General features: G+C 39.6%; 2 protein-coding genes across 7 annotated transcripts; both read right to left on the bottom strand.

Annotated features, from left to right (window-relative positions):
• Nucleotides 1-72131: 72131 nt before the first annotated feature.
• IDO2 (indoleamine 2,3-dioxygenase 2) lies at nucleotides 72132-123176 on the bottom strand (the record flags this gene model as incomplete). 5 transcript variants are annotated; one of them, XM_082375025.1, is made up of 10 exons in its annotated part: nucleotides 72132-73302; nucleotides 74572-74720; nucleotides 80756-80807; nucleotides 90004-90121; nucleotides 91434-91533; nucleotides 92956-92970; nucleotides 93999-94117; nucleotides 96233-96352; nucleotides 103242-103337; nucleotides 123078-123176. In XM_082375025.1, the coding sequence occupies 10 exons, from the start codon at nucleotides 123174-123176 to the stop codon at nucleotides 72947-72949; spliced, it is 1224 nt and encodes a 407-aa protein (XP_082231151.1). In that variant the 3' UTR covers nucleotides 72132-72946. The 5 variants fall into 5 exon arrangements, with proteins under 5 accessions (XP_082231151.1, XP_082231154.1, XP_082231152.1 ...); XM_082375028.1 differs by having other exon boundaries at nucleotides 123055-123126; XM_082375026.1 differs by lacking the exon at nucleotides 92956-92970.
• Nucleotides 123078-143867, bottom strand: IDO1 (indoleamine 2,3-dioxygenase 1). Of its 2 annotated transcripts, XM_082375024.1 has the most exons (11): nucleotides 143611-143867; nucleotides 142642-142905; nucleotides 138150-138245; nucleotides 137917-138036; nucleotides 137325-137443; nucleotides 136654-136668; nucleotides 134141-134240; nucleotides 133470-133587; nucleotides 132370-132421; nucleotides 131769-131917; nucleotides 123078-130826 (listed from the first exon to the last, which is right to left on the bottom strand). In XM_082375024.1, exons 2-11 carry the CDS (start codon nucleotides 142738-142740, stop codon nucleotides 130462-130464), a joined length of 1233 nt encoding a protein of 410 aa, XP_082231150.1. In that variant the 5' UTR covers nucleotides 142741-142905; nucleotides 143611-143867; the 3' UTR covers nucleotides 123078-130461. The 2 variants fall into 2 exon arrangements, with proteins under 2 accessions (XP_082231150.1, XP_082231149.1); XM_082375023.1 differs by having other exon boundaries at nucleotides 142642-143867.
• Nucleotides 143868-144179: the final 312 nt, after the last annotated feature.

Genomic DNA, 144179 nt, shown 5'->3' with positions numbered 1-144179 from the left:
TTGGCCAAACGGTCTGTAAACAAACATTGCTAAAATCCTAAACAAATTCAACAGAAAGCAGTGAACATAAGACAACCTAGAAACGCCCTGGAATGCAGGTATTTTTACACCCATTTGATACTAAATATTGATATTTTGTTGTTTTGAGCGTTGTTAAAGGTGTTGTAGAAATGCAGAAGTATTGCAAACATTAAGAATAGGACACACAAAGTAGTACGTGACGTTTAGTCTATGGCAGTCACTCATATTTTCACCCTAGTTGTGAACTAAGCATTAATACATGGGGAGACAGAGGGTCTCTTGAGGCTACTTTGCTTGGCAGACTTCTGACCAGGAACAACCATTGCAATGGGCTTCTCTGCTGTAGTGGAGACCGTTACCTGAACAATAACAGTTCTCCCTCTTTTCCTTTCTAACAGAGCCTGGATAAAATACTACACTCCAAGCTTTGCCAGCAGTAAAATGTGGCCCCATGACTGAGTTCTGGGGAGTGGGACTCCTCAGAAAGCTCTTTAAAGGGAGCTAGCACAGTTGCCATACTGTTTTCCTTCCCTCTTGCCCTACACGATGGCTCTTGAGGACATTTTGAGAATGTGAGGACAAGGGTTACACCCTAAGGACGGAGAAGCATGGAGGTCAGAGGAGACTGACTCCCAGTGGAATTGAGAAGCTCCCATACCAACTCTGGACTGTCTACTTCCAACGGGAAAAATAAATAACCCCTAAGTTGTTTAAGCCAGTGAGTTTGGAGTTTCTGTTACTAGCAGCCAAATGCAATTCCTAACTGATAGACCCAGGGACAGTCTAGTGGGTCCCAGTGTGGAATATACTCAAGACTTTAGACCTTCCCTAAGAAATGAAAGTGACAGTTTACAGCACAGAATGTGGGCCTTTACACTGTTCTGGTGTGTGGATTTATGCGATCATTTTTGGGTCGTAATAGATAATGACATTGAATCAATAAAAGTATGAGTTTAAGAAACAATGTTCTTTTTTTCATATCCTGGGTTTAAAATAGAACAATGCTTGCTGAAAACTGGGCACACACATTTTTTTTCAGGAGGTGAGTTTCTAGGTTTTAGGGTCATATCTTTGATTCTGGGTAATCCTGTCTAAAATGGCCTTTGTAAATAGATATTTAAGTGATCCAGAGCGTCACTTAAACTGAGTTAAAACGTTTTGCTTCTTTGCCTTCATTTTGGTTGACAGCAGACCTCGTCCCCATTCCTGGAAAGAATGTTGCCAATTTCCTGTTTAACAAACGATGGTGAAGAGGGGCAGTGGGTGAGGCGTCAGACGTCCTACCTATGAAAATAGGGCACAGGCTTTGCTAAAAAAGGATAAAGATGAAAGGCCTCTAAGTGGCTGTGTCTCCATCCGTTGTTTAGGGCAGGCGACGCTGACTCACTGTCATGACGGCCAGGGGAAATCCTGTATTTCCCTCTCTGGGGCTTTCGGTTTAATCTTGCTTAAGAGAGGCAGGCACTTTATTGTTCTGCTGGAACCTTGGTGTCACTCTTCCAGACTTGCTTGTGCCAAGTTTCAGGTGGCCTCTGTAAATCATGTCATTGGAAATTGGGGACATAACTTTTTCTTCTTCTATTGTTCGGACACTGGGTAGCATTGTGTTCCTAGGCACACGTACATCTGTCTACTGACCTGGGACATTTCAGCTAGGTCTCCATGGGAACCTCCTCCCATGTTCACCTGTCATTCTCAAGTAGATTTGACCCTAGTCTTTTCATCATTTTAAGAAAACTTTATGTCTATTGTCAATTATTTATTTCATCATATAAAGGAAGTACTCTATAAATTGTCAATCTTTTACAACATCATGCACACAATGGTATTCTCATTAATTTATTGGAAAGAAACCAAGAAAGTTTCAGACATGATGTCTGCCTTAAATGGATGAAAAGAGTAAGACAACCAACTTGAGAATCATATGGCCTGGCACTTACCTAATTTCTCAGTCATACAACTGCAACTGAAAACCATGAAGGATTCAGTGTAAAGCTGCACGGATCATAGTCAGGGAAGAATTCACCAAGAAGGTGATGAGTGATCTCAGGGGTTAAAGTTTATGTAGGTTCTAAAGTAGGAGGGAAAACAAAAAACAATTCCAGCAAGAAACAGGGTATGCAAAAGCTTGGAATCAAAACTGAATACATGCTGGCAGAAAACAGTAAATAAAAACCCTGCCAAAAAGGAGGATTCGCAAAAGAGAACTAGTAGCGTTTTAAATCCTTTGGGTGAGGCTATGTTATGGAAAGTGTTGGACTCAATCTACTAGGAAACAGAGAAACTTTAGTGATGCTCAGGGACAAGGTGAAACAATGTTTAAGAGGAGAAATTTAGCAAGTGTTCGTTCATTATTAATATCATGCTTACAAAGCAAATGCATCGTCAAATTAAAACAAAGCAGAGATGTTTGAAATTGCTTAAAAGGATAAGCAATTTACTTACATTAAAGAATTTATTTTGGGGCAATTAAGCTGCTCTGTCCACATTACAGAACGATGAAACTGGTTGGATAAAAAAATAAATTGTTTATTGTGACACTCTAACATTTCTGATGAAGAATTTCCTCTTGGCTATTCACTATAGTTCACTCCCTCTCATCTCCAAAAAAATGCACCCTGGTAAAAACAGCCTGATGCAGGTCACACAATTTATTTTTTTTAAAAAAACGTTCTGTTATTTAAACTTAAACTTGGTAACTTCCACTAGCTCTTCTGAATTAGTGAGTCATAGTAAGCAGACTCTGGTTTATGCTCTAGATTGTAGCTCGTTGACAAAGCTTTATGTACAGGGACATCATTAAAAGGTCCATATAATAAACTGAGCTTGTTGCTATGTCCACTGCATAATCTGCTTTCCAGTACAGCTGCTCCACACAACAATTCGCACTTGGCAGTCATTTTTGTCCCAAGTTCAGTTATTTGATAACTTTTAATTCATTGTATTTAAGTTGCTGTTTCTCTCTCTCTTTCCAGTTTATTTTTTTATATTGCTATTCCTTTCATCTAATTATTTTATTATTTTTATTGACATATAGTTGATTTACAATGTTGTGTTAGTTTCTGCTGTACAGCAAACTTTCTTCCTTTCTTTCTTCCTTTCTTTCTTTCTGTCTTTCTTTCTTTCTTTCTTTCTTTCTTTCTCTCTTTCTTTTCTTTCTTTCTGGCTGCATTGGGTCTTCATTGCTGCACACGGGCTTTCTCTAGTTGCAGCGAATGGGGGCTACTCTTCGTTGCAGTGCGCGGGCTTCTCATTGTGTTGGCTTCTCTTTGTTGCGGAGCATGGGCTGTAGGGTGCAGGGGCTTCAGTAGTTGTGGTGCGTAGGCTCAGTAGTTGTGGCTCATGGGCTCTAGAGCACAGGCTCAGTAGTTGTGGTGCACAGGCTTAGTTGCTCCGTGGCATGTGGGATCTTCCCGGACCAGGGCTCAAACCTGTGTCCCCTGCATTGGCAGGCAGATTCTTAACCACTGCACCACCAGGGAAGTCCCAATACATATGTATACATTCTTTTTTGTATTCTTTTCCATTATGGCTTATCACAGGGCACTGAATATAGTTCCCTGGGCTGTTTCTACCCAGTTTATTTTTGTTTAGTATAATATTGCTTATTTCTTCAGGTTCAATGAGCTATTCTTTAAATCCTGTAAAATCAGTGGAGTTAATCTTTCTTCTTTGGTATCTTGGTTATTTCCCACGGTGCTACTCCTGAGTGAAATCTCTCTGTCATTTTGAGAACAATTTAATATTACAAAATCTTCCAAAATCTATCTTGTGATTGCTACTCATGGCTGTCAGAATTCCTGGCATGCAAAGCAATGGCCAGTAGGTTCAAGTACAATAATTTTCAATTATACTCCTTATTACTATACAAAATACCTTTACTCAAGGACTTAAAATGTAAAACCCAGTCATCTGAGGAATAACCTGGTCAAATCTTTGGATATAACTTCTCTCAACTGGGAAAAGAAATGGTGATTTCATTCTTAATTTAGATAATGTTTCGGCTGTATGTGACCTTTTAGTTTTGAAATTTTTCAATTTGCATGTTCTCTTTATCATTTGCATACAATTTGTATATTGCAGAGTCTTGTTCTCACATCAAAGTCAGTTTTAATATGAAAAGATTTTGTCGTCATTAAATCTGTCTCACTGACATGGTTTGAATTGCCAATGTTAAGACAGAGAAGGTCTCAGCTCAGTAAAAATGGTCTGGGAAACACAGACAAGAATGACCTCTTCACTGATGAAAAAAAATACAGCTTCTTTCAAACCTTTCAATATACCTTTTTACCCCCTTGAATTAGAAGAGTAATCTCTCTGTTGTAATTCACCCTGTGCTCTGATTTGTTCACCCATCAGGAAAATCCAGGAAGTTTCAGTGTCCAAAGTTTTATTGGGTTTCATCTGGAAATCAAGCAGGACCCTCAGGGGCCTCCCCGGGTACAAAAGTCCCTTTATGTCCCCCATTTCTTGTTTGTAGAATAAAAGGCTTTAGTCTCCTGGGCCTTCCCCAAGTTCCAAAGAGCAGACTCAAGCAGTTAGAGATTAGGACAGTAGAGCCACAGGACTCATAGTTCCCCCTGAAGGGTTATGAATAACAATCTGATGCACATCTCTGAGTTGTTCAGTAGAAACTAATCCCCTCCCCCAGGTGGAAGATGGTGACTACATGAGGACCACAAGCACGGAGACCCTAGAATGGTTGGGACCAGAAGTTTGAGATTCCTGAAACATCACCTTGTTACCTCACCACCAGCCAATGAGAAGAAGGTCCACGAGCTGATCACCCATCCTACAACCCTCTCTCCTAACACTGTCTTTAAAAATCCTTGCCTGAAAGCTGTCAGGGAGTTTGGGTCTTTTGAGCATGTGCTGCCCCTTCTCCTTGCTTGGTGGCCTGCAAATAAGCCCTGACTTTGCTGCAAACACCTGCTGTCAGAGTTTGGCTCTCTGACTTCTTTCGCACAAGCTCTTGCTCTGTAGCAATTACGTAGAGACAATTGACTGAATCACTGGCCATATGATTCAACTGAATCTCTCTTCCCCTATCCTTCCCTGAAGTTGGGAGCTTGCCCTGACCTCACCCGGCTCATAATCCAAGGTTGATCTTTCCAGCATGACCAGCCCTCATGCTGGTTAGATCATGAAACTAACCAGGGTCCTCCCACGAGTCACCCATGTCTGATCCCAGGGTTTCTACCAAGAATAACAAACACATTCTTATCACTTAAAAACTTCCAAGGATTTGGAATCTCTCTCCCAGGAACCAGGGACAAAGACCAGTCAGATTCTTTATTATACAACAAGGTTCAATAAATTTAACTACTTTTATTAATGTTACTATTCCCTGAGTATCAAAATAACTTTGTGAGGTAAGGACAGTTTTTCATATAAATTTTCACACTCTGATTTTTAAAGATGAGAAAAGAGTAGAGATGGGACAGCGTGTTCTACTCAAGATAAAATTTCTAAGACCCTTTGGGAATCCAAACACTTTAAAAACATAAAGAAGAATTCTAGGTACTTTACACATTTTCAATTTTCAGATTTGTAAGCAAAAGTGTAAACATGTATCATCTTTCTATAAATTAAGTCAAATACAAAATGTGTACTTGAATTCTGGGCTAATTATGTATAACAACTATTAAAAAATAACTTCCATGGGAAAGCTGAATAACTCATTTTTGGAATCAAAAATAGACACAAAAGTAAGCCAGACCCTCCAAATACAAGATACAGATGTTTGCCATATGCTGTTTACAACTATTAACGCTGTTGGCAACCAAGGAAAGTGAACTTCTGTCAAAATGCCTTGGATTTCGCTGTATCACTATAGGTTTGATTTACCTCGTATTACTGCCAGAGAAGCAATAACAGACTTATAAAGATTACATTAGCATTTTTATACCTTTGTAACCTTGGGCTAGATCACGGCTTTGCATCCTATTAAGGAAAAATAAAGATACTTTAAAAGTGTTCTGCTACAATTAGAAGATGTAAGGAGTCTCCTGGTTCACTTACTTACCCCAGCTGGATCCTGACTCAGCAAATGAGCCGTACTAGAAACGGGATTGGCTTCATCACAGGAGGACGCAAAGAAAGGGTCACTTTAACAGGCTTTTGAGAAGAGATCTGGCCTCCTTCCTTCAGACCGTTAGACAATTCAACCACATTTTACATTTGAGACAACTGAGGCCCAAAACTAGGTAATTTGTTTACAGCTCTAGGGTAGATCTTGTTTAAATCAGAATGCTACAAACACAACTTAGTTAGGTCCTGCTGTATAGCACAGGAAACTATACTCAATTTCTTGTAATAACCTATAATGGAAAAGAATCAGATGAATCACTTTGATGTACACTTGAAACTAACACAACACTGTAAATCAACTATATTTATACCTCAATAAAAAATTTTAAAAAACCAATTTAAGCCCCAAAGTCCATGAGTTTAAAACATTTCTCAGCAATCCATACACTTTACATGAACGCGTAAGTGATAAAAACTGTTAAGAGACTATTTATTAGGAAGCCATGATTTCTCCGAAAGGAAATCATTGTTTTACACATTCTGAGTTTCCTATTTTGCATCAGATTTAAGTAGACACTTGGCTTGTCAGGTTGCTTGTGTTCGATTAGCATGATTTATTTTGATGATTATCTTCAAGTGTTAAGAGAAACTGGTCCTTCTGCAGTGCTGGAAACTCTTTGTTAATATAATGCGTCAGAATTATAAACCATCAAAGGGTACTGTTTGGTTACTATGGAACTCCAGGAGAAATTATTTTCTTCTGTTTTTTTTCTGCAAGAAAAGACTGTAGAGAGAGGTTGGAGCTAAGGACAGATACAGATGCAAAGAGCACAAAAGCACCAGAATGTTTCCACTTCTGAGTAAAGGGGAAGATAAGGTGAAGTTCAACCATAAGCAATGTAATTGGTCATCTTTGTGGTATAAACATAGAGTCCCTAAAAGCCCCCTCTTTGGTAAGATCTGGTTTCTGCAGAATTCTTCACTAACACTAACTTGTTATTTTACCATGAACTAACTGTTATTTAATCTTCAGACTAGGATTGTGAGGTAGAAAGATTCATCCTTTATTTCAGATATTCTTAGGAGTGTGGAAAAGTGGTGTATGTTAGCTGGCAATATTCTAGGAAACAATTTAACCAGAAAAAAGAATTGGGAAAGATTGCCCAGATTGCGGTACTTCACGTTGCAAAACATCCTTATTTGCCATCTCAAATCAATTTGTGGACCAAGACTGTTTTTAATAAGTAATTATTATCTTCTAAACAAAAAGAGTCTTTAATCACTAATAGGAAATTTTATAGTTCAATGAATGCAAACTCAAAACTATTGCCAACTTGTAAAATAATCTTAAGATATCTAACTTGAGAATATTTACCACATTTTCATCTCCCTGGCTTTCAAAAGCAAAGAAAATTTGGAATTCTTCTCAGTTCTCAGAACAATGTAGAATGCTTATAAAAAACCCAAGGCGGATGAAGTTTGGCATTCTATTTAGTTTCTAAACAGAAAGTCCCCCCCCCCCTACATATGTGTATAAAGACCCCTTGAGATTGGCCTACAATGGAGAATAGTTTCAAGGATAAAAACAGAAATGTGTTTATTATACTTATTTCCTACTGAGAATATAAATGAGTAGAGACCTTATTATTAAATCCCTTTGAATTGGATTCTTTTCTCCAAAAACTCACATTTACTACTGTTAGTTCCAGTTTAAAGTCAATATGAATTCAGATGTGAGGAAGGAAATGCTTTATTCATGTGAAATTTCGGCAGCGATTTATACACGGATGCTTCGGGCAAAAAGTAAGATGAAAGTACTTTATTCCCCATTTAGAATTCTTTTCCACAATTCATAAGTAAAATTCCTTCTCACTGTGGTTATTGAGTTTAAAGCCACTTAAAGCCCTGAAAAAAATCATGGAAGGGGTGTTCTCTACTTGGACTCAGTCCTATCCGACCATAGAAAATGCTTAGGCAGAATGTTTGGAGTCTCAGAGGCAAAAGGAGATGTAAGAAATTAGCTAAGATGACTAGACCAAAGACCCACTAGATAGTCTTACTTGATTTCTGTGGTGGGGTAGTGGGTTAAAAGATGGGAACAATTGGACAGGTTGGATTTTGGAGAGCCTTGAAAACTAGACTGAAAATTTATTGTTTTTCACTTACCAATGGTAAATCATTATATGTTCTTGAGGAATGAAATAATCCAATACATGCAGTATTTCGAGAGAATTAGCTTGATAATGGTGTACGGGTTGAATTGTGTACAGATAGGACAAATTTTGGATTCACCAGAATTGCAACCATAAGGGTCTGTGTAATTAGGAGGAGGGATGGATAGGGAGGTAAACTCGAATAGTAATTCAAACTTTCAAAGAAATGGGGAAGACTTTGGTGAAAATACGGACATGTTAGGAGATGGAAGAATAGAGCATAAGTGCAAAGCTTCCAGCCTTCAAAATGGAGATGGTGGACAGAGTAAGACCTTTGGAAATGTTTGTGATTTGCATTTAGATTTAGGTGAGGAGGACCAGTTTGCTTTGGGCGTGTGGAGTTTGCGATGACCATAGGACATCCAACTGGATGTATTTAGTAGGCTGTGTGAGTGGTATGGTAGTCAACTATGTAAAAATATCAGTAGTGGCTAATTCTCCAAGGGAATTAAAATGAGAGAGAAGGGATAAGAAAGACCTTTAATGAAAGAAAAAAAAATATGTGCCATGAAAGCAGGGTGAAGGAAAAGGAAGAGAAGTAGGGGGAGGAAGACAATGGCGTGACTCTATGGAAACAGAGATAGAAGAGAGTTAGGAAGAGATGGATACCAGGTTCAAACCTTTTACCAATGTCAAGGACATGAAATTTGAGAATTGGTCACCTTGGATGGAGCAGTCAATGGAATGGTTAGAGTACAAGTCAGAACATAGCAGTTGAAGGTGGAGTGGGACATTGTAAATTACAGGAAGAAATGAAGAAACTGGAAGGCGTAAAGGAGATTGCAACTACAGAAACAGCAGGGGCAGCTGAAAGGGTTTGTTTTAGGACTTGAGATTCTTGGGGCTCGGGAAAGCCTTTGAACCTGGAGTTGAGAGTCTACTTATTTTGGAATACAGTATTACAAGGTGCCATGATGAGCCTGGTAATGGGTCCATTTCTGTAACCTGATCTTTGGTTTTATGTTTGTGGCTTGAAATGATGAGTTTCAAGGATCAGCTCACATTAATAAGAGGGAGAAAGAAGAGATGGTAAACTACTCTTTGTACTCAACTTCACTGTAAAAGGCAGCCTCACAACCCCCTTCGAACTGGTTGGAAGCCAGCATCTTCAGAGCCTACTTACTTCCTGCTCAAACCATGAGGATAGACTAAAACCAGATGTGCTGTGACCTCCTCAAAACCTATACACAGGCAGGAGGTCATAATATACTGTTTAAATACAGCCCATGTGTCACTAATGCAGGCCCTCATTTTCCATGATGTACCAATGGAGCGGGGGCCCAGCCAGCTGCAAATGCTCCAGGCTAGAATTTTACAAAGAACAAGTTCCCCTGTGCAGGAACAGCTAAGTCACGAGTGGTCCCTCTTCAGCACTGAGATGTTTCACCTTAAAGCTTCAGCCACCTAGGAGAAACCCAACATATAATTATGACCCTTTTCAATTTTCTTATAATGAAAAGAAGAAATGAAGGAGGGTCTCTGAAAGGTCAACTTTCAGAAACAGGAAAAGACAAACAAAAGAGTGGTTTTTGTTGTTTTGTGTTTTTTTTTTTTTTCAACATGACTCAAGTAATAGAGTCCTACCCTTGTGGTTCTGATTCACCATCCAGAGCATCTCTCATTGGGAATTCTATTTTTGTTTTAAATTCAACTTTGACATTTTTCTTAATTTGTTTTCATTGCTTCTTTTAGACCACCCAGAAAGTATTTTTCTTTCATTTTTCATCTTCACACACACATACCTCTTTCCCTCTCTCTCTCTGATTTTAAAAGACTTAGGCAATGTTTCATTTTTTACCTTGAAGTTTCAAATCAGCAAACATGTACTGAATACCAACTGTGCACTAATCAGCCATTTATTCTTGTTTTATGTTGAAAATATCTATATTGCTTTGGGGGAAAATGATAAAGCGTCCCTGTTGAAAGATCTAAAGAACAAAAATATAAAAAATCTTTCAGATCCCACCATCCAAATGCAACCCATATTAAACACTCATTTGCTATCTAGTCATGCATATTTAGAAATATATATGTTTATAATTTTGCTAACTGGGATCATATATATTTTCTATAAGCAGCTTCTTTCACTCAATATGGCATGGATATCTTTCCTGGTCAAAATGCATCACAAGATCATCATCGTCAATAGCTATACTACATGATATACACACACTGTAATTTTCTTAACTAATCTCCCAGTGTCAATAATCTAAGTTATGATTTTTTTCTATTCAAATTTCAAGAAGCAACCTTATACATACATAATTTTTCATTCTTTTTCTCTAAGCCCTTACTGTTTGTCGGTGGGTCAATAACTCTTTTCCCTTGGTGCTTTCTCTTCCTGCTCCAGATTGTCTTACAGTTGGCTTGAGAGTGATCTTTAATATTACAAGCTTTCATGAAAGCCACATTTTATGTGCTGTTCTGGGCAGATGAGATCAAACGATGGAAGCTTCATGAAGGCAGATTATGGGTCAATACTCAGAAGCATGTCTCAAAATAACTATGTTAAATAAATGAGATAATACAGGCAAGAAGTATGCTGCAGGTTGTATAGCCCAATACTTGTTAAAACAAATACCATTATTCTGATGTAATTAAGGAAGGAATTGCTTCTTTCAGTGGTGAATTCCTAGGTCTTTGCTACGTTTGTATTGAAGCTGGATGAATAATTTCAGCAATTATAAGACATGTTGTTCTTAAGTGGAAGTTTGAGCAGACTGACCTCTTATACATGTATATAAGAAACTCCCAGAAGTTTCTAAGATTCTAAAGTGGAGCAAATGTTGAATTGGGCTTTAACCTCACCACCACCTCCTTAAATCTTTCCTCCCCAAAACGTCTTTATGCTTCAACAAGGAATTTCTTTGAACACCTTAATATTGGCAGAATCTTGGCAGGTAGGCAGAGAGAGCTATTTGGAGTTAGGTAAGCATTTCAGACTGCCTATTTAAATCACAACTTTTCTATTATCTATTTGGAAGTTTCCAACTCAGATTTCATGGGTCTCAAATAGGATCAACTTCCATCCTAAACACACACACACAGAGTTTCAGCCTATAAAATTTTCTGGTTTGAAGGTCATTGGGTGGATGAAGAAGAAATAGCAGCAAGAATGTCTGCTGAAAAAAATTGCACAACCTAAACGTTGAGAATTATGTTTTATTCAGCAGACATTCTGAGGACTTCAAGCCTGGGACACAGCATGTCAGGTAACTCTGAGGGGCTGCTCCCAAGAGGCAAGTGGGGGGGAGCCAGGACATACAGGAGTTTTTGCGACAAAAAGCAGGTAGTCGGAATATCAAAAGATTACTGTTAATTAAAGAAAACCAGACATCTCAAGTTAATGAAATTAGCACTGCTTTTCTATACATGGGAAGATGCAAAGTCTGGGCTCACTGGAACCGTTCCTCTGAAATGCACCTCAGCTATCTGGGGCCAATATCCTGTGCTTCTCATCCTAAGTCTCTTCAGGTGCACAGTTGGGGCAGCTGTAATGTGATCGCCTGATGGCTGCAACATCCTTTGTTTACTGATATGGCAGGCAACATTTTTCACTCACAAGAAGAAACATGCACGTTCCAATATCCTATTATATCCACAGTTATGAATCATGAAAAGGTAGTATACACCAGACATCAAGGCACATGTAAATGAAGGTTGTCAGTCACAACCCTGGAGGTTGGGGGCACCCTGTTTTGATAGTGAATTCCTCACAACAGCCCCAAGAACAGCTGTCCTTCCAGGAAAGCATCTCTGCCCAACTCCTAAGAACCAGAACCAACCGGCATGCATAGAATCTCAACAACAATGTACTTAACCTTGTTCATACAAATAAATGAATGGGAAATAGTATCACCCCACCAAGCAGGAAAGGCCTCATTATTGTGGAGTGAAGATTTGTACTTGGAAATTTAATATTTCTCAATGTAGAAACTTTCTCAAAGTTTGACTTTTTTAAAAAAAATTAATTAATTATTTAGTTATTTTTGGCTTTGTTGGGTCTTCGCTGCTGGGAAGGCTTTCTCTAGTTGCGGTGCGTGGGCTTCTCATTGCGGTGGCTTCTCTTGCTGTGGAGCACGGGCTCTAGGCACGCGGGCTTCAGTAGTTGTGGCACGTGGGCTCAGTAGTTGTGGCTCGTGGTCCTTGGAACGCAGGCTCAGTAATTGTGGCTCACGGGCCCAGTTGCTCCGCGGCATGTGGGATCTTCCAAGACCAGGGCTCGAACCCTGCATTGGCAGGCAGATTCTCAACCACTGCGCCACTAGGGAAGCCCCTGACTTTTTAATAAAAGAAAGAGTGTCCTCAAATAAAGGGCAAAATCCATATATTTTCCTAGTGGCTAGCTCTTTGTATCCCGTTATTCGCCTCTGAGCCATTCTTTGAAGAATATGGTGAAATAAAAATGAAATAATGTATATGCAAGTTCTTTGAAGAGGTAAAGAATATCTGATGTTTAGTAAAGATAATGATATAGTCTTCATCCTCTCTGCAAAGTCCTGCAAAGTGCTCAGGGTGTGAGGAAGAGTTCAGAAAAAGGAAGGTTCTCCTAGAACAGAAGGAGTTTGCATTCGCCTGCAGCTCCTGTTTCTTTTTAAATTATGCCACATCCTGAAATAGTGTGTGATTCTCTTTTCAAAATATTTGCAATGGTTTTCCATAGCGTAAAGCTTATGATTTTTAGATGGAGTAGTCTTACCTCAAGGGTTATTCGGCTATACGTATGTACAGGGGTATTGAAAGCTGTAAGATAAAATATTTGCCTACAGGTTGGATTTTCTAGTTTTGGTAAAAGAATGCCAAAATTATTATTGTAAAATGAAAATAGATAGAATGGAGTTAGACGTTATTTTATTTTATTTTGAAAATTATCCATAGAAATTGTTATCATAAAACTTCGAAACTTTTCCCTTTACAGTCAAAAGAGAATAGAAGTGTGAATGAAAAGTGTTGCCTGCCATATCAGCAAACAGAGATGTTGCGGTCATCAAGTCATCAGCCACTGCTGCCGCCAGCAGTGAGCCCGAGGTCACTCAGGATGAGAAAGCACAGGATACTGGCCCCAGTAGCTGAGGTGCATTTCAAAGGAATGATTTCAGTAAGGCCAGACTCTTGCATCTCCTCATACATAGAAAAACTCTAAATTCCTTAACTTGAGATGTCTGGTTTTCTTTAATTAACAGTAATCTTGATACTCTGACTACCTGCTTTTTGTTGCAAAAAGTCCTGTTGTCCTGGTTCCCCCCTAGCCTCTTGGGAGCAGCCCCTCAGAGTTACCTGACATGCTGTGTCCCGGGCTTGAAGTCCTCAGAATGTCTGTGAATAAAACATAATTCTCAACGTTTAGGTTGTGCATTTTTTTTCTTCAGTCAATAGAAGCATTCCTATATTCTCACCAACCTTGGGCATACTTCTGTGGGAAATTTTGGGAGGCATGAACCTAAGAGTTGAGGACAGACTCCCAGCCTGGTATTCAAACCCCTTCATAATGTGTTCTCAATATTCCTTTTCGAACTTTTCCCCACTACCTTTCTCTCTGAAATCTGAACAGCAGTTGGCAAGTCCACCCCTGGACTGGATATTGAGCCATGCCGAGCTCTACACACGCCTCACCCAGTTTCCCTCCCAGGAAACTTCCCTTCTGTCACGTCTGGTTCTCCAAATTCAGCTCCAGTAAACTCTTCTGTAACCCCCAATCCCTTGGTGGTTATTCCCTCCTCTGCACCACATCTATACATTTTTTTCACCTTGTTCGCCATTAGTGGCAAAATACATTACCTGGTTAAAAAGCATATAGCTTCTCATTTTCATTGTATGTACTGTCTACCCAATTTAGACTGAATATTCCCAGAAGGGAGGGCTTTTATTATTCTTCCTAACTCTTGATACAGTGTCAAGCGCTTTGGAACGTCGATGACAATACATGGACAGCATTTTAGAAATCATTGAATCCGAGTTCCTCCTTTTATAGATGGAAAATAGAGACCAAAGGTAGAGAGAAATGAGAAAACCTGGAGGATAAGACAGAAGAGTGATTTTCATTGACTCTTTCGCCTTTACATCTGTTAGAGATTAGTTTTACATGAAGCCCTGTAGCAACTGAGAGAGAGAGAGAGAGAGGCTGTTACTACAGCCTGTGACACATAGGTTAAGTCAGAAATATGGAATTTTGTCTAATAGAAAAGATTGTTTCCTTCTGGCCTTTGAGGATCTTTCATGCAGATCTGAAAGAAGTCTGGTATTTCCTGAAAGCAGGAGGCACTGCATTCTTGTAATTTTGCTCATCTCTCCCCAGCACTAGTGTGGCCTTCATTTTTGGCATGGATTTATGCTTGGAGTTTTACCCATCCCTATGCAAAACCATAAATCTCACACCTATCCTCTGAACACGTCTCTACAGTCTTTTCTGAGATTCTTACATCACCACTAAATGTGTTTGTTTAGGTGTGTCAAGTCTCCTTATTTAGGGTGATGTCATTTGAGAAGTTGGTGGAGGGTCAGAGTTGAGAGAAGTGAAGATGTTGGAGATTGGAAATGAGACTTGTGGATACTGGTGCACAACTTGAGAGAGAGGGCAGGCAAAATAAGAGGAAATCAGTCATTTCTCATTCTCTTTAGAAGAATAACATTGGTGTATGCACCCTGTATTTATTAGCTCATTGAATCCTCATAACAATCTTATGAGGCAGGTACCATTAGAGTGAGAAACTGGGTTCCAGAAAAGTTAGAACCCAAGTAAGCCAGCTGAATAGGTGTCAGCACCCATATTTGAGCCCAGGAAGTCCAGGTCCAGAGCTACATATGCTTCCATCTATGATACTACGGTGACTCTCAAAGGAGATAAGGTATATCTATACACACACACACACACACACACAGACACACAGACACACAATGGAATATTACTCAGCCATAAAAAAGAACGAAACACTAATTGTTAATCAACTATACTCCAATATAAAATAAAAATGATAAAAAGAATGAAATCATGCCATTTGCAGCAACATGGATGGACATAGAGATTATCATACCAAGAGATGTAAGTCAGACAGAGAAAGACAAATACCATATGATATCACTTACATGTGGAATCCAAAAAAAGGATACAAATGAACTTACTTACAAAATAGAAATAGACTCACAGACATAGAAAACAAACTTATGGTTACCAAAGGGGAAAGGGAGGTGGAAAGAGGTAAACTGGGAATTGAGGATTAACAGATACACACTACTATATATAAAATAGATTAAAACACAAGGACCTACCGTATAGCACAGGGAATTATATTTGATATCTCTAATAACCAAGTGAGATGGATAGGAGGTGAGGGAGACAAAGAACTGGAAAAGGAGAAGCCCACTAGAAGATGATGCCTGTAATCTAGGGATGACTTGGCACTCAGATTAAATGGGAAAAAACATGGCCATGAAAGATTGGAAATCTAGGACTGAACAGAAATGAAAGTTGAAAAAAGGAGAAATGGAAAATGACCCAAAGTTTGCAATCGGAGAGTCGAAATAGTGGAAGTGTTAGCGACAGGAATGAGCCTGTGTAGGGTGTATGGAATGTGAGATCTCTGAGCGGGCACTGTGACCAAGTCACATCTGTACCCCAACTCCCATCACTTAGCGACTTCTCAGTAAACAATGAATATGAGAATGAAAGAATGAGCTTGAGATTTTCTTTTTTGAGAAAGGGGAATCACTTTTAGAGGAAGGTGATATGCTCAGTTTTGTAAAATGACTTTGCTTGGGCTGCCATAACGTAGTACCACAGACTAGGTGGCTTAAACAACGGACCTCTATTTTCTTGTAATTCTGGAGAGCAGAAGTCCACCAGCAAGGTGTTGGCAGGTTTGGTTTCTTCTGACGCCTCTCTCCTTGGCTTACAGATGGTCGTCCTCTCCCTGTGTCCTCACAAGATCTTCCCTCTGTGTTGGTCTGTGTCCTAATTTCCTCTTTTTCCAAGAACACAGTCATATGGTAGTAGAACACCAGTCATGTTTTTAAGAACACCAGCCATAGGACTTCCTTTTACCTTAATTACCACTTTAAATGCCCCATCTCTAAATGCAGTCACATTCTGAAGGTACTGGAGGTTAAGACTTTAACATATAAATTTCGAGGGAGACACATTTCTGCCTATAACAGATGGTTATCCAAATGCATATTCCACAAGAAACTGGATATTTAAGATTATAACCTGGGGAAGAGGACCAAGCTGAAGAGAGAGATTTGAAGAACTTAAAAGTGGATGAATATGTACAATGGAATATTACTCAGCCGTAAAAAAGAATGAAACCATGCCATTTGCAGCAACATGGATGGACCTAGAGATGATCATACTAAGTGAAGTAAGACAGAAAGAGAAAGACAAATACCATATGATATCACTTATATGTAGAATCTAAAAAAAAGATACAAATGATTTCGTAACATGATTAAAAGTGTTTTATAGTATTAACAAAAATTACTAAAGTTTATTTTACCTTTTAAAAAACTGCCTATGATATGTGGACTTTAAAAGCACCTTTAAACTGATTTCTAGCTGCATTTTACTGTAATCAGAAAAAATATTCCGCATGGTATTCTTCGAAATTTGTTGAGATTTGTCTTATGGATAAGAACATAATCTTATTTTGCAAATGATCTATATACTCTATAATGATATACTCTATAGTTTTGGCTTATAGGATTATAACCACGACAATTTCATCAGGTTTGCTAGTCATGTTATTCAAATCTTCCACATGCTTACTGATTTTTTTTTGTATACTAGTTTAATCAATTACTGATAAATTTGTGTTGAACTTTCTCACTATATAAATAAAAGGATGACAAAACCATAAGACCTATAGTCTTGCATACCAAATTGCTTCTAATAGAAAAAAAAAATATATATATATATATACATATATATATAAACACACATGGGAGTTTCTCAGATAAGATTTGGGATTGACTAAATCTAGGTGGGTCCAGGAAATAATGCAGAGAATGGAGCTAAGTCATTAGTACACTCACAATCCAAACAGTGCCTATCAGAGGAGTTCCCAACCTCTGCCCCAACTGTGTGGGTTTCAGGACCATTACTCAGCTGAGCTGCACTATTGTCCCTAGGCAAAGACTCGTGTGGCAAACAGATTTGGTGAGTTCCCCGACTACAAGAGAAATGTTAGGCGTGTGACTGTCACCCTAACTATTACTGGAACAAGATTAACACTGTTTTCTCCAAAGACAAATTTGTGGGTTTGCTGCATCTTAAAATCAAAGGCACTGTCTCTTCCACCCTGATATCTTTCACTGTCCTCTCTGTTCTAATACTGCATTTGTGTGGTTGGGTCCACCTGGTAGAATTGCGCCAGTAGTGTTCTCCCAGCAACTAGCTCTCAGATTTGTGCCAAATCATGGCTATTATGATGCCAGTGTTACAAAGGTAAGTCCAGTGATCTCTAAATTGGCTTAGTGAAGAGGAAGAAAGGGAAAAAAAATAGTTGCACTTTGCTACCAGGAAAAGCCATAATGTTGATTTTCCTGTTTGAAGCAGTGCTGTTCATTGGTAAGGAAGGTGTAGGAATTAAATATAAAATCAATACCTTGTAAAGGCTTCTCCTTACACAGGAGACCTTAAACAAAGACCTACAAACACGGCTTTTTTTTACATAATCTGGCCCATGTTGACCTCTCCTGGACGCCCCTAGCTTGTCAGCACTCAACAGGGTTTCTCCTATCATCACCTGTCAGCCCCAACCCAGCCCATCCCATCTCACCGACTGCTGCCATTCTGGAGATTTCAGTTCCAATAGATTCCATCATTGAAATTCATACCAAGTTGGGTCCTTCTGCTTATATCCTTTTAGAACCCCGTGTTATTTTCCCTCCATAGCTCTTGTTAAATATGACTATTTGATTAATATCTAGCAACTTCATAGGACCAGAAGCTCCACAAGGGGCAGACATCATACCTACTTTATTGGCCAGTCGATGCCCAGTGTCTAGATCAGTGAAGAATCTACCAGCCGTGGGATCAACATATAATTAGTGCATATATTTCTATGCCTATAGGTATTTGACTTGTCTTTTCAGCACCTCAGTTTCTTTGTACGTTGGTTTGATTTTAATAGCAAGTAGCATGGAATGGTGAAAGGATCACAGATTGTGGAATTAGACACACCTAGTTTACATTGAGCTGTTACATTTTATTTGTCTAGATTCAGATGAGAGAGATACCAGTAACTGATGTTCAATTCTCATCCTCTTTGACCTTTCAATCGAACGTTCACTTTTACTTGAAAGTGTCCCCTTGGCTTTGTGGTCTCACTGTCTTATATTCTCCTCCTAAATCTCTGAACACTTCCTAGGTTTTCTTTCCTTGTCCCCAGAGTTGCATTCTGCGTCCTCTTCACATTGGGTACCCTTTATACAGAGCTCTCATTTTTCTCTTGTAGCTTTAGCAGTCCCAATCCGAATTTTTCAGCTGCCTCACTGATACCTTCATGAGAACACAATAGGAAAGTATTGTAGTTAACCCCAGAACCATGCTGTAGTGATGTTTGCCCATCACTTGTGATTCTGTATGGTTTGAAGCTTTAGGTCATATTTTAGTGAATCACTTATAGTTTATTCCTAATTGCTGTGGAAAATGTATTTTGCACAGTACTAGCTCAGGTTCACTTACTTTGTAATAAGGACAATTCCTGTGTACGTAATATATAATATACAGCTGCATCTATCATCTATTACAAGAAGAATCATCTAGTGTTTCACTGAATCACCTCAGAGATCACGGATCTCTTCTAATCCAACCATAGGACTTTCTGAGTATAAATACTCTTCAATCAGATATTGAGACAACTTTTCAGGGCACTCAAATCTATAGGGAGGGAGATATGTATTCTAAAAATAATTCCAATAGAAGATTCAGATATTAGGATAAGAAATGTATTCTGGACATATTTCTGTGTTATGGAAGACATCCCCAAACTTCCTAAAACTATCTGAAATGGAATAGCCTTCCTTGATGGGGAGAATAAAGATGTGACTGATAATGATACAGCAAAAATCAAACCTGCCATTCAGCAAAGAGAAATTATTTTTTTGTGTGTTTGAATAACTTCTGATAAGTCAAGGCATTTTCTTTGATAAAAAATGTATTAGTTACATTTTGCGCTTCACATTACGAGCTTTGGAGTGAGCCACATATGTTTTTAAGTTACTCTGCAGCCCTAGAGAGCAAGAAAGACAAAAAATAATCAGGCCATAGCTGTGGAAGGTACAATTGGACATCTTAGGCATTGAGACTTACTCTCCAAGGTACTTTTGCCCAACTACTTTCTCATGTCATCTCTAAAATCAGTTGCTGCTTGGAGACACGGGGAGACCAGGTAAATAAGAAGATAAACATTTTGCTATGGCTCTTCTAAATACCTACCCACCTAAAGTAATAAGACAGCCATATACTAGAAAAGCAGCTGTCTTCAAAGTTAAAGCCTAACTTTTTTTCCTAAACAGAAAAAAGAAGGAATAGAGAAAAAAAGAGAGAAATACTGAAAACAGTCTACACTTAATACTACCCCAAATCAGAAATCAGGTGTTCAACAGGCTTACATATCCAGAACTTAGAAGCAAAGCCTCTAGGCAACTATAAAGGATGATGGTGCCTCCAATGAGATTTAGCCATTTGACTTGCAAACCCTTTGGGAATTTATTCAAGCCCATTTATGGTTATTTTATGCCATACTAAATACATTTTCACATTTGAGAGCTAAACCAATATCAGTTTAAAATAAAGACATTAGAATAAAGAAATAGGCAGGCTTCAGTTTCAGCGATGATGTAACTCGTTTGAACCTATTCAACAGACAGAAGAAAAAAACTAAACAATCAGTATCTCAAAGAATACAGAACATGTGATATTGGGGGAGGGGCATGGAATCTTATCCAGCAAAATAGGTCCTGAGGAAACAATATATGATAAACAGCAAAAAACCCTGCTGACCATAAGACACCAAGAAAAATTAAATTTAGAATCTTCTGTGAAAAAGAGTGCAATTTTAAATTTTTATTTAAAATGGATACAATTTGGGACTTCCCTGGTGGTGCAGTGGTTAAGAATCCACCTGCCAATGCAGGGGACATGGGTTCCATCCCTGATCCAGGAAGATCACACATACCATGGAGCGACTAAGCCCGCGAGCCACAACTACTGAACCCACACGCCGCAACTACTGAAGCTGGTGTGCCTAGAGCCCGCGTCTGCAACAAGAGTAGCCCCCACTCACTGCAACTAGAGAAAGCCCGTGCGCAGCAACAAAGACCTAACGCAGCCAAAAAATTAATTTAAAAAAAATGGATACAATTCAAGGTTTGGTGTTCAAAGAAGTTTTCAGCAGTTCATAATTTTTCCTGTGCTATTTACTTACTCTCGTTCCCAAGCCCATCCTCTATCCTCTGCATGTGATGCTGGGGCTTGCCATTTTGCTTCTGATCAGCATCTGACAATGAGAGGCAGTGGGAGACAGAACGGAAGAAGGAAGGAAGAAGGCACTTCCTCCTGCTTTCCAGCACCCTTTAGCTCTTCTCAAGCAGCAACAGACAGTTGGTGCCAGCCTATCAACGCTCTTAGCACTCCCGACACCTGCCTCTGCTGAGTTCTTCCTCAATAACCAATTCTCAAAAGAGTGAACACCATTAGATGGCTGCTGTTTTGTACCACTACGTTTTGGGATAACTTCTTGTGCAGCAATAGTAACCAGAACATCAGACTTTTAAAATATGTCCTCCACAGGAGGTGCTCAAGTAATATTTTATTGAGTAAAAGAATAAATGCTGAGAAACTAGATGGCAGAAGGTGGTGGCAGTATACCAATGGTATTCTCCATTTAGTCCCAAAGTTGGCATTACGTTGACCCTAGAATGAACAAACAATCCAGAAACCGTTCAGAAAGCAAATTCCACCATACAAAGTGAGTAGGGTTTTTTCCTTTTCTTTTTAATGAAGAGGAAGGTATTTTTCTTACCTTACAATTGAGGAAGCCTACTTGTGAAATATTGAACAGGAATTCCCACATTTCCCATACTACCACCTCAAATTCCCTTTTATTCTCATCCTTTCCTGAGACTGGACTCGATTTTCATGCTATTTGAAGAATTTCTAGGAATTGGTGTTAATGAAGTGCTTATAATATCTCATCATCCTAGAATTAGTAGTTTTCTGAAGAATGATTATTAAACAAGTTTTCAGTTTTAATTGATTAGCATCAACATTCCAGATGAAACTCAGATTTTAAATATTTACATGAATGGCAGTAGCAAGGGGCACACCTAGCACCCAGATCTTGGTTTCTAATATCATTCTCCAGCCAAAGAAACCAAGGCTCCTTGGAGAAATGGCTGATTGTTGGATTAGGACAGGAAATGTACAAGATGAGCCTGGGTTATCTTATAGTTCCAGAAAGTAAAAAACTGCTCAAAAAGTTAAAAAGCCCAAACTGATGGGGGTATGTTGAAGGAACATAGGCACCAAAGAAAAGAAGTCCCAATAGTCAAAGCTAGAAAAATTTGAGCAACAGAATAAATAAAGTAGTATTGGATTATAATCCAAAGTATAAAATTAGTATCCATTAATCCATACTTATACAAATAAATGATTGAATAAATAAATAAATGGAGAGAATAGATAAATTCCTCATGCAGAAAAATTCCAAGTAATTTATACAGACACTCCACTTTTAAGGAAATGTACTATAACTTCCCACTCCTTAAGTGTGGGCTCCACAGAGCAATTTCTTTCCAAGGAGTACAGTATAGAAAGAGACAGGGGAAAAAGAGTAACTTGACATTGGTGAAAGATAGCAAGGAAGAAACAAATAAATGGAAAGATAGCCTATGCTCATGGATTGGAAGAATTAATACCGTTAAAATGTCAATACTACCAGAAGCCATCTGTAGATTCAGTGCAATCGCTATCAATATTCCAATGGCACTATTTAACAGAAATAGAAAAAAGTACTCCTAAGATATATATGGGACCCCAAAAGACCCTGAGCAGCTAAAGAAATCCTGAGAAAGAAGAACAAAGCAGGAGGCATCACATTTACTGATTTCAAGCTATACTATAAAGCTAAATTATTTAAAACAGTGTGGTACTGGCATAAAAACAGACAAATAGACCAATAGAACAGAACTGAGAGCCTGTAAATAAGCCCAAGTATATACAGTCAACTAATATCTGATGAGAGAGCCCAGAATACTCGGTGGAGAAATGACAGTCCCTTTAATAAATGGTGCTGGGAAAATTGGATATCCACATGTAAAAGAATGAAACTTAAAATCTATCTTACACCATTCACAAAAATTAACTCAAATGAGCTGAAGGAAAAAACCTACTTACTTTGTATAGTGGAATTTGCTTTCTGAACTGTTTCTGGATTGTTTATTCATTCTAGGGCCAATGTAATGCAAACTTTCTTTTCAAGTTAGTGTTTTTGGATATATTCCCAGAAGTGAATTGCTGGATCATATGGTAGTTCTATTTTTAATTTGTTGAGGAACATTCATGCTGTTTTCCATAGTAGCTGCACCAATTTACATTCCCAACAGTGTGCAAGTGTTCCCTTTTCTCCACATCCACTCCAGCATTCGTTATCTCTTGTCTTTTTGATGACAGCCATGCTAATAGTCAGGAGGTGATACCTTATTGTGGTTTTAATTTGCATTTTCCTAATAACTAGTAATATTGAGCATCCTTTCACGTACCTATTAGTCTTTTATATATCTTCTTTGGAAAAAATGTCTATTCAAGTCCTTCGCTTATTTTTTAATTAGGTTATTTGGGTTTTTGTTTTTGTTATTGAGTTGTATGAGATCTTTATATGTTTTGGATATTAACCCCTTATCAGATATATGGTTTGCAAATATTTTTTCCCATTCTGTAATTTGTCTTTTCACATTGTCAATGTCTTCTTTTGCTGTGCAGATGCTTTTTTTAGTTTGATACAGTACCACTTGTTTATTTTTATTTGTTGCTTGTGCTTCAGATGTAATTTGCAAAAAATTGTTACTAAGGCCCATGTCAAGGGGCTTTTTCCCTTTAATTAGTAATAATGTATTAATATTGGTTCATTAATTGTGACAAATGTACCATACTAATAACATATTATAATCATAATCAAAATGGAAAACAGGTTGGAGTGTATGGGATCTGTCTGTACTACCATCACAATAATTTTGTACCTCTAAAACCATTCAAAAATAAAAAGTTTATTTAAAAAAATGTTCACATGTGCTGAGTTTTGTGAACATAAAAAAAAATATTGACAAAACTCAATAAAGTAACTTCACCATGTGTACAACTGCCCTGTTGACTGTCATCTCAATGACTAGGCTTAGAAGTTAAAAACCTATACAAGTGTCCACTCATAAAGGGCAACATTAAAATCCTGCCAAGTTTGCTGATTAATAGTCTGGGTGCTGCCATAGCCAGGCTGTTCCAAGTACTTAGAAAAAGGAGCTTAGTCATCTGCCTACTCTCTCCTTTATTAAGTTTAATTTTTGGACTGAGTTTCACTGGAGCGAAATCTTGAGCACAACAGCAAATTGTTGAACAGAAAAGGGACGGCATGGAAGCTGAGGCCCATGATTCTCAGAAGCAAAGGGGAGATGATACAATTATTGAAAGACAATAAGGGCTTCACATTGTTGAGATGGTCCCAGAACAGAATAACTACACCTAACTTTGTCCCCACTCCTTCCCACTTAGCCCGGCCCAAAGAGGCACTTTGAAGGTCCTAGATTTTCACTGTTGCCTTAAATTTTGTGAAACAAATAAAACAGCACTGAAAAAAAAAGGTTAAATCAGCAACATATTTTAATTGTATTCATACATTTGCAAGAATTTAGATAATTTTTCATCTGTAATGTATAAAATAAGCTCCTAAAAAAATGTGGTACTAACAGGAAAAGTCTAGGCACCCTTCCAGAAGTGACCTTGAAGACCATCTTTGTATCACCTGGGCCACATGTCTCTATTAGAGGACAGGAAAAATAAATCAAGCCCTAATAACTAAGGAGGGGTGAAAGCCATCATTCAGGATGTTGCCTTCGTCGTGGAGCTTTATGGCTTTCCACTGGCTTCAGGTCAATTTGCTTTAAGAGCAGGGTCCCGTGAATCCAACTGAATGATCAATTTATTCAACTATTGTATTTCATAAATTTAATAAATTATTTAATTGTTGAAGTGTTTTTCAAAGTTTTCCTTTGAGTTTCAGCCCTTGTCCCTGCTCCCTCTACCTTTTCCAGCAACCCTGCCCCTGCATTTTCTTCTACTCCAGCCTGTTAATATTTTACGAATGTAGTTGGCCTTTCCTTTAATCACTGGCACAGAAAGAGTCATGGCATAGTGCCAGACCCTGTAGAAGTGTAAAATTTCTCATAACATCTCGGGCTAAAGTAAGTACAGAATCAAAGGCAGTGGCAAGACCCAAATAACAAAAATAAAGAGACTAAAAATCGTAAAAGGAGAGGCTCTCCATCGACATATAAAATGGCAAGAATAGGAACAAGAAAAGATGTAGGTGCAAGTGCTGAATAGGGGCTGAAGCAATATCAAAACTTTGAAAGATCCTCACTACTTGGCAAATAGGATTTTTAAAAAAATGGATCGATTGGCAAAATGGCTTTCTGCAAATTGACCAAGTTCTCTTTTGACGATACTATACGGCCTCATCATCAAACCAAATTGGACTCCTCTGGGCTTTACCAAGGAGACATAAGGAATTAATTGAGAAATAAATGTTCAGATAGCCATGCACATAATCCCATTTCTGGTTTTCCTTCCCACCTTACTGTGTGCCTTGAGTAAAAGCCCAGAGCTGGCTGAATTTCAACATTTCTATTGATTTAAGAAAAGGGAGAAGAAGGAGAGAGAAACTTCTTTCATTTTCCTAACTTCTGAATAAAATCACCTGACATATAATTTGTGCTTGCTTTTGTTGCTTGAAATGAACCCACTATGATGCCAGAAACCTCTTGAAAAGAATAATTGGACTTATTAGTTGTCTATTTTATATACAGTAGTGTGTATATGTCGATCCCAATCTCCCAATTTATCCCACCCCTCTAAACCCCAGTCACCATAAGTTTGGTTTTCTATATCTGTGACTCTACTTCTGTTTTGTAAATAAGTTCATTTGTACTCTTTTTTTTATATTCCACATATAAGCAATATCATATGATATTTGTCTTTCTCTCTCTGACTTAATTCACTCAGTATGACAATCTCTAGGTCCATCCACGTTGCTGCAAATGGCATTATTTTGTTCTTTTTTATGGCTGAATAGTATTCCATTGTATATATGTACCACATCTTCTTTATCCATTCCTCTGATGATGAGCATTTAGGTTGTTTCCATGTCCTGGCTATTTTCCATGTAAATAGTGCTGAAATGAACATTGGGGTGCATGTATCTTCTCGAATTATGGAGAAAACTAATAAGGACCTACTCTATGGCACAGGGAACTCTACTACTCAATAATGGCCTATATGGGAAAAGAATCTAAAAAAAAGAGTGGGTATACGTATATGTATAACTGATTCACTGTGCTGTGCACCTGAAACTAACACGACATTGTAAATCAACTATACTCCAATAAAAATTAAAAAAAAAAAAAAGAATAATGGGATTCTCCAGTCAAAAAATCATTTAGGAACTGGTAAAGACAGTGGAGGAGGGGACTTCCCTGGCGGTCCAGTGGTTAAGACTCCTCATTGCTTTCACTGCAGGGGGTATGAGTTCGATTCCTGGTCAGGGAACGAAGATCCCATATGCCACGTGGCCAAAAAAGAAAAAAAAAAGACAGCGGAGGAGGGTACGCTAGGAATTTAAGGCAGCACAACCCCCAACGTTTTATAGGCTAAATTCCCACATCCTTAGAATAATAATATGAAGTCATGAATAATAGAGTCTTGTTCTACCCAGCAATCTGTTGGAAGGAAGAAAAGACTGGAAGGAGGGAGAGAGAGAGGAAAAAAGAGGGCATGGAAGGACGTTGTGTTACATTCTTGATACAGCCACCAGGGAGCCCAGCGTTGTGGCCATGACAAAATAAACATTTTCCCACCTTTTTCACACTAGCCACCCCCAGGAACAACCTCATCACTGTTCCCTGAGCACACTGCCCTTAATTGGACCTCTCGCCCGTGATTACCTTTTCATTCTGACTTTCTGAATCCCACCTATTTTCAGGGTCCAGTGGAACGGTCCCTTTTCCAAGCCTTTCCCAGCCATCCTGCTATCTTACCTTACCACCCTGGTATCTTCACCCCTGCCATAAATTGACAGTGAGTTTAGGAAAGAAACTCATCTGAATTTTGACCCCTTTTAGTTTGTATAACTTACTTAGAAATGAAGGAGCAACAAATGCACTGGGCATGGTTATTTCCTGTGTGTATTGTCTAAGAGTTCACTAAAGTACAAGTCTTTTCTCTTTCAGCAGTGCTGGACCCATTGCAGGGGCTCTGTGAACACCTGCTGGGTGAACATATAGATTAATGAATAAATGAACAAGTGAATGGGTGCCCTGAGCTAACAGTTGCAGACAAATGAAAGAAGCACGAGGACATAGAGCAAAGAATCAGGTCAGGACCCTTTCATTGGCTTGGCGCGCTCTTTCCCACAGAACTCTCAGCTTTCTTTAGAGATCAAAACTCAGTTGTTTTGAAATAGTCATGGCAAAGAAAGTGAGAGGACTTCAAAAGAAATATGAATGATTTCATAAACATGGATCCCTACATTAACAGCCCTTTATGGGCAATAAAAAGTCATAGGAGGCAAATTTAAAATAAGTCTCCTTTCCAGAGCCCAATGGAAAAATAACCCTTGAACATCTTTCTTCTATTAAGTCTACATTTCCAGTAATGAGGAAGCTCAAACAACTCCATTTCCTGCTTATGTAAAATTTTTTATCACTGGATGCAGGGATAAATATATTCATTTTGTTGGCCTTCTCATGAAGGTATCACCCACTCACCAATGCCCTATTCTTTCAAAGTACAATTCATTAATGTCACCACCGGTCACCCAAAGACCAGATTGAGGCAAGCCTCATGTTTTCTTTGTGTCCTGCAGTTTCACAAGGGAAGAGATTACACTTGCCTAATATTTCATCTTGTTCCATGTCTAGGGGTTTTGGAAAGCATACTGTAGAGTTCCACCTGGGGTCTGTGTGAGTGATTCCTGGATTTGAACTGGTTTCATTTTCTAAAGCAAGCCGGCCTGCCTTGGTGCCCTTTTAGTGATCTTCTTTGCTGTAAACTGAGCCAAGATTGATAACTATTTATGTGGCATTTGCTCATCGCCTGCTTTCAGCTGGCAAATGCCAAAACTCTGCATTTGTTCAAACTATATTCTTGTTCTGCAAACACACTGTAGAGATAGCATCGTCTAGAGCTGGCCGCTGTTCCTGCTAACTAACTCCCTCATTCAGAGGGCAGGGAAGCATGTGATTCTGGTAATTTGCCTGTGACAGAACTTTTATAGCCTGCATCCTTTTGCTTGCTGTGCCCAGATGTTACATGATACTTTACCAATAATGCATATTTGAAGGAATTTGTCTTATGTGTTTGTTTTGAAAAACTTTTATGCTTACTCCACGTTTTATCATTCCCTCTCTCTTTCTCTTTCTTTCTCTGTCTCTCTCTCTCTAAATGTGTGTATGTAAATTCTTTTCTCAACCATTTGAGAGTAAGTTGCAAAGACAATGCCCCTTTCCTTCAGTGTGTATTTCCTAAAAAACAAGAACATTCTCTTGTTTTCTTTCTTAAATCTAATTAGATTCTCATTTTTTCCAGGCATTCTATCAAATTCCATTTTGAGTTTCTCTTTCTAATTGATGTGCTGAAACATTTTAATTGATAGGAATTAAATGGGATTTTTAAAAAAAATGTTTGTGTTTAGAGTTTTACAGTTTTCCAGAGTGTGTACAGTTTTCCAAATCAGGAAATTTGCATCAGTACAGCACTGTTATGTAATCTACAGGCCTTAGTCAAGTTTTGTCATTTGTCCTACTAACTACTTTATAGCACAAGGATTTTATACTTTTTTCTGGTCCAGGATCCAAGCCAGGATTAATGTTGCATTTGGTTTACTTGTGTCTTTATTCTCTAATAATTCAAAATAGTTCTTCAGCCTTTCTTGGTCTTTCATGGTCTTCTAATATTTTTGAAGAGTAGTGGCCATTTATTTTGTAGAATAACCCTCAGTTGGGAATTTTCGGAAGCTTTTTTATGGTTAGATTGACGGAACTGCCATCAGGAGGTATCTGTTTTCTCATTAATGGTGATGTTAACTTCGTTCACTTTGTTAAGTTTCTCATCAAATTTTCACCCACCTGTTTTCGTATCTCTTGATGATTCTTGACTAAAACAATTATTACTACGGTGGTTTTCAAATGGTGGTTTTCTGAGTATATTATGCCATCTGCACTTGTTACTTGCCTTTCCACTGTAAAAAAGGACTTGCCCCTCTTGTTTCTTTATTTATTACTAATGTGCTTATTAATATTAATATTCATATTCAATATGGATTCGTGAATTCACATTTTATATGTCAAAACCCAACTATTGTTCATTTTGATGCCCAAATTACCTCAAATTTGGCCAGAGGGGGTCTGTTCAAGCTGGCTCCTGTGTCCTTTTGATGCATCCCATTATTCTTTGAGCACTTCCTTACTTTTTGGTATTCCAAAATTATCTTGAACTTTTCCAGCCCCAGCTTTAGAATTGGTGATTTCTTTTTTTTTTTTTTTTTTAATTAATTAATTAATTTTTTTAAACATCTTTATTGAAGTATAATTGCCTTACAATGGTGTGTTAGCTTCTGCTTTATAACAAAGTGAATCAGTTATACACATACAATATGTTCCCATATCTCTTCCCTCTTGCATCTCCCTCCCTCCCACCCTCCCCATCCCACCCCTCTAGGTGGTCACAAAGCACCGAGCTGATCTCCCTGAGCTATGCGGCTGCTTCCCACTAGCTGTCTATTTTACATTTGGTAGTGTATATATGTCCATGACACTCTCTCACCCTGTCACATCTCACCCCACCCCCTCCCCATATCCTCAAGTCCATTCTCTAGTAGGTCTGTGTCTTTATTCCCGTCTTGCCACTAGGTTCTTCATGGCTTTTTTTTTTTTTTTTTCCTTAGGTTCCGTATATATGTGTTAGCATACTGTATTTGTTTTTCTCTTTCTGACTTACTTCACTCTGTATGACAGACTCTAACTCCATCCACCTCATTACAAATACCTCCATTTCATTTCTTTTTATGGCTGAGTAATATTCCATTGTATATATGTGCCACATCTTCTTTATCCATTCATCTGTCGATGGACATTTAGGTTGCTTCTATGTCCTGGCTATTGTAAATAGAGCTGCAATGAACATTTTGGTACATGACTCTTTTTGAACTATGGTTTTCTCAGGGTATATGCCCAGTAGTGGGATTGCTGGGTCGTATGGTAGTTCTATTTGTAGTTTTTTAAGGAACCTCCATACTGTTCTCCATAGTGGCTGTATCACTTTACATTCCCACCAATTTCTTACATGATAAATGTTGTCTTCATATTGAAGAGAAATTCTAATACATTAAATGGTATTGGAAAAACTAGCTACACATTTGGGAAAATATTAAATTAATCCATAGTTTTCAACATTTACAGAAATACATTTTATTTTTTATTTTTTTAAACATCTTTATTGGAGTATAATTGCTTTACAATGTTGTGTTAGTTTCTGCTGTATAACAAAGTGAATCAGCTATGTGTATACATATATCCCCAAGAAATACATTTTATATGGATTTTAGACCTACAGGTAAAAAAGTATACAAATACAAGAAGAAATATGAGATAATATATTTATCAATATAGGGCATGGGGTACATAAAGCAACTGATATAATGAAAAATATTGAGGTCAATAAACTTTCAAATTTTGTAAGGTAAAACAAAAGACAAAAAAATTGTAAATCATAGACTGTCGGAAATATGGATTGTAGTACTGTAATAAAAATTATTTTCTCACAAATTAATAAAAAAAATCAAATAAACAGTGAGCAGTTTATAAGAAAACTGGCAATATATATTAAGAAGAAATTCAAGAGGAAAAAATATAAATGACCATTAAACATATAAAAACTAAAAGAAAAAAATGTTAACCTCTCTAGTGATCAAGAAAAATGCAAATGAAAATAGAAATGAACCTTTTCCACCCAACACTCTAACAACACATGAAGTTTGATAATAGAAAATACTGACAGATCCATGGAAACTGGTTGCCATAGATGGGACATTGGTATGGCCCTTTTTTGTTGAAAATTTAATAGTACCGATTGAAAGAGAAAATGCATATCTTAAGTCTCAGCAATTCCACTTTCAAGACCTACTTTGGAGAATTATTTCAATTTTCAAGACAATGTATACAAGGATATTAATTGCAGATTTATTTGTTGTAAGGAAATATTGGAAAAATCCTGTGTCTATCAATGTGGGAATTACTATCAAATACTATAAAACAGTTAACATGTATCTGTAAGGTATATTGTTTAGTGAAAAAAAAAAAAACAAATTTCAGAGTGAAATACATAATATTCTATGCCAAGAAAAAAATCCAACCAATACAAATTCATTGGAACAAACAGATGCATTGTGAACATACAAAAAATTATTTAAAATACATCTCACACAATGGTAAAACCTGGGAATGGATTAAGGTATCTCAGAGTAAAAGTTCATTTATGGTTGTAGCAGATCTTAGTAAAGATCTGCATTCAAGAAGAAATGAGGGATGAAGTTCCCAGTGAGAAGCTGAGCGACCATCATACCTCAGGGCTAATGTATCAGTTTTATAGGCTCTCTTGTAGTTATGAGTCTAACATAAGATTCACCTCCACCCCTACCAACTTTCCAGGAATTGTTTTGGAATCCACAAGGTTTTTAAAAAGTAAAAACAGCAACAAACAATATAAATTTGCATATGATTTATTTTCCTTCTCTAGATGTTGACTGCTTGCCTTCTCCCATCAGAGCATAAGCTCCACAATGAAGACAGAGACTTTTTGTTCTCACCAATCTATTCCCAAAGGCTAGAACGGAGACAAGTACGCTCATAAAAGTTTGACTCCCATTTATGAATTTAAAGAGAGGGAAATTTGATGATGATGATGATGATGATTATATTGTAGTGATATTCCACATTATTAGTGACATTACATTTCTGTAATGTCACTAATGATGACAAAATTTCTTTTGTACCCATGTTTCAGATCATCTGGCTTCCCAAGAGCACTAGGAAATGCCGCTTCTCTCAAGAAATCAATGATAAATCTGTGTCATGGAAAAGAAAGTCCCTTTACATGTGTTTCAGCCACTGTTACTGCCCCATGTTGGTGGTGGTGACCCCACCAGGGGTTATTGGTGGAACGGCAAGGACAGATAATATATATTTGAAACAAATCCAAGCACACATTTTGAAAAAGGGAAGTGATCATAAATGAAACCAGATATACAATTTGAAAGCAAGGGCAGTCAGAGTGAATAAGGTAAAACATATACATAAAGATAAATTTAGATAAACGTTTGAAAGAGAAAATGGTCCCAGTATAATATTCATTCAGACAGACATACAAGAATATGATATTTAATGTAGGTAAAAGCATCATGACAGTTGTTCGAGGGATAAAAGTTGCATTTTCTTATTAGTGTCTTGTCTATTGATTCCAATCAGGTCCACGTGGCGGCACCAAACACTCCATATTTAATGGAGCTTTGCACCAAATATTCTGAAAGTTAAAAACTCAATTAACAAAACTCTAAGAGGATTTTTGTTTGAATTTTATTGTCAAAAGACTCATCTGCTTGGACTAAAGGAGACTGTCCTTTTTTTTTTTAATTTTTATTTTATATTGTAGTATAGCTGATTTACAATGTTGTGTCAGTTTCAGGTGTACTGCAAAGTGATTCAGTTATACATATATCCATCCTTTTTCAGATTCTTTTCCCATATAGGTTATTACAGAATACTGAGTATAGTTCCCTGTGCTATGCAGGAGGTCCTTGTTGATTATCTATTTTACGTATAGTAGTGTGTATATGTTAGTCTCAAACTGTCTGTTTCTTTGAAATTAACCCTTGTACCAGCCCGCAGTTTCTGGGCAAGAAGTGGAATGAAGAAAAGCCTCTTAGTCCCTAAGGAGGGCAATATTCCCCAATGCCCTTTCCATCATTAGTGAAGGAGGATAATCAAAAAAGTACTTTCAGAGGACCACAGAGAACAGAGGAGAAGTGAGCCCAAGCTACTCCCAGGGCACTGACTGAGGACCTAATCAGGGAACATTCCAAACATTCCACACTCCCCAGATAGGGGGCCTCTGAATATATTCTCCCAGTGGAATTTAGGAATTGCTGCAGACCTCTGCCAGCTGTGTGTCTCCCATTCTTCTTTCGGAAAAGCAGGGCTTTTTGTGTTGGAGGAGCCAGGTAGGTTTGCTTTCTTTTTTTTTTTTTTAATTTTTTACTTTTTATTATTATTTTTATTTTTGGCTGTGTTGAGTCTTCGTTGCTGTGTGCAGGCTTTCTCTAGTTGCGGCGAGCGGGGGCTACTCTTCGTTGCGGTGCGCGGGCTTCTCATTGCGGTGGCTTCTCTTGCTGCGGAGCACGGGCTCTAGGTGTGTGGGCTTCAGTAGTTGTGGCACGCGGGCTCTAGAGTGCAGCCTCAGTAGTTGTGGCGCACGGGCTCAGTTGCTCCGCGGCATGTGGGATCTTCCCGGACCAGGGCTCGAACCCGTGTCGCCTGCATTGGCAGGCAGATTCTTATCCACTGCGCCACCACGGAAGCCCCGCTTTCTATCTCCTGAGTTTCAAGAGGTCCCAGATTTCGACCAGAGCTGGAGACGACCGCACACTCTCCTTCGTGATGAGATGATTCACCATCCTCCAGAGAGGCTGGACCTTGAGCTCGATGACACTTCAGGACTTCAGTTGGTTTCCTGTGGAAGAGGTGTGAGTATTTGCATGTGGAAAGGAGAAGGGACAGAAAGTTTGGTTTTCAGAAGAGAAAACCTCGATTCCTCATTAAAGTTGCTCAGAAATACTCAATTTCTCCTCCTTCCAGGCATACGGTAGGAATGAATTCTATATTTTATTCCCACTCTTGTAGTGAAATGTGGCCACGTGCCCTGTGCTGACCAATGGAACGTAAAGCAGGAGTCTATGTCCCTCAACGTGTAAACTTTCAGGGCGGTTGTGCTTGTCACTAAATACTTCTCTCTGCCCTGGCGCTGCCTGTGCTCTGGATCCTCCAGATCGTGGGTTGTGGCTGCTCCAGTAGCCTGTGTCCTGAAGTGAAGGACAGGGCAAAATAGAACCCAAGATGGCCCTCAGGGCCTGTATTAGGAGGAAGAAATAAACCTCGCAGCTCTGTCACTGAGATTTTAATATTTTTTATTAATGCAGCATTTCCTAATCTATGCTGAGTAGTTCACTGATGATCATTTTTTTACATAAAAATGCAATTAAATATTACCTATATAGTTACCTTTTTTTAAAAGGAAGGTCAGAACGATGTCTAGAAGAAGTGAATTAGAAGAAAAGGCAGGTGATTTCTCTCTGTGAGGGACTTGTTTAGGAAGGAAACTGGCAATACGGGATTTAGCCCAAGCTGCTTTGTGAAATCCTCATGGTCATCCAAAAATAACTAATGTAGCCCTCAGTACAGGAGGTCATGTGCAAGGGGACTTCCTATAACACACTGAGCTGGGAAGATGGGAAAGCAAAACACCAGTCAAATCTCAAAATAACAAGGGTTAACTTCTTGGACTTTTTCTGACTTTAATAGCTCTTTGTGGTTAAGCATTAGAACAAAGAAAAATGGAATTTCTCTCTTTTCTCACTATCAGCAAAAACTTCTGGGAGATAGGAGCGAGCAAGTCTTGTTTACCTTTACATTCCTCTGCCAGGCAATAAATTATTTTTAAATCAATAAATAATAAATCATTATTAAATGGGAAAGTAAATGTGAAAGAAAGGATAATTGAATGAGATGTATATCACTGGTTTGGGCTAAAGGCATAACATTTGGGGTATGTATAACTCATTTTTTGGTAGCCAAGTGGAGGATATAATGTAACACCTCATTGTATACACACTTAACACGTACGCATTTAGTTCTTTTTGAAGGCTATGGATTCCATCACTTAAATACACCATACCTACCTGTTCTCCAACTCCAGTGGCTTAATTTGGAAACTCATTATCTCTTGCTTAGGCTATGGCCATTGCTTGCTAATTGGACTGCACATCTTCTTTACCCTGCAATGCATCTCTCGCAGCCCTCTGAATGTAAAGCAGACTAAGCTACTTTCCTAATAAAAAATATTTTAAGTTTCAGCTACAACAGAATCAACTTCAACTCCTTAGCAGGCTAAAGGAAGCTTCATCTGGGTCTACTTACATTCTTCAGTAAAATTTTAACTCATTCTGGGCGAGGACTAAATTTACTGCCTCACTTAGTTTATTGCTTTTTCTTCAACATGTTGTTAAGTGTGCACGAACTGTGCCACAGGGCATACTATTCCTTTAGCAAAGACCTATCCTGAAGGTGCCCTTCATATAACAAAACATAACATCAGCTGACTACTGCTATTTATTAAGTGCCTACTATGTCTCAGGCAGTGTGCTATACATTACATGCATCCTATTATTTAATTTCCACAACCTTCTGAGATGAGGATCATTAGCGGAGTTGGACAGTGAGGAAACTGATGCTTAGAGATAAAGAATAAACTCACCTAACTTCACACAGCTAATAGATTTGAGAGGTCGAGTAGACCCTGGGCTGACTCCAAGTCCATTAACTGCTGTGTGATACTGCTTCAGACCAAGCTCAAATGTTAACTCCTACCTCTATAATGCCTTTCCTGGCACCTTGAGGCAAAGTTAGCCATAAATTTTGCCCAGAATTACCTTACAGAACGTAATACATTATAGTTATTTGTTACCCATCTCTCTCTTTAAGTAGACTATAAGTTCTTGAAAATAGGTAATATATCTTATTGAACTTGGAATTTTCTTTTTGGACATCACTGTTGAACATAGTGGTTAGGCAAGAGAACGTAACAAGTGTCTGGGAAAAGAAAGGTGGAGAAAGTATGAGAGCAGAAGTTTGTTTACAGTGCAGAGAAAGAGAGAGGAATATGTACAATTTCAAAAAAAAATGGTATAAACACTGGAACTCTCTATGGGTGTGAAGATAATGTTTTATAGAGAGACTCTGCATTCTCAAAGGAAGGAAGGAGATGTAACAGAGATTAGCATTGACAATATAGGACATTGTAGAGTTAATGGATTTGGGCATTTTTTGACTTGGACTTTTTTTTATAAATACACCTTTACAAATATCACAGCCTTCACGGTTGCCACTGTAATGGGTGGTCAAAGTGGCAAGTAGATTCAAAATAGGTATAAATGGAAGAGATTTCCAATGCAGCAAGCCAAAAAGAAGAACATAAAATTAAGATTCAGAATTAAGGGTGCCAAAGACTTGCAGAGGGAAATAATAATAACATATTGACTTTGAGCAAAGATTATTTGGATAAATCACTAATCAAGAGAGCAATTCAAAGAACTTAAGGATGACATTAGACACTTCAGGAGTGTCAACCAAGGAATATTATCACGACTGGAAAAGTCTTTCAAACATCGAGGAGATAGGCTAAATTGAATATTAATTAATATTAATGGACACCCTAACAGTGCAAATATGGATCAAAGCACACCTGACTTGGAAAGCTAGGGCAGAGGTATTCTCTACACAATTTACTGAAAAACAAACCAACATCAACAACAAGGCTAGAATCATCTGACACATCCACAAGATCTGGTTCTAGGAAATTAACCAAATGTGATAGAAACAGTTAAAATCAGGAAGCATCTCCAATCCAAGTGTTTTCAACCCAGGTCAATTGCAGATAAGCATGAATATAAAAGTAAAAGAAGGCAAGCAGGAAGAAGACGTATTTGTTTTGTGGAGACTGGATTCAGGGACCATGGAATACCCCAAGGAAGGCAAGTGGAATCACAGTGAGGACCAGTCAACTGCTGTAAGTGGTGGGAACCCTTTCAGAGCCCTTGGCTGTACTTGAAATGCAAATTTCACTTCGTGCCATTCTCAGCATGGGGGAAGGGTATCCAAGGTTAGCCAGAGCCAGAGCCCCAGGGCCGGCTGAAGAGGGATATCAGCTGAGCGTGTGAGTAGAGAGTGAAATGCTTAGAGTCAGCAAACATCCCAGACTTTTCAAAGGAATCTTTTAAAAACACAACTTGTGCAAACTTTCTCATCTGTTTTGCTACCGAGTGGTGGAGGGAAATCGAGGCCCCCAGCTTTCTTTTCCTAATGCAATGCCCAGGAGATCAATTTTGCAACCAAAGGAACACCTAATCGGCATTTTCTGAATCAATACAGTTTAATCTGGTTGATTATGGTTTAATACCAAATAGTAAATGGCTCAATAAACAAGTATTTACTGAGGACCCACAATGCACAAATCAGTAGGTGCCCCAGGTGAGAACCAGAGTTTGACATGCATGTTTAAGGATGGATTGTGGTGGGTAATTTTATCACATTACTGGGCACATTAGTGTTTATTGAAAAGGAGAAAAATGAGAAAGTAAGCTGTAAAGGACCTGATCTGGCTCTCAACCTCCTGAAGCCTCATTAAAAAATACACAGACTTATTTCTCAAGCATGTTCTTTTCTTCTGACTTTACTTCCTCGTCTCCAACTTATTCTTTTTTTTAACTTTTCTTTTTTAAAAATTTTTATTTTATGTTGGAGTAGAGTTGATTTATAATGTTGTGTTAGTTTCAGGTGTACAGCAAAGTGATTTAGTTATACATATACATATATCCATTCTTTTCCAGATTCTTTTCCCATATAGATAATTACAGAGTACTGAGTAGAGTTCCCTGGGCTATGCAGTAGGTCCTTGTTGGTTATCTATTTTATATATAGTAGTGTGTGTATGTTAATCCCAAACTCCTAATTTATCCCTCCCCAACTTTTCCCTTTTATTCTTTTTTTTTAAAGTACTTTGCGTTTTAAAAAAAGTATATTTGCATTTTTAAAATGCAAATATATAGGAAATGCTAAATATAGAAAAAGCAGGTATATGCTATCCACCAGATTTAACAAATATCATTTTTTCGTATCTGTCATAGATCATTGTTGAAATAAACCAAAATATCACAGAAACGCTTAAAAAGTCCTCCCCTATCCCATCTTTCCTCCCCCCATCTAATACATAACCATTATTTTCCAGCTGTTAAATGACATTCCATGCTTCTGTTTATAAATTTATTATATATGAACGTAGAACTTTGTTCCTAAGCTACATCATTTGTCCTAAAATTGCTTCCTGGAGTTTTAAGGTTGGTTTTTCACCCTTAGGACTTTGACCCAGGAGACATTTCATTTTCATCACAGAGCAATAATGTGTGGTAGTTAAAAGCTAGCGCTCCGGAGCCAGACTGCTGTGTTCAAAGCAGGGTCTGCTTCTGCCACCCACTCGCTGTGTGACTGTCAGCAAGTTCTGTCTCTCTCTGAGACTCAGTTTGTTCATCTGTAAAGTATCTCATTGGCAGGCAGAAAGGATTAAATGAGTTAACACATACACAGCGTTACGTACAGTGCCCGGCGTCTAATGAGCATTCAACGAATGTTCATCATCGTTGTTATTGTTGCGGTTATTATTATCATGTGATCTTGAAGTGTAATTTAATTTATTATGAATGGTTAATTACTCCAACAGTATTTACCATACAGTCCTTTTTTTTTTTTTTTTTTGCACTACTGATTTCTAAAGCCACCTTATAACAAGCTTGTGTATATCCACCAGTCTGTTCTGGTTTCTCCCTTATTCATTTGTTTTGTTTAGTTTTTATTACAAACATTCCCAACTCACTAGCTTTTCTTTTTTTTTTTAATAGATCTTTATTGGAGTATAATTGCTTCACAATACTGTGTTAGTTTCTGTTGTACAACAAAGCGAATCAGTCATACATATACATATATCACCATATCTCCTCCCTCTTGCGTCTCCCTCCCACCCTCCCTATCCCACCGGTCTAGGTGGTCACAAAGCAGGGAGCTGATCTCCCTGTGCTATGTGGCTGCTCCCCACTAGCTATCTATTCTACATTTGGCACTACCAAATCGACATATGTCGATGCTACTCTCACTTCATCCCAGCTTACCCTTCCCCCGCCCTGTGTCTTCAAGTCCGTTCTCTATGTCTACGTCTTTATTCCTGCCCTGCCACTAGGTTCATCAGTACCATTTTTTTTTTTTTTAGGTTCCATATATGTGTGTTAGCATACGGTATTTGTTTTTCTCTTTCTGACTTACTTCACTCTGTATGACAGACTCTAGGTCCATCCACCTCACTACAAATAACTCAATTTCATTTCTTTTTATGGCTGAGTAATATTCCATTGTATATATGTGCCACATCTTTATCCATTCCTCTGTTGATGGACATTTAGGTTGCTTCCATGCCCTGGCTATTTTAAATAGTGCCGCAATGAACACTGTGGTACATGTCTCTTTTTGAATTATGGTTTTCTCAGGGTATAGGCCCAGTAGTGGGATTGCTGGGTCATATGCTAGTTCTATTTTTAGTTTTTTAAGGAACCTCCATACTGTTCTCCATAGTGTTCATTTGTTTTTATTGCTCATTCCTGCATCTAATCACACTCTCCTGACTAGTAGCCTAATGATAAATTTCACCTCTGCTCCCTCTTTTGTGTAGTTTGGCAATTCTTGGCCCTTTATTATTCCACATTAATTTTAGTATCCATTAGTTAAATTTGTTTGTAAACAAGAAACAAAAATCCACTGTGAGAGTACTGGTTACTATTACAGATATTTAATGTTTCCATTCATAAATATGACTGATATCACCAATTATTTTGATCCTTTTAGAATATCCTTCAATAACATTTTATAACTTTTCCATAAAGTTTATTCTCTACTTTTCTAAAATATAACACTATGTACTCTTGCTGCTATCATAGATTTGTTAAATTATATTTTCTGAATTTTTACTGTCAACGTAAGACATTATGGTTTTTCGAGTAATGCTGATGCACTTTTATTAATTTTAATAGCTTGTATTTTCTTATCTTTTCTGTGTAGATAACCATATCGCCTTTGAATTATGTTCGTTCTGTTTCTTAAAAATTGCACACCCTTTACATTTTCCCATCTTATTGGTCTGGCTAAGACTGAGGGTTTAATTCTGAAAGGAATTGCTGATAGCAGGCATCCTTATATTTTTCTTTACTTTGGAGGGAATGTGTTAATGTTTTAACATGAAATACAATATTCGGTTTTGGATGTTGATTGACAAGCTTTGTAAAGTTAATGCCATTTTATGCCTTGTTTGTTAAGAGATTTTTAAAGATCATGAATATTGAATTTTAACACATGCTTTTTTGCAGGTATTAAGATAACCATAGTTTATCTCCTTTAATCATTGATTTGTTAAAGTAGTGAGTGAATTATAGTTGTACATTTTATAATGTTAAACTATCTATGAATTACTGGGATGCACCCAGCTCGTTCACTGAAAAAATGGCTGAATTCAGAATCATTTGCTAATATTTTATTTAGGATTACTGCATCTGTGTTCCTGTATAAGAAAAGACTGCCCTACAATTTTTCCTTTTGATATTTACTTGGTCCAATTTAAGAACTGAGATTATATTAGCTTTATAGAGTGATTTGGAGAGCTTCTCTTTGCTTGTTTCCTGGAATATATTGTATACTGATTGCTTCATGTTACTTTCTAGGTAGGATTTTTTTGGAGGGGTTTGGGGAAAAGGAGGGATGGGTAGATTTTTGACCATCAATTGAATAACTTTAATGACAATTTCTAACAAGGTCTCTCTCTCTCTGTCTCTCTCTCTCAGGGATGTGCCTATATTATTAATCTTTTCAAAGAACTGGCTCTGATTCTTGTTCATCCTCTTTGTTCTTCTTGCTGTTGTCTTTCTCCTCTTTATTATGTCCCCTTCCTTTCCTCATGTTCACTCTCTTAGTCTTTTCATGCTTCATGAATTGAACATAGAGCTCACTACATGTTTTATTCTGTGTTCATTCTTCATTTGTGCATTTAAAGCTCCAATCTTCTATATTACTCCAGTTGCTACTCATGAGCTTTGATATATGGCTTTTCAGTTCTCTATTTTAATATCCATTCTGAATTCCTCTTTGACTTGTGAAATACTCAAATATTCAAATTTTTAAAATTATTGAATGAGTTGTTTGGGTATTTGTGGTCATATTTTTGGTACTTTGATTTTACAAAGTAAAATGTTGTCCATTCCTATCAAATTCTGGCACATTGTGAAACATGGTTGATTTTTATCAGTATCCTATATCTGTTAAGAAACAACGAATATTGTAATCGTTGGGTACAACAATTAAAATTTAATTGTTTAAATTTAATTGTTTTATACAACAATTTAAGCAAATTTGTTATTGTGCTTTTTTGATGCTTTTTTACTTTTTTCCATTTTTCCTGATTGTACTGTTTGTGACAAGTGACAAGCGAAATCTTCTATGATTTAATTTTATCAATTTTTCTTGTAATTTTGTCTACATTTTGCTTGATATATTTTGAGGTTAGACAATACTTTTAGAAATGGATGGGTTTAGTATTATTTTATTTTCCTGGGAAATTGTTTACTTTATAATTAAGCTCTATGGTTATCTTTATTGTAAACATTCATTTATATCTTTAAGTCTAATTGGTTGACTTTAATATTGTCATACAATTCAACATCTTTATTTAGATTTGTATTTGCCTAATGTATCTTTTCCCATTTTTCATTAGTATCTTTTCTCTGATGCCTGTAAATTGCATATAACTTAATTTTTCTTTATCTAACTAGAGGATCTTTATCTTTTAACTGATGACCATGCTCTATATTTATTGGAATTATGGATATGTTTGGAATTATTTGTACTTTTTGTGCGTTTTCATGCTATTTCTTGATATTTTTTCTTTTTAAAATCATCCTTCTGTTGGATAATTAGAATTTCTTTCTGCTTTTTCCCTCTCTACCACCTTAAAAGATATGTTTTGTATTTTTTCTGATATAATGATGTCATGTTAAAATGTTAACAGTTTCTTCTCATGAATAATAAAGGACTTTCATATTAGTGTTGTGTAGCACTTTAGCGACATCCTGTGTTACCCCTCCTCCTCAAGTAGGTGTTATTTTAATTATAATCATTAATTTTTACAATAATCTTTATTTAGATTTACTCACATTTTCCTGATTTATTTTCTAACCATACATTTTTGCTTCCTTTTCCTTTCTTAGGTTCAATTTCCATCTTTATGAGATACACCCTTTAGTGGTTCTTTCAGCAGGATATCTGAGTGGTAAAGTTAGCATTTGTGTGAAAATATTTCTATTATACATTTGCTTTTGAAAGAGAAGTTTAACTGGGCATAGAAGTCCAAGTTCACATTATATTCCTTAGCAACTTTAAGATATTATTCGATAATCTCTACTTTCCATTTTAGTTGATGGAACATCTAATTGACAACCTAAGTATTCCCTATTTTGCAGGTAAAATATCATTTCTATCTGATTATTTCTGAGTTATTTTGCTTTTCCTTTCCTCTGCAATTCCACTATGATGTATCTCATTAAATGTTTATTTTTATTTACCCAGTTCAGGAATTCATATGATTTTTATAATGAAGATTCGTAGTTTTTAAAATCAAGTCTGAAAATTCTTAGCTATTTATCATTTTGTATTTTTTTCCCCCAGCTGTTCCCTTGTTCTTTTCTTCTGGAGCTCTTATTAGACACACGTCAGTTACCTTTATCCTACTTCTCATGACACTCAGTCTTTACTCTTTCCATTCCTCTGTCTCACTGGGTTATTATTTCCTGTAGTAATTGCTATAGACTATTCTTTCAGTTCACTAATTTTTTTGTGTTCAGATTCTTTATTCAATTGTGTTCAACATGATGTTTAACTAAACCTTTGAACATCTAATTTTGATGAATATATTTTTTTTCTTAAAGTCCATTTTGTTTTTCTTTCAAAAACATTATTTCAAAAATGTTGCCTTTTATTATAATTTTATTACATCTTTAAATCTTTAACAATTTTAAGCACATTTTATGATTTTTCTATTACTTCTAATTCTTGAAACCTTATTCCTAGTGTTTACTTTTAACCAGATTCTCCCTCAGGATAGATTATTTTCTTGTGTGGTTTGTAATTTGTGTGTGTGCCTATTTAGCTGAGATGTGTGTGTGTGTGTATTTGTGTGTGTGTGTGTGTATGCTAGGAGAAAAATCCTCCTAAATAACGTTTTGTTTTGTTTTGTTTTCCTTAAGGATCCTGTTTCCTTAAATCAGGATCTCAGCACATCTTTATGGGACCAATATTTATGCCAGCTTTTTCTCCTGCTTTGTCTAGAGCATAGACTGGGGCTTCCATTTCCCACAGAGTATTTTTTCCCAGTTATATTTCCAGGAAGTAATCAGGATTTTGTCTGTTCCTTTAGTTAGTGATGGATACAATTTAGCTTTCCTTTCAGTCCATGAGCAACCCTCCCCTGTTCTGGACTTTATGCAGGAGTCTGGATTACATATTGCTTTTTCAAGTGTGCCTGAAAAAGGCACATTTTTCGGAACCCCTCGGCTACTCAGACACCATTGCCCCAGCCCCCGAGATTGACTCATATCCGGATTCAATTCCCTCCTGGCCACCAGGACATCATTCATGAGCTTTGACTTTGTTCACCTCCCCCAGCTTCATCTCTTCTTCTCTCCCCGGATTTTCTGTGATGTTTCTGTGCTCACATCACCCCAACCTTTTTTCAGCTTTCTCCTTCCTGCAGGTCTTCAGTGTATGGGTTCTTGTGTCTGGAATGCTTTTCCCTCTTTCCTTTGCCCAGCCGACTCCCACTTGGTCCTCCGATATCCACTTCACCAGACCATCCTCAGAGATGCTGTCTCAGACATGATGAACTAACTATAAAACCCGTATCTTCACTGCATGTCACACAATGGGCAACTGTGTGTATGTTTTATTTTTAAAATGTCAATCCCGTTCGTTAGGGGGAAAGTCTACTTTATGCATCATTATATATGCAGAGCCCAACTTATATCAGGTACTTAATAAATTCATATGGCCAGATGAATGTCAAAATAATGTAATACACAAAGGTAGCTGACTTCAAAAGTCAAGTTGACTGCATGCCGCAACTAATAAGTCCGCGAGCTGCAACTAAGACCCGGCGTAGGCAAAATAAATAAATAAATAAATAAATATTTGAAAGTCAAGTGGAGCCATTAAACTACTGATTATCTAACTCTTCTTTCCTGGAAAGCATGCTTTCTCATGGTTACTTTCGAATCTGCCACCTTGACCTTTAACAATGGTCTGGGATGTGTACACCAGAAATAATTCTTAATCTTGTGTAATCCTGCCACATTTTATCCTAGAGACAGCTCCCAGAGGAACCTGTTGGATAACTTCCTGATTCTGGGACTCTACTGCTGACCAGGTGTAAATCACATTCCAAAACTGAGAACAATCTCTTTATGGCAAGATCACAATGAACTACGCTTTAGATCAGCAAGCCCAGGTAGACTGTGCTGCTACTACTACTACAAATAATAACGTTGTCATGTATTGAGTAACGCCTACGTATCAGTCATTTTACATATAATTTCATTCATTTCATTCATTCACTTATTTCAGCTAACTGTGAGTTAAATACTGTGGTGGATGTTGTTGTTTTCAGTGTTCATACCTGAAAAATGAGGAAAATAATAGCATACTATTTGCTTCCAGATGAGACAACTGAGCAATAGAGCAGTCGATTGCACGGCAGGATTTGAAGCCAGAGGGGTCTGACTCAAAAATCCCTAACTCTTGACTTTAGGATACTCTCTATTATTCTAAGGCAGGTTCTGTCCGAACTGCCTACACATTCATACAATGTATACAAACGACAAACATCTAAAAGGGCTTGTAAAGTAAAATTCGTATTTTATGGCAAGACAAGAGAAATTTAAACATAAAAATTTTTCTCTGCCCTTTGGCCTCCTCTCTCCCCACACTGTGCGTTGCGTATCTGCATTAGGCATCGACCAAACCTCTCCCATCGGCAGAAATACCTGCTCGACCATGAAGAGACGCATCCTCCTAGCATCAATAAGACAACTCCTTAAAAGATAACATTCCTGGGCTTCCCTGGTGGTACAGTGGTTAAGAATCTGCCTGCCAGTGCAGGGGACACGGGTTCGAGCCCTGGTCTGGGAAGATCCCACATGCCGCGGAGCAACTCGGCCCGTGGCCACGATTACCGAGCCTGCGCGTCTGGAGCCTGTGCTCCGCAACGGGAGAGGCCGCGATAGTGAGAGGCCCGCGCGCCGCGGTGAAGAGCGGCCCCCGCTCGCCGCAACTAGAGAAAGCCCTCGCACAGAAACGAAGACCCAACACAGCCATAAATAAATAAATTTTAAAAATTAAAAAAAAAAAAAAGATAACATTCCTTCCTGAGCTTGTAAGGGGTCACATGACCCACCACGATGACGCTTAGATCTGGATTATGTGAACTGTCAATAATACATCATTTGATGTACAGCCCTCTGTCTCAAAAAACTTATATAATGGACGGAACAGTTCTCAGAGCTTTCCGAGAAGCTCTTCTTGGGTCATAATCTTCAAATTGGGCTGGAATAAAATTTTCCATTTCTTTCTTAGATCGACGGATTAATTTTTCATCGACAGGCTAAAACACAAGGAGAAATCATGAGCCCTCTAACGTATGATTTGCCACATCTGTGGCTAAAAGAAGCCTCTTCCAGAATTGTGTGTGTCGGGGGGAGGATCATTTCTAAATCTCATCACCCGTTACACTTCCTCACCTGGCCCTTTCTCAGAGTCGGGAACTACATGCCTCACTGTAGCAACACCTCCATTCTGGGCTCAAAAGAGGGAACCTTGAGGGAACGGGGCATTTGCCTGTTTCAGACTCTTGAGGAAGATCTCTGACATTCATTTTCCCTTTCTAAGTGCTGCTACTGAGGTCTGGGAATGAAAAGCCCCAGGCTTCCCTGAAGTGTCACAGAGTTAGTCAGCCCTTCCTGAAAGCAAAAGGTACTCCCATTGAAGAGTCACTAGGCGGAATCACCTGCTATTAGCACTTTCTAAAAGGAAGTGCCTGCAGACAAGTGCCTTCATTTGCAGAAACCACTGGTGTTTGTTTTGGAGACTGCTTTCTCCAGAAACTCTGAGGAAACTAGCCTTGGACTAAACACTCTCTAACAACCTGTTACAGTTTCTGGTACACTGACTTCCTGACTTGGGGGCTGTGGTTTTGATGGCTTTTTTAACGTTGAAATCGGAGTGACAAAGTGGTCACATGTTTCCATCTTGCAAAGTTATTTCCCATGAATGGAACAATGCTACCCTTTACTTGCTTCTTACCTTAGAGACTAAGATTTGATAACCTTACGAGAAAGTTCATCACCCATAAATTTTGGATGTGTGATGGTGATTTCTGGTTTCATTAGACACTGACAGAAATTAGAATAATGTTTTTTTTAGAGCCTGGAAGTATATTTAAACTATAACAGTGTCGGCTTTGTAGGCTGTCCATCTCCAATTAAAGTCATATATTTTATATTCTGACATCCAAGTACTATGGTTAAGTACCAAAGCTGGTACTGTGTCTCATTCTGTGAAAGACTTGAGTCAGCTTGCAAAATTGCAAGGGAAAAATTTTGATTGGAATATAAGATTGAACTTGTGGGGAGAGTAAGAAAACAGCCTCGTGACTGATGGGGGTGGGAAATATGTCTTGACTGAAAGCCTGTGCCCTGCAACGAGAGAGGCCGCGACAGTGAAAGGCCTGTGCACCATGATGAAGAGTGGCCCCCACTTGCTGCAACTAGAGAAAGCCCTCGCACAGAAACGAAGACCCCACACCGCCAAAAATAAATAAATAAATAAATAAATTTATTTTAAAAAAAAAGAAGAAAAGATGGACATACAGGAAACTGGTCAAAAATGACCTATGGCAGTAAATAAAAGTTTCAGAATTGAAAGCAGTGACTTGAAGAGATATTTGTACATCCATGTTCATAGTGGCATTGTCCTCAGCAGCCAAAAGGTGACAGAAACTCAAGTGTCCCTGAATAGATAAATGGATGAATGGATAATCAAAATGTGGTCCTGGCACACAATGAGATATTACTCAGCCTTTCAAAGGAAGGAAATTTTGACAAATGCTACAACATGAGCAAACCTTGACGTGCTAAGTGCAATAAATCAGTCATGAAAGAACAAACACTGTATGATTCCACCTATATGAGTAATTCAAGTCATAGAGACAGAAAGTGGAATGGCGGTTGCCAAGACCTGTGGGGAGGGGAGATGGGGAGTTATTGTTTAATAGAGATGGAGTTTCAGTTTTGCAAAATGAAAAGAGATCTGTGGATGGGTGATTAAGATGGATTACTCAGCCATAAAAAAGAATGAAATAATGCCATTTGCAGCAATATAGATGGACCTAGACATTATCATACTAAGTGAACTAAGTCAGACAAAGATAAACATTATATGATATCACTTATATGTAAAATCTAAAAAAATGATACAAGTGAACTTATTTACAAAACAGAAACAGACTCACAGACATAGAAAACAAACTTACGGTTACCAAAGGGGAAAGGGGAGGGGAGGGATAAACTAGGAGTTTGGGATTAGCAGATACAAACCACGATATGTAAAATGAAGAGCAAGCACCTACTGTACAGCATAGGGAACTAGACTCAATATCCTGTAATAATTTATAATGAAAAACAGTCTGGCAAAGTATATATATATATACACTTTTTTAAGAATACTCATATATGTATATGAATCACTTTACTGTACACCAGAAACTAACACAACATGGTAAATCAACTGTACTTCAATTAAAAAAAAAATATTTAGGATGGTAAATTTGATGCATGTATTTTACCACAATTTAAAAAAATAATTGAGCTCATAAAGCAAGGACAAAGATCTTGGTTGGTGTGAGGTCTGCAGGAGCCGTGGGGAAGGCAGCCTTGTGTCAGAAGAGATGCTTTGCTGGAGGTAGTTCTGGTTCTCCAGTTCCAGTGGTGACCTCCCTGCAAAGCCATGGGACCAGGACAGTCACATCCATAGCCAGCTTTTCCTTTGTCAGCAGCCAAGGCGATTTTTCTGTGCTACAAAACAGAATTACGTCTCCTCTTTCTAAAAAAATGTCCTCGAGTCCCTCTTGCCCTCCAGATAAAGTCACACCCCCGATACTGCTCCAAGGTCTTTTGTCATCAGAACCCTGGGGACCTCTAGGTCCCGCCCTCTCCTGCCTTTCCCACCCCTCACTCCCTAACTCCTCACTCCAGCCCTCTTGGACTGTGTTCAGATCCTTAGTTATATTATGTTCCTTTAGATCTCTGCTGGGCCTTCGCAAGCTTCAGGTCCCCTCTCTCCCCACGCCGCTCCATCAGCCCTTGTTGAAACACTCCTTTCCCTGTTCACCAGGCTAACTCTTCATCTTCCTGCAGGACTCCGCCTAGACATCGCGTCTTCCAGGATGCTTTTCTTGAGCCCCCTCAAGCTTGAATAATGTGCTCCTATCTGCATGCCTATAGTACCTTGTACTTATTCCATCATGGCTACACCTCTGCTGTAACTACACTCCATTAAACTTCCTTTCTTTTTTTGATTTATATCCTCCAACAGACTACAAGCGCCATGAGAATGAGAACTATATTGGTCTTATTTACTGTCCTATCTTTAATGTTTAGCATAGATTCTGACATGTAGTAGGCAGGCATTCAATAATATTGGTGGAATAAATAAATTCAGTGTATAATACTGTTTGGTTTTATGCAGATAACTACACAAGCACTTTCTCATTTTGTTCTCTTAAAACTTCTGCCAGCGAGATCGAACAGATCTTACAGATTTCATTTCGCAGACATGGAAACTGAGATCGAAAAAAACTCAGGCAACAGTGTAGAGCCTCAAAGAAAGAAAGCGGTGGAGTGACTACTCGTTACATCGCAAGTGCCTTGTTTATATCACAACACTTCTTGTCCTGGCTTCCTCTTTCATGTAACGGAAATTCCTCCTCTCTGGGTATCTCTTCAAATGCAAATTTTGTGTGTATCTGCTGACGGCAGCAGACACTACTGATGGCCCAATTCCCTGTCCCCATGGCCCACCTCTGAGTCCACTGTGGTGGCAGTAGGCAGCTTGCAGAATGTCGAGAACTTTCCACCTCAAGCCCCTCCATGTCTCTTCCCCTCTGCCCCGGGATTTCTTTGGCACCCCATGTGCTCGCTGTCTGCATACCGGTGCAACCCAGCAGTGTGTGGAAGGGGTTTCAGTGACCTTGGGAGCAACCCCCAATTAATGGGGACGGAAGCTGCTGGATACATCATGCAAGCTTCCACACTCTGGTGGCACAGGTCTGAGGTGAGTTCCCTCCTCATGGTTCCTTACAGGGTCTCCATGGGGGTGGAGCCCAGCCGCCTGCAGAGCTGAACCCCCACAACAGTGCACCTCTTAATGGTCATCACTCTCTAATTTGTGCTTCTAGAGATTACTTCACAGATAAATCATTGGCACCCAAGCCTTTGCCTCAGGGACTTCTTTTGGAGAAAACCAATCCAAGATATTGATAAATCCGTAACAAGTAGGAAGGACATGGGGAAAGAAGGACACTATCCCACCATGTTCCCCACCTGCCTCCTTATCAGATGATCTTTCGGGACCCCTTTCATCTCTGAAAGGTCACCCATTCTACCCTGGGCCCTCCTTGTCCATCAAATGCCAAGCTTGGAGATAATTGTCCTTCCCCATGCGGTGTTCCTATAGATGCCCAGGCCCCTTCAGGGCACTGGCCTGTGGCAGCCTGGTAACTGGCACAGAGCAAGCAATTTCCAACCTCTGTGCCAGTTCTCTTTGTCCTTTGTTTATCAGAACTGGCTGGAATTACTGCCTAGATACCCGTGGGAGGACAGACATTGCAAACAGCCATGGCCATCACCACTTCAAGAGCTGAAGCAGACAGAGCTGGCAGCACAAGAGAGCATTAACTTCCAGACGTACACATTTAGTTGCAGAGAGTCTATGAACAAGGGTAGAGGAAGCACAGGAGGAAACATCCCCACGCAGCAAAACGCCAAGCAGCGGCACACCAACCGTCCTGGGTCAACTCTTGCACAACGGGTTTCTGAAACCAGTGTTCCCAGAGTTGCTGAAACGTTTGTTTGTTCACGGCGCCTTTCTCTAAATTCCAAAGGTCAATTTCGTTGATGCATGTCAGTGCCATCTCCACCACGAGATGCGTGCTTCTGACTTGCGTCCTCCTCTCCCCTCTCCCCGGGGATAAGGGTGGCTACCTGTTTAGCACCACTGGGCACCAGCTTACTCTCTTCTTCACCCCCAACTACCTTAACTGACTCTTTGAACCCTGCTCCACCACGCACCTGGCCCCAGCAGGAAGAAATCGCAGGCACAAGGAGGCAAATGAGTTTTATAGGCAGTGCGTTACATTGGATCAAACTTTGGGCATCTGAGTAAATTTGTTTTATTTATCTTCATATCCCTTTCCTAAGTAGAGGCTCTGTCACTTAGCAGATGCTCATTAAATACGTGTGGATGCACGCAGGAGTGGATTCATGAATATATGCATAATTCTTTCAGTTTGAAGGATTGGGGCTAATGCTCTGAATGTATTTCCTGAATAATTAGCTTTGTGCATAGTGGGTGCTCCATAAATGTGAATGAATGGATCAATAATGTGCCTAGAGAAGAACAAATCACTACGGACGCCTGTGGATACGCTCCCACCTTGCTGTTGGAGGACTTCACGCTGTACCCCCTGAGTGATTATAGTCTCGTGTAAGTGATTTTCATGGTAGTTTGCACTTCTGAGACTGGGAAAGCATCATTTGAGTTGGGCTTTCAATTTTGGCATATACCCTTTTTCCATATCCTGTTCTATATTAGTCTTTTGAGGCATCTAGGAAAAATTAGATAGTGGGGGAAGATCAGGGCTATAAAGGGCTATAATTAGGTTCCAGACAAATTCCCTAATTGAATAAGAGTTTGTCTGTGATCGTAAGTGTAGGCAGTTAGTCCCCATGGGCAAGTACCAACTATGTTATCTATAGTACACTGTGGGCACACAATACATTTTATAAAACCATAATAGAGTAATGGGTACAATCATTCATTGTTATCTTTATCCATTTAAAGCTGTTTCAAAGTGTCATATCAAATACAGCTTCTTTTTTTCACTTTATAACAATATTGTAGAATTGAGATAAATTTTTCTCCTCTCATATAGCATTGAATATTTCCAGAAAGTTGTATAGCTTGAGTCAACCTCTCTTATGTAATAATAATAATGATAGTGCTAGCAGCTGCCATTTTTGAGCCTTTACTATGTGTTAGACTCTGTACTAAATGTTTTATATATGCATCATCTTATTTATTCCTTGAATTAAGCTTCTGAAGCATTTATCGTAATTTTCAGTTTACGTATGAGGAAATGGAAATTTAGAGCAGTAAGTAATTTGATCAGTATCTTATAGTTGGTAAATAGAAGTCTGTTTGATTCGAAATCCTTTGCTGTTAATTACCTTACTAACATGCATGCAGGAATACGTTACAGAAGGCTGAAATTAGGACCATCATTTTAAAAACTGGCACTTGGACTAACAACAGCTGTCATAAGATGCTGTGCTATTATGTAACTTGTCTCAGTTAAAATTTAGGCTGTGTGCCTAATAAATTAGGTACTATAGCCCCTTTATACAGATGAGAAAATTGGAGCTCCTAAAGGTCATGTGATTTGCTACAGACAACCAGAAACTAGGTAGTAGAACTGTGACCTACGCCAACTCTGTCTGACCTTGCAGCTGTATCAGCACCCTGATAACACTCTACTGCATCTAATTGCCAAAGCATCTATCTAATAGACATCTGTCATTTTTTTGTCTGTATAGCATCTGTTCCCCCTTCTTATCAACGCCTTGATTTTGCATTTTATTTTTTTGTGGCGGATTACCTCTTCTCATGTATCTGGAGCTGTTGGGATAGTGAACCCATGTTTCTACCTTTTACTAAAGAAGCTGAAAGGACCAGATTTTACCTTCAATCAACTCATGTTGACAAAATGTGGACAGAAGATCTAACTTGACAATTGGAATACGTTTTGTTTGTTTGCTTGTTTTTTCAGGAACTTGAATCTTGACAGTCTGATGCACGTAGTGGAGACATTGTTGGAATGTGTTAATCTCACGTCTTTTCCATCAAGTTTCCCTGCTATGAGATTATTCTTGTGATTCCCACATCACTTTAACTTCACTCTGGCATAGCCCTGAAGCATAATGAAAAAAGAAAATACTTCCATGAGCCGAATTCTAAAGAGCTCATTTCATCAGCTTTGATTAGGAGAGATGGTTGGAGACAAGACCCTGCCTTAAACATGGGCAGTGGCTAATAGTCTGCTCAGACAATGAGGACCTTGGAAGGATCCTGGTTAGGGAATTTGATGACAAGGACCTTTTGAGAAGTATGTGGATGGATCTTGATGAATAGATCCTATATTACATATTTAGGATTAGTTGCAGCTTACTACAACAGAAAACCCTACAAAACAGTAACCAAACAACATGGAAAGTCATTTTTTGGTTTGCTTTGTTTTCTGTTCACATATAAAAGAAGTTGAAGGTGGGTGGCCAGGACTGATATAACTGCTCCACGGTCATCATGGTTACTTCCTGGTCCAAGATGTCTGCTGGAACTCCAGCCATCATGATGGAAAGAAAGAAGAGGAGAAAAGCAAAAAGGGAAGCACGTCTCAATTGAGTCAACTTCTGTTAAGCAATCTTCCTGGATATTCCATATGGTATTTCCATTTCCATCTCATTGGCCAGAATTTAGTTACATGGCTACACTTAGATACAATGGTAGCTAGGAAGTATAGTTTTGTCAGGTAGATGGTTTGATACTCTAAATAAAATCAACATTCTATTTCACATAAATTATCACCAGCAATTCACCACTGCAAAAGGGAATCTTAATAATCAGGTGGACAAACTTGTTTTGTACAATGCTAAGTTCCTTTACTGGTCACCCCAATTTGCTCAGTACACTCTTGAGCAATGACCAATTTCTTGAAAAGCATAAACCATCCAATGGTTTAAGTTGAAAAGCACAACTCATCCAATAGAAAATATATTTTAAGGATAATTGAATATCCCTATAACTATTAAGGAAATCAGTTACCAAAAACAAAACAAACCACTCAAATAGAAATCTCTAGGTCCAGGTGGTTTTACCAGAGAATTCTATCAAATATTTAAAAATTTTATTTTCTACATAATCTGCTCCAGAAAATAAAATAAGAGGGAACACTACGCAATTATTTTATGAAGCCGGTATTAACCTAAAACCAAAATCAGACAAAGCCTGTACCAAAAAACAAAGCAAACAAACAAACAAAAAAGACCCTCAAATTATAGAACCTGTATAAAGATTGTTCCTAGCAGCTTTATTTGTAATAGCCAAGAACCAGAAACAGTTAACATCACCCACAATGAGTGGATGATTAAGCAAACTGTGGTCCATCAGTATAATGGAATACTACACAGCAGTCCAAAGAAATTAGCTTTTGACAAACAACAACTTTGATGGATCTTAAGGACATTATGCTGAGTGAAAAAAGCCCATCTTAAAGGGCCACATACCGTGTGATTCCATTTATATAACAATTTTGAAAAGACAAAATTATAGAGATGGAAGACAGGTAAGTGACTTCGGGGGGTTAGGGATGTTGAGGGGGGGATGAGTGTGACCATAAAAAGAAATAAAAGGAATCCCTTGGTGGCGACTGAATAGTTCTGTATCTTAATTGCAGTGGTGGTTGCATGAATTTACGTAGTACCATACCAATATGCCAATTTCAATGTTCTGTTTCAATATGTTGTGCTATTAATTACATAAGATGTAACCTTTGAGGGAAACTGGGTGTAGGTTACATAGAACCTTTCTGTACTACCTTTGCAACTTTTTGTGACTCTGTGAGTATATACATAAAGTTTTGACAGAGCTGGTTATCTAGCCTTCCTTCAGTTCCATAAATTCCTAATATCTTTTCAATAAATCCCTCTTTTGCTTAATATAGCATGTCTTGCTTTCATCTGAATTATCCTGATATGCAACATTTATGTAAGTGATTCATCTTACCCTTGGAAGGGTGAGTAAGAAAAAAACTTCTAGAAGATATGCATTGGAAAAAGGGATCAGAAATCACCTGTCTCTTTCTTCTAAGTCAGGTTGTGTTAAATTTGACTTGTGTTTTCCTTTCTGCTGAACACAATTATACATTTCACGCACACACCCTCACCGCCAGTTCCCACCCCATGCCACTGTGTCTTCATCTGTTGGGACAATCAGAATCATCTTATCTTTGGTAAAGAAGACACTACATTTTTATAACACTTACTGGACTTTTATGGTTGGTTGCAAGGGGCAGAGAGTCACCGAGCTAGGTTAAGCACCAGGAGCTCAGTAGGAGAATATTAATTTCTTTCGTGTAGAGTAGTTTGGGAAATGGACTTTCCATAGATATCCAAAATCAGGATCTTCAAACTGTATTTTTTGAGTCAAAGTGATTATTCACAGACTTTCTTTGAAATTGTCTAGTGTTCCTTCTTCAGCATGAGTTAAATATTCAAAATGTAGGTGCTTCTCTCTGTCTTTTCTACTGTCACCTGTTTGACTCTGGATCCCAAGAGGACAGGGTGACACAGTACAAAACATGGCCCATTAGTTAGAAGGAACCATAGGTGGAGCAGATTTCCTTAGAAGGGAATGTGAACAGAGCAGGAAATGACCAACATCACACAAGTGGCTTTGCTTGGAGAAGCCTGGGAAAGCTTCCAACCCCCCTGACCTGTCGCACTGCTTGAAATCTCATCTGTACTCCTTTACAGTTTAACACATCTTGGGTTTCAGAATGCAGACGTACCGCTGGAGTACTAATGTGGACATACTCCTTCAATTAGGGTGTTTTCTTTTTGAGGGTTACCTGATATTCTGAATGGGGATTCAATCTCATCTGTCCATGCATAGACACAGTCTGTGTGCTTTCAGGACAAGTGAGAAAAGTAAAGAAAACCGGGAATGGGATGAGATAGAATGTGAGCTTAAATGGGCTGGTGGGCTTAAATGGGCTGGGGTCATGGGGGCAAGTGAGACTCGAAAGCATACTTATGAAGGAAAAACAGAGCCAAGGGCATGGTCAGCATGAGAAACCTGTTTACCACCAGGGAGGATATAAAACCTTATCCTGGAATCTGTGAGTGTGAAATTCTGTTGATAGCTTTGAGGTCACATCTAGCAGAGTTTAAGAAAGAAGCCAGGTACAAATTCCAGGACAGGTACATAGTGAGGAGAAATAGCTGTAGACAGTAGTTCATTGTGTCTAGGCTTTTTTTTTTTTTTTTTTAATGTAATGTAATTTATTGGCTTAGGTAACTGGGAAGGCCAAGGGCAGAGCTGGCTTCAGTTGCTACGGCTTGGAAGGTGTTTTCTAGGCTCACTCTCTCTCCCTCCCACTTCTTCACACCCTCCCCCCCTTGACTCCCCTCTCTGCTTTTGTTGGTTTTGTTCTCAGACAGGTTCTTTCCACAGCCATCCCCAAAGTGACTTTTCCATTAATTTCTCTCAGCACCCAGATATCTAAAGTAAGAAAAGTGTCCATTGACCCTGTGGGTCCCAGGCCTATCCCCATGGCCTGGGTAACAGAACACTCTGTTGAAATGTGATCACGTCACCTATCCGCCTCTGTGGGCAGGAGAATTGGAATTGGCTCCATTGTAATACATGAAATGGAAAAAAGCCACTCTCACCTTGACCTTAAAGAACTCATGGCACTGGAAGGTGCTCTTGCAGGTAAGATAAAGCCAGGCTGGGGAATTAGGACTTGGGCGTAAAAGCATTAAAATGCTTGAGGGATGACATAAAAGTAAACATAGATGGGGGAGGGCACTGCAGACCAAAAACATTTCCTTCAGCGTTTTGTCGGAAAAGATGTGTGTGGGAGTGAAACCGTGCAACTCAGATTGGGACTTGAACCCACATTCTTTGAGATCACACACCTGGTCTCAGGACTTAATGAAGCTCAGGTTCTTGATGTCCGGTCTCAGAAAGAATTCAGTGAGAGACAAAGTGATAGGTAAGGAGTGGATTTATTTAGAGAGAAGCACACTCCGCAGACAGAGCGTGGGCCATCTAGAAGGCCCCCATGGTATGGGGTTGTCAGTTTTTATAGGAGTGGGTCATTTCATAAGCTAATGAGTGGGAAGAGTATTCCAGCTATTTTGGGGAAAGGGTGGGGATTTCCAGAAATTGGGCCACCGCCCACTTTTTGACCTTTATGGTCAGCCTTGCAACTGTCATGGCACCTGTGGGTATGTCATTTAGCATGCTGATGTGTTGCAATGAGCAGATACTAAGGCTCAAGGTCTAGTGGAAGCCGATTCGTCCTCCATCTTGGACTTATTTGGTTCTAATCAGTTTATGCTGTGTCCTCAGGCTATGTCATTCTTTTAAAGGTTGTGCCCTGCCCCCTTCCCTCCTGTTTCAGGAGGAGGCCACACATGGAACAATTTTGACATACAGATGCCATATTGGGATAGTGACACAGAAGGTCAAAGGAGGAAACATGGGAGCTCTGTTTCCCTGTGTCCACACCAGGCTGTCTCTGCACTTAACAGTTACCCCTAGGGAGAGCTGACATGGAGTAAAAGTCATCCAACTCAGGAAGAAATGGAAAACAGATGTGCTAGGCCAGCCTGGAATACTCCTCAGCACTTAAGTGAAGAAACTGAAAATCTGGACCCTGGAATAGCTTTTAGCTATGCTTAAAACATGAGTGAAATAGCAAAGGAACAGGCCAGGAGTATAGCTCATAGAGCAAGTCCTATTAAAATAGTACTCACGGAGTGATGGATGTTTTGGAGCTTTTCACCTGGTAACAACACCAAAAGCTAAAGCATCATTTTATGCCTGAATCTCATGGTTTTTAGATACAAGACAAGGCACAGAGTTAGTTCTGGTGTTTTGAAAGTTGCCCTGTAACACTAGTAGTTGATCCACAGTCTTTTTTTTTTTTTTTTTAAAACATATTAATTGGAGTATAATTGCTTTAGATCCACACTCTTTATCTGACTTTCTGTGTAGGATCACAGCTCTTTGAGGACATGTCTTGAGACTATGCTATATGTATAGAGTATAGAATGTATATAGTCTAGTGCCTGACATGTAAAAGGTGCTCTAAAATTTATCATAAGATGATATAGAAATGAATGCTCTAACGACAGGCATCTGAAGTATGTCTTTGGTTTGGAAGCATAAAATCTAGTGTCTATTGTTTTTATCCCTTTCTAAAACCACAAAATGATTTTACTGGGCTCTATATGAAAGATTATATGCTGACACTGATTCAGCCCCTTAGCTGTAAACAGCACCCACATCAGACGGCTCTTTGACAGTGTGGCTGAGAATTTCAGTCTAGGATCTACCCCTCTGTGCTTGGGACAGGAAATCAAGCCTTCCTTTCCTCTTTGGACAGAATAATCAAGGTATATAGCTTTTTGATAATACCATTAGGGTTTCAGAAATGGGCACTAAATGAAGCCATGCAGAACCCTGTGGGGCTCCTGGGCACAGAAATCTTTCAAACAGTCGCTAATCAGGAAAGGGAGGGGATGCAGAGGCAAGGGAGGAGCAGTCAAGAAACAATAGTGCAGCCTTGGGACAATGTCCTGGTTCCGCCTCAAGGGATACACATGACAATGTCTTTGAGCTCTTCTGTAGCACAAAACCCCCCACCAGATGGAAGATGTTCAAGAGAGAAGGTCACAGTTTGATAAACACAAGAAGCTCATCAGGAGACCACCTGAGGTCAGACTAAAGGAGTGCAGGCCCTGCACACACCCTGATCCTTACCAGCAACCCTGCCCTTGAACCATTGCTATGAAACTCCTCACCAAATCCCCCCAAGTTGGACACAGAGTTTTGAGAGGCACAAGCCTGCTGTGTCCCCCCTTTGCCTGGCAAAGCAATAAAGCTATTCTTTTCTACTTCGTCCAAAACTCTGTCTCCAAGATTCAATTCAGCTCTGCTGCTCAGAGGCCGAGTTTTTGGTATCATAAAGAAGCACCAAACCAAATCTTGTTCTGCTTTCTCCACCCAGGGCAGCCCTATTGAAAGCTGGGGAACATATTTCAAAGCCACATCTGTGGAATTCCTCTGTCACTGCTGCAATAAAGGATGATTTATGGTTGATGCCTGTCCTTGGTTTATCCCAGAGCTAGGAGGACAGATTACAAAGGCACTTTGTATTACTACCTCTCTCACCATCGAGGAGTCCTGGAGGTGACCACAAGAATGGGCATGGTGGAGAAGATGCTATATTAATGGTGATTTTTATTGAGAACAAAAGGGGACCTTTGCTTTCCTTTTCTGTTCTCTTTTCTCTCTGTAAGGGGACTTCTGGCAATTGGCATTGTCATTGCTCCTGACTTTTAAATGAAAGACTTCTGAAGTAACTGGCACCATTTATGGAGTATGAATTAAAGATGGAGTTAAGTGGCCTGACTCACTGGCGATTGATGGGTGATTCACTGCAGGGGAATCACTCCCCAAAGCCCTTAGTGTAGAGTCACCAATTAGGGCCATCACGTTGGGACCCTGTGTCTCTGTGTTTTGGTGGCCAGAGCAGCACAGAAACTCAGAAATGGACATTGGGACAGGAGAAAAAGCTACAGAAAGCTGAGGCTAATGGACTGGGTTTAAAATAAAGAATGTTGCAAAAGACAAGGAAGGACAGTACATAATGATCAAGGGATCAATCCAGGAAGAAGATATAACAATTATAAGTATATATTCAACCAACATAGGAGCGCCTCAATACATAAGGCAACTGCTAGCAGCTATAAAAGAGGAAATCGACAATAACACAATAATAGTGGGGGACTTTAACACCTCACTTACACCAATGGACAGATCATCCAACAGAAAATTAATAAGGAAACACAAGCTTTAAATGACACAATAGACCAGATAGATTTAATTGATATTTATAAGACATTCCATCCAAAAACAGCAGATTACACTTTCTTCTCAAGTGCACATGGAACATTCTCCAGGATAGATCACATCTTGGGTCACAAATCAAGCCTTGGTAAATGTAAGAAAATTGAAATCATATCAAGCATCTTTTCCTACCACAACACTATGAAATGAGAAATCAATTACAGGGAAAAAAACGTAAAAAACACAAACACATGGAGGCTAAACAATACATTACTAAATAACCAAGAGATCCCTGAAGAAATCAAAGAGGAAATCAAAAAATACCTAGAGACAAATGACAATGAAAACACAACGATCCAAAACCTACGGGATGCAGCAAAAGCAGTTCTAAGAGGGAAGTTTATAACAATAAAAGCCTACCTCAAGAAACAAGAAAAATCTCAAATAAACAATCTAACCTTACACTAAAGGAGCTAGAGAAAGAAGAATAAACAAAACCCAAAGTTAGTAGAAGGAAAGAAATCATAAAGATCAGAGCAGAAATAAATGAAATAGAAACAAAGAAAAGAATAGCAAAGATCAATAAAACTAAAAGCTGGTTCTTTGAGAAGATAAACAAAATTGATAAACCTTTAGCGAGACTCATCAAGAAAAAGAGGGAGAGGACTCAAATCAATAAAATTAGAAATGAAAAAGGAGAAGTTACAACAGACACCACAGAAATACAAAGCATCATAAGAGACTACTGCAAGCAACTATATGCCAATAAAATGGACAACCTGGAAGAAATGGACAAATTCTTAGAAAGGTGTAACCTTCGAAGACTGTACCAGGAAGAAATAGAAAATATGAGCAGATCAATCATAAGTAATGAAATTGACACTGTGATTAAAAATCTTCCAACAAACAAAAGTCCAGGACCAGATGGCTTCACAGGTGAATTCTACCAAACATTTACAGACGAGCTAACACCCATCCTTCTCAAATTCCTCCAAAAAATTGCAGAGGAAGAAACACTCCCAAACTCATTCTATGAGGCCACCATCACCCTGATACCAAAACCAGACAAAGATACTACAAAAAAAGAAAATTACAGACCAATATCACTGATGAATATAGATGCAAAAATCCTCAATAAAGTACTAGCACACAGAATCCAACGACACATTAAACGGATCACACACCATGATCAAGTGGGATTTATCCCAGGGATGCAAGGATTCTTCAATATACGCAAATCAATCAATGTGATACACCATATTAACAAATTAAAGAATAAAAACCATACGATCACCTCAATAGATGCAGGAAAAGCTTTTGACAAAATTCAACACCCGTTTATGATAAAAACTCTCCAGAAAGTGGGCATAGAGGGAACCTACCTCAACATAATAAAGACCATATATGACAAACCCACAGCCAACATCATTCTCAACTGTGAAAAACTGAAAGCATTTCCTCTAAGATCAGGAACAAGACAAGGATGTCCTCTCTTGCCACTATTACTCAACAAAGTTTTGGAAGTCCTAGCCACGGCAATCAGAGAAGAAAAAGAAATAAAAACAATACAAATTGGGAAAGAAGAAGTAAAGTCACTGTTTGCAGATGACATGATATTATACATAGAGAATCCTAAAGATGCCACCAGAAAGCTACTACAGCTAATCAATGAATTTGGTAAAGTTGCAAGATACAAAATTAGTGCACAGAAATCTCTTGCATTCTTATACACTAACGAAAGATAAGAAAGAGAAATTTATGAAACAACCCATTCACAATTGCAACAACAATAATAAAATACCTAGGAATAAACCTACCTAAGGAGGTAAAAGACCTGTACTCAGAAAACTATAAGACGCTGATGGAAGAAATCAAAGATGACACAAATAGAGAGATATACCATGTTCTTGGATTGGAAGAGTCAATATTGTGAAAATGACTATACTACCCAAAGAAAGCCTCAGATTCAATGCAATCCCTATCAAATTACTAGTGGCATTTTTTACAGAACTAGAACAAAAAAATCTTAAAATTTGTATGGAAACACAAAAGACCCTGAACAGCCAAAGCAGTCTTGCAGGAAAAAAATGGAGCTGGAGGAATCAGACTCCCTGACTTCAGACTATACTACAAAGCTACAGTAATCAAGACAATATGGTACTGGCATAAAAATGGAAATATAGATCAATGGAACAGGATAGAAGACCCAGAGACAAACCCATGCACCTATGGTCAACTAATCTATGACAAAGGAGGCAAGGATATAGTCTCTTCAAGAAGAGGTGCTGGGGAAACTGGACAGCTACATGTAAAAGAATGAAATTAGAACACTCCTTAACACCATACACAAAAATAAACTCAAAATGGATTATTGACCTAAATGTAAGACTGGACACTATAAAACTCTTAGAGGAAAGCATAGGAAGAACACTCTTTGACATAAATCACAGCAAGATTTTTTTGATCCACCTCCTAGAGTAATGGAAATAAAAACAAAAATAAACAAATGGGACCTAATGAAACTTAAAAGCTTTTGCAAAGCAAAGGAAACTACAAACAAGAGGAAAAGACAACCCTCAGAATGGGAGAAAATATTTGCAAACAAATCAATGGACAAAGGATTAATCTCCAAAATATATAAACAGCTCATGCAGCTCAATATTAAAAAAACAAACAACCCAATCCAAAAATGAGCAGAAGACCTAAATAGACATTTCTCCAAAGAATACATACAGATGGCGAAGAAGCACATGAAAAGCTGCTCAGCATCACCAGTTATTAGAGAAATGCAAATCAAAACCACAATGAGGTATCACCTCACACCAGTTAGAATGGGCATCATCAGAAAATCTACAAACAACAAATGCTGGAGAGGGTGTGGAGAAAAGGAACCCTCTTGCACTGTTGGTGGGAATGTAAATTGATACAGCCACTGTGGAGAACTGTATAGAGGTTCCTTAAAAAACTAAAAATATAACTACCGTATGACCCAGCAGTCCCACTACTGGGCATATACCCAGAGAAAACCATAATTCAAAAAAACACATGCACCCCAATGTTCATTGCAGCACTATTTGCAATAGCCAGGTCATGGAAGCAACCTAAATGCCCATCAACAGATGAATGTGTAAAGAAGATGGTAAGTTTCATTAAGTTTCATTAGGTCCCATTTGTTTATTTTTGTGGTACATATATACAATGGAGTATTATTCAGCCATAGAAAGGAACGAAATTGGGTCATTTGTAGAGATGTGGCTGGATCTAGAGACTGTCATAAAGAGTAAAGTAGGTCAGAAAGAGAAAAACAAATATCGTATATTAATGCATATATGTGGAACCTAGAAAAATGGTACAGATGAACCGGTTTGCAGGACAGAAATAGGGACACAGATGTAGAGAGCAAACGTAAGGACACCAAGGGGGGAAAGTGGGGTGAGGTGGTGGTGGGATGAATTGGGAGATCGGGATTGACATATATACACTAATATGTATAAAATGGATAACTAATAAGAACCTGCTGTATAAAAAATAAATAAAGTAAAATTCAAAAATTCAAAAAAAAAAAATAAAAAAAGGATTAATTCCCTGTACACTGAGCACAGGATCATCAATTGCACACTCATTAGAGAATCATTGAATGTTAGAAAAGAAAGAAACCTTGCAGATCTTCCAGCCCAGCTCACTCTCTTCACAATTGAAGACCCTGAGTCTCAGTGAGGAGGGGTGACTGACCTACGATGGGCAGGCAGAGGGAAGTAATACAACCATCCCACCACGCAGTTTATATTTATTCGCAGAAGAATCCTGATTTATATGGAACATTTTTCCAGTGCTGTCTTTTCTCACTAACTTTTTCTTTTTTAATTTTTACTTTATATTGGAGTATGGTCGATTTACAATGTTGTATTAGTTTCAGGTGTACAGCAAAGTGATTCAGTTTTATATATATATGTATATATATATATATATATATATATATATATATATGCACACATCCATTCTTTTTCAGAATCTTTTCCCATATAGGTTAATATAGAGTATTGAGCAGAGTTCCCTGTGCTATACAGTAGGTCCTTGTTGTTTATTTTACATATAGTGTGAATCCCAAACTCCTAATTTATCCCTCTCCCCCCTACCCCCCCTTTCCTCTTTGGTAATGATAAGTTTGTTTTCTGTCTGTGAGTCTGTTTCTGTTTTGTAAATAAGTTCATTTGTATCATTTTTTAGATTCCACATATAAGTGATATCATATGATATTTGTCTTTCTCTGTCTGAACTTTTGAAGGCGTATTTTATCCATTAATTTTAGCACCACTTAAGAAATATGCCAAATTTGTTTCAACTCAAGTCCCAGAATCAGTCTCTCCTCAGATACAATCATGGTTAGTCAGCAGTTGATTTGGAATTTTGCCATTTTGAGGAAACTCTTCATCTCCTTTCCTGTGTCTTTTGGCCCAAGCTGTCTTGCATTTTTTGCTATGTCCTTCGTTTAACAATAGTATTGTTTTTTTCTTTTTTTTCCTGAAACTTGAATTTGTGTTCTATTTCAATTGAAACTTAATGGTGCAAGAGAATGATCAGAAAGAATTGCCTTTTTATATCATAAAGACAAACACTTTTATGCAAGTTTTTGGAGACGGATGGGTAGCCAGACCATCAGAAGAGACTTAGGCATTTTTTGCTTCTTATTCGGATGATGATAAAGAATTTATGTTTTCCTCTTCAGAAAGCAAAACTCTTTTTCATTAAATGTGAGGTGAATTATAGGTAACGGTTCATGGTATCCTTGCCAACAAGGGGAAGGGGAGAACGCCATTAACCAGTGGGTCTCAAACTTTAGCTTATAATGCCGTCACCTGGAAACTTGTTAGAAAAGCAAATGATCAGGTTGAACCCCAAATCTACAGATCAGAAACCCTGGGAGTGCTCCAACCCCATGTTTTATCAAATTCCAGGCAATTCTGATGTAAGCCTGAAGTTTGAGATATACTGGGTCAGCCAAAAAGTTCGTTCAGTTTTAAGTAAAAATAAAAGATGCATTTTTCATTTTCACAAAGAACTTTACTGAACACGATATTCACTAACCGAACGAACTTTTTGACCAACCCAATAGATGGCTGGAAACTTAAGGAATACAACCCATTTAAGAATTTACTCCTGACTATGAGAACAGGTAGAATTTCTTCCAATCTGAGAGCAGCTATTTTACCGAGGCAGGACCTTTTCCATATCAATGTAGCTGCAAGTTGAAGATAATATTACAGCTTTTAGTGCAGGCTGACTGGCCCGAGGGGAGGAGTGAGTCGTCATTGTGCTGTGATTTCATACTCTGCTCCTAGCAAACACTGCCTCTGCTTCCTGTATTTGCCTCTCCCTCCCTTGAAAGTTTACTAGTAACGTTTAATAACTATACTTAAGGCTTTAATCCTATTATACGTCAAATACCTTAGGGAGGAATACTTTCATCCTTTACCAATTTCTTATACAATGAACTGAGTTTTGGACTCCTTTCTGAGGAAAAGTTTTGAGAACCATGAAAGACACAGAGAAAATTAGACTATTTAAGGAAAGTATAATAAAAATATGTCTTGTTGCCTACCTCAACAGGCATTCATGCCTTCTTCCTTTTTTAACAGAATTCTATTTTTTGCTAGGTATACAGCAATTCTGCCTCTGTTGTAGCTGGGAAAGCTATGAGATTACGATACAGTCAACAGAAAGTAAAATATCCATAGAAGACTTCTTGGAAGTCTTCTAAAAAAAGAAATTGTCTGTATTTCCCTTTTTCTTCCCATCACCTGGAAGGCAGATATAAAGGCTGGAGCTCCAGCAACCATCTTAAACCATGAGGCAGAAGAACCGTCCTGAGATGTCTGAGTGGAGAGAGAGCAGCTTGAATTATTAATGACTGAATGGAACCACCATTCCATTCCTAGATATGTTAAAACATGAGAGAGAAACAAACTTCGATTCTTGGGATTTTTTTTTTGGATGATATAAAATACAACATGATAGAAGAAATGGCACCAAGATGGGGGTGGACAGCACAGAAAGGGGAGATTAGGAGTGTGGAAGCTAAACTTTCCTACTTACAGCTTAGCCAACCCTGTCAAGCAGTAGGGTATTAAATTCCTTCTCCCAGAAAATTAACTCCCCCTTGCCAACAGGCTTATGAGTCTTTAACTCTGTAAGTACTAGTTCTAGTTTTTCCAAATCTATAGTATCTCCACTTCCCTCAAAGAGTGTTGTAAGGTCTCACAACAACACTGACATGATTTTATTTATATGTTTTAAAGCTAGATATTTTATATCATTTAGAATCTAGGAGTGGGATTGGAGAAGGTCTTTTATAGTGAACATGACAGTAATCAGAGTCAGAAAAATATTTCTCTAAAAAGATGACAATGTAATACCATAGAAATTTCTCAGTTTTCCCTGCGGCCTTCCTCTGGGGTTCTTAGGGCAAAAATTCCCTCCCAGGTGAACAGAAATGAACAGAACTCTTCTATGACGCTATGCCTCGGGTTTAAGAAAGGATGTTTCCTTCCATACTGTTCAGCTGTGTGTCTAACAGTCCCTGGAAATTCCTAATAGCACCAATCATAGCAGCAAATAGTTACATGGTGTTTGCTCTTTGTAGACACTGGTCCAAATGTTCTATATACAGTATAGTAACTCATATAATCATCATACCCTATAATGTATGAATCATCATCACCCTGAAATTGACTCACAAAGATGTCACAAATACATTGAATGGAGGCACTGGAATTCGTACCCAGGCAAGTGACATAGAAAGGAGGATGTTATGAGGAGATTTCTGTGGGCTTCATGCTCCGTATCGAAATCTCTAATCCCAAATTTGTTTACTACATGGCTACGGGGCATTTTGCAGCATAGAGTCTACATTTGTTTTTTTTCATTAGCTTCACATCAGAATTAATTCTCTGTTTTAACTCCTGTATTGGAAATTAATGGACAAGGGAGATGATAAATAAGGACTCTTTAAGTTTGTTTTCTTTTTATGCTTGTTTTGTATTTTAGAAGAAGGGTGAACGCGGTGACAATGAGCAGATCGGTTAGATGTCACATTGTCTGGTCCTTCTCCTGTCTCCGTCCACCCGAAAGTTCCCCTCCAGAGTCTGAATACAATTTCAGTGATTGCCCTGATAGGACATGTTTAAGTGAAGCGTCTATTTGCCTGTGCAGATTTCATCCATGTGTTCTTACCACAGCAGGAATTCCGCAGGAGTCACACATGGCTCCGGATGCAGTGGATCGGGATGGGGGGTGAAGGAGGCAAAGAGGAGAGAAATATGCAATCAGTGATGACATTTTTCTTTTCTTGTAGGCAAAGCCCCAACTAGTCTCTTTCTAAACCCAAGACAGTTATTTGGCTTTTCCTGTTTGTAGTATTTATGTGATCTTCCTTCTCAACCCTTAGTTGTGTTATTAATCTTCTTTTCACAATCCGCCAGCATTTAAGCTTCCCTGACAGTAAAGATTCTCATATAACAGTGGTCACTGAGGTAGGAAGAAGAATTCCTCTCCAACTTTCAAAACAACAGGGATTAGAGTTTTCTTTTTGATAAAGGAAACTCTTAAGAAGAGGAATCCAAGTTATCCACAGTTCTACCACCCAGAATATCCCTACTAAAAATTTTACAAATAAATAAAATAAGATTTGCTTTTATTTATTTTTATTTATTTATTTTTGGCCGTGTTGGGTCTTCGTTGTTGTGCACGGGCTTTCTCTACTTGTGGCGAGCGGGAGCTACTCTTCGTTGCGGTGCACGGGCTTCTCATTGGGGTGGCTTCTCTTGTTGAGGATTACGGGCTCTAGGTGCACGGGCTTCAGTAGTTGTGGCTCGTGGGCTCAGTAGTTGTGGCTCGTGGGCTCTAGAGTGCAGGCTCAGTAGTTGTGGCGCATGGGCTTAGTTGCTCCGTAGCATGTGGGATATTCCCGGACCAGGGCTCGAACCCGAGTCCCTTCATTGGCAGGCGGATTCTTAACCACTGCGCCACCAGGGAAGCCCTGATTTGCTTTTAGACACACAGAGCGCTGTCTGGATGGATGACTGTGGCTCTGTCTGGAGCCATGGCCCTGGGGGATAACCTCTCAAAATTCCCCAAGTCCTACTGTGGAGAAAGAGATAATTCTAAAACATAGGAAAAGATTTTGTGAGATAGCTGGGAAACCACCCTTGCTCGGGCTGGTGCTGTCTTGCAGGTCGCTGTTGCCCTCTGGTGGTGACAGAGCAGACTTGCAAGCAAAGTTTATACTTTTCAAGCCTGGGACAGAGCGAGGCAATCCCCACCCCTGATGTTTGCCAGGGCCTTTGGGGTAAATGGACATCCACATGCCATGTCTACACATATGTAAAAGTGATAAATCAAGATAGCAAATTATTAAAAAAGGTTTCCATCACCCCACCTCGAAAAAGATACTTTCGTAATAAGCTGGGGGCCCATCTTCAAGTTAAAATTCCCAGACCCCTGAGAATCCCATATGAAACCCGGAGGCCTGGAGACAGTGGGTGTCAGGCGTAGCTCACTCTTCCCAGCCCCGCTCTGTTGCACATCTCCAGGGACCGCACCATCACACCATGACACCCCAGCCTCCTGGTCAAGCACCATCTCCATCCCTGCTCTGCAAAGAGCCCCTCCTCCCCACGCACTCACTGTGCGTCCACGGAACGAACAGCCCTGGCCCCATCAGGAGCAAACCCAGGAGAAGACTATGCAGGTTTCAGAAGCAGTCTTGGGACCCCTTGTGCAAGGATTCTGTGTTTCTCGTACCCAGAGCATGATCTAGAAGGTGGCAGTGGTGGAAGCGGTGTGGACTCTTGGGGGCCATTAGGGCGACCTGACTGGGTTCCTGCATCTGTCCTGCTCTCAACACTGAAGTTCCATGTCCTGGGAAACCCTTCATCGGGATGTGAAAAGTCCCACTTTTCAATCTTGCGTCCAAAGATTAAAGGAGAAGGGCAAAATGCACATGACAGTCCCCCAAATAGGAGCTGAAAGTAACACTGTTTTCAACGTCAAAGTGATGTGTTGTAGATTATCCCTCTTCTACAGTCATGGTCACTGGTCACTGATGTTGGCAACTGTGGTTTGTGATTCAACAAGGGACCACATCTCCGAGGGATGTGCCTTATAATCCCATGTGTTCACAATCTGTCCAACTTTGCCTGTGGACTGACTATGGTGTCTTCTTTGTATTGAGATGGTAAGAGTTTGCTTTTTCACAGTGTGACTGCTGTGATCATGTTTACTGAACTCTTCTGAAAAGTTCAGATAATTAAAGTGAGAATAATTACATATTATTGGTTTAATCAGTCCTACTCTTAACCACTACCATTGCCACAGTTAAGTGTATTTTTAATGATGCTTATGGTCAAGAACTCAGTTTTTTAATGTTGCAGGCAAGCAGATGCTAAACTGCAAAAATGAACTAGCGGTGGCATTTCAGAAAGCGATGATATCCGACTTCTTTATTAAGTTTACGGTTAAGTGAACAAAGAAAGAGAAAAACATTTCTCCCATTAGCAAAGCAAATAGGACGTCTGTGCACAAGGAAATGCAACCCACAATTTGGTGGGTGAAATTCATCGTCGTGGAAGGAATAATTGGCTTGTGGGTACAGAAAGTTTTCTATCCCAGATCTTAAATTGGATAAGATCTCACAGGCTTTAAACATTTCTTTGTTGTCATAGTTTAGTTTCATTTTGCTTTTAACCCTGGTTCGGAAACAACGGAAAGCAAATTACAGATTAACAGCGAGGAGAGGGGAACTCAGTCTCTGAACCTCTCTGTCTTGATATCCTATAGGTTGAGAGACCTTTGCAGATCTTTGCATCCAAGTTTGACCTGAAGGCAGGCCGGGGATCAGGATGGCGTGGGGCTTGCGAGCCCACAGAGAGAGCGTGACATGTTAGCTGTGTTTGTTTCCTTGTAAAATCATTCCTGAGTCTTCAAGTCCTCCCTTTCAGGCATTGTTGCCGCTCTTTCTTCCGAAAAAGACAAAATTAAGTCTTGCCCCGAATAAATGCATCATTTTGAATGAAACAGTGGCTAATCCCTCATGTCCCTGAGGTCCCGTCTAAATAAAGACACTCATTTTTCAAAAATAAAAATAAAATTGTCATGACAAAAATAAATAAATAGCCAACGCTTTGGGGGGATTACAAAACTTCCTGTAGTCTGAAAGCCTGAATCTTTAAAGCCTCTTAAAAAATTACCACACCCAGCCTAGCCAGACAAGGGCACAGGATGGAAAGGACTCAGTGCTTCCTTGTCACCAGCAGTGGTGGCTGGTGGCAGCTGCCAAAGGGAAGTTGAGTCTCATGTACAAGGCTTAGCGCTTGAAGGCCTCGTTCCTCCTCCTCAGGTGAAGATTTGTCCTACATCCTCAACCTCGGAGCAGTGGGTTTTTATTGTTATTAAGAGAAACAGTGGGGACTTCCCTGGTGGTCCAATGGCTAAGACCCTGGTTCGATCCCCGGTCAGGGACCGAGATCCCACATGCTGCAACTAAGCCCTGGTGCAGCCAAATAAACAAACTAACTAACTAACAAATAAATAAATAAGTAGAGGCAACGGTTCCATTCCACGCAGATCACCCAGCATATGGAGCCTTTAGTTGTGAACTAAGTCAGCTTTCTCTAGGCGGTGTTCCTTGCTTCTCCCTAGTGGCTTCTACCCACTCCACTGCTGCATCCCTCCCTGGCATGTCTTAGAGGATAGCTCTCCTTGGTACCATTTTTTACCTCCTTGCCATCGTTACAAAGGAAGATTCTTCTGCTAATACAGGGTGTGGGGAGAGTGTGGCGTTAGACACCATAACTTCTCAAGGAAGCTGGAGATGGCTAATTTTATACATCTGCTTGGCTGGGCCATGATGCCCAGATATTTGGTCAGACACTCTTCTGGATGTTTCTGAGGGTGTTTGGGGATGAAATTAACATTCAATTCTGTGGACTTTGAGTAAAGCAGATTGCCCTAACCCTAGGTGGGTGGGCCTCATCCAATCAGGTGAAGGCCTGAATAGAACCAAAAGGCTGATCTTCCCCTGAGAAAGAAGAAATTCTCCAACAGATGACCTTCAGACTTGAACCACAGCATTGGCTCTTCCCTGGGTCTTCAGCCTGGGATAGATATAGATGTAGATATAGGTACGGATACAGATATATATGTAGATGTAAGTATAGGTATAGCTACAGATACAGATGTAGAAAGAGTTTCTAAGCCTACACTTTTGCCTCTTCTTCGAGCTTACATTAACTTCCTCACCTCATCAACATCATCATCAAATCATTTCTACCATTAGTTATTTTTCCCCACTGATATGGATTCCCTTTATCTCTAGAAATCTTGAGGAGAATGCATTCTCTTTTGTTCTGGAAGCTTTATTTTCACACTATGCCATAAAACTGCAAATGGAATTCACTGGCCCTAGACATCAAAGCTTGAACATGAATTAGGAGTTGGTTCTTTGGCAAAGGAACTCTTTGGTTTGCATTGATTTCATTCTTGTGTAAAGACAACGAACAAACAAAACATTCTGAAAGCTTTGAAAGACTACACTTTGTTCACTTCCGTTTCAGCCCCCCTGTAATCTATCTGGTTTTCTAATTATTCAACATTTATTGAAAACCTGCTCAGAGTCAGGCCCTGTGGTCTCTTTGTGTGGACTTGGATCTGTTGAAAGGATACCAGGGAAGAGGAATCTCTGTTAATCCTGTCACTCTCAGGGAAAAAAATTTTTTTAAATTCATACGAACCTAGATTTAAAACCTAGACTGAACTGGCCTCCTTTCTTAAGTTCTCAGTGAAAGGTCCTTATCATTATACTATTTCAAGAAAAGTCTATGTTCTGTCTCTCTTTGCTTGCCTATTTTGAGGTCATGTTATCTCTTTTCTTTACCAAGTGCAGGGATAGAGACAACCAGGTCCAACTTCCCTTCTGGTTCTTAGGAAGCCCTAGACATGGTTCCCTCTAGTTCAAGGCCCCATACATGAGAATAAAAGTATCATAAGCACCATTTAGTTACTCTCTATATTAGCTCCCTTCCATGATGGCAACGTTCCTTCTTTTACAAGTAAGTGAACCGCGGCTCTGAAACATTAGATAATTTGTGTCATGAAATGTGACAAAGCTGGAATACGAACCCAGGTTTTTTCAGCTCTTTAAGCCCACACTTTTCTTACTTTCTACTTTCTAGAATTCCCAAATGATAAATGGTCATTTTATGGCCATGCAGACTCTGTGAATCCAAGAAGCTGGAGGACTGCCATGTTCTCTCTTGAACTGATGTCTGCACGATGCTCTGAGCCCAATCCCATAAACAAATAAACTTCTATTAATTTTTTTCCTCCATAACAAGAACTATCCCTTCTGTGACTTATATCCACCCCAAGACCGACCTGATCATCTTGATTGTTTAAGAAACAGGAAGCTGAGGATGAGGGATATTCTAAAATTGGTCAAAAACCACATTGTTAACAAATGAATGAACATAGATATATCCATGGATGTGTGTATGACTGAATCACTTTGCTGTACACCTGTAAATATTTACACAATATTGTAAATCGACTATACTTCAATTTAAAAAATAAATTTAAAAAAATGGAGAAGTCAGAATTCAAACACTAAATTCAGACATATTTTAAAGGTCACACATTCTTTTTACCCAAGAAGGACATCAAGAAGGGGTGATGTTTTGGACCTCTTTGGACTGTGGCGTACACACAGCCCGGGCAGTTAAGACAGCCTGGGCTTATTGATACCAAGTTAGAGCAGTTAGAAAAGCAAAGTAAAGAGAAATAAATATATCCATGCTCATTTTTTGAGTTTCACAGTCGACTTTTCAAACACAAGGACAGCCTGCGGAGTGAAAAGGCTTTTTGAGTGATGAGAACCTCGGTCTTCTGAGCTGAAACTCTGACTTAAACGGTAGGCAGAGAGGACCTCATCGGACCCAGAGTTTCCCTTGGTCCACTCAGACCAGATGCTCTTGGCCCCTTCATGCCCACCTCCCCATTTTTTTTGCAAGGCCACGCCCTGGGAGAACGTGGGACAGTAGGAGCCTTCCTGGCACCCCAAGAAATATACTGGTTCGTGACTTCTTACCAAGGGTCCTGAGCATTGAGGAGAGTCCAGAAACCCCTGCCCCGCCCGCCATGGCACTGAAGAGTGGAGATTGTGCCTACACCACTGGGCAGATGCTCTGAGCCGGTCTGGTAGTCGCCCAACATTCCTGGGGGCTGTGGGAATAAGTCAATGCTTCTCCAGGTGGCGCGATAGGACCTTGAGGGCTGAGCATCTTTTCTGGCTTAGACAGGATGAGGCATGCTGAGGGCTCCATTGGACCACTACCCACGTAGGGAGGGGGCCTGCTTAGCAGATGCTAACTTGCCCACCTGCCCGATGATCAGTTGCCTCTCCCTGATGCTGTGATATAGATCAGCCCTCCGGAATTTAGAACCAGCCCAGGGACATGTGTGTGCACAGTGAGGGCAACCCTAAATTAATGGAATTCATCCTAAGATTAACGTTCTCTAGTTTTCTACTGCCAGGTGGAGTGAGAGCTTGAGATATAAACCAAGTCAATAAAAAGTGACATTTATTTGCACACGACACGTGTGGATTTCCCATGTATTCCCATTTCACTCATTTACTTCCAAAGGGTCAATTCGTTCATTTTACAAATGCAAACTTTCAGCGTAAGGAGAAAAAAATCATTCTTCTAAAAAGAAAGAAAGAAACCAAAATAGACAGTACAAATTTCTGAACCTTGTGGTTAAGCCTCACCCGTTCCCATATCATTAACTTCTCGTTTCCACACTGGTGATTCTTATCATCAGCTTCCTCTTCCCTTCACGTCTCCACTGGAGCACCTCCAAACTTCTGCCCCCAAATTCTGCACACGTGGGGAGAGAGGACTGTAAAATCCCGGCTGTAACCCCTAAGCCAGGACTCAGCATGGGCTGAATAAGTCAGTAAGTGAACCAACGAATGCAGGAATTTAAAAAAATTTTTTTTCGAGAAATCAGCAAGGTGATCTGTCCACAAGCAATTTTATTTGATTTGTGAAATTATGTTGGTTTTCTAACACTTGACAAACAGAATAGGGGTACACTCACTCCTCTGTGGGGTTCTGAATGAGGGGCTATCCAGAACTGTTTGCTATTAACCAGTGATCAGGGAGGGAAAGACAAGTTCCTGGTCATGAAAATTCTCTCAACATAGGAAAAGATGGTGTTCTGTGGAGCGAGAACATGAACAGGTCTGAGGTCCCTTTCAGATTATTCCAGACTATTCCAGATTATTCCTGGTCCTCATTCCCCAGGCCCACCTGGTGTCCAGTGAAAGGAGGATAAGGAGAGACCTGGGTGGTATTGCTGGGGAGAAGGGCAGTCTCTTAGCCACTTTGGTGGAGGATCGCCTCTAAGGTCTTATCCCTGACACTCTTCAGGAATCTCACGACTGCCGTTCCGCCTGTGCCCCTCTCTTCTAAGGCCTGAGGCGGCCCCGGGAGATGGCTCGTCCTCCTGCCCTTTGCTTTGGGTGCGGCCGTGATGAGGTACTTGGTCACCATGGCGAGGTGATAGCTGCGCAGAGCTGCCAGGGCCGCCACGCACTGGTTATGGGCTGTCAGAAGCTGGCTGTTTCCAGAGGACAGGATGTGGTCCCTCAGGGAAGGAGCGGAGTGAATTTCTTCTATGAAGGCCCTATGGGAAGGAGGCATGTAATCCCTCATTCTGTGCAGAAAATCAGCTGAAAGAAACAAGGCAGAACAATGTCATAAAACAAGGCAGAACGATGCTGTATCTCCACGTGGAAAGGTAAGAGAGCCTGTCCGCCTTTCCAGACATCAACACAGCAAATGCTGTGGTTCTTCTCCTAACTGTTCATCCTAATAGTGTCCAATCAACTTGGTTGGCTCTTTTGTGTACAGACATCAAATCCTCCAAATGTAGATCGGAGATGAGGAAGGAAAAGCAGCAAGCCCATCGCAAATAACTAAGATGGAACTAGCTCTACCAGCCAAGGTATAAATATTTATCATCTACCAAATGTGGGCAACATATCTTGCTAGTGACATGAGGTATATCTACAAATGTAAGGCATGGACCCTTAAACTGCTGAGCTAAATACTCTGCTGAATGTTGTTCCCTGAGTGCTTCGTTTTGGAGGGAGTGCTAAGGAAGAGGAAAGTAATAGAGTTCCTAAGGACAGGAAGATAAAGAATGATCAACAGTAATAGCCTCTCGAAGTCAAATTGTTTAAAAATCAAATCAATAGATCTTTATGGGCAATACAAGTAGACGAGAGATCATTTACAGGAAACTCATTATGGGATTAATATTAGGCATGGTACGTCAACTACTAACCTCATCAAATCAAAAGTCCATGAAAAGTGATCATAGTTCTATAGAACAGACTTTTGTGGATGAGACTGGACCCTATGACACCGAATTCTAGTCACTTGTTTTTTCTTAATCCAACTTGAAAACTCTGTACTAGGAAGTGCCTTTTTGCAGCTGTTGAACATTAGGCTTGATGCTGGCAGGTAAGGAAAAGAGCCATTTCAAGCTTGTAAAATGGCAGAACCCCTCTTCTGGTCTAAATAGCCTTGGCTTGAGGCCGCACCATTTTTACGGAATGGGCTTCAGGGGAGGAGCCTATACCCATCCCCAGCTACATCCAGACGTGGCAACATAGTATCACAGCCCTGGATCTGCAGATCTCTCCCCCACTCCACAGAAGCAAGCTACTGCCTAAGGACCCAAACAAAGTTACAGGGAACAGCTGGAAATATAGGAATGTTTTAAGATTTGGAAATAAAACCCAATATTCAGCTGAGCTCTGATACTAATTGGCTTGACAGTCACAGATGGCAGGTACACAGTCTCCTGGTTGATCTGGAGAAGTATAGACTTCCTGATAGTTTCATTTACACTTGGACGTATTAGTTGATAAAAACACCGCTATTCTTCCTCCCTGTTAAGGAAAAAACAAGAAAAAGAAAAACGGCTGACTTACCACTCTCCTTGCTGTGACGAACACCCAAGAATTCATCAAAGGCATGCAGCACTGAGCTCTGAGCAGCGCTCGCGCCGGAGTAATTCAGGGGCTCTTTGGAGACGCCTTCATATAACAACCCCGCAGGCATTGCTGGGTTATCCTTCCAGCTAGGCAAGAGTAAAAGTCAGAGAGAAGAAGTGGGTGCTAGGGGTTAAGAGTATATTTTCTGATATGGAAACAGAGATTGAACAAGAAAGTGAACACAGTTTCAATGGCAACTTTAGGGCAAGAGGCTGCATATCTTTGTAGGATGTGTACTTAAGCATTATCTTGACCCAACTTCCTAACAGGCCAGCCCTTCTCTTTGCTCATATAAAGGACTGTTCCAGAGAAGTAAAAGATATTTAGAGAGAAATCGTTGGCATTGGTCCTACGACATATTTTTTGGAAAAATTCAATTATAAAGATGACCTCAGTGCTAATCAACAGGAACCATTAACATAGGGGATCTGGAACAATCTTCACTCCCTCTGCTAATCTCAACCTGGATGATCTTGATGCCCGTAACTCCACAAGTAGAGTTTTGAAAATACATGCACGTGCACACACACACACACACCCCCAAACACCGACACAAACACACAAATATACATACAAATATACACACACATCTTGTCCCTTCCCTGAAAATTATAGGTATAACAGTTTTCACATTAAACTTCAGTTCTAAATTCTACCTAACTTCATGGGAATGCCTTTATCAGATAGTTTGTTGATGGCAGTTGTTAATAATAAGGGTAGCAACAAAGAGAACACAATACAGCTATGCAGGTCACCAGAATCTACAGTCAAGAACAGGAGGAAGGACCGGAATTAAGGCTCAGATTAAATGGTTTTTCCTTCCTTCTCTCTCCTCTCTTCTCTTCTTTTCTCTCCTCTTCTGTCGCCATGATTCCATGTCTTCATCTTTTTGTCCTTGAGTCCCCCTCTTCCTGAGTCCCCAAGCCACTTTACTCAGTTCGCTGTCTGACTTTTTATAGGGTCTTGAACAGTCACAGAGTGTATGTGGGTGATTCCACAATGAGGCAGTCAGCAGCGCCAAGAACACACCACATCTGCCCTCACGATGCTTTACAGTTTACATATCACATTCACATCCATTTTCTCGTTTGTCCTCTTTGGAGTAGATCAAGGCAGGCATTTTTAAATCCATTTTACAGATAAAGAAACAAAGCCTCAAGGCACTAAGTCTCTAGGACCACGTTTTTAGAGAGAGAGGGAACCAGAACTTGACCCCCAAACTTGTCATTTTCTAGTTTCACTTCCCAAGACCACCCACGTGTACATTTCTACTTTTACTAAAGAACAGAATCTTTTTCTTTTATTGCCGGGAACCCTGTTGTTAATGGTTTTAAGTAACAGGCTTATGTTGATGTCTCTCCTTTTTCCTGTAATTCTACAAGTCATTCTGCTGGAGAGAAGGGAAATACACACATCACGCACACACAAAAGCTGCAGACAGACTGCTCAGCTCGCATCCATGACCTTTTCCAAATACTTCCCTGAGGTAGGAAATGCTATTGTTTTCATTGGGGGCTGTTTTGCGTTGCCTGTTCTGTGGTTTCACTGGATGAATATCGTAGTGGCCTTTGCAGTTGGAGCAATATCACCATGGAAAGAGATGACAGATGCACAGCAGGGCAGGGGACAATTTGGAGGAGACCAGGGAGGATTCTGAGTCTAAGATCACAACCTGCTGTAGCTCTTCGGAGAGGGCGCTCTATCTTAAGCAGATATGGAATGGAATCTCAGCTTTGATACTTAGTAACTCTGAGCCTTGGGTGAGTTAATTAACTTCCTGGAGCCTCAGTTTCCTCATCCGAGTAATATTAGTATCTACCTTACTGGGTTGTGAGAACGAATTAAAATAATACCTGCTCCGTGCCTGAAAAATATTAAGCATTTGATAAATATTAGCCATTTTATCATATTATTCACAGGGAATTTTAACCTCTGCTCCCTCCTTTCATTATTTTGTAACTTTGTACAAACCCTTCTGAGTCTCAGTTCTCCTGACTTGTACCTACTTCCTAAAGCTGCTGGAAGAATCAAGTGGATTCCACAAAGGTCTACTGACTCATCAGAGTTCAGGACACTGGTCCAATAAAATTTCTAAGCAACATTTTACGGGGCAGAAATATTGAAGACCAGACCACTGTTGTGTGGTAAGTGGACCAAACACAATGGCTGTACCGGTTCAGATTTTTCTCTGTAATCCTGTTGATGGTCTCATAGAGTCACTCTGGTCTCCTTCTCTAGTTCCTTCCCTTCATGACCACTTCTAAGTGCTGGACACCCTCAGGACTCATTCCTTGGGCTTCTCACTACTCTCACGTCCCAAGTGATCTCATCTAAGTCTCTTGGATTTCAAAGCCAACTATATTAGGATTATTGACGAATGTGCACCTGGACCTGGATCTCTGCCCTATATTCCAGAGACGTGTATTCAACTGCCTACCAGACATCTCCATGGGAGGGGACACATCCCAAACTGACCTCTCGATTCCCCCCTTCCTTTTGCCAGACTTGCCCCTCCCACGTCTCCACCTTCAGAGAAAGGAAAATGGCAGCTCCATGCTTTCCATGGATCCGGACACACACCTAGAGTCCTCTCTGACGGACCTCGTTCTCTTCCATTCTACGTGCAATCCAAGAGCCGATAACTTCAATCCACAACCAGAACTGACTGTTTCTCAATGCCTCTGCTGCTCCTGCCCTAGTCCAGGCCACCACCCTGGATTGTCGTCAGAGTTTCTTAGGTGCTTCCCTTGGTCCATTCTATTCCCCACTCAGAAGACAGAGTGACGATTTGAAACGTAATACAGCTCATGTCATTCTTCTCAAAACTTGCCCATGCTGCTCATCTCACTCAGAAAAGGAGCCAACGAGCCTCTACATGATCTGGTCCCCCCATCGCTTGTATTTCTCATTCTCCCCACATTTACTCCACGAAAGCACTGCTGGGCTCGGTGCAACTCTTCCTCCAAGACTGCTCCCACCCCAGGGTCATTATGATGCTTGTTCCTTTCAGGCCGGGCAGGTACCTGGGTGGCTTGCTCCTCATCCTCCTCACGTCCTTCACATTTCTGCTTAAACATCCTTTAGAAACGTGGTATCCGCAGATCACAATAAATAAAGAAGAACTATGGCTACCACCCCTAACACTCCATAATGCTCTATGATCCTACTTTACATTTTCCTGTATCTCTTATTGTTGTTGTAACACATAGAGTATGGTATTGCCTTTGTTATATTTATCTATTCTTTATCTGTCTCCCGTGATTAAAATGTAAGCTCCACAGAAATGAAGTTGCTGTTTTTACTGCTCCATTCCCAGCACCTAGAACTGTGCCTGGCCTTTGGTCAGCCCTAGCTAAATATGTGATCAATGGATGAATGAAAAAATAGCATTCTAGAATTAGGTATTATAGAGCTAGATTATGTAAATCCAAGTGTATTTGTTGAAAGGACCTGGCCAGCTTAAAAGAAGATGATAGAGAAAAAAAGAACGTGAAAGTTAAAAAAAAATAAAAGGAAGGCATCTACTCTCAAAACCCATGTTCTCCACCTATGATGAGATTAACATGAGGAAGAAAAGTTGGGTCTCTCTGAATAGCCCAGGGTTGCTCCCATGCATTCCCAGGCCCAATCTGCTGTTTGTGAAGAAAAGGAACGATTTTCCTTACAAATCTCTGTAGGCAAGTTTATTTTTAACATTTCTTGTAGCATATTCCTAGCAAACCCCAGAAAAGGGGAAGTTTAAACAGAAAAAAAAAAAGAAAGGAAAAGAGATGACTTTTATCCATAGGGGCTAACTTCCCTGAGAAATTTGACGTGAGTGAGAAATAAAGGGACTCTGTTTCATTTACAGATGGAACTTCTTAATGCTCCTACATAAAAATGTTTTTTTTAAAAAGTCAACAAAAATAAGAAGTCAAGCATAAGACAAATCAAGAACACAGGAGCAGATTTAGATTTTTTAAAACAACCCTACTGGGAACTCTCAACAATCCAGATGTTTTTGGCCACCAACACAATTAGGATTGGCTACTGGCCACTTAGCTTAGCTATGTGGGAAATAATTTTGAGGATCAGAAATAGAAAGGAGGCATTTATGTAGATCACAGATAAAACGCATCACTGACCCAGAACTTATCTTAATGAAAATGAAGTCACCCTTTGGTATCCATTTAACTATGATAGATGGAATTCTAAAAATGTCGTCCCAAGATTCCCATTCTAACTCCTAGAACTATTAATATGATAAGACAGCATGCCTGTCGATATGATATATTATAAGGCAAGGCAAAAGGGACCTTGCAGGTGTAATTAAGGTCACTAACGGGAGACCTTAACATCGGCAGTTATCCTGGATTATCTAGGGGAGCTTAATCTAATCACACAAGACCTTAAAAGCAGGGAGTTTTCTCTGGCTGATGACAGAAGGAGAACTCTGAGAGTTCTGAATTACCAGAAGGATTGGAAATATCATTGCTGAATTGGAAAGGATACTGGAGGCTTCTAGAAGCTGACAGCAGACTCTGCCAGGAAAGAATGAGACACCTCAGTTCCCAACCCACAAAGAGCTGATTCTACCAAAGACCTGAATGAGTTTGGAAGTGAATTCTCCCCTAGATTCTCCAGATAAGAGCTCAAGCCCAGCAGATCCCGACTTCAGCCTTTTGAGACACTAAACAGAGAACCAAGCCGAGCTCACCCGGACTTGTGACCTACAGGAATGTGAGATAATAAATGAGCCTTGCTACGTTGTGGTAATTTGTTATGGAACAGTGGAAACTAACCCTAACTCAGAGAGCAAACTGAAGCACAAGGAGATTTTCCAGAATTAGGTCTTCCTAAAACGCAGTCTATTTAAAACGTTTTGGAAAAATGGCCTTTTTGTTCTCCCCTCTAATCCTACCAAAGCCTGTCTGCATGTTTTGCTTAATACTTGTTGCTAGAATCTCTATTTTACAATCAGATCTTTGTATTGACCCTGACTACATGCAAAAGATACGGAGAGCAAGAAGAGTTCTACAGGATGAATAATCCCTTTGTTGGGGTTTCAGGAGTGAAGGGTACATAGGAAGGTCTAAATTCTGAGATACGCTCTCAATTCCATTCCTTTGCTCTTTCCCTTTCCTTCTCTTTTCCCCATTAACCAGGTACCTGTTACTCTCAAGTTATTCTCTAGAAACTTTGCTTCCACTCACTACCCCTACAATGAGGAGTCCCCACCCAGGCTGGCCTCCCCTGAGACTGTCTCACACTACAGACCTACCCAATCTAGAGAAAATACTTAATACACATGGTCACTCCCTTCGTGCACCCATGGAATATACCACTAAATCTACTGATGAATCAGTACATCTATTGATGTTGGAATTCGGCATGACTCTTGCTACATCCAGACACAGCTTCATATTCTTTCTACCAACAGCGTTTCAGGCACCTCCTAGTTATCAAGATGGTGCTCTAGATGATATCTATTTCACATTTTCACCTCTTCCATCCATCACCTCCACCTTTCACTCTTCACCATTAAAACAAAAACAAAAACTTAGTTTCTCTCAGTTAATGTGAATAGGAAAGCAATCTCATTAAAACATGTCACATTATGATAAATGTATTTAAAATAAGACATGTATCTAAGAGTAGAGTTCTCTATCTGGAGAAATTGCAGGCCAGGTGACCAAAGAAGAATACCAGGAACATGAAAAAATGTCTTTGGGGTAGCTATTCCAGGAATGTTAGAAGGAAGCTTTTAAGCTACTGCCTATGCCTCCACCTGCCTGGATAACAGGCCGGAGAAAGGATATACATAATCGAGCTTTGTGGGTGGCACACCGGGCTTTTTTCCCCTCTGTCATCCAGTGGTTTTCTAAGAAAGGTGAATACATTGAATCTAAAGTGATGGCCTCAGGACAATTACTCTAAACTTAAATATTCATCCTTCAGTGTCATTTGTCATGCAAATGATACCCCACTTCTTTTATGGGAGAATGGATCCAGGTGATTCCTTTGTTAGCAAGGGTTACTTGGTGTGTTTCTTCCTCTGGGAAGCTTCTGTCTGTTTCTCCCCTCATAAATCTGGGAAAGGCCACAGATGCCTCATGCAGGAAAAGAGTTGAACTATACTTACCCAGAGAAGAAGATCCGGATGACTGAGTAAAATGTGTCTGGATCTACATAATCTGGAGGAGCAATCAAAATGTGAACTTTACTACAGGCAAACTAAGCAATTGGTTCCATATGCACGGGCTCTGCTGCCCTCCCGGGACACCCCCTCTATCTGATCTGCACAGAAACCTGGAGGGAACACAGCAGCAGGAGGGGGAGGAATGTTCCCTTCGGTCGCCCCCCTCACTGGCGCTGACGGGAGGGTTAAACGGTTCCAAATGCTGCCTTTTTCTATTTGTGGTTACTTCCCTCTTCTGCACTTAACAACAATCACCAAAAAGAGAGGTCAAGGCCATCTTTAAAAAATTAATATTTTAAACAGACAGAGAGAATGAAAGAATGTGGGAAGCAGAAAGGAGAAAAGCAGAGAGAAAGAATCTGCTCTCTTCAAGGCTTTCAGAAGACAGGACCACTGAACCCCTGGGTGCATTTCTGTGTAGTCAATAAAGGGCAGAGAGTGGGGGATCCTCTGCTCAGGCTCTGCTACACTTGGTCGGACACAGGCTCACTCACCTGCATTCATTAGTCCGTGCAGCTCGTTGTGTGTGTGTGTGTGTGTGTGTTGTTGTTTTTGTTTTGGGGGGTTTTTCTTTTGACGGCGCCACATGTGGGATCTTAGTTCCCCAACCAGGGATCCAACCCGTGGCCTCTGCATTGGAACCACCTAGGCTTAACCGTTGGCCCACAGGGAAGTCCCTGTGCAGTTCATTTTGAATCTAAGCCAATGCGTGGGGATAACTGATCCCACTAGCTTATTAACTTGTGTGTGTAAAGAAGCACGTTTGCACCAAATTTCTTTTCATCCACTTTTGAAGGTTATTCTCTCTTCTTCTCACAATGGGGCCCCTCTGGGAGCGGACATGTTTCTCTCATCCAGATTCCTGTCTCTGTCTCTTTGTTTCGGAGAAAAAAAGAAACATCTTTTTGATGAGACCTAAATAATGGCATCTCTATGCCATCAATTTACCTTTTCCACCGTCACACCTCGTCTCTGGTCCTCCATCTCTGTCTTCTCTGAAGCCCCCTGGGCTCAGGTAACTCACATCTCCCATCAGCCTCAGGGCTTCCCAGGGCCTCTGAGGGCCGTCACATCCTCCCTACTCCTTTGCGACAGCATCCCATGCGCTGGACTTTTCTCTGGGCCCTATTTCTGGCTCTTTCCCATTTGGTGCTCTGTTCCCACAAATATGCTAAGTACTGTGTACAAATTTTTGCTGAAGCAGTAATGACTGGAGATAATTTAATGTTTTACCCAACTTATCGTATTTAAGGAGGAAAAGCCAAATGATTATTTCAGTAAATGTGAGATAATTTTTTTTTTTTTTTTTTTGGCTGTACCACATGGCTTACAGAATCTTAGTTCCCTGACCAGGAACTGAATCCACGCCCTCGGCAGTGAAAGCGCAGAGTCCTAACCACTGGACTGCCAGGGAATTCCCAAATGTGAGATAATTTTGATGTAAAATTTTCAATTGATATAAAAAATCCATTCATGATTAAGACAAACAAAAAATTTTAGCTAATTAGGAATAGGAGGGAACATCCTTAAACTGATGAAAGGAATCCACAGAAAGCCTCCAGTACATGTTATACTTAATGTTGAAATATTAAAAAAGTCTTTTAAAATGTCAGACAAAACCAAGTATCAGTACGTCCATTCAACACTGTTAGGCATCCCCTCGCCTGAAGAATAAGAATAAAAATTAAAAGAAAAAAGTTATAAGTATTGTAAATGAAAAAACAAAAAAATGTTTTTGGAATTATTGGCTAGAAACAAAAATATAAAGTAACTATGAATAAAGCAAAATATATCTAAATCTCTTATCTTGAAAGAAGCCAAAGTAATTTAAGAAAATGTGTGTTTGTTCACGGACAAGAAAACTCAGTATCAATATCTAGGAAAATAAATGTATCTAAAGAAGAGTTTTTTGTTTTGTTTTGTTTATTTTGTTTTTATTGTATATTCAAGTATTTAATGTAATTACTGATATATTTTGGTTATATATACACTTTTATTTATTTTGTCTTTGTCTCATATTCTCTGTTCCCTTTTTTCTTCTTTTTTGGCTTTCATGAATAAAATGTTTTAAATTATTTTATTTCCCCCCTTATTATCATTAGTTTCCCCCTCTTAATGCTATTCTTTTAGTGGTTATTCTTGAGATTACAACAGATATCTTTGATTCAATAGATCCACTAAAATTAGTACTTTTACCACTTCCCAATCAATACAAGGTCTGTAGAATACTTTATCCTATTTAACCCCTTTGCCTTTTGTGCTATTGTTATCATTTATTTTATTTCTACATACATTTTAAACCTACATTATTATTGTTGTATAAAGTCAATAATCATTTGAATTTAACCACATAGTTACCGACCGTCCCTTGTTCTTCATTCTGTCCTGTATTTCTGTGCTTACATCTGGAATCTTTGTACTTTGGCCCAAAGAACTCAAATGAACATTTATTTTAGTGTGGGTCTTTTGGCAATAAGTTTTCAGAGTTTTTATTTGCCTGAAAATATCTTTGTTTTAATTTCAAATTTGAAAGATATTTTGGCTAGGTGTGTAATGCCAAATTGGAAGTTATTTTCTTTCTGCACTTCAGTGGTATCATTCCATTTTCTTGGTTTCTTTTTTTCTGTTGACAAGTCTTCTTATTTCTTTAAAGAAGAGTTTTCTATCTGGATAAATTTCAGGCCATGTGGGAAGAGAAGAACACCCAACAACATGAAGACGTGATTCGGAGAGCACGTTAACGTCTTTACGTTAGTCTCCACCTGTCCATCTGCCCTGATCAGAGGACAGAAGGACCAGGTAGAACATCAAAATCAGGTCATTTTTCTCCAAATTAATATACAGATTTAATGCAATTTGAGCAAAATTCTTAACAGAATTTTTTGTTGGGATTTGACAAGCTGATTCTAAGTTTATATTAAAAGCAAAGGGTCAAAGACAGGACACGTGCCCCTGGAGAAGAGGAAGGTGAGGGGGATTTTCTCTACCTGAAAATGAGAAATACTATGAAGCTATGGTTCATTTAAGACCGATGGTTTTGGTGTGGGGAAAGACAAACAGATGATGAAACGGAATAGGGAGCCTGGAAAGAGATCCAATCATTTAAGAAAATCTGATGTAAGACAGTGTTAATATTGTAGACTAGTGATTATTCACAGAAGGGAAATCGAATTTATTTCCTATGTCATACTGTATAGAGATAATAATCATATGTGTATTAAGGGGTGAAAGGTGAAAGACAGACAACATCAACTACAGAAAAAAATGTAGAAAAATATATCTATGACCTCTGATTATGAAATTATATCTTATGCCAGATTTCCTAAAAATAAACTGTTACAAAAGAAACGAGAAATACTTTGACTATATTTAGATTAAGAACTTCTGCTTTCAAAAGGCAGAATGAGACAAACCGCAATGTTTGCAATCCATAACTAACAAAGATCACCCTCCAGAGTGTACCCAAAAACTCATTAAAGGCAATGAGTAAAAGATAAAAGACATTTCCAAAAATAAGGAAAGCCATGCATTTCACAAATCAGGGACACGCGTGATGAGCACGCAGGAGCACGGGCCCTTCCACCCCCATCCCAGACACACAGAGAGTTAACTCATTAGAAATCAGGGAAATGCAAGAGTGACATCATCAGCATGGCAGAATAAGAGTTTTCTACTGTCTTCCCCCCAAAGAACATTGATTTAGACAGTCACCCGTGGATAAGACAGCCTTTGTGGAAGTCCAGGAGTCCAGTGAAAGGTTCCAGAACACCGTTGGAGCAAAAAAAAAAAAAAAAAATCTAAGATTGGACGCACTGAAGAGGGTAAGAAGAATATTTCACTTTACCCACATCACCCTTTCCCCAGGGCAGCACAGCAGAGGGCCATGAGAGACCTTCTTGGCACACTCTTGAGGGTGGCAAGAGTGAGCCTTTGCAGATAGGTAGCAAGCAGGTACAGTGGGACTCTGTGGGATTGGGAGAAAGCAAACACACTTGAGAGTTTAGCACTGCCCTAGGGGAAGCGAAGGAAGAATGTCAGCTCCTGGCCTGGCTTTGCAGGCTCAAAAGAAGGCATGCACGACGATGAGGACTAGGAATTCTGCCACTAGAGGGAGCAAGAAGACTGGAGCAGGTGTATCCATAGAAAGTGTGAAAAAGCCTCAGAATCCCTCCCTACCAGGGCTGATGGAAGGTATTTCTCTCCCTAAACCAGGTAGAGAACATCTATTAACGCGGGGCTGGTGAAGGACAAGAGCCACGTAAAAACTCTTGCTTCTGGATCTGATGTGTGTACACTTGGGCTAAGAAGGGCAGTTCCTGAAAGCCAGTGTCATTATCCTACAGGGAGCATAGAAGATCCAAGCAGACACCTGAGTTAAGCCTCCCCCCTTTCCTTCCCTGTGCCTTCCTAGAGGAGTGGAAAAATGGCCCCATGGACGGCAGTTTCTGCCCCGATGGCCAAGCCCAGGTGCACTTAGTGGATGGGTCTAGATGTCTTCCACAGTTGCTGTTGCTATTGTTCAGAAAAACACAAAACATTTTGGTCAAGTATCTTGTTCTTTTAAATCTAAGTGACTCTCAAGAAAAATACAATGTCTGCTTTTGATTAGTCCACTCTCATCTCATGAACATTTTATCATAAGCATTATTTTTGTTTTGCTTGGAAAACCTAAGGAAACTTGCTTTTTCAACTTTTCAGGGGTAGGGATTTAGGTTTTATACTGAGAAGTGGCCTTTAAACAAAACAAAACTCAGCAAATCCTTGCTTTGGGTCAGTACTAAAACCACAGACCCAGAATCACTGCGGTATTTTCACATGACATTATTAATGTTCATTATGGTCATCCCACTCAGGAAGGTAAGGCAGTCAATGCTCCATTACTGACACCTAAAACAAAGCACTGTAGGTGCATAATTGAACTATACATCTGATGGACCTGACCACCAAACTGTGTCTTTCTTGGGTAATTCCCACTTTTAAAGCCACATATTTCCACTGAATGTCTCACCATCACCTTAAATGTGACATGTTTCAAAGCAAGTATTGTTTCCTTTCCCCGTGTTCCCTATTTACGTTGAAAATCAATCTGCCAACCAAGCAGAACTTGATTCAGTCTTCCAAATAACAGATCTTTGCCAGAGGCCTCATGACTTTTTTCAACCAGCTTTGAAATCATACATATGTATATACCCTTGACCCCACCTCCTGCCTCGGCTCAGCCAATCCTCAGACCTTCTCCTTGGGGAGTCTTGTTTATTTCTCCTGTTGCAGTCACTGCTCCATCCCTTGCCCCATTCCTGGGTTTCGCAGCATTGCTGATAGGGTTTAAGCAGCTATATATGCCTGGATGAGACCAGGGCTTAAATCTGAGTGTAAACAGGAGTTAAGTAGGCGGAGGGTGAGTTAGGAAGAATGTCTGAAGCAGAAGGAATAGTGCGTACACAAGCCTTGAAGTGGAAAAAGTTCTTTTCAGGAACTAAAAGCTAGTGTCAGAAAGAATAAGTGAAGGGAAAGATGATGTGAAATAAATTAAAATTAAAATAGCCTGGGGTCAGTTCATCTTGGGTCTTGCAGAATAGGTTAAGGATTTTGGCCTTATCCTTAGAATAATGGATAAACTAGTGCTTTCAGTTGAAATCTAATGTGATAGACACGTGTAGTTTTAAATTTTCTAGTAGCCATATTTCAAAAGGTAAAAAAAAAAATGGAAAAATTAATATCAATACTCTATTTTAGTTAACTCCAAATATCCAAAATATTATCATTTCAGTATGTAATCAATATAAAAATTATTAATGTGGTTTTTAAAAATAATTATTTGAAATCCTGGGTATATTCTTATAGATTTAAAATTTATTTTATACTTAGAGTGCATTTTAATTCGGATGCTGAATTTTCAACAGTTAAATGAAAGGTAATCTTTCTAACAATGAAGCTGTGTCTAACAGAAAAGTATTTGACACTGATTCAGTTTTTCGACTTCAATTTCAATTAGTTAAATTTAAATACAATTAAAAATTTAGTTCCTCAGTCACACCGGCCATATAGCAAGTGTTCAGTGGCCGCGTGTGGCTAAAGGTTACCACATTGGACTGTGCCAAGAGGACAACTGGAGGGTTTTAAGAGTCAAAGTGTTGCAACCGATCTGCACTCCTAAAAGTTGATTCAGGCTTCTGTGCAGAGCATGGATTCGACTAGGTAAAGGACAGATGAGAGAAAGGATTGAGAAGGCCACTGCAGGAGTGCTGGCAGGAGATGAAGATAGCCAGGTGCAGAGGAAGTGATGGTGGAAACACAGGGAAAGGAAGAGATGCCAAAAGTACTCCAGAAAGAGACTTCCCTTTGTTGTAATGGAATGTTGTTTTACTTGGACCTATCCTTCCCTTGACAACAACAACAAAAAGCTGGATAAATGTGAAAACATCCTAAAGGCAATCAAAGAGCTCAAAAGACAGCAAGGAACCACCAAGCAAAAATTGCAAGGGAAAGCAGAAACCCAGGGAGGTAGAAAACAAGACCAGCAGAGAGAGTTTTCCCTGAAATCACTTGCCCATCCAGGTTCGCCAGGGCTCTGGTTTAGTGGCTTCTCTGTATGATGGGAGCCCTGGTCCCAGCTTTGGTGAGGAATTTTGCACCAGAACCTCCTCATATTATCCGCGGAGCCCCAAATGCCTATACTCACAACCTCCGAGTGAATCAGGGCCCCACTGCACCCCCATTTGCCACAGGAGACAGAATTAGAACTAACTTTGGCACCAAGCCAAAGAAGTTTAAAAAAATAATCTGTCCCTGAAAAGTTATGACCTTTTCTTTGGCACATTTTTAGCCCAAGTTCAGTTGTCGGGTCCTTACTTGTTCAACATGATTTAAGATGATGCAGAATTTTAGAGTTCCAAAGATCCAGGAAGAACCAAATACAAATCTTTCTCTCTCCTAGTCCCCAAAACCTGCCTACAAATGATGTTTCAAAGGCAACGAACGTTACAAGGTGAACACAAAATCAAGCATAGAAAAAAAAATGACAACCACCGTGAGGACTGAAAAAGAAAGAAAAGGTTAAAAAACAAGAAGGAAACAGAAACCAGTTTCAAATATTAGAATTACCACATCTTTAGGCGTGACTTTGAAAATTCCTGGAAAGGAGGGTTTATAGAGGAAGGGAGTACACAATTCGTGCTAAAGTTTGGCTCAGAAAGAGGAATCGTTGGGTAAGCTCCATCTGGGGGAGGAAAGCAGTGCTGCTGGGCTGTATTTATCAGGCAGAAGAAATTCAACAACCATACACCACAATCAATCACTAAAAAATCCGTGCGATTCCTGACACCTTGCAGTTTTTATTGTTTGTTATCATTTTTATAATTTCACCTTTCTGGTTACTGTGGCTGCATAAAAAACCACTCCAAACTCAGTGGCACAGAATAACCATCGTATTACGCTCATGGACTCAGGGCAGGAATTGGGGCGAGACACAGTGGAGATGGCCTGTCTCTGCTTCACAGTGGTTGGGTCCTCAGCTGAGGAGATGGAAGAGTAAGGATGCCTGGAAAGTGGGAACTTAGACTCACCTGAGGGCTTATTCGCCCCTGTGCTAGGTGCTAAATGGAGCACCTACAGTTGGCCTCCCTGTGTGGTTTGACACCCTCATTCACGGCCATGGTGGCCACAGAGTAGATGGACATTTTACACGGTGGCCCAGTATACAGGGTGGCAGCTGCATCACTTTTTCTAGCCTTGTCTGGGAAGTCACGCAGTGTCACTTCCGCTGAGTTCTACTGATCGTGAGCGTGTCACAAGCCCGCCTACGTCACAAGCCAGGACACAGGCTTTGACGAGAGGAATATCCAGGCCACGTTGTAAAGGAGCCCTGAGGATGGATGGTGTTGTTGTGGCCATCTTTGAAAACCGCAGGCTGATACATTCATCTATTTCACTGCAGTGACTAGTAGTGAAACCTTTAAAATACATGATGTCTGTGTGGGAAAATTTGCCTTTGGGGGACACAAGGGAAATCACCCCATCACCTGCCCAGGCCATCAGACCTCCTGCAGAGGATGATCAAGAAAGCATTAGGGTTGGCCTGGGCTGAATAAGTGACTTTGAAAATGAGTGCTAGGGAAGCGTGTGAGAGCCAGACAGGGCTGTGCCACTTTACTGAGACATGCCCCGTGACAGGGTGGAGGGCCTCCTGTGACCTTCCAAACCACTCACTTCTGCTTATTCGTACGATCTGAAGACCTTGCAATGTCCCTCTAGTGGTCTTGACATCCTGAGTAATAAACGCAGGGTATCTTGCAAAACTAAAATCCATCTCACTAAGCTGGGAGAGCTTGTTTGGCAGGAGACCTATTAGTGTGATCGGGAGGACTTTAAAATTAAAAATCAGGGAAATGGGGAGATGTGAGTCAAACGTGTAAAACAGGGACATTGAAATGGAAAGAATACATAACCCTGTGACTTCAGATGGACTTCCCAGAGAGTCTGGGATGACAAAGAAATCTATCCTTTTAATGAAAAGTCATAAAGCTGAGCACCATCCCGTCTCCGGCTCCCTCCCTCCTGTCCTGTTTCCTATAAACACTCTCTTTTTCCAGAATCTGTTTTGTTTTCCAGTGAAGAAGGACTTAGGGAAACTGACACTTAGCTGCTTTTCCCTTGTTAAACCGATCACACCTATTTTCCCCCTTAAATTTTTGAGATTCTTCTGCTAGGGGAAGTTGAAGAGCTGCCCAGACATTGGAAAGGAAGGCAGTTGCCAGAATAATATGTAACCAGTTGCAGGAAGGGTGGGCCCCTTAAGTGGCCACAGTTGTGGTGACCCATCCTGCACCGGCCACAGAGGAGAACTGAAGAAGCTGAGGTCAGTCATGTCCTCTGGTACCAGGGTCACTGCTGGGTAAAGCAGGTACAAGCCATGTTGTGTGCCCCTCCCCTCTTCCCAAGCTTCGTGCAAGACCTCAACACACAAAGAAATACATGACAGCGGAAGAGAGGAAATTAGCCTAATCACAAGAAAATAGAAAGAAAGACTAAACCAGGAGAATATCCCTGCCAACTGAGAGATCATTTTCTAATAGTATGAGCGGCAGTTACCTAAAACAAAGCTAGCACAGCAGTGCCATCTCATGGACATTGCCAACCTCCAGGCCCTTTCTCCCCTGCAAGCGACCCCTCAGCCTTCAGGAGCCCCTTACCATGCATTTGTCCCAAGGCTCTGGTGATGTCCTGAATGGAGATCCTCAGTCGCTGCAGGGCTTGGAGCAGGGAGTCTGGGCTGGGCAGCAAGACGGCATTCACTGCCTGAACAAGGGCCTGGGGATGACATTCGGTGTCACAATGCATTAGCTTTCACTGAAGGCCCGTTGAGATGCAGTGAGCCTCAGAGATGGGGAATCCAGGAAGGGCAGCCCTCAGCCTGCCAGACTGTGTGACAGGGCTCCTCAGGGAGTGCCCCTAAGCTACATTTGCCATGAGGTCCTTCTCAAAGGAGAATCTTCCTGGTCACCTCCCAGATGGACCTGGTTAGGTCTTTCTGGATCTTTCCACTGGCTGATACTTCTTGTGCCTCTCAGGGGCCTCACTCTGTCATTTTCCTCCTTTCTGCTTCTTGAGTTATTACACATGAGGCTTCTTTCTACTCCTGCGTCTTGACTCAGGACGGCCTCACCCCTGAGCTCTGTCTTACAGAAAATCAGAATCTGTGGGGCCCTCAGCTCAGACCCCCCATTCATTAGCAGTCTCGACCTTATCTGAGCTATATTTGGAAGACCAGTATTTTATTCTGTATCTTTCTATGGAATAAACACACGGATGAGAAGTAAAGACCACATAGTTTCACTTCTCAGAGTGCAAGAGGGAGCTCTAATAATTGTAGCCCAATCTGGCCACCCTACAGTAGATAACAGTAGGCACCCAAAATATGCTTACCAGGGAAGGTGGTGAGGAAGGACAGAAATCTAACTTCAATATCTTCAGGCAGGGCATGGATTCTCTGGCAGACACCTGACCTTTCTGGAACCTGCCTGACCCCTAAAGGAATTCAAGTTTACAACCCCCAGGGCTAGGTAATCTCAAGGATGGTTCACTTTAACTCAGAGCCCTTGTATGGTAGTTCCAGGCATCTGCATATCTCTCTCTCTGTCTCTTGTCTCTCTGTCTCTCTCTCTCTGCTTAATTCCTTTACATTACTCAGGTATTAACTTTCAGACCTGTCATTTCCCTTGGAAAGCTTTGCCCGACCCTTCAAGTCTGAATTAGGTTTTAGACGTCTTTTCATGAAACACGGCACGTTTTTTTCATGTTACTCCCTATATCAATGCACCCTCCTCCACTGGATCCTGAGCCTTTGTGGAAGCCAGAGCAATGTCTGTCTTATTCCCCCAGATCTCCCATCGCCTAGAACAATGCTTGTTTGTTGATGGGCAAACGGTCAACTGCGTGTTTTCAGTAGTTGAGGAAAGGTAGATACCTCTGTGGGCCAGAATTTAAATCTCTTTGCTCAACTAACCAAGTAAGATGAGGCCTATATTGATGAATTCACTGCAGGGAAAGGGCCTGGGTGGAAAGCAAAGCTCAGACTGACTTTTCATTTAGAAAAAAAAAAAGTCTGTGAGTGGGAAGATACCTTAATCCCGGGTACAGCTGCTTTCTCCACCAAAACAGTCACCAGTATAAAACCACGGAGGCTTTCTCCCCCAGGGAATAAGAAAATGGGGTCCAAGTTCCTTGGGAGGGAGATGACCATGTGGTTAGAAAGGTCTGGACACAGTGAGTACGCAGGGCCCAGCGGTGGCCTCGAGTCAGGGGGAACTGTTAGTCCAAGGTGGAACCAGAGGTTGACGTTCTCCTCTCCACAGGGCAGCCCGAGGATGGGCATGTTCCCTCCAACAACATTCAGGTAGGAAAGAGACAGATCTGCTCCAGCCCAAGTTCACCTGAACACTCCCAAAGTCTAGCATGGCCCAGATGGTCCTAGATCATCGCTGCCCCCCACCCCCCGTCCCCACTCCTGCTGTGGAACTGCTAAAGCACGAGCGGACAAGTAGGGCTGATTCTTTACAGGGCCAGTCCGGGGCCCATCACACCCTTCCTGTTAGGAACACAGTGTCTTAATGCTGCAGTGACCACAGGCAACAGCTAATTCCATGCTCCTTTTTGCCCAAAGAAGCAAAATCGCTTCCCCATTTGCACCCAGCTGGTTAGTCACTGGACCTGGTCCAGAACAGTTTCATACCTCAGGCTGGTGCTCTCTCTAATTAGTCAATTTTCCCCCCAAATTCTGTATTATAATAGTGACAGGTGAAGACTGTTATAGAGGGATCATTCTTAAATGACCTGTTATCACACGGATTCAAATAGCCCAGAGGTGGATCCCGTCTACAAAACATAAAACCTCATTCCATAAATCACTTCTGCCTCTAAAACATGAGAAGACGTGAAAAACAAACACAAAAGATAACTCAGTCAGGGACCCCCATAGTTTCAGCAGAGTCACATTAGTGTGGGAAATGGGGTCTTCATGCTTCATCTCTCCATCTTCTGAGCTACAGCTTTTATACTGAGCCCCTTTATTGAGCTGAGGTTTGGTGACCGGAGAAGCAGTGTCAACTTAGAGGTTAACGGTGCTCCCTGGGGAAACAGGAGCCTAAGAACATCTGCACCAGACTTGCCCCACGAGCTCCAGTCTATGTAATATTTCAAAGGGATTCTGTAGCTGTAGCAACCACAGCCTGCAATTTGGCCTTTCAGAGAAGTTATAGTGAGACCAGAGATCTTTCTCAGATCATTAGACTTCAAAAAATCACAGAGAATTGGAGAACTGGTGAAGTTTTGGTGTTTTGGGGAGTTTTGGTTTTTTTTTTGCTCTTCTTACATTGCATTTTACTTGTTTTATTATGTACAAATAGGAAAATGTAGTAAAGAAAATTAATCCCTTAATCTCTACAAAGCAGAGACAACTACTGTTGACTTTTGGGCTGTTGACTTGGGGCACATTTCCTTCTACTATTTTTTCATGCATTTTTATATGTTTTATGTACTATACACACAATGTGGAATGCGTTCTCTTTTTTTGCTTGTTGGTTTTATTGTAAGCTTTTACAGTTAGCAAGGATCCTAAAGTGAATGAAGGATTTCTGAGAACTTACCTGATTTCCAGGGGTCTAGTCCAATTTCAGTTATTGACAAAAGGAAAGAAAAAGAAAAGAACAAATCAGTTTGCAAACCTGATATGCCTTCTAGGGTCACGTGGAGACAGGCATGCACACTTGTGTGCAAATGCACGTGCAGACACACACACATCGTGCACAGTTTGGATGTCACGGGTTGTGACTAGACCGTGGGCCTGAGGGGAGCAGAATAGACCACCCCAAATATGCCACTTAGGTGTATTGATTATTTTGAATTAAAGGTACTTGAGAAACAGCAGGTGCCAAAAGGACACTCGGACCTCTTTGTGCCCCTGAAAGTAGGAAATAAATCTCCCATGTGAAGGCGCCCGCCCTGTACCAGGAAGTAGAGAGACAGCCTTATCACCAGAGACAGGAATTCAGGGCTGAGAAGCCTGTATAAACAAACCTTGTTACTTCTTCCCTAGTTAGCTAACCCAAGCCCAGAAGCCTGTGTCTTGTCAATTCTTCATAAATGCATTGCTTCCTCATCTAGAAGATATACAAGCTTCCGGCTTTAGTCGCATCTTCGAGTCTCATATTTTTGTGGGGCTCTAATACGTATAAAATTAAATTTGTTTTTCTCCTGTTCACCTATCTGATGTCAATTTGATTATTAGACCAGCTAAGCAGCCTAAATGGGAAGAAGGGCAAGGTTTTCCTCCCCTACAGTCCTCGGAGTGACAAAGAGGGAGATAGATCTCAACTTACATATCAGCCCCAGAGCATTTAGCCTGTGGCCATCCTGACCATTGATCGTGCTCCTTTTATATACTTGTAATTCGCTGCCCCAATGTTTTCAGAGTGGGTTGAGAGGAAACTCCTGGGAACTGTGATTTTTGAACTCGTGTTCAAGTTCACCCCTTCTTTGGCACCATAAATCAGGTAATAAATATGAACATCTCTAATCACAAAATAGCTGACAAAGCCTGGATTTTTCCTGCAGAGACAAGGAAAAGTCAAGACTCTCCCTTACTCGGTTTTAATCTGTGCAAATCCCAAGCACCCTCTCCCGCTCTTACCTTCCCGGGTTCCTAGTAGCCCAGTTGGCCAGAACCAAGTCCGAGTGAAGCAGGATAGGAGGGAGCCCCAAGTTCCTGGAGACCTCGACCAAGGGAAGGGCAAGGGTTCTCGGCAGAACCTTGCAGATATAAATCCAGACAATTAGCACATTCTAGAAAGAATGCAGCAGAGGAAGCAATCTGTCTTTTATTCTGGTAATCTTGTGGTAGAGCAACGAGCCGGGGATAAAGCTGGAATTATATGAGTGATCCATATGCACACACCTCACTCTCATGTTTATTCTGTTAACAACCTGGTGGATATATTGTTTATGAGTATGGTCTGAAATATATACGAAAATTACAAAACTGGAACACACACACTTAACACATATAGTATAAAATAATCTCTGAATATTGTGCAGAGAAGAGCCTGAGCAAATGTTTAAGCATAAATGGGGGCTGAGTTGATGAGCAGTGGGAAAAAATCTCTCTCTCTACGTATATATATCTCTCCAGATAAATAGATACATAGAGATATGTAGCTATCTAGATATATGTGTGTTTTTGTGTATAGTCTTGGTTTTAGGAGCATATGCGTATGTGTTTGTATACACACGCGTGCGTGTGTGTGTGTGTATGTGCGTGTGTGTGTGTCCTCTCCTCAGGGAGAGGGATGGGAAGGATAGAACGCTTCATCAAACCCAATAACAACTTCAAGTAAGTCACCTCAAGACAGTCCCCATTCAACCCCTGAGTTATCCTAGGACACTCTAAAGAACCCTATATGCCCCCAAATCCAGAAAAACTAACCCGACCCATGGGGGTGCCAGTGGGAGACTCCAACCACGAACAAGGCTAAATTAGTCCAGATCCAAAAGAACATTCTTATGCTTCCTGTCTCCCACTTCCATTTTCCTTCCCCTTAATCTACTCAGAGAAGTCCAGCTTCTGCCTTTGTTTTCCCTTAGATTTTTAGAGAGAGTTGGGACAGAACTGTTTCTCAGGTAGAAAACAATAAAGAGCTTTAAAGAGTTTTCAGATTCAAACCTAAGGCCAACTTCCCTTGGGGGGCAGTGGATGAGGAGGGCAGCGCAGAAGTGAGGTGTCTCCACAGTGAAGAAGTTAAAGGAGGAGATACAAAGAAGGTAAGAGATGGCCCGAGGTGGGGGTGGAGTGTGACCGGGGGCTCCCACCCCTTCCCCTGATTGAGGATTGTGGTTTGGAGAACAGAAGGAGGAGGGAAGCCCATTGGGATGTCCTGTCACATGTGCCTAGATCTCAGACTTTCCAACATCTGACACATGACTCTTTTTAAAGAGTCGGAAGCAGCTCTATGCTTTCCTCTTCTCTCCTTTCTTACTTTCCTTTCTTTTTCTCACTGGGAGTCTCCTGTATTTACTTGAGAGAGAAAAGGCAGAATCAACCAAGCAAACAAAATAAGCACAGGCTGCTGACTCAAGCAGGAAGTACTAGAACAAGGGTAACACCCTAATTTCTGGAGAATGTCCATTTATAAGAAAATAAAACTAATAGGAATTTATACTGCAGTTAGTGAAACAAAGATTTCACATTTCAAGTTTCAGATTGAAACTAAAAAGTTATGAAAAGATTCAGAAGAGACTTACATGAAGTATTAAGAGACACAGACCAATATTTGGTAGATAGCAAGCAACATTAAAGAAAGTAAGATTAGTGTTATAAATGGCAATGTGTGCTTTTCCCCTCTGGGGAAAGAAGGTTACGTTAGTGAAATCAGAAGGTCTGAGTTGTGGTCCTGGATTTTCCACGAACTTGCCGTCTGACCTTGAGCAAGGAATTTAACTCCTGTAGTCCTCAGCCATCTGTAAAATGGGCACAGCATTGCTGTACTTACCTTATGGGATTGTGAACATTGACTGTGATTACGGATGTGTATAAGAGCACAAACTGCTGTAAAATGGAAATCATTAAGTTTTCTAGGACACCTCAGAACGTGCCTTCAAATGCAGCTCTTCACAATTCTTGGAAGAGGGTGGGTGCCAGAAAAAACAAAATTCAAAAACTAATGAGAGGGCTACCAGTTCTAAGGAAAATTAACCTCCTGGCCCGGGGGAAAAGGTGTTTTCATTTAAATGGGCCCTTTGCCCTTCCTTCACCTCATACCCAAAGGAAAGAACAAGAAAGGACCCACTTTCCAGGCAAACAGTGTAGACAGCGTCCTCCAGGTGCAGAAGGCCTGCCAGATGACAAGACAGGTGTCCCTTTGTCCCTACCTCTTTGGGCTGTGCCTCTCCATCCTGCCAGACATATCCCATGGTAATAAAGGTTAGGACCAGATGTGCCAGCCGCTGTTCCCGGTAACCCGTGAGGAACTGACAGTTCAAGAGGGGCATCTGTTCAAGAGAATTTCCAGAGATTACCAGCGGCAGGGGTGTGAAGGGTGTAGGGGTTCTGTGGCTTGAAGGGGTTATATTTCAGTGACGGGGACCCACACCCCCCCCTTTCTGCCCTGATCTTAGGACACTGTGGTAGAGGAGGTATCCCAGATGATATTGTCCACGAAGTACCTACACCAAATTGGCCCCATGGTTGTGCCGGACACTGGTCACCATCACTGACCGCTTGGTTAGAGTGTTCTAGAATAACTCAGTCCCGAGACTGACATCATTTATTAAACGGGAGTCTCCCGGGGCAACTTTTACAATCCTGCCTTATCAAAGCACCTCTGCATAACGGGTACAATTTAACCCTAATAACAGCCCTGCTGCTGTGGGCGTTACTGTCTCTGTTTACTCTGTTTAATTCGTAGGTAAACGAGTACACCGGATGCCAGTGGAGTTAGGAATCCGATCAAATCCCTTACCAAGAGGTTGTTCGGTTCTCGTCCGAACACTCTCCGTGACCCTGTGACCTCTCCACGCCCGCTCCCTCCCTGTCAAGATGCGTCATAGCCAGGTGTAAAGTTGATGTTGTTGAAAGCAACACCCTGTACACAAGTTAGTTATTACTGACAGCCTTGTCTAAGCAAATATTACCAGTTTCTCAGTTTTGCCCCCGCCAGCCCTGCCTGTCTTGGTTGCTGTCAACTGCCTCTGAGCTCCAGCTTCCCTGTACCTCCCCCTCGGCTTTCCTCCGTCCCCTATCCCTTCCCCAGCTCTAGACACAGTCTGATCTAGTTCTTCCCAGGTGCCCCTCTCCAGGGTCCGAAGTGCCAGAAGGGGCGGCGGTGGATGTGTGTATCTCTATAAGCTCCGGGCTCTTAAACAATGAGTGACAAGTGGGCTGGGACCGCGGTTCCCCACGCCCAGCGCCTGGCATCCGGAGCGGCAGCCTCCCCGATGGGAATCCTTCCTCCCCTGGCCTCTAGGGGGCAACCTTTCTGAGTCTGTCCTCACTGTGCCAGACTGCTTATTTCGCCCTTAAAATTGGCTCTGAGATAGAATCGCGAAAGTTCTGTGCCTTAGGGTGTGTGTGTGTCTATTGGAGGGATTGCTGAGACGTTGCATTTTAACAGGAACTAGCCTGAGAATTATAACCACAGTTACAATATATTCAGTTATTTCTTCAGTACTTATTCTAAGGCAATTACTAAAGTGTCCAAGGCATGGTGTGAAAAGCGTCCCAGGCAAGTTGGTACTCTATCTTCCCCCAAACCCACAGGCCAAAACTGAGGGTCAGAGAGGGTAAGATATTTGCCCAGAGCCACAGAGCCAGGAAGGGACTGAGCCAGGGTGCTAGTTCAGTTCTGCTGACCACAGCCCTGCCCTCTGAAGTCAGCACTGCCCGAAAGAAATATGAGAGCCGTACTTGTCATTTTACATTTTCTATCAGCCACATTTTAAAAATAGCAAAAAACAAAAAACAAAAAAGCCCCGGGTGGAATTAGTTTTAATAACATTTTACTAGGTCAATGTATGCAAAATGTTTACACATAATCAATATTAAAAATATCGAGATTTTCATCCTCTCTTTTTATAGTAAGTCTTCAAATTCCAGTGAGTATCTTACATGCCAATTTGTCCTGGCCACATTTCAAGTGCTCAGTAGCCATGAGTGGCTACTGGCTACCTACAATGCAGCCTCAAGGTAAAGGAATAAGGTCCCAAGATGTTCTGGGGTCACCTTCTATTTTTCCCTGTTCCGGATTTATAATCAGCTCTTTCTCCGAGAAGCCCCAGTTCCATTTCTTGGAAAAGAGTTCCAATAAATGGACACTGGGTTTGCTCTTTGCTACTGGAATGCCACTGTTTCTAGATCCTCACAGTGGGCAAAGCTAGGAAATGTGTGTGTGTGTTCTGTGTGTGTGTATACACATATTATGTACACATACATATAATGTTTGTTTATCCATCTATATATGCACAAAATGTGTGTGTGTGTATGCATATATATATATATATATATATATATATATATATACGTTTTAGCATCATATGTATATATGATGCTAAAATGCTAAACATGTCAGACGTCTCCAACTCTAATCTGGTGTCACAGGTTGATCTTATCTTTCCCCCCTTGCTAACTTATAACTTTCATCTCTGATGGTGAAATATTATCCACCATTCATTTACTTATTTATTCATCCTAACATTGGGTTGGCCAAAAAGTTCGTTTGGTTTTAAGTACAAATAAAAGACATTTTTCATTTTCATGAAGAACTTTGTTGACCAACATATTCACTAACCGAACGAACTTTTTGGCCAACCATATATATATATATATATATATATATATATATATATATATATATATATATATATATATATATATAAATGTCACATGAATGGAATCATACAATATGTAACCTTTTGGGTCTGACATGTTTCATTTAGCAAAATGTATTTAAGGTTCATCCATATGGTTGAATAAATCAATAGCTTATTCATTTTTGTCACTGTATAGTGTTCCAATGTACGAATACAGGAGTCTTCGTTCAGACTGCTGGAACAAAGTACCATAGACTAGATGGCTTATAAACAATGGAAATTTGATTCTTACAGTTTTGGAAGCTGAAAGTCCAAGATGAGGGTGCCAGCATGATTGGGTTCTGGTGAGAACCATTCTGCTGTCTTCTTGCTTCATCCTCACGTGACAGCAAAAGAGGGCCAGAGAGCCCTGGGGTCACTTTTATAAGGGCATTCATCGCATTTATGAATATCCCATTCCACTTTCATGACCTAATTACCTTCTGTGTTGGTCAATTTGATGTGTCAACTTGACTGGGCTAAGGAATGCCCAGATACATTATTTCTGGGTGTGTCTTTGAGGATGTTTCTGGAAGAGATTCCGGAAGAGATTGGGAGACCGAGTAAAGCACATCACCCTCACCAGTTCGGGTGGCATCATCCACCCTGTTTAGGGCCTGAATAGAACAAAAGAGTGGAAAAAGTGTGAATTTGCTCTCTGGTTTAACTGGGACAGCCATCTTCCCCCAACATTAGCACCCCTAGTCCTTGGATCTTCAGACTCGGACTGGCAATTGCACCACTGGCTCCTCTGGTTCTTGGCTTTCCTGGGCCTCCAACTTGCAGGTAGAAGGAAGATTGTGGGACTTCTCAGACTCCATAATCATAATCATGTGAGTCAATCACTCCTAATAAATCTCTTTCTATATATCTCTGTATCTCCCATTGGTTCTGTTTCTTGGGAGAACCCTGACTAATACACCTCCCAAAGGCCCCACTCCTAACAACATCATGTTGGGGATTAGGATTTCAACATATGAATTTGGGGACCACACAAACATTCAGGCCATTGTACTCAGTTTAACCATTCCCCTGTTGAGGGACACCTTGGTGGTTTCCGGTTTACGGGATCATTTACACACAAGCTTTTCCATGAACATAAATTTTCAGTTTATTTGGGTAAATACTTAGGAATGTGATTGCTGGGTCATATGGTAAGTCGATGTTTGCCTTTAAAAGATTCTGCCAGACTATTTTGCATTCCCATCAGCAAACTGAAGTAGAGTCTCTTTTGGTATATAGCCTCACCAGTGTTTGATGTTGCCAGAGTTTTAAAAAAATGTTAGCTGTTCAAATAGGTTTTAAATTGCCTTTTAGTACTTATTAACATAGATACATAGTCCTATGTTTCTCTGTAAGTCACCTAGTTTCATTTTTCTTCCTTCCTGATTAAGACTTGCAAAACTTTCCTCTTATTCTAGAAACTCTGAAGTTTCACCAGGATATCTATGGGTGGTCTCCCGCCCCCATTGTCTTTCTGATAGAAATACTCCAATCTTTCATAAGATCTGAAAATTTTTGTTTTTACGTGTTTAAAGCTTTGCTTTTTCTTCACCCACACTAGTCTACTTGTGGGACTTCTATTTTGTGGAATTTAGATGATCCATTTCTCTTTTTCATATACTTTTATTTTTCTGATGCTGGCATTTAATTTTTGCTTTCTGATTTATAAAACCGTTTCAAGGAAGTCCCTAAATCGCCATTATTTTTCTATAATCAGTGTTTCCCTCATTTATTCGGGTTGATATTGAGCTTTTTGTTTATTTCTTTGCTTTCCAATAGTTCCTTTTACAGAGCAACTTTATTTATTTTTATGAAGTACATATACTGAAGACATTAATTCAATTTTTAAAAGCACTGATCTCATCTTTTGGCTTCTGTCGGAGACCAAATGTCCTGTCTCTCCCTCGTCCTTCTTGACTTGCTTATTCTCTTCATATCGTTTGGTCATTTGGGGTTATCCATTCGTGTTCAGGAATGGAGGCCAGGGTTATCAGAATTAGTAAGTAATAGAGCTTCCCTTATCATGTTTCCAGAATACTTGCGAGCTTCCTGTGAGCCCATCAGTTGTCTGTAGTGTTTTGTCCCAGAAGGCTGGAGAAGGGAGACCCTTCCTGGAAGAAGATGGTTGAGTCTAAGCCAGTTAACAAGTTTTTGTCTGCCTTCTTTTGTTTTTTACCAACATACGGATAGGGGCCTTGGGGGCTTTCTTAAGAGTAAGGTGGTTGGCCTGGAGGTACTGTGAGATTAGAAGTGTAAATTCACTTTCTGTCTTGTCTGTGCCAAGTAAAGGCCTCAAGAGGACAAATGTCTTAGTCTGTAGCTCTATGTGTGGTCCTGGAAGCCATAGTATTTGCTTCTCATGACGGTTTTCCAATTGATTCAGTCTCCATCTGTGGTGGTGAAGTCTAAAGAGTGGTTCTATCCAGTTAGTTGTTTTAGAACTAATTAGAAGCATAGGGACTGGCCACGGCTGTTATATTGGTTTCCTAGGGCTGCCCCAAAGAAGGAACACAACAGAAATTTGTGCTCTCACAATTCTGGGAGATGAAAGTCTGAAATTAAGGTGTTTGTGAGGTTTGTTCCTTCTGGAAGCTCTCAGGGAAGAATCTGTTCCCTGTTTCAGTCCAAGTTTCAGGTGGTTGCCAGCAACTCTTGGCATACTTTAAGGGACCGTAGATACATCACTCCAGTCTCTGCCTCCATCTTCACATGATGTTCTAACCTGTGTATCTGTGTCTCTGTGTCCAAATTCCCTTCTTGCTCTAAGCATGCCAGTCCTAGCGAACTTAGAGTGCACCCTAATACAACACACACGACCTTATTTAACTTGATGACATCTGTAGAGACCCTATTTCCAAATGAGGTCATCTTCACAGGTTCCAAGACACAATTTCTGGAGAGAAACTATTCAACACAGGAGAAGTATCAGGGGGATTAATTCCACTGCTGTACTGAGCTGTATCCCCCATGCCCATGTTTACAGTGACCAGAAATTAGCTGGACACTCCTGGCCTTTCCTCGTTGACACTTAACATATGAGAAGCACCAATTCAACAAGTTCTTCACTTCGTGTATGGAGGTTGAGTTACATAAAGCCCGAGGAAAGCCTTGTACAGAGGACTGTGAAATTCACATATTGAACTTGAATCTACCTTCCTGCAAACTGCCCCTTGCCTCTGTGCCCTCTTACTCTGAGATGGAAGAGGGAGCCTCAGGTGTCTTCCTTTTGCTTTGGTTGAATGCTTGGCATGGGTACAATAGACTCATTTCTGGATCTGATATAATTTGATTAATATGGTACAAAAGCCCTTAAGGGTTTTATTCCATCATTTCTCTTGTTTTCCCTCACTCAGATATCTCCTTTTTTCTTCTTTTTGTATTTCTTTGGTCATATTAATGAGACTTTAGGCAGCAGGAAAATAAATTCTTAGGCTTAGTTTCCCATCTTCATAGACACTGAAGACAGTGTCTTACATCTCTTGCAGGGTTTTAAACCTTGTGCTTGCACTTAGCAGACATTCCATAAGTATTTTTAAATGAATTTGTAATTATAGACATGAAATATGCCTAAGTCAGTGAAGGAGAATTTTGGAGGGGAAAACCTCTTATATGTCTAAAATCACATGGCACGCCAATTGGTGAGATTAAAACAGATGGAGAAGAGACGAGAGGGATATATGTTTATATGTAAATATATATATCAAACACGGTTGTGTGGCAGGAAATACAAAAGCACTATTGCAAAAGTCATTTAGTTTTCACAACAATTCTAGGGGCCGCGAATTTCTCCCATTTTATAAATATGGAAACAGAATAAGTAACTCGTTAAGTCAAAGTTTATAGCGACTAAGTGATAAAACCAAGAGTCCAACTCAGGTCCTCCTGAGTCAAATCTATGTTCTTCCTATAACACCTTCTTCTTATTCCTGTGGGGTCATGTCAGTTCTCCCAGGATCAAGGAGTTTCACCGTTCCTTACATATTTTGGGGAAACATTGCTCATCTTGTCTCATATGTGGCATTTACAGACTTATCAATGATTTCTGAAGAATCCGCCAACCCTGACTTTATAACTGGGAAAGTGTCTTGACTCAACTATTCTGTGAAACACCGACAGTAAATCAATGTGGCTTCACTCATGGGGAGGGGAGCCCTGACCATGTGGCTTGGCGTGAGGGCCCTGAGAATTTTCACGCCTGTCCTTCCCCAGCTAGGTCTTATTCATTGGTTTCCTGACACCTCTCGACCAGACTGTCTTCCTTGTTTAAACACATGCTTGTTGAGTGCTCACTAGGTTCCAGGAACTGTTCTGTGCAAGCTCTGGAAATCTTAGGGAAACACACTTGTCACACCAGAAGCAAGTGTCACTCTGCTCATCATGAAGGGTGAGATAGTTTTAGTTTTGTGGATTAAACTCAACAGCAGTGATTGGTCAGCTGACCCACCTCCACAATGCTGAGAAAGGAAAATGGCGTGAGGATGAAAATAGGGTAGTGAGAAGGGGTTAAGGAGAAGAATACAAAACGTTTTACCTCGTTCACTTGAGCTCGAAGCTGGCGACTCCCAATCAAGTGAGGAAGTCGGTTGGCAATTTCCATCCAAGGTCTATAGTGATCAGGGAGTTCTTTCTGCATTCAAAAAATAAAAATGTCTCAGTATTTTAGACCTCTCTGGGAAGCAGCTTCGTGTAGTAGCTGTTTTCAGATTTCAGTCTTAAGGCAGAATTCAGGTCAATTCCAATCAACAGATATTGAGAATTCACTATCTGCTGTACCCTATGCTAGGCACTGCAGATACACAGGTGACTAAAATACAGTCCTTGTAGTGAAGGAGCATGTGGTCTAGTAAGGGATAAATAAAATGTAATCAGACATACCCAATGCAGTATAATATGTTCAATTAAGGATATGTGTAAGCTTAGCAACCAGCTGAAGAGGAAGTGGTTAATTCTGTCAACTGTGCTAGGGAATTAAAGGGAAATGTTCATAAAAATATGATAGTTGGGGCCAGTCGTAGGGTCTGAAAGTGACTTTTCTGGTTGGAACTTTTAAGATGGGAAGGCAGTGAAACAGAGGAGATAGTGGATAAATAGAGATAACTGCGCTTCTTGGGATTACAGATGATTCAGTGTCACTAGAACATAAAGTTCAAGAGAAAGGATGATGGAAGATTTGATGAGAAAATCAGATCAAATATGCTTTTTATTGACTACATAAGAACTTTATTTTTATGTATGTTGGTGACATGGTTCAATCTGAATTTTAAGAAGATAACTTTGCTTTGGGATTTTAAGATATAAAGTCAGATTAGGAAGCCTTTGAAATGCTGTCTAAAAATTAAGCTTAGGCAATGGCAGTGAATTTGGAAAGGAGAAGGTATGTATCCAAAAATATTTGGAAAATAAAATTGAAATAATTAAATTTAGAGGCAGGGATGGGGCTAAAGGCAAGATGATCCCTAGCACAATAACACAGTTTATTTGCCCACTCTGGGTCCTTGGTTTAGCCAAGAAGAACACAGGTTGGATTTCAGCAACCCTGACTCTATCCCAAGAAATGGCAAACTGCAGCAAACTACACTCAGTGTTGTAAATAAGCTTGTATTAGGACACAGCCAAGTTCATGTGTTTCCACATTGTCTACAGTGGCTGTCACTTTACAATGGCAGAGTTGCATAGTGGCAACAGAGACAATATGGTCTGCAAAGCTTAAAATATTTACTATTTGACCCTTTACAGAAAAAGTTTGCCAACTCATGACCTGTTCCCCCCCTTTTACAGAGTACAGTCTGCAAGACTGAAATGTTGTGTCTCTGGGTTAAGAAGGAGAAGCGGTGAGGATGATTTCCATGTTTCTGAATCAGATGACTGAATGAATTGGTGAGAAGACAAATTGTGAGAGGACAAATTGAAAAAGAAATGCAGGTGCAAGTCAAAGAGAGGACATACAATAGTGAATTTGTTTTTAGATATGTCCAACCTAAAATATCTGTGGAATGTCAAGATATGGCTATATACTGGGCAGTTGGGTATACAATTGGAAGCTCAGGAGAGAATTAATATTAGAAATATACAATCGGGAGGCATCACAGTAGTGCAAATTCCGCATTGTGGTAAAAACCACAAGTGGGGACAAGATCATTTGGGAGAAGTTTCCAAGTGAAAGGAGAAGGCTTAGATCAGCGCACTGGGGGGATACTTACAAGGCAGGCAGAGGAACTGAATCGAGCACAAAAAGACAGGTATAGAGGCTAAATGAGCCAGAAGAGAATCACCCTATAGAAGTCAAGACATTAGAGGATTTCTCGGAAGTAGGGATTCATCAGATGGCCAAAGGCATCATTTAAGTAAAGTTACCCCTTTGGAAGACAAAACTAAATAGTCACTAATATATCAATATATACACCAGTCTTTCCACGTGTATGGCATAGAAATTCAGGTCAGGGTCATAGAAACAGGGTTCAAATTTTAGTGTGCTGAGGAGGGAAGAAAACAGAGATTGAAAATGTGAATTACTTTTTTGGGAGAGCCATAACCCGTAACAAGGGGACAGTTTGTGTTTGAGAGCTGTTCCCACTTTCGAATGGGAAACTTGAGCGATTTACAGCCTGCTAATGTAAGAGGCGGAGATTGAAGAGAAAGGAGAGAGGGAATAATTAAAAGTAAAGGGTCGTGAGGCAGAGGAGGAGGAGAGGAAGAGCCCAAATGGAGCATCTGGCTGCGAAGAGCTGGAAGGAGAAAGTCTGGAGTTTGAGGGATTCATTTCTTATGAACTCAATTTTTCAGCAAATGGTGAAGATTCAGGTTATATGCCTTGGGGAGAGGGGTGGGTGCTAAATTAATTATCGGAGGGAAGGGAAGAGGAAATTAAACATAAAAATGCAAATAAAGCAAAAGCTGAGAGAGTTCAGCACCACCAAACCAGCTTTACAACAAATGCTGAAGGAACTTCTCTAGGCAAGAAACACAAGAGAAGGAAAACACCTACAATAACAAACCCAAAACATTTAAGAAAATGGGAATAGGAACATACATATCGATAATTACCTTGAATGTAAATCGATTAAATGCTCCCACCAAAAGACACAGACTGGCTGAATGGATACAAAAACAAGACCCATATATATGCTGTCTACAAGAGACCCACTTCAGACCTAGGGACACATACAGACTGAAAGTGAGGGGATGGAAGAAGATATTCCATGCAAATGGAAATCAAAAGAAAGCTGGAGTAGCAATTCTCATATCAGACAAAATAGACTTTAAAATAAAGAATATTATAAGAGACAAAGAAGGACACTGTATAATGATCAAGGGATCGATCCAAGAGGAAGGTATAACAATTGTAAATATTTATGCACCCAACATAGGAGCACCTCAATACATAAGGCAAATACTAACAGCCATAAAAGGGGAAATCGACAGCAACACAATCATAGTAGGGGACTTTAACACCCCACTTTCACCAATGGACAGATCATCCAAAATGAAAATAAATAAGGAAACACAAGCTTTAAATGATACATTAAACAAGATGGACTTAATTGATATTTATAGGACATTCCACCCCAAAACAACAGAATACACATTTTTCTCAAGTGCTCATGGAACATTCTCCAGAATAGATCATATCTTGGGTCACAAATCAAGCCTTGGTAAATTTAAGAAAATTGAAATCGTATCAAGTATCTTTTCCGACCACAACGCTATGAGACTAGATATCAATTACAGGAAAAGATGTGTAAAAAATACAAACACACGGAGGCTACATAATACACTACTTAATAACGAAGTGATCACTGAAGAAATCAAAGGGGAAATCAAAAAATACCTAGAAACAAATGACAATGGAGACACGACGACCCAAAACCTATGGGACGCAGCAAAAGCAGTGCTCAGAGGGAAGTTTATAGCAATACAAGCCTACCTCAAGAAACAGGAAACATCTCGAATAAACAACCTAACCTTGCACCTAAAGCAATTAGAGAAAGAAGAACAAAAAAACCCCAAAGCTAGCAGAAGGAAAGAAATCATAAAGATCAGGTCAGAAATAAATGAAAAAGAAATGAAGGAAACAATAGCAAAAATCAATAAAACTAAAAGCTGGTTCTTTGAGAAGATAAACAAAATTGATAAACCATTAGCCAGACTCATCAAGAGAAAAAGGGAGAAGACTCAAATCAATAGAATTAGAAATGAAAAAGGAGAAGTAACCACTGACACTGCAGAAATACAAAAGATCATGAGAGATTACTACAAGCAACTCTATGCCAATAAAATGGACAACCTGGAAGAAATGGACAGATTCTTAGAAATGCACAAACTGCCGAGACTGAACCAGGAAGAAATAGAAAATATGAACAGACCAATCACAAGCACTGAAATTGAAACTGTGATTAAAAACCTTCCAACAAACAAAAGCCCAGGACCAGATGGCTTCACAGGTGAATTCTATCAAACATTTAGAGAAGAGCTAACACCTATCCTTCTCAAACTCTTCCAAAATATTGCAGAGGGAGGAACACTCCCAAACTCAGTCTACGAGGTCACCGTCACCCTGATACCAAAACCAGACAAAGATGTCACCAAGAAAGAAAACTACAGGCCAATATCACTGATGAACATAGATGCAAAAATCCTCAACAAAATACTAGCAAACAGAATCCAACAGCACATTAAAAGGATCATACACCATGATCAAGTGGGGTTTATCCCAGGAATGCAAGGATTCTTCAATATACGCAAATCAATCAATGTGATACTCCATATTAACAAATTGAAGGAGAAAAACCATATGATCATCTCAATAGATGCAGAGAAAGCTTTCGACAAAATTCAACACCCATTTATGATAAAAGCCCTGCAGAAAGTAGGCATAGAGGGAACTTTCCTCAACATAATAAAGGCCATATATGACAAACCCACAGCCAACATCGTTCTCAATGGTGAAAACCTGAAACCATTTCCACTAAGATCAGGAACAAGACAAGGTTGCCCACTCTCACCACTATTATTCAACATAGTTTTGGAAGTGTTAGCCACAGCAATCAGAGAAGACAGAGAAATAAAAGGAATCCAAATCGGAAAAGAAGAAGTAAAGCTGTCACTGTTTGCAGATGACATGATACTATACATAGAGAATCCTAAAGATGCTACCAGAAAACTACTAGAGCTAATCAATGAATTTGGTAAAGTAGCAGGATACAAAATTAATGCACAGAAATCTCTTGCATTTCTATACACTAATGATGAAAAATCTGAAAGTGAAATTGAGAAAACACTCCCGTTTACCATTGCAACAAAAAGAATAAAATATCTAGGAATAAACCTACCTAAGGAGACAAAAGACCTGTATGCAGAAAATTATAAGACACTGATGAAAGAAATTAAAGATGATACAAATAGATGGAAAGATATACCATGTTCCTGGATTGGAAGAATCAACATTGTGAAAATGACTCTACTACCCAAAGCAATCTACAGATTCAATGCAATCCCTATCAAACTACCACTGGCATTTTTCACAGAACTAGAACAAAAAATTTCACAATTTGTATGGAAACACAAAAGACCCCGAATAGCCAAAGCAATCTTGAGAACGAAAAATGGAGCTGGGGGAATCAGGCTCCCTGACTTCAGACTATATTACAAAGCTACAGTAATCAAGACAGTTTGGTACTGGCACAAAAACAGAAATATAGATCAATGGAACAGGATAGAAAGCCCAGAGATAAACCCACACACATATGGTCACCTTATCTTTGATAAAGGAGGCAAGCATATACAGTGGAGAAAAGACAGCCTCTTCAATAAGTGGTGCTGGGAAAATTGGACAGATACGTGTAAAAGTATGAAATTAGAACACTCCCTGACACCATGCACAAAAATAAACTCAAAATGGATTAAAGACCTAAGTAAGGCCAGACACTATCAAACTCTTAGAGGAAAACATAGGCAGAACACTCTATGACATACATCACAGCAAGATTCTTTTTGACCCAGCTCCCAGAGAAATGGAAATAAGAACACAAATAAACAAATGGGACATAATGAAACTTAAAAGCTTTTGCACAGCAAAGGAAACCATAAACAAGACCAAAAGACAACCCTCAGAATGGGAGAAAATATTTGCAAATGAAGCAACTGACAAAGGATTAATCTCCAAGATTTACAAGCAGCTCATGCAGCTCAATAACAAAAAAACGAACAACACAATCCAAAAATGGGCAGAAGACCTAAATAGACATTTCTCCAAAGAAGATATGCAGATTGCCGACAGACACATGAAAGAATGCTCAACATCATTAATCATTAGAGAAATGCAAATCAAAACTACAATGAGATATCATCTCACACCGGTCAGAATGGCCATCATAAAAAAATCTAGAAACAATAAATGCTGGAGAGGGTGTGGAGGAAAGGGAACACTCTTGCACTGTTGGTGGGAATGTAAATTGATACAGCCACTATGGAGAACAGTATGGAGGTTCCTTAAAAAACTACAAATAGAACCACCATACGATCCAGCAATCCCACTACTGGGCATATACCCTGAGAAAACCATAGTTCAAAAAGAGTCATGTACCAAAATGTTCATTGCAGCTCTATTTACAATAGCCAGGACATGGAAGCAACCTAAATGTCCATCGACCGATGAATGGATAAAGAAGATGTGGCACATATATACAATGGAATATTACTCAGCCATAAAAAGAAATGAAATGGAGATATTTGTAATGAGGTGGATGGAGTTAGAGTCTGTCATACAGAGTGAAGTAAGTCAGAAAGAGAAAAACAAATACAGTATGCTAACACATATATACGGAATCTAAGGGGAAAAAAAAAAAAAAAAAAGGCCATGAAGAACCTAGTGGCAAGACGGGAATAAAGACACAGACACCTACTAGAGAATGGACTTGAGGATATGGGGAGGGGGTGGGGTGAGATGTGACAGGGTGAGAGAGTGTCATGGACATATATACACTACCAAATGTAAAATAGACAGCTAGTGGGAAGCAGCCGCATAGCACAGGGAGATCAGCTCGGTGCTTTGTGACCACCTAGAGGGGTGGGATGGGGAGGGTGGGAGGGAGGGAGATGCAAGAGGGAAGAGATATGGGAACATATGTATATATATAACTGATTCACTTTGTTATAAAGCAGAAGCTAACACACCATTGTAAGGCAATTATACTTCAATAAAGATGTTTTTAAAAAAATGCAAATAAAATAATATATTGCAATATATAATATGTATATTAAAATACATTATAATGACTTTAAAAACCCAGGGAAGTTTGAAAACTATAAGTTTGGAGTGCCATAGATCTGTAAGTTACCAATAAGTCACTTGTTGGAGATCCTCTGTCTCTCAGAATCTAAAATAAAACTGGGTGAATCTAACATCCAATACACAATCTTTGAAAATTATAGACTTTATTTAATCCTCTGCTTCCTATCTTTGCCCCTGAATCAATTTAGGACAAATTGGGCACCCTTTACTAGCTTTCCCAACAAATCAAATTACACCAAACATCACAATTTAACATCTTTAATATAGATATTGTGCAGGAGAGGGAGATGTTACCCTCTACTCCTCTTGAGTTCTTGCGTCAGGAGTCAATAAAATTGACACAAAACAGATTAACAGGAGAAAAAGAAAGAAATTTTAGTTTGTGTGTACAGAGGTCTCATAGAAATGGGACCTAAGAAGTGGCCAAAGCAGGCTTTTATACTTTGTAGACACAGAGCCAATAAATCTGTGAGGAATGGACAAGACAAAGAAACTTAGGCTTCAGGTGCTTATCTAAACAGAGTCTGGGCTTGGGGTCGTCAATTAAAGAAGTAACAGGGTTTTATTTACTCAGGCTTCTCCGCTTGAATTCCCTACCTCTGGTGGTAAGGGTGGTGTCCTATCTCCAGATGGGGGGAGGGTACCTTTCATAGGAGAGATTTATTTCCTGCTTTTAGGGAGAGAGAGAAGAGGGTCAAATTTCCTCTTAAATTGATTGTTTCTTAAGTTTCACCCAAAATAATCAATATGCATTGAGGCATATTCGCGGGTGACTTGCCCTGGGCCCCAACAATACAGATATTCACAAAGAGGAAATCACACCCTGTTCTCCGCATGCATTCCTCATCCAGTACCTCAGCTTCTCAGAGGCAGAGTCCACTATGCTTCCCTACTCTTCTCCCAGAGAGAACATTTATAAGCATAATGGCATAATTTTCCCTAGCAGAGCTCAGCAGTCGTGCAGAATTGAAGAAAGCTGCTAATTGACCCAAGTTTGGGAATTTACAGAGCAGTGGCCCAGCTGAGAACGCTCGCACACGTAAAGGCAGAGCGATTTATGGTAAACTGACTCTGAACTGGCAACTTGTTTTTCCTCTCATCTATATGCTGCATATGTTTTATGAACAAAAACTGAATGCAGCTACAGAGACAAAGGAATATAATATTTACAAAAGAAAATCACAGAAGCAGACTCCGAGTATTCAGAAGGGCCTTTTAAAGTGGGTTTGAAGAAAAGCTGTAACTAAATCTGTCCTTCCTTCTTTGATGCCTAGAGAGGGGATCGTATTCTGAGAATTGAATTAGAGCATCCTGGGGAATTCCCTGGCAAACTAGTGGTTAGGACTTGGCACTTTCACTGCGGTGGCCCAGGTTCCATCACTGTTTGGGGAACTACGATCCTGCAAGCCATGATGAACAGCCAAAAAAAAAAAAAAAAAAAAATTAAAGCATCCTGGATTTCTGCTTCCTGGCTTGCATGGGAATCCTTAAATACTACATTTTGCCTCAACCTAAGCAACACTCTATTCTGGAATATCTCTTTTTCTTTCCCCTTAGATTCCTAGAGGCTTCTTTTCCTTCCTCCTCTTCATCCTCTCCCTTCTCTAAACAGTTCTAGCCTTTGGACTCCGGTATCACCCCACAAATGTAAGAAAACCATGAGCTTTGAGAACCTCTGGGTTCTCCGAGTATGGTTCCCATCCAGCAGCAGCAGCATGATGTGGAAACTTGTTAGACATGCAAATTCTAGGGTTCTACCCCAGACGTACTGAACCTGAAACCAGCTGCCTGTGCTTTACCAAGCCCTGTAGGTGAAGCTAATGTACCCCAAAGTTTGAAAACCACTGATATGGGGACCCCGAAGGAAAGGGAGAAAGGATTGTAAAGCTAGTTCATAATCCATTAAAAATGTATTCACCCTAAGTGTCCATCGACAGATGAATGGATAAAGAAGATGTGGCACATATATACAATGGAATATTACGCAGCCATAAAAGGAAACAAAATTGAGTTATTTGTAGTGAGGTGGATGGACCTAGAGTCTGTCATACAGAGTGAAGTAAGTCAGAAAGAGAAAAACAAATACCATATGCTAACACACATATATGGAATCTAAAAAAAAATGGTTCTGATGAACCTAGGGGCAGGACAGGAATAAAGACACAGACGTAGAGAATGGACTTGAGGACGGGGAGGGGGAAGGGTAAGCTGGGACAAAGTGAGAGAGTGGCATGGACATATATACACTACTAAATGTAAAACAGATAGCTAGTGGGAAGCAGCCGCATCGCACAGGGAGATCAGCTCAGTGTTTTGTGACCACCTAGAGCGGTGGGATAGGGAGGGTGGGAGGGAGATGCAAGAGGGAAGAGATATGGGGATATATGTATACATATAGCTGATTCACTTTGTTATACAACAGAAACTAACACAACATTGTAAAGCAATTATACTCCAATAAAGATGTTAAAAAATAAAATGTACTCACCCTTCCAGTGGGATTTTCCTCTAGAGACTGAATAAAATATTGAATTATGTTACTTACTTTTTGATTGCCAGATTTTGGTTTAAGTTACAGTATGGGGGGACAGGATCAGCTGATGAGTTTTTCACTAAATAGCACCCCTTTTGGTATTAGTTAATACTTATCTATCACAGCTATTTCAAAACCTATATACAATTTCAATATTCTATTAATGAATATTGGTAATTGCTTACAATTTTTCACTATCATTAACAAGTTTGAAAGAGTCATCCTTATACATGTGTTTTTAGATGTTTTCTCATTATTAGGACAAATTTATAAATGTGGATTTACTGGATTAAAGATTTTGCACATGGAAAGGTTAAGAGCTACTTCTTGGTTTTCTTACAGAAAAGTTACATGAATTTATAATCACATTTATAGTATGTAATATATAATGGGAGTGCCAGTTTATATATGAATCTAACAATAGAGCATCACCAAACATTTTTATTATTTTTAAAGATATAATATGTATTATCTGCACTAAAATTCTATAATTATTTCAATCTTTAATAACAATAAAAGAACCATCCAAAAATATACCTTTCTCAGAAATGATTAAAATAATGTAATCAATATTTATGGCAAGACAGTCAAAAAGCACAAAATTTATCAAGTGGAAAGTAAAATTATTCTTATTCTCATCCTCTCATCTAGCAATGATGACCCTTGGAAGTTTGAGTGGTTTTCCAGAAATTTTGTATGCTATCATTTTATTGTTTAAATTTAAATTTCTGTGACTATTAATGAGTTTGAATATCTTGTCATGCTTTGGTCATTGCGTTTTGTGTGCGGGTGTGAAATGCCATTCATACCAGGGTAGTCAAATGAACCAACATTTTCATTTATGCCATTGGGTTTTCGATTATGCTTAGAAAGTTCTTCCCATCCCAATATCGTTTCTTTTAGAGAATTTCTAGTTTAATTGTTGGTGCTTACATCTTTCATCTATCTACGCTTGTGTTGTGAGTTAGGATAGATTATCTCATTATTTCCATTTCAAAATAGAGGAAGTTCAAGCCAGAGAAGTTTTATAACTTTCCCAAGTTTACACATCTGGTCGGTGGTCAGGTCAAACCTCTTCTGACTCAGAGTTCAGTGTACTTTCCAGTACCTCCTGAGAGTAAACACATGGAGAATGGTGACTGCGGAGATGGTTAGTACAAGGGGACAAGAAATCGAAAGAAACTTTACATGTTTTTCTTCCCCTCATTCCAATAATCAGAAGACCCAGAAGTGGGATGGACACAAATAATAAAATCTATGGCCTTCTTTTCTATTTTTTCAGTTTCCTATTTGATGTTATTCTTTTTCTGCACTTTTATATCTGTCAAAGTACAATTTTCAAAAAGTTAAAAAAAATGACTCATGCAAATATGGAATGTGTGTCCAAAATATATTTAGTTTATTAATGAGGAACTCAGAGGACGGTCCAATTTGTTCAAAAGCACTTGATAAACTGAAGTGTTTAGAGTTTTGAAAAAAGTATGTTAAAATTAAATTGCTAAGGTAAAGACATAGTAATTGGTTAATGTCCTATACGGCAGAACAATCACAAGCTTTAGGGTTTTATTTTCTACTCAACAGAAATCACTGGCAGCTCTTTTGAACAAAAATCTGCAAGTTAATATGCAGCTTCAGAGATTCGGTCCTAATCAATAGTAAGCAGCATGTCAAAAAAGGAGCATCCCTTAGGTAATTAAGTCATCCTAAGGTGAGACTGCTTAGTTAGACAGGGTTCCGGATGGTACTAAATAAAACTCAGCCCTCTTTTTGCTCTATTTTGGATAATTCTTCTCAACACATTTATAATCTAGAAAAGAACAGACTTTAAAAAATATAATGTATTTTATAGAAACAATAAACTGTATTAGCACTGATTAAGTTAATGAAACCAGCTTCTGGTTAAGAAAATAAAGTTAAAAAAATGAAAGTTTAAGTGAAATTAAAGCAGACAAACGTCAACAAAGGAAAGTTGGGTGACAATATTATGATCATAAAAATTAGAATGTAAACTATGGGACAGAGTAGAATGTGAAGGAGAGGGTTTTAAGTGAAATAAAAGACAAGTTTCAATGGAAAGAGGCTGATGTGTAATCGCTGCAAACTAAAGAGGAGAAAGATATTAGATGACTTTGAAGAGATGGGTAAGCAGCATGAGAGGGCCTTGGAGGCTACACTAAAACATAGGATTTTGTTCTAAAGAGTGGAGTGATGTGATTTGATTTTTGTTTTAAAGGGTCACTCTGACTGCCATGCGGGGACTGTGTTATAGTTGGGCAAGAGGGGAAATAAGAAGACGGGTTACAAGGCAATAGTCCAGGGACAAATAGTGGTGGATTGGACTAGGGTGGAAAAGAGAAAGGTGGGTAGCTAAAAGACAGTTTTCAGAGACAGGGCTGAACTCCTTAATTATCACATGAGTCATTTGAGAGTGAAGATTACTGTGAGATTCAAATGGGAAATGTGCAATTAACACAAGGCCTAGCACAAAGTGAGCACCTATTAAATAATAATTACTACTCTTATTATATATTATAAGAAGGTTACCATAGGAAATAAGAAAAACTCCATTCTTAATGAAATATAGGAGAATGCTATCAATAAATTTTGCTAATACTTTGAAAATCTGAATTAAAACCCCACTTGGAAAATTTTAAAAGATGATTTTTTTTTTTTTTTTTGCCTAGAAGTATGAAATCTAAATAGACCAATAAGCACAGAGGAAATGAAAAATATAATTAAAAACTTACCACCTAAAATTTTTCCAGTCTTAAGAATGGTGATATATTATCTGTTCCAGAGCATAGACACAGAGGACAAAGCACCTAATGCATCTTGTGAAGATAACAGACCCCCAGGACTAGCCCTTGACATAATAACACTACTGTGGTGTAAGAATACAAAAAGGCAATTCTTAAATAAAATAGTATCAAATTGAATTCAATGGCATATTGAAAGACAAATCCATATTGAGCATTACTATGAGTATATTTTGATATCGGGAAGTTATTACTATACATAAAATCAGGAAAACCCAGAAAAAGTATAGGAAAGGTTTGGAGAGACTATTTTGATAAGCTGCTTGAGGGCATACCAAAGTAACAATAAATGGTTGCTGAAATGCCTGCTAAGATGGAACTTGGCAATGATAAGCTTTTCTTTTCTTTACTTTTCCTCTTTTTTTGCTTTTTCCTGGGGGATGTAAACAGATCTGGGACTGAAGTTCAGTAGCTTTGGACAGCAGCTGTTACAGAGAGGGGTTCACCGCCTCTGCCACCACTCCACCCAGAATGAGAGCTCAAGTGTTTCTATAATAAAGCCTGGACAAATATTAAAAACTCTTCGTTGACACCAAATTAATTCATCCACCTAGGGAGCCCACATCTTTTGTTCTGGTCTCATCCTCTTTCAAAATTTTCTTTAGTCTGGGAGTACAGAGTTCACATTAATTCACATCTGTAACCTAAGTGCCCTTAAACATACAAAGTAGTGAAAAATATGCACTAGATTGAAACAATAAATAAAATTCCAGTGAAAAAATTGAAGAAATAGTAGATCGGGGAGGGACATTAATTTGACACTAGAGAAATAGAGTGAATGTCTGGAGGTTAGAATGAAGGGTGGGGAAACATCCTAAACAAATGCCCTCAAAATTAGCTCGTGATTACAAGTTACTTTTAGGAAGGAGATATGCAATTTTTGTGAGAACTATTTGGTTTGAATTAAAGCATCAGAAGTTTTATACATCAGCTGTATTCATAAAGCGAGAAAATTGAAATTAACTAAATGTCTAATGCCATTTAAATTGCAATGCTTTATCATGCAAGTGGGTTTTAATGAAACCATTAAAATTATATTATTAAGACTGATTAATTTCAGGCAAAGTTTTATTTTATAGCATTGAGTTAAAAAACGCACAATGCAGGTTTGGATATGCAACAGAATTACAATTTTGTAGCTTTGCAAACACACGGACACACACACATACACAAATACATACCCAAACATACACACCTTTAGATAAATTACCCCCAGACAACTAAGGTATTTTGATTTTGTGGTGGAGCTATGAATAATCAGTTTCCTACTTAAAAATTTTTTTCCACTTTGTATTTGATGTGAATTTATTAAGTTGGTAAGAAAATAGTCACATTTAGAATGTTTTTCGTAAAAATCTTGTGACTCATGACGAGCCACCGTATTTTAGCAGTCTCCCAATTTCTAAAGATTAATAATAAAGTAAATAATTGTAAAAAGAATTGTGAAGTAAGATTTCAAGCAGAGGATAGTCAATTTATGGTACACATTAACCTGATATTATATATAATGGAAAGATTTATTTTCATCAATAATGGGGTCATAAGATGTGATTAAAAGCAGTTGGGAGATATTTACAACAATTGTATGTTTCAAAATCAAATTAAGACACCTAGTATGATAAATATTGACATTATAATATGAAATGTGATAAAATATTCCTTCCCAAATTGGTCATGGTTTAGAAAATCTAGGTTGTATAGTAATAACTTATCCTCTTGTCAATAGGACCCAGAGCTGGACCTGACCTAGTATTTAGTTCTAGACTCAAACCACAGAGTGTCAGAATTATAAGGGGTTTTACGTGGTAGATTTCCTACTTTGATCTTCCTAGTATGCCTGTGACGTATTAGCCTCACACAAGGAAAATAGGTTAAAAGAGATCAAATATGACCTGTTAGTTTTAAAACTGGTAAGAGATTTAGCTAAACTTCAAATCAGTATGACTATTACAGTGTTGTCTATGCCATTAACCAGAATTTGTCATATTAACTATCTACTATTTCTCAACTAGAGTAGTGTATAGAATTGCCTTAAAGGAATAATTTTCATGGATCCCAGAGAATAATTTCCCAAGAATCCAAAGACCTCAGTTGGAAAAAAGGAAGAAAGAAACTAAAATCTTATTTTATGGAAAATGTCTTTCAATTGCAAGTTATCTCTGTGACATTTCTATATTGTGAAATTGTGAAATTTCTATATCTAGTTATAAAATAAAAATGCAAAATTAAGAATCTTAGTATTTATGCACCCTCAGGAGTGTATCTTTGCTCCTCTTCCGTCTCGCCACTCCATAGGCCACAGTTTCAGAAACGTGATTCTAGATTATCCTTTTATATTTATGCAAGAGAGAAGACTCCTTTCCTCTGCAGCTGTGGTCATGTAATTACTGTGCTGACATTTAAAAAACAAGGCTGGACCTTGAGCACATGTGGGCTAGCTTAGCTGTCTACCCTTTGCCCCTATGATGTTTTCTCATATGCTAGCTTTTCTCTGACCTCAACGCTACAGTTTTACAGCAGAGCGTGACTTTTCTTCAGAACAGCGAGGTCATACTGGTGAACATGAGTTAACAATATGGGACAAAGCCAGTCATTATTTAACTGTGTCCTCACGTTTCCTTTACCATTTTGTGTTTTGCACCCTCTCGTTTTGCTACCTTTCACCCTCCTGTATGGTCAGCTTTGGGAATCTCAGGACAAGACAACGCTTCGGTTTCCATTGCCCAGGGTCTCCCTCCCTCTAATTCTTTATCTTTCCGCCTCACTGTCTGTAGGGGGTTGAATGGTGCATGCCAACCCCCTTCCGCCCCCAAAGATATGTCCACTTGGAGACTGTGAACGTGACCTTATTTGGAAAAGGTTCTTTGCTGATGTCATTTAGTTGATCACAAGGTGAGAACATCCAACATTAGGATGGATCTAATGACTTGTGTCCTTATAAGAGAAGACAGAGAGAGAGAAGGGGAGAAGATGCAGTCACAGAGAAGAGGGCCACGTGAAGATGGAGGTAGACAGTGGAGTTCTTCTGCCAGAAGCAAGGAATGCCTGGAGCCACGAGAAGATGGAAGAGGCAAGGAAGAATTCTCCCCGAGAGACTTTGGAGGGGGAGTTTGCTGCTGACACCCTGATTTCAGACTTCTGCCCTCGAGAGCTCAGAGAGAATACATTTCTCTTGCTTTAAGCCACCAAAATTTGTGGTAATTTGTGACAACAGCCCTAGGAAATTACTTCATTCCCGGAGGCTCCTTTGGACTGAAAATAGCAGGTATGTATTTTCCGATGCGCGATTTTTTCATCCTTTCTTAGATCTCTCAGCTCACCTCTCCGCATGTTGTCTTAAGTTTTTCTACAGCTTAGATATCCTGAGGGAGAAGACTCTAAAGTGTTTCACTGCTTCAAATCCCAGTTTCTAGAGGACCCTCTTGGCTGTCTCCATTCCCACTTTCTTATCTCCATCGTCACCCATTTCCCCATTGGCTCGCCTCACCTTTTCTCTCGGTTCCTTAACTTTGGCATGGAAATCCACGTACCATCCAACCGTTCCCACCCACAAACACATCTTTCTTTATTGATCTCCACTAAGTCTTCTGAAATCTGATCTCTTTGTGTCTATCTCCACAATATAGTAGATATACTAATATATATATTAGTAACATAACCATCATTGCCTCAAATCTCATTTGACATGATCAGGCATATATACCCCAGACACTAGCAGAGATGGCAATATTTTCTCAGGGAAATATCAGATTTCTTCCTACCTATACTTTCTATTTGAAAACTATAGCCTCCTGGGAATTCCCTGGTGGCACAGTGGTTAAGAATCCGCCTGCCAATGCAGGGGACTTGGGTTGGATCCCTGGTCTGGGAAGATCCCACATGTCATGGAGCTACAAAGCCCGTGCACCACAACTACTGAGCCTGAGCTCAAGAGCCGGCGAGCCACAACTACTGAGCCCGCATGCCACAACTACTGAAGCCCACGCCCCTAGAGGCCGTGCTCCGCAACAAGAGAAGCCACTGCAATGAGAAGCCCGCACCCCTCAACGAAGAGTAGCCCCCGCTCGCCGCAACTAGAGAAAGCCCAAGCAGCAACAAAGACCCAAAGCAGCCAAAAATTTTTTTAAAAGATTTTAAAAAAATTAAAAAGAAAACTGTAGCCTCCTGTGTTAATTATTTTTCTACTCTTCCTTCTAAGCAGCTGGAGTCCACTGCTTCTCTCAAGTGCTTTGAATTACGACAGGAGAGTATATATGACTTTATTTTTCTTAAATCGTTGCTTGGCCGCTATACAGAACAAGGTTCCCAGCATCCCGATTCCTTTTCTTCTGCTCTATGGCACCCTTACAATTTGCTTTTGTTTTGTTTTTCCCTTTCCTTTGTTTTAGTAGTTAAACTACTTCCAAGCTCTTCTCACTGTTTCTCATAGTTATGACACCTTTCTTTCCACAAACAACCTTCTACGTGTAGCCCCTCATCCCTCACCTGGACCTGCATTGTCCTTTACGTATTCTGTCATTTTCAAGTACCGAGCTAGTTAGGCTAGAGGTTCTGAATTAACTCCTGGCTGGGGTTCTGGCATCAGTAATTTTTAAGCTTCCCAGCTAATTTTGATATGCAGTTCAGGAACCATTGCTGGAACCCACCCTGCACTTAACTTTCTGCTAGGAATAAATTCACACACCAGGGCATTGTTGCTTACCAGACGCATGAAATCCAAATTCCTGAGCCTAACGTTTGAGTTCCCTTGGTCTCACTCCAATCTAATCTCCTGCTATAAACGATCTCGGTTCCTCCCTTCCTGCCAAGCAAATTTCCTCACATTCTTTATGTCTAAAGAAAAATTACTCCTCACCCACGCACCCACACGAACACACGTACACAACAGACACACGATCTGGCAAGGGATTTCTGTGGCTTCCTTATGGACGTGGGTCTGAAAGGTATACATTCTCCTCACTGAAACATTAGACCCTGGAGATGTTTGAGAGTTTATAGAAACAGTGGGATAGAGTATTTGAAACCAAGTCAGCCCCTTCCCCCAAAGCCAGAATGATTGCTTATTCATTAGTTTGACTGTGTTTTCTTTTCTTTTCTGTTGTTATTAAAAATCAGAACCGTTTCCGATATTTGTTAGTTTTGGTCATAAAAATGCTATTAGAAATAGCATACAGATTGGTCCAATATCCATAAAATCATTGAAATATAACAAAATATTTACTACCTGTGGTACATGATTACACTCACATGCTTTAAGTATTTATGGTAAACAACCAAGCTTGCTGAAAGAGTATGTCTGGGCTCATTGACATGAAGGAATAGCCACCCCATCGCTTACGTAAAGGCAAACAAAGCCTACTCATGCCCTTAGCAAAGTCAGTGGCTGGTATTTCTCAATTTGCGATCTATTGCGACACCACTGTTATCTGGTCATGGGTGAGAGATTCTCTCCTGATCAGTTGAGTAAACTGACGCAGATTCTGATGTAAACTCTCTTCCCTTACCTCTTCCCAGAAAGGGAGATGTTTAAAATTCTTCCACAAGTGAGAGAAAATTAAAACTGAAACAAAGAATTGCATTCTTTAGAACTCTGAGACATGACTGTGAGAGTAGACCCAGTTTGCCAGGAAATTCTGAGCTCCAGAATGGAAATTTCTTCTAAGGAGTATCCATCAACCAAACCACAGGACAGATAGAGTCCTGTGTTTTCTCAGAAAGTCACAAACACTTGATGTTGCTTTCGTTTCCCGTCCAGTTTTCTTATTTATAAGAAAGGAAACAGCAAAGAAAGGAACACAATCATGGTGGCCCTACCCAATGTTTACATACTTTTAATATTATTTTTCTCAGCTCAGTGTATATATTTAATCCCAATAATTGAGTGTTGGCCCATTGACCGACTCTTTCTTGTGAACTAGGGATGATGGAAATATTCCTGAATCAAGTTATACACACAGAATGGAATTTTGAATAAGCACTGGACTGAGGGTTGTGCAAACTGGCTTCTAACCTTCCACTGGATTTATGGAAGTGCTTTCATACTCCATAGCAATCCAGTGGCAGGGGGTACACTAAATCTCTCCAAGTACATGTGAAAACTGAGGGTCAGGCGATGCTGGTGGTTCATTCTAGGTCACAAGAGTTAGTAAGTGAAACTTAGGGTGACTAAATAATTCTGTTTTGCCCAGGACTTTCCTGGTTTACCATGGAAAGTCCTGCATCTTGGAATCCCCTTCGGCCTCTAGCAAATGGACATTCTTGGTCACCCTAGTGGCAGGGTCAGAGAACACAGTCCAGTGTTCTGGGCCACAACCCTCCTCTGCATAACACCCTAGAGTCATTACTTTTAATGCTCAAGTTACTTGCAGATCTGTGACTTGGTCTCACAACTAACAGCTCTACAGAGGGCTTTTGGGATCAACAAATAGATCCTATCTTCATTTTTACTCTTCTATTCACACTCAGAAGAAGGTATTCCATAAAAGCTCATTAAACACCAGATCATTCATTAATCACAGTTAAACCCCCTATTAGACCCCTAGAAGGAAAAACTGGATCTAATAAATGACTGCAGTGATTGTAACTTTGGATCCCTAGATTCTTAGCTGAGTAGGCTTGGCCCTTATTTAGAATGTAGTAGAAAAAAGGTGTCAAGAGTCCTGAGTACTACTTCTGCTTTTTCCAGTAATATAACTTTGGGCAAGAACTTCTGGCCTTCAGCTATGGTTTCTAAGGACTCTTGAGGTTTTGACATTTTAGACCTGACCATTAAAGTGTTGACATTTTAGACCTGACCATTAAAGTGTTGACATTTTAGACCTGACCATTAAAGGAATTGCATTACAGGTTGAGCCTTAAGAACAATTAAGAAATAGGTACGGGGGCTTCCCTGGTGGGGCAGTGGTTAAGAATCCGCCTGCCAATGCAGGGGACACAGGTTCGAGCCCTGGTCCAGGAAAATCCCACATGCCGTGGAGCAACAAAGCCCATGCACCACAACTACTGAGCCTGCGCTCTAGAGCCCGCGAGCCACAACCACTGAGCCTGTGCGCCACAACTACTGAAGCCCACGCACCTAGAGCCCATGCTCTGCAACAAGAGAAGCCACCGCAATGAGAAGCCAGCGCGCCACAGCGAAGAGTAGCCCCCGCTCGCTGCAACTAGAGAAAGCCCGTGTACAGCAACGAAGACCCAAAGCAGCCAAAAATAAATAAATAAATAAATTTTAAAAAAAGAAAGAAATAGGTGCTGTTTGTCCTCGAAGGTTCTTTCCTCTTCTCAGCAATTTCTGTGAATATCTAATCCCTCCTACGAACCTCAAACACAGCCAGGGTCCCTTGTGTTCTCTTTTCTCTCCCACTAGCAAGTCAAGATAAACTGATTTACTCATATAATTGATCTTTATCTAAATTCTCTCTCTTTCTCTCTCTCTCTTTTTTTTTTTTTTGATAACTGCACATTTGCTCATGAATTTGCTGGAATGATTGACAATCCATTTTAAAAAAAAAAACTGACATTAAAACATTCCATTTGCTCTATCCCCTGCTGTAGCGGTCACTTCGCCTTTGTTGGTAATCACACTGTGCCTTATTTGTATTATCTGTCCCAAATCAATGACTTGGCATTTATACTGCATCTCTCTTAATGACCACATCAATTAAACAAACAAACACCCAAGTCAGCCTCTCAAGAAAGCTATACTGACCTGCTTTAAGACCCTATCCTTACCAGAGGATTTGGGAGAAGAAAGCCATAATCTTCAGAAATATGAAATCTTCCTAAAGTCAAAGGTGGTGCTGTCTTCAAATTCTGACTTTCAGGCTCCATAATTTTGTTTGAAGTATCTGCACAGAGGCTGCTGCTGAAGAGACAACTGCTCCAAATACATCAAAGACCCAGGGTAAGGGAGCTTCAAAACAGCATCTCTTCCTCGCAGTTAGCTGTACAGTTGTCTCGGGAACAGGGGAGAACCTTGCTCTAAGGTTGAATTCCACACTGCCATAGACTTTCTCTGACATAAGGCTGAGTAAATTATTAAAGACTGCTGATTAAAACAAACAGGCAAACAAAATCACCTCGGGGTGGGGGGGGAACTCCTTTCTTTTCATCTATGTGAATATAAGAAGATTGATTTTTAAACCCAGAGACAAATCTGTTCTATTTTAGAAAACGGGAAATGAACAAGCGTTTTGGTTGTGGATGATCCCAAACACCCCGACGGGAACTTGGTCCATGATGAACTTTGACAACTGGGTCTTTATTCCAAAGGTGTAAACATTAAAACTAGAAGTTAGTTACATTCAGATATTTCAGTGGATTGGCCATGGGTAGAGTGGGGATGAGGTCTCTAAACGCATATCAGAACCTCAGAAGTGTTCTGCACGTATTTGAACAGTGTATTCTAAAGATTATTATTGCTTTGATTTACCTTAAGAAATATTATTGTTTTTGAAACCTTCCATGACATTAAAGGAGAATATATACTTTTGTGAAGTTTAACAAATGAGGTATAGCAGATACTAATGAATTTGAGAAAAGCCTAACAGATCATTTGATTTAACCTTCTACTTTTATTAAACATCTTTTGAGAACCGACCACTAAGATGGGAGACTTTACCTATGAACCAGGTACAGATTAGTAAACTGAGGCACACGCATGTGAATAATCCTGCCCACTGTCACTCCACTAATTATGTACTAGAGCTGACGTAGCTTGATCTCCAAGCCATTCCTTTGTTCACTCCATCAGGCTGCCAGGCTGTCTGTCAAAGGCGCCATCATGGTTTGAATTCACATCAGTATGGAGCTCACTGATAAGTTCCAGGCCATAGATGTGCACTGTGAAAATTCCGAAGACTCTACCTTTTGCCCAGTTGGACCCTGAACTTAGGTTGTCAGGTTGTCAACAAATTTATTTGGAAGCTGATTTGTCTATACACATCTTCTCCTCCCTCCCTTTCTCTAAGATAAGTATAAAACCTAAAGCAGGAAGTGCTCTGATAACTCCTGTAACAGTTCCCATGGAGCATTCAACTTTGAAGGTAGTATGTCAAAAGTAGCCTAATTGATTTATGGTTCATTAGACCCTAAGAGCCATCTTCAATTATCCACTTCCTCTTAGCCCAGCAACCAACCAGTTTTGAAGATTAATTTCTTATGCCTCCTAAAGGCAGTTTGTCAAACTTAATTTGTTGAATCATCTTCTTGTTTTTTCCTTCAAACTCAGGTGAAAAGAAGGCACAGTTATTTTTGTTTATGCTAGTTCTGTTATTTTTTATCCATTCCCTATGCACCCTCTTAAGAATTTACTCTAACATTATAAGAGCGTGGCATCAAAATACCAAAACTAAAAAGAGCGTGACAGAATAAGTGATCTAGTTCAATGCTCTCAGTAAACTATGAAAAACCTGAGGTTGATGGGAGTGAAATGACTTACCAAATGTCACCCTGGGTGTTACCATCAGAATTGGACTAGAATTTGGACGTCTCAGACCAGAACTTTCCACTCAGCCCACTCAGCTTGGCTTACCCGAGTGTGAATTTCTACTCTGTCTCCTATTAGCTATGTGGCTTTTTAAACAAGTGGCTTAAAATTCTAAGCTTCTGTTTCCACATCTACAGGAAATAGTAATATTTATCCCAGTGAATAAATGAGGAACATTAAGTAAAACACTTATCAAATGGGTAACAGTAAATACTATTTTTCTCATGTTCTTTTCCCCTCATTCTGGAAATACAGTTTTAATATCTTATTTTTTCTGATATTCTTCCCTATCATTCTGAATATATCTTTTCTGTTTCAGTCGCTGACTCCTTTCCCTACTTCAGACCTAAATATATAGATATTTGCAGCATTATTATAACCATTTCCCCACCTCAGTATTCTTATGTATTTCCACCTGATCTTAACCATCAATTCTATGCGCAGGTACCCAAGCCTGCATATTCAGCCTTGACTTTTCTTACTTCCAAGGTCTAGGTCCATGGAACTTGTGGGTCAGTGAACATCTCAGATTCTGCCACAAAATCATTAAGAACTCATCCCTGTAAATTAAATAAAGTTCAAATTTCTTTGCCCTGACATTTAAGGATGTCCATCACCTGACCTCTAAACACCTCTAGCTGTGCAAAATTCTTCTATCACCTTGAACCTGTTTTACATCGTGTTTCAAGTTCTACCTAGTCGACTGTTACTAACACTCAAACATTGTATTTATCTAATCTTTTCTTTTTTTTTAATAAATTTATTGATTTAGTTATTTATTTTTGACTGCGTTGGGTCTTTGTTGCTGCGCGCAGGCTTTCTCTAGTTGTGGCAGAGCGGGGCCTGCTCTTCGTTGACGTGCGCGGGCTTCTCATTGTGGTGGCTTCTCTTGTTGCGGAACACGGGCTCTAGGTGCACAGGCTTCAGTAGCTGTGGCACGTGGGCTGAGTAGTTGTAGCTCGCGGGCTCTAGAGCGCAGGCTCAGTAGTTGTGGTGCATGGGCTTAGTTGCTCTGTGGCATGTGGGATCTCCCCGGACCAGGGCTCAAACCCATGTCCCCTGCATTGCCAGGCAGATTCTTAACCACTGTGCCACCAGGGAAGCCCCTCTAATCTTTTCTATTAGATTGTAAGTTCCTTGATGAACCCATATTTAACACAACTTTGTATTTTCCTTTATCAGCAAGTTCAGTGTCTGAAGTTCAATAACTGCTGGTTAAATGAATGATCTCTCTCAGCATCTCATTTTTAGATTTGGGGTCTTGATGCCAGGTAGAAGTTTGTGCTGTTCTCTGTTACACCATTGTAGCCCTAGTCCCAGAGACATATTCTGAAGTAGGGAACACAGTGGCCTCATGAAGCTTTGCTTGGCGTCTTTCTTATTTACCAAGAGGACGTTGGTTAAACATAATTGTGCCCAAGAACTTCCTCTCCTAATAGTAAGGTTTGTCGTTTCAGAGTACTGGGTTCTATAATCAGCTTTCCCATGAATTATTGTAGTTTCAGTATACAACGAAGGTTCCCCGTCTCTTAAACTGGGCATTAGGGTCTTTTGGAAATGTACCAAGAAGTATTCAAAAAAGAAAGAAAAACATTCACAATGGAAATTTTTCTGTGTGTGATCTCAGATATACTTAGTTTTAGTTTCAAATTGATAAAGTCCCAAATCTGAATTGTCAAAAGCAATCAGCCCAGACAGCACTGGTACACTGAGGTTAATCTGGTACAGCTCATTCATTACACCTTTGTTCATAAATTCAATGGGAATTTCTAGTCCTTTCTAATTGTTCAAGCATCTGGCATTTTGCTTTTTTTTTTTTTTTAACTCTCTTCTCTTTTTGACCTTTCCTATGACACGTATTCCTTCTGGTTGGACTATACTTAAAACTAATAAGAAAAAACTGATAGTTAACACTCACTGATTTTTTCCTCTGTGCCAAGTCCTACGGTAAGCATCTTCTATGGAGCAACTTACTTAACGTTCACAACAGCCCTGTGAGTTAGGTGCAATTATTATCCCCAACATTCAACTGAGGAAACCGCAGCTTGGTAAAGTTAAGTAAGAGCCCAAGGTCATACTTTTTGTAAGTGGTAGAGTCAGGGCTGGAGCCATTTGACTTGAAAGTCTTCACTTTTAACCACTAGAGGCATGGCTTCCCTTCTTTGGTTTTTCTCTCTCATTGTTCTGGTTACAGTTTACCATTGGTGCCCTCCCTAGTTCAGGTCCTGACTTCCCTCTCGCTGGGTGATTGCCTCTGTTCAAAGACTTTAGCCATCATCTCTAGGCTAAGGACTCCCAACATTTTGTTTGTAGTTGGGTCTCTCCTACCATCTACTAGACATCCTTACTCAACTGTTCTGTAGAGGCATCATAAGAAATACCTTAACACATCAGTCATAGACTAGACACCTTCCATTAAGACCAGGGCAAATGCTTACAATACCTCCAGCAACTAGTTCAAGCTCTTGAGCAGAGAGCCCACTGCCAAGCAACAAATCCAAGGTTTACTTATTACTTATTCTCTGATAGTAAGAACCAAGCTCATCTCCCCCATCGATGCCATGTCTTGGTGAATGGTATCTTTCGGAACTAGCAATATAATTTGTGGGGTGCAGAGAAGAATAAAAATGTAAGGACCCTTGTTCAAACTTATTCAGAATTTCAAGACAGTGACAGTAGAGTATGAAGCCAAGTGTGGGCCCTTCTGCATGCAAGACCCTACCTGACAACATGGGCTGGTCCTAGTAACTCTGTTGACGTAGCTGATCATTAGAGACCTAAAAGTCATCCCTTATCACATCCAACAGAACACCAGTCTTGCCACTCCTACTGCCATGATATTTCTTATATTTCCATGATCTCCAATGCCACTGCCATTGTTTTCAATTCCTCACCATTTACTATTGGAAGAGTATATATTCCAATGCTTAACTGATCTCTTTGCCTCAAATCTAAGCCCATGATACTTTTCCATCGTTGCAGGCTTGGATTCCTTTTACAACCTCCAAACTCATCCCCCTGCCTTCGTTATCACTCCCCATTTTATCCCACCCCTACTCTTTTTTCCCCAAATACTACCAGAGTCATTTCAATGCATATTTCTTTACAATGGGCAATGCTTCATTTAAATATGATTCAAATATATGAATATAATAAAGTCATTTCTCTGCTTAAAAACATTCCCTCTGTTTTCAGGATAAATTGAAACTCCTTTATTGCATGGCCCTTTTTATTCTTTAATGTTTCAGCCATATTGAGCTGTGTGTACTTCCTCAATAGACCTTGTTATGCTGCTAGTCTTTGAACACCCTTCTTTCTCTTCCTGGAATTTTCTAGCCTTTGGTTTGCATATTGTACACTAATCACCCTTTAACACTCATCTCATGTATTGCCTCATCTAGGAAAATCTATTCTTACCGCGTACTTTTTTCAGTACCTTCCCCTTCCCTGTTTTGTCCCTGGAAAGCCCCACCCCCTCTGCTGCCCTCTAGTCTGGGTTGGGGACTCTATACTTCTAAACTGTCTGCTTATGTTTATATAGCCCTTATTTCATTGTGCTGAAACAATCCATTTGTCCATTTCTCCACTAGTGAGCTCCTTGAAGGTAGGGTTGGTGCCCTTAATCTTCCTACTATCTAGCTCAGGGGGTAGCATCCTGGGTTTGCTTATTAAATGGTTATTGAACAAATGAGTCATTAGAGCAGAGATTCTGGTGCTTACAGGGTTAGGTCTAACCTGGTTAATGAAACAGTACTTGAGTCAATGCAGTATTCATCTACAAATGATCCTTGAACAACATGGGTTTAGACTGCATGGGTCCACTTACACGTGGATTTTTTTCCATATTAAATACTGCAGTGCTACAGTGTTCCGCAGTTAGGGTTAGGATTAGGGTTAGGGTTAGGGTTGAATCCCAGGATGCAAATTTCAAATACTGAGGAACCACATATACAGAGGCCTGATCAAAATTTATATGCGGATTTTTCACTGTGGAGAAGGTTGGTGTCCCTAAACCCCAAGTTGTTCAAGGGTCAAATGTATTTCTTCTCTTAACAGGTGATATTTTAAGTACACTGCTAAGTGCTGTAATGTAAAAATGAGAAAGCCATGGATCTTTTCTACAGGGAACTGACAAATTAGCAAGTGAAATAAGATACACACACACACACACACACACACACACACACACATACACACAGCCATGATCATTACATAAGAGAAAAGCGACATGTACTAAAAGAGAATAAAAAATCTGTGGGGACAGAGTTGAGAGAGAATTCCCTACCTTCAGGTGGTTTGGGTAATGGCCTAAACTAGTGGGTCTCTAATAGATATGGGTGGGAAGTGGTTGTTTTGGCATGATCATTGGAGATCTTCCCAGGGTCCATGAGGCTTTGACTGTCCTTGGAGAATTAGACAGCCTGTTATGTGTACTCTTCAAACGACACTCTCTTCAAAGGACAAGTTTTCCTGGTGTTGCCCTTTACTCATTCACCGTGCCTCCACCATGTTAGAAAACCACCAGCAAAAAATAAGAAACATAATTCCTATTCTGACTTACCAACAGCATTATAGACAGGAAAAAAATGCCATTGAGGGAAAACCCGTTGTAAACTTTGAAAAATTATAGATATATAAAATGACTGTTACATCAAAATCATTGTCTTTATGATCTGGAAGAAATAGAAGAGCTATTCTACTTTTGAACACATGTTGTTTAAAATCTCCATAGATTAACGTAGCCTATCAATTGATTTTTTTCTGGATGAATTTGCAGATCACATACAGGATTGAATCATAGCTGGAAAGCACCTTAATCTATTTATCTCTGATTATTTTTAGACGTGTGAAAACAGACGAGAGAGGTAAGTGAATTATTGAAGGACGCAGAGCAGTTTTCTTTTTAACAGACTTTATTTTTTTAGAGCAGTTTTAGGTCCATAGCAAAATTGAACAGAAAGTACAGAGTCCCCATGTATCTTCTACCCAACACACACACATCTCTGCACACCAGAATGGTACCCTTGTTACAATTGATAAACCTACATTGACACATTATGAGCATCCAAAGTTCACAATTTACATTAAGGTCCACTTCTGGTGGTGTACATTCTATGGGTTTTGGGAAATGAATGGCATGTATCCACCATTATACTATCATACAGAATAGTTTCACTGCCCTAAACATCCTCTGTGCTTCTCCTGTTCATCGCACCCTCCGCCCTAACCCCTGGCAATCACTGATCTTTTTCCTGCCTCCATGGTTTTACCTTTTTCCAGAATGTCACATAGTTGGAATCACGCAGTCTGTAGCCTTTTCAGAGTGACATCTTTCACTTAATAACATGCATGTCATGTTTCTGCAGGTCTTTTCATGGCTTGATCACTCATTTCTTTTTAGCCCTGAATAATATTCTACTGTAAGGATGTGTACCTCGGTTTATTTCATGCTTCCAAGTTTTGGCAATTATGAATCAAGCTGCTATAAACATCCATGTGCAGGTTTTTTTTTATGGACATTAGTTTTATTTTCCTCTCCTCAAGTTATGAATGTTAACGCTATTTCTGATATAATGGGCAGTGACATTACCACATGTGGTAGCAATACAAGCACTTTCTTGGATGACCTTAATCTTCCTTCAACAGGGACTTCACAGTTTTTCTTCTTACAGTCTTTAGAAAACCCATGATATCGGTGCCTCCAGTTCCTTTACTTTCTGGTTCTGAAGGCTCTTTCGAGGTTTGTTTTTTCTTGGATGGCCGGCTTGCAGGAATCACAATGTACTTAACTACTATTTGCAAATGGTAGTCTCTCAGAGAGACCATGGCTTGCACACATTCATTATAAATTTCCTGCAGGGTGGCATCACCTTTTGAAAGGACAAACTTACGGACCGAGGGGCCTGACTCTAACGAGCGAAGAAAGTTCTGGTGAGCTGATGGCATATATGTTCTCATTTCCTGGAGGAATTTAGCAGCAGAGTCTGAAGGAACTAAAGACAAAGACGGATTAGTAAGGAGGTCAAAGCATTCTCCAATCCAGGGAAGAAGGGCAGAGTGAGGTCGGAGTGGGTGGCCATGAATTTACGACCATCTTGTTAGCATATTACTAGGCTTGCTACTAGTAATGGTAATTATTGTAAAATATACTTAATTCTGAAAACCACATGAACTAAACTCATATTTTTGTTTTGCTTCCTTTCTCACTTTCCTACTGGATTTGATCCTTCTAAGAAGGACAGAGTATATGTACTATACCTGACAGATCATGATGCTGAATCCAAGAGAATATAAGGGATCATTTTTAAATAAGCGAATGAGCTCAGGAAAAAGCTTATTATCATGCAGCCCAAAGCCTTCCCCTTTGACTATTCAATAGAAGTTTAGGAAGACAAAGAAAAGTAGAAAGAAGTTCTTCCTGGAGCTTCTTCCACTAAGCCCCCTTAATCCTCTAGAAGGAATATAATGAGTGTGGCTCATCTTTAAACTTTGGTGCAGGCATTGCCCCGGGACCCCCAAGGCAGTAGGATGGCAGAACTAGACAGTGCCAAGCCTCTCCACTCCCCAGTTTCAACTCATGGTCTTATCTCATCTGCAGGAGACTTTCTTTTTCTGAATCTGGTCTTACATTTTCAGAACATGTGATATTGGCTTCACCACAGTCAATCAGACCTCATAGACATGTTCAAAGGTCAAGATCACGACAGTGTTGAACTTGGTCTAAATTCTGGCTTCACTGCTTTCTAGCTGGTTAACAGGGAGCCTGTCTATTATGCTCTTTAAGTTTCTGCTTCTTCATCTGTGAAATGAGATAATTGCAATAAAGTCTCTACTATTCTCCTAAAAGCATCAGATAAGATGCTGATGGGAAAGTACTTTTTAGATACTATTCTATTAGCATAAGAGATGATGATTATTTGTCATTTGCCACTCACCTCCACCAACAGTATGCTGAACGCCCAGCAGAATATCAAAGCACTGAAAGATGCTGCTTTGGGCTGCACTGCCCCCGGCAAACTTCTTTGGGGTGTCCCAGACACCTTCATACAGCAGACCCTCTGACAGCAAAGGGTTGCCTTTCCAGCTAAACCAGGAAGGAAAGAATAATTGTTATTTTATGAATTGCCAAATTTTCATATGTCAAATCTTGCAACAGAGGATGAATGGAAGGTGAAATGAGATAGATTTCATTATCCTTCTTCCACATTCTCCCTTCTACTCATGTTCATGCATGAGAATAATAAATAATACGGTTCTGAGCAAATCTGGCATAAGTATTCTATGCGTGAAACCTTACCTTTGCACTACCAAAGATTATTCCACTCTCCTTAAAATGACTAGCTTTCAGGTCCATATTCCAGCGTATGCCTGGCCAAGTAATAACCCAGCGAATAGTCTTATTGTTTCTTACCATGTGTATGTTAGGATATAAATTGTTTCTGAAACTGGATTGTTAGTAGGGACCATCAGTGGAAACGTTGTCTTCTTTATGTTAATTGTCTAAGAGAAAACAGATTCAAGCATGAGGCTACATACCCAGATAAGTATATGCGAAGAACATTGAAAAATAGGTCTGGGTCCACATATTCTGAAAAAAAGATGAGATATGTTTAATTAAGTAGCATCAGCTAGATTGGGAAAAATCAAGGTGTTATAAACAACTGATCATGGATTTCAGCATAGGATACGAGAAAGGCGTTAGGTCAGCCTGTGCAGAGAAATTCCCTGAGGACAAGCTCTCCCTCACCTGCCCATTCTCATCACCTGTGTCCACTGAACGGGGTCTACCTTGGGGCTAACACACAGCTTGTGACAAAGAGCCTGGGCCCGCCCACCACTCATCTTCAGGAGACCAATTAAGCTGCCAATATTTACTTAAGACTACTTCATGTGTTTACTGATACAACAGATAAATTACTTACGTAAAGAAAACAACAAGCCGAAACAAAAAGAAAACTGAAAACGAAACCTCCAGGAGCCCCAGTGGACCACGGGTGTCCCTCCCCAAAGGTTGCTAATGTCTTTGGTTTGAAGGTCAATCTTCTTGCCAAAGCTCAGTGATACACAGTCACATATTTGTTGGAGCAACCCAGTAGGGCACATTTCCTTTTGCAAATCCTTGTTTCTGTACTCTTTTGGTTATTGTTGGTTTTTAGCTGTTAATTTGCAATAACTTTCGAGCTCAATGGCTTTTCTATTTTTCTTATTTTTTCCTTTTTTAGTTAGCTTGTGAAAAAGCAGAATTCGCAGACGGTTCCTATCAAGCAAAAGCTAAGTTTTTCAGAACTTAAAACATCCTGTACTTTTGGTAAGTTTCTCCACGGTTTTTAGTGGGAGACAAGGATGTTCCTTAGAGGTAAATAGCCCTAGCTTGGAATTCTGGCTTCACTATTTACTACTTATGTAATCTTGGGTCATTTATCTTATCCCTCCAAATTTAGATTCCCTTATATGTAAAATGGACATAATAAAACCTGCCATATGGAAAGTATAATGATTTAGTGAGATAAAATAAAGCACAAACACACCCACTACGTGAGAGTTGGTTTTGCTTCTGTTTTCTCTACAACTTACATCTTAGATAACTAGAAACATTTGACAGTGGCCTGGCATGTTGTAAGGCATACAATACTTGCCATGAATTTGGCGAAACATTTCAAGGGCTTTGTGCAGACAAGAAGTTATATCAAGCAATGCCTTTTGCAAAGTATCTGGGTCTTCACGTTGTATTGCATTAAATATAATGGGGATCACCTTTAAAAAAAAAAAAAAGAAAACAAATACTTAAGATTTCCTAACACTAAATATTGGCATAGAATAAAATTCTCCTAAATCTTAATCCCTCAATTAAATTTCATATTTCCATTTCTTTCTTGGGCTGAGTACCCTCTGATTGTTTGACTAATTTCCATATATTTAATTAAGCTTGGATTTGTCTTTATTCACTTATCACTTAGAGATAAGTTTATATAATTCTATATATTTCTATTTCTGAGGGACAAAACCATTATATTTATGTCACTGTGTGATAGAGTTCCAATGCCAAGTTGCATTGAAACTACTTCTCTCTTACTGGGGTTTCAAATTTTATTCTAAATATATGGCTCCTACATTTTATCTTTTAGGTAATACACAAAAACAAATAAAATATTTATTTCTTCCAGATGATCCCTAGTTTCCAATTCAGTCATCAAATGCTCTATTCAGTCAGGATAAAGTTATTTCATGCAGAATATAGTTCAGCTACCAAGTGATTGCTCTGCTTATGTGAATCAAGATACACATTTTCCAGGATGGACTGACATACTTTGATTGCAGAAGCAGCTGCTGTTTCCACCACCAGAGAGACCAGGAAGAACCCTTTACCACAGTCCCCGCCAGGGAACGAGAATAGGATGTCCATGTTCCTAAGAAAAGTAATCCAGGAAGTCAAGAATTTAGAAAAATATAAAACATAAACACTGAAAAGAAGAAAAAAAGAATTTAACAAAAATATTGATATATTTGTCGAATATTTATTAGTTTTCAAGTCTTTTTATTTATCCTACATTTTCAAAATAATCTTGTGAAGTAAGTATGGCAGGTTTTACCATATCCATTATGTAGTTAGGAGTAGTGGTGTTAGGTCTATTGTCTAAGGTCATATAATTAACAGTAGATTAAGCTGAGACTTGAAATTCCTTTCTAGAACTTGAAACTAAAAACTTCAAGACTAGTTCTTTCTCTACTATCCCATCAATTTTTCACATGCACATGTATTACTGTATATATATGCACACATACATATATATATATAAGCTCAATGTTTATAGACATATCTGTGAGGTATGGTTTTTAAAAGTAGAATTTTGGCTTAAATAAATGTATTCATATCCATATTTTTATCTGTGAGCCTGATTCAATTTCTCAGTGATTTATCTGCCTAACAAAGGAATTGACTGGGAAATTCAAATCACTGATTACCCCCTATTTTCTTTTACACTGAAGTTTTGCATTGATGCAAACGTGGTCTCAGTATCTGTATATCTCTGAGTTTCATGGCAGTTACATTTATGGTCTCAATCCACCACTTCCTTACTTGCTGTGTGACCTTGAATAAAATTATTTCATCAGTTTCAGCCTCAGTGTTCTCATCTGTCAAATGGGACTGTTGATATCATTCTCCCATTCGAAAACCTTCCATAACTTCCCATTTAAGATACTGTTTAAACCCCATATCAGAGCCAAAAGTCCTACATAATATTTTTAAGTTTATTTTTTCATCCGTTTCCTGTACTGTTACTTTCGTCATTCATTACTTATCAGCGACACTAGAATTTTCGGTTCTGAAATGCACCAGGATTTTTGTCACTTCAAAGCCCTCACTCTTGCTGTTTTCTCCACTGTGAACATGCTCAGCTTTTCCTTCTTCTAACTGATGCCTAGTCACTCTTCAGGACTCAGCTTCAATAACTTGCTATAAGGATTCTTCCCTCATGCCTTTTGTTCGGTTAGAACTCTTAGCACTTTACTTTCTTAATCCTTCTCTTAATCATATAGTAATTTACATAATTTTCATATATCTTCTTTCCTCCACATTAGCCCAGGTTCATCAGGGCAGGCTTACTCCGATGGTACTGACTTTTGTTTCCTTAGCTCTTAGCCTCTATTTAGTACACAGGCCAAAAATAGTAAGAACTGGGTCAAAAAGAATAGATTTATATTTCTGGCCTCTGAGGTCATTGAGTCATAGATACATAGGTGTATGTGCATTTTGTATATATGCATATTAATTAAATTTATTGACAGATCTTCCTCAACTTATGATGGTGTTACATCTCAATAAACCCATCTTAAGGTGAAAATATTTTCAGTTGAAAATTCATTTAGTACACCTAACCTACCAAACATCATAGCTTAGCCTAGCCCACCTTAAATGTGCTCAGCACACTTACATTAGCCTACAGTTGGGCAAAGTCATCTAACACAAAACCTATTTTAGAATAAAGTGTGGAATATCTCACATAATTTACTAAATACGCTAATGAAAGTGAAAAACAGAATGGTTGTCTGGGTGCAGAATGGTTGTAATTGTATCAGTTGTTTACCCTTGTGATCGCGGGGCTGCTGGCGAGCCCTGACCATTGCCCAGCATCACAAGAGACTATGTACTGCGTATCTATCTCGGGAAAAGATCAAAATTCAGGCTTCCCTGGTGGCGCAGTGGTTGAGAGTCTGCCTGCCAATGCAGGGCACACGGGTTTGAGACCTGGTCTGGGAGGATCCCACATGCCACGGAGCAACTGGGCCCGTGAGCCACAGCTACTGAGCCTGCGCGTCTGGAGCCTGTGCTCCGCAACGGGAGAGGCCGCGACAGTGAGAGGCCCGCGCACCGCGATGAAGAGTGGCCCCCGCTCGCCGCAGCTAGAGGAAGCCCTCGCGCAGAAACGAAGACCCAACACAGCCATAAATAAATAAATAAATAATTTAAAAAAAAAAAAAAAGATCAAAATTCAAAAAAGTACGGTTTCTAGTGAATGTGTACTGCTTTTGCATCATATTAAAGTCAAAAAAATCTTAAGTCAAACCATCCTTAAGTGGGGTATCATCTGCATATGCAAGTATATATATCAATAGCTATAATATCAAACAGACACAGTCTAATCACAGTCATAGATATAATTAAGGACCAGAACTACTTGCTCTTTCAATAATTATTTGAATTACTTTTTGCCTAAAATCAATTGGTGTTTCAAAAGAACGCATTTGGAGGGTATTGATACACCTATGTTTACTCTGAATAACAAATAATTCTTAGAATAAAAAAGATCGAATACTCACTCATAAGTCATGGGCCTTAGGAAAGCAGCCATGAAGCAGCGGATCAATTGGAAGAGAGAAAGGAAACCAGTGTAAAAATTAAATGCTTTTGAGTTATTGTTATTCCATTTAATACCACTGATCTAGCAAAGGTAAAAACAATAGATAAAATATAGAAAAAATATGTTTTCTGATATTTATCAAGTAGGCATCACAAACGCCTAACTTAGGACTTTTATAAGTGAAATAAAAAATTAAATATGCAAGGAGCACACGTGGAGAGTCAAAACTAGTTGTTACTCGTAAGAAAGTTTTCTAGATCAAATCATTTCATTTTGTGGTATTCCCACATCTAGAATACTCCTCTGCAGATACACACCGAGAGCCTCTGACCCTTAATTGCAGCAGGTTCCATCACTCAGTGCTTAGGAAGTGCCTAGTTTCAAGCAGGCTGCTTTGAAAGCCCAGACATTGCCAGCTATACAGCCAGTCAAATTAATCAAACTGAACACTTAAGATGTGTGCATTTCACTGTATGCTAATTAGACACCTCTCTCTCACATGCATATGCATTTTACACCTTAACAGCAGAAAAGAAAGCCCCGCTGCCAAAGATTAAACCAATGACTAACTCCCCTTGATTCAAATAGTGTGCACGCCTTTCATTCCTGTTGTAATCACTGTTTACATACCCACTGGGATCCTTTTTCTTCCAGTTTGCCAAGACACAATCTGCATAAACCAGGATAGGGGGCAGTCCTAGCTTCTCAGATACCTTGCAGTAAGGAACAGCAATATTGCTTGGCAAGACCTAATTAAAACACGATATTTAGTGTTCACATTTGAAATGTCTCACCTTTTCTTCTGCTTTCTGGCTGTCAAAAAATTAACTGTTACACCTAACGGCACTGTGAAACCAAACAAATGTCATTTTCTCTTCCTCATTTCGTAACTTAATCCCAGTACTTGTTAAATCCTTATGTTTTAGATTTGTGACGATGCAGACATAATCTGGGCATAGACAGAACAAAGCAGTAAGAGGGCGAGAGGAAACAAAGGCTGTATCTTGATTTTCTAATGCCCTGTGAACCATTCGCAGCCATTCGCTCATGCATCCATCCATCCCACAAATATTCGTTAGGCAACTCCTCTGTGCAAGGTACTCATTCTGTTTCCCAAGCTTCACAAAATGCAGTTACAATACTTTTAGAATTGTTTACATTAACTGTAAACTGGATATAAATCTGTCGTGTTAGCCTAAGAAATACGAGAAAATCTCCAAACCTTCCGGACATCTCCATCACCTTCACCCCACACGTACGCCATGGTGATATACCCCAGAACCAGATGTGCAAGGCGCTGTGACTTGTGTCCTTGGAGGCCGTCAATGCTGAAGGTTGTTAACTGAGAATAAACAGAGAGGTTGGCCCAACTCAAAATGCATGTTGTGATAGCTGCAAAACCAAGTTAACACTTTGAAGACGCTAAAACAGAAAACATGCCATATTTTTTCAAACCTTCTCAACTTCTGCACGTAGTTGGCCATTCTTAATCAGTTCAGGCAGATTTTTAGCAATGGAAATCCAGGCATCATAAGGGTGAGGTAGCTCCTCCTTGAAAAGAAGAAATAGGACTTTGATTTACTAGTGGAAGGTATTATAAAATAGTTTTGCCTCCGCTGATGGTCCGTCTTGCCTCCTTCTCAGTGCTGTGCAATGCTGACACTCTCTTACCTGTCGAGTGACACCAGCCCATGCATTGTCATCTGCACACTTAGGGCACAGGACCTTCTCTGTGCTCTTCTTCTTCCTCTCATCTGCTTCCTTTTCAAAGGTCACTTCAAAAGTTTCACTGAAATCTTCCTGACTATTCCATTCTATTCTTATACCTCCAGTGAGGAATCCTCTGGATTATACCTTTTCACATTAAGTAATTTATTGCTATCTGCTATTATTTTTTCTCTCCTCAGCTAGATTTTAAGGTTTTTTGAATGGAAGAGAAATGAGATTTATTAAATGTCAGTAGGAGACTAGGCAGTTTTACTCAGTAATTTCTCATTTAATTATAATAATGGCCCCAAAAGTTGATTGTTATCTCCATGTCATAAATAAGAAAAGCAAGTGTTGGGCAGTTTTGGTAACTTGTTTTGTACGTACGGTTTATTGTGACTCAAACATGAGGGTTTCCAGCTTTTAAAAAACCTTGCTCTTTTTACATCTCACTACCTGATGGCAAGGATTTTATCATGCTTTTAATCCTATTTTTCTTAGCACAGTACTGGACATGTACGAGGTGCTGTATAGATACATGTTGATTGCTTCCTTTGGTACTACAGGCTAATTTTTTTGCCCAGTAAGTAAAAATGAAATCCAAATAAAAGAGTGTTAAAAACAAGACAACAGGCCCAAAATGGAGTAACTTAAGTCCCATGTCACCAACTCAAGACAATACTTATTACAGTTTCTGCCTCTCCCAAAATGGAATCCTAAAACAGTCAATCCAGAATTACCTGGCCGACAAGTAGTGAGGTCATCTGCACATAGGCCGCTGCCATTCCCTAAAGGAACTTGACCTTGACACTCCAATCCACTTTTTGCTGGTATAACTTCCTTGTTCCTGCTCTCCTCTGCCTAGAGAAGTCTTTCATTTTTGTACAGCTCCTGAGACCCCCTTTCTTTCTGCTGGTTGAGATGCTGCCTGATTCATGAATCCCTGAAGGAAGCCAATGGCATCTTTAAAATTTACTCAGTTGGGTTTTGTTTTTTAACACGTGTCTCCCTGGATCTTATATTTATAATCACATCTCAAGGGAAAACATAAAAACCAAAGGCCTAGGCCACACCCTGAAATGAGATTCAGATCCCTGAACAACTCCCCTAGGCCTTCTTCATTAAGCTGCTTCCAGACATGCTCTTAGTAGCACCAATACTGAACTATGGGGATGGAGGACACATCAAGAGTTTACCTGAAACCAAGGTGAGTGAGGCTTTAAGCTTCAAAACCAAGTTAATAGGGCTTCCCTGGTGGCGCAGTGGTTGAGAATCTGCCTGCCAATGCAGGGGACACGGGTTCGAGCCCTGGTCTGGGAAGATCCCACATGCCGCAGAGCAACTAGGCCCGTGAGCCACAACTACTGAGCCTGCGCGTCTGGAGCCTGTGCTCCGCAACAAGAGAGGCCGCGATAGTGAGAGGCCCGCGCACCGCGATGAAGAGTGGCCCCCGCTTGCCGCAACTAGAGAAAGCCCTCGCACAGAAATGAAGACCCAACACAGCCATAAATAAAAAATAAAAAAATAAATAATTAAAAAAAAAAAACAAGTTAATATTATAAAGAAGCAATAAAACATGAAGACAAATGTAACAAACTTCAAACATGTTCAGGGGCTGCAGATAATTGGCCAGACTTAACCTGTCAGGGCAGATTTTTAGGAATGAAAGATCCAGGCAGTATATTCACTAGATAGTCACCTTTCTTGTTTGCTCTGAATTTTTCTCCCTAACCATACAAATACTGTGTTCTGGTGTTTTTAGTAATACATATACATTTTCTTTGTTGTGTATTTCACTGTGTAGCATGCCCGACTTTTTGATTATTGCTATTTCCCCAAAATAACAGAGATACTCTATTATGTGTCAAGATTAGTGTCTTATTGGACAGAACTTTCAACACATGTAAAATTCAATCAGTAATATCCTTCTGGTTCAGAGGATGCCTAAATGATAGAAAATAAATTAATAAAGAGTAACACAGAGGGCCATTCAACTCCCGCTAGATTAGAGAATGTATTTTGCATCTACATGGAATCAGAAGACATATTATTTTCCTTTAGAATAGGAAGCTGATAGATTATAAGAGATGAAATAGACATTTTTGAATACATAATGTCCAGGAAAGATCTTCAGTGAGGAAATAAAAGTAACCTTTTTTTTTTTTTTCATCCTGTTTCAGGATATTGAATCTAACTTCCTAAGCATCTCAAGTAGCAGCATTATTTTTTTAAGGAGCTCAGGAAGAGTTTTGTTTTACTTTATGTTTCAGGTTTTGCTTTAACCCTTGGAATCTGTTTTAGAGGTCTACATAATTACTGTGATTTTTTTATTTTCTAAAAGAACCAATTTTTTAGGAAAAAAAAAAGAATAAATTTGATATGAGGCTTTGCAGTTTCTGAAAAAGTTTTTTTTTGGTACCATTGATAAATACATCCTTGAAACATCCAATCCTGGCACTTTGGCATTTGTGTGATTGTATGAAGGGGAAGTAAGTCTGAATATTATTGATTTGCAAATATAAAGTAAACCAGTGCTTTTAGCAAAAAAATTAAAACATACTTCATTTTCTTCAATTAACTTAATTATGTGAAGAGGAAGATTAGATTGGGAAAAAAAATTGTTTGAGATTTGCCTGAATTACCCAAGGTAGTTACAGGATGTGATTTATAAGTACAGTTAGATTGGAACCTCTGACTCAATTATATATACGCTGCCTTTAAAGGTTCTCTCTAGAGTGTGCACTCTTATCCATTTGAGCCACAAACAAATGAGACATTCTGGTATACAGCATTGTCACAACATGTAACTGGTTCCTAGAAATCCTCTCCTGGAATCTCATGTACCTTGTTAAACCCAAGAGTAGGGAAAAAAACCAACCAAAAAATGCCTTGTGATCTCTCCTTCTCTTGAGTGAGGCTGTGTAGCATAACTGATAACGGTTTTAAGAGCACAGACTCTGCTGTCATACAGAGCGAAGTAAGTCAGAAAGAGAAAAACAAATACCATATGCTAACACATATATATGGAATCTAAAAAAAAAAAAAAAAAGGTTCTGAAGAACCTAGGAGCAGGACAGGAATAAAGACGCAGACCTACTAGAGAATGGACTTGAGGACGGGGAGGGGGAAGGGTAAGCTGGGACGAAGTGAGAGAGTGGCATGGATATATATACACTATCAAATGTAAACTAGATAGCTAGTGGGAAGCAGCTGCATAGCACAGGGAGATCACCTGTGACCACCTAGAGGGGTGAGATAGGGAGGGTGGGAGGGAGACGCAAGAGGGAGGAGATATGGGGATATATGTATATGCATAGCTGATTCACTTTGTTATACAGCAGCAACTAACACACCATTGTAAAGCAATTATACTCCAATAAAGATATTAAAAAAAAAAAAAAGAAATCACAGACTCTGGAACCAGACTGATTAGGCTCACATCCTATCTCTGCTATTACTAGCTGTGTGAGTTTGGATAATTACTTAAATTCTGCATTCTACATTTCTCATCAGGGAAACAAGATTAATAATATACATACCTTTCAGGATGATTGTAAAGATGGAGTAAGTTAACATTTGTAAATTTGCTTAAAAAATGCGATGTAAGTGTTTGATGATTACAATATTAATGATAAGATGCTTTTCATGACGCTCTTGGGAAGATAACTTAGGAAAATGTAGTTTTAAGGCACACATTCACTCTAATGCCTTGCCCTTTGTAGGCAAAACTTGTGGAAATAAAAAGGTAGCTCTAATTCTCTCTAAGCCTGAATCTTAGGCCCAGTAAACACCGAGCAATATTAATACAACACAAAGTTGCTTGGTGCCCCACCTCAAAAACATTATCAAAGCAGGAACACATACTTTGTACAATCTAAGGTATATCAGCTGAGAAAGGGGGTTCTTTGACTCATGGGTCATTTATTACTTTATTTTTTTTTTCAAAATACCCTCTGAAATGCAATTGCCTTAAACCAAAATACTTTTGTAGTCTCCTTATCTCATCACACTCTGTGCCTGTGTGAGATAAGTAAGAAGTGCCTCTAAGGCTAAGTTTCTAGGTAGAAAATTTTAAGGAAGTTGAGACCCCTTTATTCAAACTCTGCCTCCAATTTTGGTACTGCTTTATCCACTTGTTCAGTAGAAATTACTGAACCACGTTTTTCCAATAGAAGTTACCTTGTCCAGGTAAATCATGATAAGAAAATATTTTTGCCCAGATTTCAGTGCCCTCGCTTACCAGTGGATTGGGCAGAGCAAAGCCCACATCTTCATCTATGTGGTATTCTTCAAAGATCTTCCAAGAATTTTCCACAGGAGATGATTTGTCAGGTGCCATTCTTATAGCCTGCTCCTCTGGTACTTTTCAGTCTCTTGAGTAGTTTCAGATCATCTATTTATTACAGAGGTTGCCATAGCCAGTGACCACAACTCACCTCATAGGCGGCAAGAAATGACTTCCACTTTTAGAATAGTTTCATTTTCTACTTTGTTTTCTTGTAATCTGATGAAAAATAAAACCACAAAAGCCTCACTACTCATCACATGAAGAAACTGAAAGTTTATACTCCTGGCAAACATTTATTACTTGGAACACCTACCCTTTCAGGAAGGGCCTGAAACAACAAAAACCATGAAAATAGGTGACCAGAAAGAACATTTTTATTTTATGGGAACTTTTGAAACTTTGAATTAAAATAATGAATTTAATCATGGCTAACGTCCTAAACCATCATTTAGTTATTACAGTCACTGGCTTTCTTTAAACCCCCAGGGTTCTTTGAACATATTAGTGTCTTGTTTCAGTAGCCATGAAAGAAAATCTCTGGTACCCAGAGTCAGTGCGTCTGAAATAGAAAAAAAAAGAAAAAAGAAAAAAGCAAGCACATGAAGAATTTAGAAACATAGCATCTCTTCACCCCCTAGCTCCATTTTTCTTACCCAGTCTTTTATGTGCATTCACAATGATACTGTTCTTTCTTCTTCTTCGTATTCCTAATGAGTCACTTTTAAGGAAGATTTTCCTGCATCTCTACTTTATCTGATCTCTAAGGGATTGATAAGGAAACAGTCCACATTTGGAGACTCTGGAATATGTTCATGGTTGAAAGAAAGGATAAAACACCTTGAAAATGGTTCTTTCAAAATGCAATTAAGACTGCAATTTGGTAAAGGTTTTCAGGGTTTCTGCAGGTCTGTGGTCACTTACAGGCATCATGTGATCTTATAATCTCATACAAGAAGCTGAAGCAAGAGAAGAAGCCATGTTGTTCCTTATGACGGTCAAAAGGAAAAAAAAGAAGGAGTTAGTGTTCAGTACATTAAAAGACAATGCAGTGTTGTCATCCAGCTTGTTAGTACTTAAAATACATTTCAATGGTACATTACATTGGAATGACTACATTATAGAATGGTTTTCACACCATTCTTCCCTATTACATTATGGCTTTTTTGTTTTAAAGATGTAGTTTTTTGTTTTGTTTTGTTTTGTTTTGTTTTTTAATTTTTTTTAAAGATGTAGTTTTGCAAGAGTAGTTTCTCTTTACAGTAAAGATAAGGAAAACTGAAGCTAAAATTACACAGCCAAGAGAACACAATGGCGATGCTTCTTTAAAGTGAATTACTCATCCTCCTACACTGTTGGTGGGAATGTAAGTTGGTACAGCTACTGTGGAAAACAGTATGGAGGTTCCTCAGAAGACTAAACATAGAATTACCATATGATTCAGTAATCCCACTTCTGGGCATATATCCAGACAAAACTCTAATTCAAAAAGA

The sequence above is a fragment of the Balaenoptera borealis genome (genome assembly GCF_965194805.1).
Source record: "Balaenoptera borealis genome assembly, chromosome: 21".
NCBI classification, from domain to species: Eukaryota; Metazoa; Chordata; class Mammalia; order Artiodactyla; family Balaenopteridae; genus Balaenoptera; species Balaenoptera borealis.
Note: the sequence above shows the minus strand (reverse complement) of the source record. Positions and strands in the feature narration are given on the sequence as shown.

What these genes read in the sequence shown, in the direction of transcription:
- IDO1 (XM_082375023.1), bottom strand. Translation starts at nt 142,740, where the DNA reads ATGGCACCTGACAAATCATCTCCTGTGGAAAATTCTTGGAAGATCTTT. An exon ending in CAGCTGCTTCTGCAATCAAA is followed by an intron (nt 133,588 to 134,140) that starts GTATGTCAGTCC and finishes TTTTTTTTAAAG; the next exon opens with GTGATCCCCATTATATTTAA. An exon ending in AATGTTTCGCCAAATTCATG is followed by an intron (nt 132,422 to 133,469) that starts GCAAGTATTGTA and finishes TCTTTTTTTCAG; the next exon opens with AATATGTGGACCCAGACCTA.